This window comes from Lepidochelys kempii, chromosome 1, assembly GCF_965140265.1.
Source record: "Lepidochelys kempii isolate rLepKem1 chromosome 1, rLepKem1.hap2, whole genome shotgun sequence".
Taxonomy (NCBI): domain Eukaryota; kingdom Metazoa; phylum Chordata; order Testudines; family Cheloniidae; genus Lepidochelys; species Lepidochelys kempii.
The window spans coordinates 156,474,950-156,596,845 of NC_133256.1; the positions used below are offsets into that span (position 1 = coordinate 156,474,950).

At 43.7% G+C, this 121,896-nt stretch overlaps 2 protein-coding genes across 8 annotated transcripts; both read left to right on the plus strand.

The window, feature by feature from the left end:
* The first annotated feature begins 25,070 nt into the window (after positions 1-25,070).
* Positions 25,071-49,186, plus strand: U2AF1 (U2 small nuclear RNA auxiliary factor 1). 4 transcript variants are annotated; one of them, XM_073359378.1, is made up of 9 exons: positions 25,071-25,178; positions 29,839-29,926; positions 32,971-33,001; positions 33,617-33,683; positions 38,754-38,803; positions 39,679-39,777; positions 42,231-42,364; positions 42,835-42,927; positions 44,944-49,186. In XM_073359378.1, the coding sequence occupies exons 2-9, from the start codon at positions 29,880-29,882 to the stop codon at positions 45,098-45,100; spliced, it is 678 nt and encodes a 225-aa protein (XP_073215479.1). In that variant the 5' UTR covers positions 25,071-25,178; positions 29,839-29,879; the 3' UTR covers positions 45,101-49,186. The 4 variants fall into 4 exon arrangements, with proteins under 4 accessions (XP_073215479.1, XP_073215471.1, XP_073215462.1 ...); XM_073359387.1 differs by lacking the exon at positions 25,071-25,178 and adding an exon at positions 26,019-26,283; XM_073359370.1 differs by lacking the exon at positions 32,971-33,001.
* A 2,623-nt stretch (positions 49,187-51,809) lies between these two features.
* On the plus strand, positions 51,810-105,874 carry LOC140917174 (cystathionine beta-synthase-like). Of its 4 annotated transcripts, none has more exons than XM_073359410.1 (17): positions 51,811-51,963; positions 64,031-64,082; positions 73,473-73,682; positions 76,758-76,864; positions 78,047-78,181; positions 82,612-82,691; positions 85,328-85,462; positions 88,326-88,395; positions 90,147-90,238; positions 91,143-91,268; positions 91,908-91,992; positions 92,218-92,323; positions 93,115-93,192; positions 94,529-94,663; positions 96,375-96,483; positions 100,905-100,989; positions 102,383-105,874. In XM_073359410.1, the coding sequence occupies exons 3-17, from the start codon at positions 73,480-73,482 to the stop codon at positions 102,490-102,492; spliced, it is 1,656 nt and encodes a 551-aa protein (XP_073215511.1). In that variant the 5' UTR covers positions 51,811-51,963; positions 64,031-64,082; positions 73,473-73,479; the 3' UTR covers positions 102,493-105,874. The 4 variants fall into 4 exon arrangements, with proteins under 4 accessions (XP_073215527.1, XP_073215511.1, XP_073215503.1 ...); XM_073359417.1 differs by lacking the exon at positions 51,811-51,963 and adding an exon at positions 52,020-52,300; XM_073359426.1 differs by lacking the exon at positions 64,031-64,082 and having other exon boundaries at positions 51,810-51,963.
* Positions 105,875-121,896: the final 16,022 nt, after the last annotated feature.

The following is a 121,896-nucleotide window of genomic DNA, read 5'->3' on the forward strand; positions in this document are numbered from 1 at the left end:
TGAAGCCCTTTATTTCGACTTAAAGGGCTCTTAAAATCGATTTCCTTACTCCACCCCTGACAAGTGGATTAGCGCTTAAATCGACGTTGCCGGCTCGAATTTGGGGTACTGTGGACACAATTCGATGGTATTGGCCTCCGGGAGCTATCCCAGAGTGCTCCATTATGACCGCTCTGGACAGCACTCTCAACTCAGATGCACTGGCCAGGTAGACAGGAAAAGAACCGCGAACTTTTGAATCTCATTTCCTGTTTGGCCAGTGTGGAAAGCTGCAGGTGACCATGCAGAGCTCATCAGCACAGGTGACCATGATGGAGTCCCAGAATCGCAAAAGAGCTCCAGCATGGACCGAATGGGAGGTACGGGATCTGATCGCTGTATGGGGAGAGGAATCCGTGCTATCAGAACTCCGTTCCAGTTTTTGAAATGCCAAAACCTTTGTCAAAATCTCCCAGGGCATGAAGGACAGAGGCCATAACGGGGACCCGAAGCAGTGCCGCGTGAAACTTAAGGAGCTGAGGCAAGCCTACCAGAAAACCAGAGAGGCGAACAGCCGCTCTGGGTCAGAGCCCCAAACATGCCGCTTCTATGATGAGCTGCATGCCATTTTAGGGGGTTCAGCCACCACTACCCCAGCCGTGTTGTTTGACTCCTTCAATGGAGATGGAGGCAATACGGAAGCAGGTTTTGGGGACAAAGAAGATGATGAGGAGGAGGAGGTTGTAGATAGCTCACAGCAAGCAAGCGGAGAAACCGCTTTTCCTGACAGCCAGGAACTGTTTCTCACCCTAGACCTGGAGCCAGTACCCCCCGAACCCACCCAAGGCTGCCTCCTGGACCCAGCAGGCGGAGAAGGGACCTCTGGTGAGTGTACCTTTTAAAATACTATACATGGTTTAAAAGCAAGCATGTGAAAGGATTCCTTTGCCCTGGCATTTGCGGTTCTCCTAGATGTAGTCCTAAAGCCTTTGCAAAAGGTTTCTGGGGAGGGCAGCCTTATTGTGTCCTTCATGGTAGGACACTTTACCACTCCAGGCCAGTAACACGTACTCGGGAATCATTGTAGAACAAAGCATTGCAGTGTATGTTTGCTGGCATTCAAACAACATCCGTTCTTTATCTCTCTGTGTTATCCTCAGGAGAGTGAGATATAATTCATGGTCACCTGGTTGAAATAGAGTGCTTTTCTTCAGGGGACACTCAGAGGAGCCCATTCCTGCTGGGCTGTTTGCCTGTGGCTAAACAGAAATGTTCCCCGCTGTTAGCCACAGGGAGGGGGGAAGGTTGAGGGGGTAGTCACGCGGTGGGAGTAGGCAAAATGCGACCTTGTAACGAAAGCACATGTGCTACGTATGTAATGTTAACAGCAAGGTTTACCCTGAAAGAGTGTAGCCACTGTTTTATAAAATGTGTCTTTTTAAATACCGCTGTCCCTTTTTTTTTCTCCACCAGCTGCATGTGTTTCAATGATCACAGGATCTTCTCCTTCCCAGAGGCTAGTGAAGCTTAGAAAGAAAAAAAAATGCACTCGCGATGAAATGTTCTCCGAGCTCATGCTGTCCTCCCACACTGAAAGAGCACAGACGAATGCGTGGAGGCAAATAATGTCAGAGTGCAGGAAAGCACAAAATGACCGGGAGGAGAGGTGGCGGGCTGAAGAGAGTAAGTAGCGGGCTGAAGAGAGTAAGTGGCGGGCTGAAGACAGGGCTGAAGCTCAAATGTGGCGGCAGCGTGATGAGAGGAGGCAGGATTCAATGCTGAGGCTGCTGCAGGACCAAACCAGTATGCTCCAGTGTATGGTTGAGCTGCAGCAAAGGCAGCTGGAGCACAGACTGCCACTGCAGCCCCTCTGTAACCAACCGCCCTCCTTCCCAAGTTCCATAGCCTCCACACCCAGACGCCCAAGAACGCAGTGGGGGGGCCACCAGCTAACCAGCCACTCCACCACAGAGGATTGCCCCCAAAAAAGAAGTCTGTCATTCAATAAATTTCAAAGTTGTAAACTTTTAAAGTGCTGTGCTTAAAGTGCTGTGTGGCATTTTCCTTCCCTCCTCCACCACCCCTCCTGGGCTACCTTGGTAGTCATCCCCCTATTTGTGTGATGAATGAATAAAGAATGCATGAATGTGAAGCAACAATGACTTTATTGCCTCTGCAAGCAGTGATTGAAGGGAGGAGGGGCGGGTGGTTAGCTTACAGGGAAGTAGAGTGAACCAAGGGGCGGGGGGTTTTATCAAGAAGAAACAAACAGAACTTTCACACCGTAGCCTGGCCAGTCATGAAACTGGTTTTCAAAGCTTCTCTGATGCGTACCGCGCCCTCCTGTGCTCTTCTAACCGCCCTGGTGTCTGGCTGCGCGTAACCAGCAGCCAGGCGATTTGCCTCAACCTCCCACCCCGCCATAAACGTCTCCCCCTTACTCTCACAGATATTGTGGAGCACACAGCAAGCAGTAATAACAGTGGGAATATTGGTTTCGCTGAGGTCTAAGCGAGTCAGTAAACTGCGCCAGCGCGCCTTTAAACGTCCAAATGCACATTCTACCACTATTCTGCACTTGCTCAGCCTGTAGTTGAACAGCTCCTGACTACTGTCCAGGCTGCCTGTGTACAGCTTCATGAGCCATGGCATTAAGGGGTAGGCTGGGTCCCCAAGGATACATATAGGCATTTCAACATCCCCAACAGTTATTTTCTGGTCTGGGAATAAAGTCCCTTCCTGCAGCTTTTGAAACAGACCAGAGTTCCTGAAGATGCGAGCATCATGCACCTTTCCCGGCCATCCCACGTTGATGTTGGTGAAACGTCCCTTGTGATCCACCAGAGCTTGCAGCACTATCGAAAAGTACCCCTTGCGGTTTATGTACTCGGCGGCTTGGTGCTCCGGTGCCAAGATAGGGATATGGGTTCCGTCTATAGCCCCACCACAGTTAGGGAATCCCATTGCAGCAAAGCCATCCACTATGACCTGCACATTTCCCAGGGTCACTACCCTTGATATCAGCAGATCTTTGATTGCATTGGCTACTTGCATCACAGCAGCCCCCACAGTAGATTTGCCCACTCCAAATTGATTCCCAACTGACCGGTAGCTGTCTGGCGTTGCAAGCTTCCACAGGGCTATCGCCACTCGCTTCTCAACTGTGAGGGCTGCTCTCATCTTGGTATTCATGCGCCTCAGGGCAGGGGAAAGCAAGTCACAAAGTTCCATGAAAGTGCCCTTACGCATGCGAAAGTTTCGCAGCCACTGGGAATCGTCCCAGACCTGCAACACTATGCGGTCCCACCAGTCTGTGCTTGTTTCCCGAGCCCAGAATTGGCGTTCCACAGCATGAACCTGCCCCATTAGCACCATGATGCATGCTTTGGCAGGGCCCATGCTTTCAGAGAAATCTGTGTCCATGTCCTGATCACTCACGGGACCGTGCTGACGTCGCCTCCTCGCCCGGTATCGCTTTGCCAGGTTCTGGTGCTGCATATATTGCTGGATAATGCGTGTGGTGTTTAATGTGCTCCTAATTGCCAAAGTGAGCTGAGCGGCCTCCATGCTTGCCTTGGTTTGGCGTCCGCACAGAAAAAAGGCGCGGAACGATTGTCTGCTGTTGCTCTGACGGAGGGAGGGGCGACTGACGACACGACTTACAGGGTTGGCTTCAGGGAGCTAAAATCAACAAAGGGGGTGTCTTTACATCAAGGAGTATTTCAGGCAGGAGTTCACGGAGGGTTCCAATAAGTAATGGTGCACCTAAGTTTTCATTCTTATTGGAACAAGGAGGTTAGCCTGGCCTCTGATTAATACATGGCTAGATTTACCTCGCTGCACCTTCTCTGTGAGTGACTGCAGTGTGACCTAGAGGAATGAGTCCCCTAGACAGGGGAGGAGGCAAATGAGTACAAAACAAATCTGGTCTATTTCTTGTTTTGACCCACTCCCTCTATCTTTTACATCTTTGGCTGGCAGCAGACGGTGCAGAAGGACTGCATGCCATCCACATCTCATGGCTGCTCGGCAGAAGATGGTACAGTACGACTGCTAGCCATCCTCATCTCTTGCCTGCCTGGCAGAAGATGGTACAATACGACTACTAGCAATCCTGATCTCTTGCCTGCCTGGCAGAAGATGGTACAGTACGACTGCTAGCAGTCCGTATCGCCTGCCCGCTCACCATAAGACGGTTCAATAGGACTGACTGCAGGACTAAAGAGAATGACCTGGTCAAGTCACTCCAAATTTAGTCCCTGCGCCCATGTCTGCCCAGGCGCTCCCAGCCGACGTGGCCAGGAGCACCTAGGACACGACGAGGATGACTACCAGTCGTATTGCACCGTCTGCTGCCAGAAGGCAATGGGTTGCTGCTACTGTTCAGCAAAGCCGTACCGAGTCTGCCAGCACCCAGGAGACATAGGGTGACGGTTACCTGAGCGGGCTCCATGCTTGCCGTGGTATGGCGTCTGCACAGGTAACTCAGGAAAAAAGGCGCGAAAAGATTGTCTTCCCTTGCTTTCACGGAGGGAGGGAGGGAACGGGGGCCTGACGATATGTACCCAGAACCACCCGCGACAATGTTTTAGCCCCGTCAGGCATTGGGATCTCAACCCAGAATTCCAATGGGCAGCGGAGACTGCGGGAACTGTGGGATAGCTACCCACAGTGCAACGCTCCGGAAGTCGACTCTAGCCTCGGTACTGTGGAAGCGCTCCGCCGAGTTAATGCACTTAATGCACTTAGAGCATTTTCTGTGGGGACACACACACTCGAATATATAAAACCGATTTCTAAAAAACCGACTTCTATAAATTCGACCTTATTCCGTAGTGTAGACATACCCTTAGGGAGCAGAGCTGCTACTGCTCAGCCACTGACGGTATGTCTAGTGTGTGTGTGTACACCCATGACCTGGCTTGCATGCATTCAGGTATGTGGTAGCCAAGCCCGCCTCCCAGCAGCCACTCCGCAGAGCTGCACACAATCCATCCTGTGTACCTGGCTCGAAATAGGCACTGCAGTTACACAGGTTTGGCACTAGGATTTCTAGGGCCATATCCCATGGTCCTTAGTGCCTTGCCAACTAAAGCTGCTTGAGTAATTGGTTCATGGTGTACTGTGGGAGAATGTGTCTGCCATTCCCGTGTCCCTGTGCAGAAGTGGTTTTACCCTGCCGACATATTTAGCTGAGGCACTTTCAGCTCTGCATATTCCTCACTTATCTCCTTTCCATCCAGGGCCAAGTCATGGATCAAGCATGGGCCCTACTTACCCTCTACTGTATGGGTCAAGAAATAGTACCCTGACTTCAGGGCACTGGGCGGAAGGAGGTTTAATGACACTCTGAGCAGGTGCAGGATGGTGGTTGAGTGTGCATTTGGCAGACTGAAGACAAGATGATGCTACCTACAGAACCGTTTGGATGCTAATGTGGCCAGTCCCATTCACCTGATTATCTGTGTCTTGAACATCTGCAAGGATAAGGGCAAGAATTTTCACATAGAATTTCACATAGGGCTCAAGACTGCTGGTTTGGAGGCCTGAGACGGGCAACCAGAATGTGCACCTGTCATTACTGGGATTGGATCCGGACAGGCAAGGGAAATAAGGGATGTTTTCTGTGCCCACGTCCTTGCATTGCAGGGTGATGTGGATGAGGAAATAGGTTACTGTGTTGGGGGACTGTAATGCTGTGTGATGGCATAGTACACCTAGCAATTTATGTGGCAGTTGCTGATTTGCTATTGGTTTTATGTGAGATAAGAGCATTTGGTACTTTATTAAAAAGCTTTGGATACAACTTCCTGTCTCTTCCTTCTTTTCCAAGCACTCAGACTTCACCGTATCGTATAGCCAACCTGATTTATTAACACAACTAAAAGTATTATAATAACCAGAAGTATCCTTGAAACCTTTGCAGGCATGCCAGGTGCCTGTCCACAAATAACTACTTACAAATGTAAAAAATGAAATAAAATGTGCAAAACAGTGCCATTAACTGACGTCCCAGCGCCGCAGGTTCACCGGTAATGGAACTGAACGTCAGAAGCGTGCCTTCTGTTCTCCTTCTCCCTGGTTTAGCACATTGCCCAGGTTGTACGGGGCTGGAATACACAGAGCACATCGGCCTACGTCAGATCATAGACGCGTTGATAGCCCACCCAAGCGCAGAATTTTACAGTGACTGCATGATGTGATAGCATGGAGGAGAGTGCACGGGCATTGGTGCTGGAGCTGGTACAGGGGGGTGCAGCCTGGTGGCTATCAGGGTGATCAGCTGCTCTGACAGTGCCTGGTCCTGATTGCTATTCCTCTGGTCGTGTTCGAGGATATTGGCAAACAATTTCTTCTCCCACTTCCCATCTTGCTCCTTTGCTGTCTGGTATTTCAGGTGTTCACCTGATCTGCTCCGCATGTCATATAACTGGTCATCTCTAACACGCTTCCTTTTCTTTTGGTTGAAGGTCCTGTCCCCAAGAGTCCTGGGTGCCTCCCTTGGTGCAGCTGAGTTGGAAGTGCCTGCCAAGGAAATGAAAGAGCATTTTTTTATGGGGAAAAAAAGGAAAGAATCCCTTCCCTCTTTTACATCTGCATCAAAACAAGGCCACAGTTCAATACTTTTATCAACCTGGTATGCTTTTATTCCACCTTTATAAACTGACTTATTCAGAAGAGCCTTCTAGTAACATGCCCAGCCCCAAGACAAGCCATGGTAAGCATTTTAAATTTAATTCATTTTTTTAAAAGTGGGCCCTGGTTGGAGGGTAATGGTGAGCAGCTCAGGGCCCAGTTACCAGAATGGGTGTCAACATTATTTCAGGATGGAGAAGCCTGGGAGGATATTTCTGTTCTGGAAGTCACAGAGTGGAAGAAGAACCAAATTTTCCAGGCAAGTGGTGGAATCCAATCTATCCACGCAAAGGGTATTTTCATCGCCTTTGACTGAGCCGCATATCAAGGAATGGAGAAGGCTGGTAAACTACCAACATGACTGTTGGAAGTTTGCCCTATCCAGAAATCTCACAGACTGCCTTGAGTTTCTCCTGCATGAAAAATTCTCAAGCATCTCCCGCCAAGAGTGGGGGAAAAATTTGGGTTAACATTGACAGGATGCTGAACACTGATGCAGAGGCTTGTTAACAGCAGAGCTGATTTCCCTCCCCAGCCTGATCAGCATGCCATGAACAGACAGAACCAGAAGGCAAAGCACTGAGGTCCACAAGGGACTGTTCCACTTAATACAGCTACTGAGACCTATAATCCATACTATCTGTGACAATGCTTTAATTCTAATCATACCGTAACTCTATCATCCTAGCAGTGTGACAGAGTTACAAAGAGAATGCTATGTGGAGATATGCACTCACGCTGGCTAATCTTGTAATCCTGATTTTTTTAAAAATAAGTGCAAAAATTGCAAAAATGAATCATTATTGCATGTTTATATTCTTCCTTCTCTTAGAGGAAGGAGGGAGGGTGGGGGAAGGGTGTCCAGGGAAATGTTATGGTTTCTACACTCAACTGAAGCTAAACCCATCCTAATACATGTAACAATAATTTCACTGGAGAAATGAAATGGGTGAGGTAATATCTTTTAGTGGACCAACTTCTGTTGGTGACACACAAGCTCTTGATCTTACAAAGAGCTCTTCACCTTGTCTCTCTGGTATCTTGGGACCAACACAGCTACAACAACACTGCTTACAATAATTGTATTGGTCCTAATAACCCAGAAATCCCTCCCATGTATGCTTCAAGCTCCCTCATGATAATAGTAAAGATGGCCGGTGCCATTTACTGGGATGTGGATCCAGTTCCCACACTACTTTCTTTCCAGGTTGTTCCCTCAGCACATCCCTGAATAAGTCCTCAGAAAATGGACTTGGGACACCCACTAGCCCATCTGGTCTGATTTGGGGCTTCCAGTATCACGGCCTGTTCCTGGGACTTCACCTCCCTTCCACCATGGTTTCCTTTGGCGCTGTCCTTGTCCACTCTTCTTCCAGTCTAATCATTAAACCATCCCTGCTTAGAGCCCTGTCAGACAGGATGCTGGGCTCTGGGTGGTAGTGAGCATCCAGTTGAATTCCTCATAATAGGGGCAGGTAGCCAGGGAGTTGCTGGACCTGCTGTTGCCATCCTTAGCCTAGCAGTAGAGGGTCTTTAAGGGTTTGAGATGGTCTCAAACAATTGCAGATTTCAAGTGCTTACCCAAAGTTATGTTCCTTGCTGTTCTGACACCAGAGGTTAAGCATAACCCTGGAGTGTTCTTCCAGGCAGTTAGAAGCAGGCTGGGTGGTGGACATCTTGTAATGCCCTTTGGCAGAGCTAGGGTAAGCAGTGCAGAAAATGGAGCAGATAATGTGGAAATGAGGGGTTAAGTGCTGACCAGGTGTAGATAAAGCACGAGGTAGCTTCCAGTGCATGGGGGTGAGTGAGCGAGAGTAGGTAGGAGGGCTGCAACAAATAGGGACTGGGAATTGTGAGATGACATTGGAAGACTCTTGGAACACGGTGGTCAGCAGCATGCTGAGCTAGATGGACCCTTGATCTGACCCAGTATGGCCGTTCTCATGTGTTTTCTCTGCCCCCACACTGCAAAGTGGGCAGGTGAGAGCACAGCTGAGAGAACAATGTGTACTTTACCCCATACCCTCAGCCAAGCACGAGATCAATGCACTTGTGAGCATGTGCTTTAAGGGGTTTTGTATGGGGATGGTAAGCGTGTGTGGACAAAATCACAGGGTGGCTGGCCCCTATAAATGAAGCTGGTCCAACTTTTCTGTGCCAGAACAGGTGCCCCCAGTTAAGAGGTCAGGGCAGCACCTGGGACTATGAAGGATCAGGGAGAATCAGAGGAGTAAGGAGGTTGGTGAAAAAAGCTATAGCAGGTTACAGGGGGAGGCTGGAAGCAGGAGAGAGATTTATTAGCTGTCGTCCCCAAGCCAGAGGGCTGATGGCAAGAGAGTAGAAGAGAGTAGAAGAGGGAGTTGGCCTGCGGACATCTGAGCTGGAGCCAGCGGCCAGAGGGGGCTGAAGGTAGGGGGCAGTGGAAGAGGTTTCCTGCTGGTGTCCCCACTGTGTAAAAGACTTCCAGAACAGTCCCTGTGCTGGGACGTTAGATGGGGTCAGATCTGAGTTACTACAGAGAATTCTTTCCTGGGTGTCTGGCTGGTGAGTTTTGCCCACATGCTCAGGGTTTAGCTGATCGCCATATTTGGGGTCGGGAAGGAATTTTCTTCCAGAGCAGATTGGCAGAGGTCCTGGGTCCTGGCATTCGCCTTCCTCTGCAGCATGGGGCATGGGTCACTTGCTGGAGCATTCTCTGCACCTTGAAATCTTTAAACCACAATCTGAGGACTTCAATAGCTCAGACATAGGTCAGGGGTTTGTTACAGGAGTGGGTGGGTGAGATTCTGTGGCCTCGTTGTGCAGGAGGTCAGACTAGAAGATCATAATGGTCCCTTCTGACCTTAAAGTCTATGATTCTTTGATTCTATGTCTATGAACAGGAGTGGTGGCTGCTGCTCCCCTGGGGAGGATGCGCTCCCAGCCGAGGCTGTGGGGTGCCTGCTGGGAAAGTAATGTCACCTGAAAGTAAGAAAAGGCGTTCGCATGGCACTGTTGTAGCCGGCGTTGCAAGGTATTTACATGCCAGATGCATTAAAGATTCATATTTCTCTTCATGCTTCAACCACCATTCCAGAAGACATGTGTCCATGCTGATGATGAGTTCTGCTCAATAATGATCCAAAGCGGTGTGGACCAATGCACATTCATTTTCATTATCTAAGTCAGATACTACCAGCAGAAGGTTGATTTTCTTTTTTGGTGGTTCGGGTTGTATAGTTTCTGCATCGGAGTGTAGCTCTTTTACTCTTCTGAAAGAATGTTCCACACCCCCTTCCTCTCAGATTTTGGAAGGCACTTCAGATTCTTAAATCTTGGGTCGAGTGCTGTAGCTGTCTTTAGAAATCTCACATTGGTACCTTCTTTGTGTTTTGTAAAATCTGCAGTGAAAGTGTTCTTAAAATGAACAACATGTGCTGGGTCATCATCCAAGACTGATATAACATGAAATATATAGCAAAATGCAGGCAAAACACAGCAGAAGACTTGCAATTCTTCCCCCAAGAAGTTCAGCAACAAATTTAATTAACTTTTTTTTTTAAACGAGCATCATCAGCATGGAAGCATGTCCTCTGGAATGGTGGTTGAAGCATGAAGGGACATACAAATGTTTAGCATATCTGGCATGTAAATACCTTGCAACGCCGGCAGCATTATTTCCCGTAAATGTAAACAAAGTGTTTGTCTTAACAATTGGCTGAACAAGAAGTAGGACTGAGGGGACTTGTAGGCTCTAAAGTTTTACATTGTTTTGTTTGTGAGTGTCGTTATGTAACAAAAAAAATCTACATTTAATTTGTAAGGGGGTTGATTTATATAAGAACTAAGTATTATGGTTGTTATTTATTATGATGATGAAGTTGAACTTTCATGATAAACAGATTGCACTACAGGACTGGTATGAGGTGAATTGAAAAATACTATTTTTTCTGTTTATCATTTTTACAATACAAATATTTTTAATAAAAAATATAAAGTGAGCACTGTACACTTTGTATTCTGTGTTATAATTGAAATCAATATATTTGAAAATGTAGAAAAATTCCAAAAATATTTATAAATTTCAATTGGTATTCTATTAACAGTGCGATTAATCGCGATTAATTTTTTTGAGTTAATCGCATGAGTTAACTGCGATTAATTGACAGCCCTACTAGGAACATCTCAAGTTGGCAGCCCACCACCTGCAGCTGAGCCACTCTCAGTGCTGAATTCAGTGAGGTTTTTAGCCACAAGGAAGAGCAGCTCAATAGCATGAGAGGCTAGAGGCAGCATGATTTGGGGAACAAAAGTGAGTCAATTAAGTCTGAAAGTAGCAAATAAATCAATGAGAAACAGGAAGGATGTTCCAGGTGGCAGGAGCTGCAGTGGTGAAGACCCTTTCAGTGATGAGATGTTTGGAAGGGACAGAGAGAGAAAAACACTCTTCAATTTAAGAGCAGCTAAATGCCCTGATATTTTGTGGGTTTGTCTACACTACAAGCACTACAGTAGCACATAGCAGTGGCTATGCTGCTGCAGTGTAGAGACTTACTATAGCAATGGAAGGAAATTTTCTGTTGCTGTAGTAAATCCACCCACTTCAGATGCAGTTGCTAGGTTGACAGAAAAATTCTTCCATTGACCTAATGGTGTCTAACCAGGGCTTAGGTTGGCTTACCTATGTCTCACAGGCATGTGAATGTTTCCCCTTTCAATAATCTGCAACTTTTCAACTCTCTGTTTGTTGTTGACGAGGCTAACATTGGATAATGTTTTTTTGCTGATTTAGTCTTTGCCTTTGTGGTTTCCAGTTTATTCAGACTTAAACTCTCATCCATTTAACTCTTGTGTTACTTCCAAATACCTTAATAAATACATGTATGAAAGCACAGTTCTAAAAGCTAACACTCTGCTACTGGCAAATTCCCTTTGCCCTCTACTAATTTTCTAGTTCTCCTGGCAAGGAAGCACTTGTATAGCATGTTATTACTCTTAGCCTTGGTCCACACTAGGAGTTGAGGTCGAATTTAGCAGCGTTAGATCGATTTAACCCTGCACCTGTCCACACAACGAAGCCCTTTTTTTCTACTTAAAGGGCTCTTCCACCCCTGACAAGGGGATTAGCGCTTAAATAGACGTTGCCGGGTTGAATTTGGGGTACTGTGGACACAATTCGATGGTATTGGCCTCCGGGAGCTATCCCAGAGTGCTCCATTATGACCGCTCTGGACAGCACTCTCAACTCAGATGCACTGGCCAGGTAGACAGGAAAAGAACCGCGAACTTTTGAATCTCATTTCCTGTTTGGCCAGCGTGGAAAGCTGCAGGTGACCATGCAGAGCTCATCAGCACAGGTGACCATGATGGAGTCCCAGAATCGCAAAAGAGCTCCAGCATGGACCGAATGGGAGGTACGGGATCTGATCGCTGTTTGGGGAGAGGAATCCGTGCTATCAGAACTCCGTTCCAGTTTTCGAAATGCCAAAACCTTTGTCAAAATCTCCCAGGGCATGAAGGACAGAGGCCATAACGGGGACCCGAAGCAGTGCCGCGTGAAACTTAAGGAGCTGAGGCAAGCCTACCAGAAAACCAGAGAGGCGAACGGCCGCTCCGGGTCAGAGCCCAAAACATGCCACTTCTATGATGAGCTGCATGCCATTTTAGGGGGTTCAGCCACCACTACCCCAGCCATGTTGTTTGACTCCTTCAATGGAGATGGAGGCAACAAGGAAGCAGGTTTTGGGGACGAGGAAGATGATGATGAGGAGGAGGTTGTAGATAGCTCACAGCAAGCAAGCGGAGAAACCGCTTTTCCCGACAGCCAGGAACTGTTTCTCACCCTGGACCTGGAGCCAGTATCCCGCGAACCCATCCAAGTCTGCCTCCCAGACCCACCAGGCGGAGAAGGGACCTCTGGTGATGTACCTTTTAAAATACCATACATGATTTAAAAGCAAGCATGTTTAATGATTAATTTGCCCTGGCATTCGTGGCTCTCCTGGATGTACTCCCAAAGCCTTTGCAAAAGGTTTCTGGGGAGGGCAGCCTTATTCTGTCCACCATGGTAGGACACTTTACCACTCCAGCCAGTAGCACGTACTCGGGAATCATTGTAGAACAAAGCATTGCAGTGTATGTTTGCTGGCGTTCAAACAACATCCATTCTCTCTCTCTCTGTGTTATTCTCAGGGGAGTGATATCATTCATGGTCACCTGGTTGAAATAGGGTGCTTTTCCTAAGGGGACATTCAGAAGTGCCCGTTCCTGCTGGGCTGTTTGCCTGTAGTGAACAGAAATCTTCCCCACTGTTAGCCACGGGGAGGGGGAGGGATGAGGGGCTAGCCACGCAGTGTGGGGAGTCAAAATGCGACCTTGGAATGAAAGCACATGTGCTATGTATGTAATGTTAATAGCAAGGTTTACCGTGAAAGAGTGTACCCATTGTTCTATAAAATGTGTCTTTTTAAATACCACTGTCCCTTTTTTTTTCTCCAACAGCTGCATGTGTTTCAAGGATCACAGGATCTTCTCCTTCCCAGAGGCTAGCGAAGATTAGAAGGCGAAAAAAATGCACTCGCGATGAAATGTTCTCTGAACTCATGCTGTCCTCCCACCCTGACAGAGCACAGACGAATGTGTGGAGGCAGACAATGTCAGAGTGCAGGAAAGCACAAAATGATCGGGAGGAGAGGTGGTGGGCTGAAGCGAGTAAGTGGCGGGCTAAAGAGAGGGCTGAAGCTGGTAGGTGGCGGCAGCATGATGAGATGAGGCAGGATTCAATGCTGAGGCTGCTGGAGGATCAAACTAATATGCTCCAGCATACGGTCGAGCTGCAGGAAAGGCAGCTGGAGCACAGACCGCCACTACAGCCCCTGTGTAACCAACCGCGCTCCTCCCCAAGTTCCATAGCCTCCTCACCTAGACGCCCAAGAACGCAGTTGGGGGAGCCTCTGGCCACCCAGCCACTCCACCACAGAGGATTGCCCAAGCAACAGAAGGCTGGCATTCAATAAGTTTTAAAGTTTTAAAATTTTAAAGTGCTGTGTGGCCTTGTTCTTCCATCCTCCACCACCCCCTCCTGGTGCTTCTCTCCTCCACCACTCGTCCTGGGCTACTTTGGTAGTTATCCCCCTATTTGTGTGAATGAATAAAGAATGCATGAATGTGAAGCAACAATGACTTTATTGCCTCTGCAAGCAGTGATCAAAGGGAGGAGGGGAGGGTGGTTAGCTTACAGGGAAGGAGAGTGAACCAAGGGGCGGGGGCTTTCATCAAGGAGAAACAAAGAGAACTTTCACACCGTAGCCTGGCCAGTCATGAAACTGGTTTTCAAAGCTTCTCTGATGCGCACCGCACTCTCCTGTGCTCTTCTAACCGCCCTGGTGTCTGGCTGCGCGTAACCAGTGGCCAGGCGATTTGCCTCAACCTCCCACCCCACCATAAACGTCTCCCCCTTACTCTCACAGATATTGTGGAGCGCACAGCAAGCAGTAATAACAGTGGGAATATTGGTTTCGCTGAGGTCTAAGTGAGTCAGTAAACTGCGCCAACGCGCCTTTAAACGTCCAAATGCGCATTCTACCACCATTCTGCACTTGCTCAGCCTGTAGTTGAACAGCTCCTGACTACTGTCCAGGCTGCCTGTGTATGGCTTCATGAGCCATGGCATTAAGGGGTAGGCTGGGTCCCCAAGGATAACTATAGGCATTTCAACATCCCCAATGGTTATTTTCTGGTCTGGGAATAAAGTCCCTTCCTGCAGCTTTTGAAACAGACCAGAGTTCCTGAAGATGCGAGCGTCATGTACCTTTCCCGGCCATCCCACGTTGATGTTGGTGAAACGTCCCTTGTGATCCACCAGTGCTTGCAGCACTATTGAAAAGTATCCCTTGCGGTTTATGTACTCGCCGGCTTGGTGCTCCGGTGCCAAGATAGGGATATGGGTTCCATCTATCGCACCACCACAGTTAGGGAATCCCATTGCAGCAAAGCCATCCAATATGACCTGCACATTTCCCAGGGTCACTACCCTTGATATCAGCAGATCTTTGATTGCATTGGCTACTTGCATCACAGCAGCCCCCACAGTAGATTTGCCCACTCCAAATTGATTCCCGACTGACCGGTAGCTGTCTGGCGTTGCAAGCTTCCACAGGGCTATCGCCACTCGCTTCTCAACTGTGAGGGCTGCTCTCATCTTGGTATTCATGCGGTTCAGGGCAGGGGAAAGCATGTCACAAAGTTCCATGAAAGTGCCCTTACGCATGTGAAAGTTTCGCAGCCACTGGGAATCGTCCCAGACCTGCAACACTATGCGGTCCCACCAGTCTGTGCTTGTTTCCTGAGCCCAGAATCGGCGTTCCACAGCATGAACCTGCCCCATTAGCACCATGATGCCCACATTGCCAGGGCCCGTGCTTTGAGAGAAGTCTGTGTCCATGTCCTCATCACTCTCGTCACCACGCTGACGTCACCTACTCACCCGCTTTCGCTTTGCCAGTTTCTGGTGCTGCATATACTGCTGGATAATGCGCGTGGTGTTTAATGTGCTCCTAATTGCCAAAGTGATCTGAGCAGGCTCCATGCTTGCCGTGGTATGGCGTCTGCACAGAAAAAAGGCGCGGAACGATTGTCTGCTATTGCTCTGACGGGGGGAGGGGCGACTGACGACATGGCTTACAGGGTTGGCTTACAGGGAATTAAAATCAACAAAGGGTGTGGCTTTGCGAGAAATAGAATGGCCCCCTCAAGGACAGAACTCAAAACCTCAAGAATAGAACTCAAAACTGGGTTTAGCAGGCCATTGATTTCACGGAGGGAGGGAGGAGAAAATGAATACAAAACAAATCTGGTCTATTTCTGGTTTTGATCCACTTCATCTACCTTTATACATCTTGCTGGCAGCAGACTGTGCAGTACGACCGCTAGCCATCGTCTTCTCCTGGGTGCTTGGCAGAAGACGGTGCAGTATGACTGCTGGCCACCATCTTCTGCTTGCTGCAGATTAAAAGACAATGCACTGCCGGTAGGACTGAATCGCCATGAAACAAAACTTAAAAGGGAAATGAATTGGCTGAATCACTCCCATGTTTGCCCAGGTGCCCCTAACCTCATCAAAGTCAGTTAAAAGATCACCCTGGACTACGTCGATGACGGCTACCAGTCATACTGCACTGTCTGCTGCCAAAAGGCAATAAACTGTTGCTGTGTAGCAATACAGTACCACATTTGCCAGCACCCAGGAGACATACGGTGACAGTGAGCTGAGCAGGCTCCATGCTTGCTGTGGTATGGCGTCTGCACAGGTAACTCAAGAAAAAAGGCACAAAACGATTGTCTGCCCTTGTTTTCACAGAGGGAGGGAGGGAAGGGGTGGCCTGACGATATGTACCCAGAACCAGCTGTGACAATGTTTTAGCCCCATCAGGCACTGGGATTTCTACCCAGAATTCAAATGGGCAGCGGAGACTGCGGGAACTGTGGGATAGCTACCCATAGTGCAACGCTCTGGAAGTCGATAGTTGCCTTGGTACTGTGGACACACTCCGCCGACTACATGAACTTAGAGCATTTGTGTGGGGGAGGACACAATCGACTGTATAAAAACGCTTTCTACAAAACCGACTTCTATAAATTCGACCTAATTTCGTAGTGTAGACATACCTTTAGGGACGGATCCTGCTGTACACCCAAACACTCGCTGATGTCAGAGTTTTGCATGAGTTTCCTGTGGCAGGAATGGGCCCCCTGTTCTTTTTGAACACAGACTAATACCAAGTATTGTAAATAGAGAGAGAGATGACCTTGCCTCCTGTTTTCAAAAATGGTGCTGTTGGGGTTTTGGTTGTTGTTTTTTTAAAGCTGTCCTGAGCAGTAGTGCTATATGTTGGTCTGTAGGAAAGTGTTTTAAAATACTCAGCAAACAATTTAGCATTAGCAACATTCATTCTGCTTCCACATGTAACCACTTCTCTTTTCAGGTGCTAGTAAAGAAGTCCCTTATTTTCTTGGAGAGTTGTAATTAGCTGTTAAAATTACAATTAACAGAACTCATACAATGCAATTGCAGCTATTCAGCTGTATTAAAGTAAACAGCGTTGATGCTAGTGCTTTAGTAGTATTGACTGGACAAGTGGGTTAGAGCTATATCAGTTATTTTGCATGTCATAATTGGAAAAGAATATTGTCATGGGGATTAGTGTTTCCTGCTTTGAAAATAAATGTCTTTACACTGGATAAAACTTTCACAAGCACCTAAGTGATTGGGAGCCTAAGTCCTATTTTCAAAAGTACCCAACTGCCTAAATCCCACTGAAATGTACATTGAGACCAACAGTAAAATTCCCATTGATTTAGCCTGCTAAGTGACATAGGTGATTTTGAAAATGTTACTCTTTGTCTCAACATACAGTTCCCATTAAAGCCTCAGCAGCATAGCAGGAAACCATCTTCCTGTGACAGGGCTCCACACTATTCCATGGACACTGTAGATGCACCTGCTACAAGTGCAAAGGGCTGTGATTTACATCCCCTATGCTTGAGGGACCGGCATCTCCTGAGTGGGGATTCAATTCCACTAGGAGAGCACCACCCCATAGTCTGGCAGTGGTCCATAGAAACCCTATCTGCAAGATGTGCTGAATTCGCCCATCTCCCAGGTATCTTGGTCTTGCCTGCCCCTTACCAGCTAGGCTGCGCTGCCCAGCTCTAGGGTCCTTGGCAGAGAAGGGGCTGCAACGGCTTATACTGCTGTTCACCTGATCCAGGAAGACTTGCTTGTCCCTGTGGAAAACACAAACAGAAAAACTCAGACATACAGAAAAATTAAGATGCATAATCTCTGGAACATATTATTGTTACCCCCTTTGGATCCAAGCTGTCACCCAATATTTGGGGTCTTGCAGGTTATTTCTGTTAAGAGAAGAAACTGATGATGGAGCTAGGCATTTCTTTGGTATAATCCTGTTAAGTCACAAAGAATGTGCAAAGTCATGTTTCCCTGAACACAACTGTAATCAAACAGCAGTAGATAGTTTCTTTGGTCACAGATCCAAGCTGCTTTCCAGCCTGCAGTCTGACCAAAAGCACTCTCTTAGCTGTTTCTCAGGGTCACCCTACAAGTGCTTCTCTGGCTGTCTCTGGGCTTCCTTGCTGCTTTTTTGTCTGCTTCTGCTGTGCTTTTTGCTATTTCTCTCTCTCTTTCTCTCACACACACACTCACTCACTCTCCATCCAATGCCCACCCCCACCCCCTGCATTTCCATTCAGCTCTCAGTGAAACCCCTCTGCCCACATAGCTCAGATTCCTGACCAGCCTTGCACATGGCCTGCATTTTGGGTGGTGGCTTCCTTTTGTTTCAGCTATCTTACTCCAAAAAGGAGCTTAACTGCTCTTTCCATTTATCCTGGATGAAAGGCAGCCATTACACCATCAGCTGCAGTGGGGTTTTACCCAACCTCCAGCATAAAATTATAGAAGGAAAAGTATACTTAGGAAGACAAATACTGAGTGCTTATCTGATCTGAGGGAGCAATCCTGATTGTAGGAGAAGAGGGGGAAATATAGACCAAAAAAGCATAGGTTGAGAATAAGGCATTTCATGTCTTTCTCATTGCAAATCTATCAGACAAGGAGAGCAGACTGCCAGTACCTGAACTTGAGGTCTGTTTTATTGAACAGGGAATAGATTACAGAATTATATATTAGTAAAGGATATTTGGCTGAATCGTTAGCTGGGTCAAAATAGAGGAGTCAGGGAAGTTTATCTTATACCACATTAAGTTATTTCCTCTGTGCAGTCTGCATGTGGCCCTTGATCCTCCACCGAAAGTATTGCGTGAATGGTTTAATTTTTCGCCACTGGAGGGAGCTACAGTGATGCAAATGAAAGTTCAAATTAAGTTTTTCATCAATTAGTAGTGCATCTGTTACATTTATAATGTAAGAGCCCTATTCACCAGCACATCCTAGTAATTAGTTATTGGGGAACTCCCCCACTGGTTTCATTGGGAAATTTGAGAAAGAGAGCTGAATAGGGCTCTAAGTAGGGTATTGTCTTTCAGGTTGCAGCTTTTTATAGCTGGACTTTTTTTCTTAACAAAATCTCCCCTGTAAATGCATTTTCAGGATAAATTTGGCATGGTTTGGGCTTTTTTTGGAGGGGGGAGGGTTCAGGAGAGTGGGAAGCATACATCAATCAACCTGCATAAAGGCAATAGCTTATTTGCTGAAGGATCTCCCCCTAAACTACCACTGTTTGATCTGATGTTCCTTCTCTATTTCACTTACAGAAAAAACATTTATAGATTTAATATTAAATTATAGAAAAAATCTAGAGTTTTATGGAATCTACAGCAGCTACGGATAGCTCCTCCTTTCAATTAGTTTCTGGTTGCAAAGCTATATGTCCCTCCCCACAGTGAGAGAAAGGATGGCCTTGTGGTTAAGGCACTGGAGTAGGATTCATGGGTTCAATTCCCAGATCTGACACAAATGTCTTTCATGACCTTGGGCAAGTCACTCTATCTCTAGATCTCATCTGTACAATGGGGGTAGTAACACTTCTCCCGCCCTCTTTTGAAGTCAATAAAAACAGCAATTGCTGTTGCATTATTTTGCCTGCTTTTTAAAAAAAAATCTGAAGTTATCAGAAAATGAAACCCCCCAAATCCATCTAACTATGGAATTAGAGCACAAGAGACCAGTGAGAAACTAATAGCCTACGGTCTCAAGCTACCCCCTTCCCTCTAGTGCTCAAACCCAGTCTCAGAGAAGAATCAAACCTGCAGAGTCTCTTTAGTGTCAGTCTTGGAATTCCATGCTCTGCAAAGTATCATTATACAATGCACAGTTCAGGGCCCTTGGTCCAAGAAGCTTGACACTATTACTGCCCTATAATAACATAAAATAATGTTTTTTTTTTCCCCACTATACTTCTGGAGCGAATGAAAGCCCAGCATATCAACGAGTTGGATTTGAAACATTTGCTCAACTATAAACACCACAGCACAGATTCAGTCACTGTCCAAAGAGACTCTCTAATCACCTAATAGTCTCCCTTGGCATACAGAGAGCAGACCAAAAGAGCAACAGCAGCAGTGGGGGATCACTAGAGCCACTGAAACACTGGGCCTAATTCTTTTCTTGTTTAAACAAGGGCCAATCTGAAGTAACTACTGCCAAGTGTAGGGACACAACTAGGTGTGCAAGTGGGCCTCAGCGCACTGAAAATGTGGCCCTTCCTCTCTACAGAAGATCTGAGCTCAGTTTCGTGTAGCGACTGCCCACTTACTGAAAGGAACCAGAGTCCTTTGGCAATAACTTACAAAGACTGTCATTCAAAAGGTGTTGTCATAAATATAAAGGGAAGGGTAAACCCCTTTAAAATCCCTCCTAGCCAGAGAAAAAAATCCTCTCACCTGTAAAGGGTTAAGAAGCTAAAGGTAACCTCACTGGCACCTGACCAAAATGACCAATGAGGAGACAAGATACTTTCAAAAGCTGGGAGGAGGGAGAAAAACAAAGGGTCTGTGTCTGTCTATATGCTTCAGAGTGACAGCCGTGTTAGTCTGTATTCGCAAAAAGAAAAGGAGTACTTGTGGCACCTTAGAGACTAACCAATTTATTTGAGCATGAGCTTTCGTGAGCTACAGCTCACTTCATCGGATGCATACCGTGGAAACTGCAGAAGACATTATATACACACAGAAACCATGAAACAATACCTCCTCCCGCCCCACTGTCCTGCTGGTAATAGCTTATCTAAAGTGATCATCAAGTTGGGCCAGTGCTGGAAATGGCCCAACTTGATGATCACTTTAGATAAGCTATTACCAGCAGGACAGTGGGGCGGGAGGAGGTATTGTTTCATGGTCTCTGTGTGTATATAATGTCTTCTGCAGTTTCCACGGTATGCATCCGATGAAGTGAGCTGTAGCTCACGAAAGCTCATGCTCAAATAAATTGGTTAGTCTCTAAGGTGCCACAAGTACTCCTTTTCTTTTTGTCTATATGCTGGTTTTCTGCCGGGGATAGACCAGGAATGGAGTCTTAGAACTTTTAGTAAGTAATCTAGCTAGGTATGTGTTAGATTATGATTTCTTTAAATGGCTGAGAAAAGAATTGTGCTGAATAGAATAACTATTTCTGTCTGTGTATCTTTTTTGTAACTTAAGGTTTTGCCTAGAGCGGTTCTCTATGTTTTGAATCTAATTACCCTGTAAGGTATCTACCATCCTGATTTTACAGAGGTGATTTCTATTTACTTCTATTTCTATTAAAAGTCTTATTGTAAGAAAACTGAATGCTTTTTCATTGTTCTCAGATCCAAGGATTTGGGTCTGTGGTCACCTATGCAAATTAGTGAGGCTTTTTACCCAACATTTCCCAGGAAAGGGGGGGTGCAAGTGTTGGGAGGATTGTTCATTGTTCTTAAGATCCAAGGGTCTGGGTCTGTAGTCACCTAGGCAAATTGGTGAGGCTTTTTACCAAACCTTGTCCAGGAAGTGGGGTGCAAGGTTTTGGGAAGTATTTTGGGGGGAAAGACGTTTCCAAACAGCTCTTCCCCAGTAACCAGTATTTGTTTGGTGGTGGTAGCGGCCAATCCAAGGACAAAGGGTGGAATATTTTGTACCTTGGGGAAGTTTTGACCTAAGCTGGTAAAGATAAGCTTAGGAGGTTTTCCATGCAGGTCCCCACATCTGTACCCTAGCGTTCAGAGTGGGGAAGGAACCTTGACAGGTGTTTATTTTCCTCTCTCACTCCAGCTCTCAGAATGCTGCAGGATGATTGCAGTCTTGCCAGCTGGATCATGGCACTTCAAATAAGCAGCCCCATTGGCACAAAGCAGCAGGCAGCCACAGAACTCCAGTATCCAAAATGCAAATGAGTCTACATTTCATGGGGAAGCCCTTCTAGCAGGCCCCTGTGAGGACCAGCAGTAGAGCAGAATCAGGGAGTCTGTCCATCAGCTGATGTCATCAAGCGGTCTGCATGCTGGAAGTCATCAGAATAGAAATTAGGATGTTGACTGTTACATGTTACCCTTATTATAGCAATGAGACTGCCATGTGGTGATATTTTGATTCAGCACCATGGCATCACAAGGACATCTCAACCTGTCACCTTTCATCTCCAGGGGGAAGATTTGACTAATATTTGGCCTAAATTCTTAATCTCTTCCCATTTCTCCAAGTTATACTGCACTAGGTCACCCTAAATAGAACTGGGAAGGACCTGGAATTCTCATTCTGTGGGAAATTCCAGAAATGTAAATAAAAATCCAAAACAGAACCAAAAATGGACATTTTAAAATGTCCTGCAGAATGGCAATTCCGAATTATTGTTTTGAAAAAGTCAAAATACGCATTTTGATCTTTTTCAAAATGTTTCCCAAGCTCCCTTTGCCCAACATATGGGGAGACAAGCAGCTATCAAGGAAGTGGAAATCCCAGTGGCACTGGAACAATTTTTTTGAGTGCGGGTGCTGAGCTGCACCCCTCTCACCCCTGTCTGAGCCCATCACCACCTCCTTGAGCTGGGCTCAGGAGTAGGGCCGTGGCTCTGGGATGGGGGGATGCAGACAGGGGTAAGGTGGCAGAGGTTGGGGCCATAGCTAGGGGCGTGGGGCTGATGACTGGGACGTGGGGCGAGGGGCTGGCGCTCGGGACCCTGCATTTGGGGCCAGCGGCAAGGACCCGGGGCCAAGCGGCCAGGCAGGACTCCAGGCCGGCAGCTGGGACCCCACATGTGAACCGGCAGCAGGGACCCTGGGGCCAGCAGCAGAGCCCCCAGGCCTGCAGCTGGTGGCCAGGGCCCCACATGCAGGGCTGGCAACAGAGCCCCCGAGCACGTGGCTGAGCGGGACCCTGAGGCCGGCAGCAGAATCCATGAGGCCGGCGGCCAAACGGGACCCCAGGCCGGCAGCAGAACCTCTGGGTGCGGGGCCAGCAGCGGAGCGGGACCTCGGGCTGAGCAGGACCCCGGGGCCAGCAACGGAGCCCCCGGGCAGAAGCGGGGCTGGCAGCCGGGACCCTGGGCGGTAGGGGAACAGGGCCAGCAGCTGGGATGCCTGGCGCAAAACCTAGGGGTGTTGCAGTATGCCCCCTCACCCCTGCTTCCCGTACCTATGAGAAACCCTGGCAGGCTGCCCTGGAGCCTAGGAGCGTGAACTTCCAAGCAGCCTGCTCTGGGCTCCTGGGAATTACCTATTGAAATCCCAGAGAGGTAGGAACAGTGTTCTGATGGAAAAAATAAAAGTTTGAATTTTCCAGCAGAAAATGTTGATTTTGCAGAAAGTGAATTTTCCCTCAGAAAATGATTGATGGGAAATTCCTGACCAGCTCTAATGGTTCACAGTTCCTTTCCTTCCTTCGTGTTAACAGTGTTGCAGATCATTCCATGATTTCCCCTCCCCAGTCGTCTTTTGACCAAGCAACCCAAATTTACCTATCTTAAATTTTCGTCATAAATCAGGGCCTTCAAAGGCTCAGTTATTTTTGTTGTTATTCTCTGAACTCCATTCAGTTTATCAAAAGCTTTCTGGTAATAAGAACTGAAAGTAATATGCCAGGAGGGACTAACCCTTGCTCTGGGTCATGATGTCTTTTGAGGTGCCCAGAAATGAATACAGGATCCCAAGCAGGGTCTCACCAGAGCCATAAAGCAGGGACCCCTTTTTGCACTAGGACAAGGACATAACATCTTTAAGCGCAGAAACCCAGGTTGCTCCAGTTCAGTGGTGCTGTATGTCTATAGCTAGAGAAGAGTTTCTGGATTCTTTCAGGATGAAAAGCACTACATAAATATAACTTGTATGGTGCCTCCGCTGGGATTTTTAAATTGACTTTTAAAGGGAGAAAAGTTATATAGCATTTTGATAACTGACACTAGTACTTATAGGTTTCAGAGTAACAGCCGTGTTAGTCTGTATTCGCAAAAAGAAAAGGAGTACTTGTGGCACCTTAGAGACTAACCATGCTCAAATAAATTGGTTAGTCTCTAAGGTGCCACAAGCACTCCTTTTCTTAGTACTTATAGAAATACAGCAATCCATTCATCAAAGCCTGGCAGTTACCATTTTAAGGGAGATATTTGAGCAAAGGTTTGTGTCCAATGCATTTTCATAAACCAAAGTTATTTTAAAATGTTAGTGCATCCCTGTCAGCTCTTGCCAAGTTCATTTTATTTTGTTTTCCTGATGCATCCCTTACTGACAATCACTAGCTCAGCTGATGCACACCGTGGCATTTTCTGTTTGTGTGCAGCTGTCAAATGCCTAGAGATCAACTGAATGCCTTTCATTGGACAAAACCATTGTCAAAGTACAGTAATGTTACTAAAACTTTTGTTGCATATTAAAAACCAAACATTTGTAAAGGTCTATTTTGTAACCAACCAGAAGAATGTTCAGTGCATTTTTCAGTTGCCATTTTTATTCCTCTATCCCCAGAACTGAAGTGCTTGTTAAATTTCAATTAGGATTGTTTTTGGCCCCCATGATACAGATGCATATGTACAACTTTATGCATGTGAATTGTCCTAATCACTTCAGTAGCAGTATAAAAATTGTTCTTAGATATGGTCTGAGCCACATATTTCTGTTTTAGACAAAAGAAGCATCCCATAATCCTCGCCACTGATTTCCATACACACCGATAGTTACTGTACAACTTTACGCAGGACTAGAAGCACACTATATACGCTGTTTGGGGAATACCGATTTCCTACTTTTGATGTCCTTAAAGGATTTCTTGCGGTTTGTTTTTATTCCTTTTCGCTATTCCCTCTTCAAAACCCAGCACAGCCCGGCCCTGCTGTCAGCCCACTCCTGTTGGCTTATGGGGTACTCACTAGGCAGACTCTGGGCCAAATCCAGACCCCCAGGCACTTTTGAAGGAACCCTGAAATCTTTTTATTTAATGATCATCCTTTTTTCAAATTATTTTATTCTGGAGTCTGGACCTTGAACAAGAAATTTGGACCTTGACTACCCTTCCAGCCAAGGGCACAAGCCAGTGTTGCCAACCCTTGTGATTGTAGCAGGAATCTGGCCGTGCAGAGCTGCTGCCCTGAAAGCCCCAGCGCCGGGAGTCCCGTGATTAGGTGGGAGCCTCAGATGACAGCCCGCGGGGCGGAGGGAACAGCTCTGCACGAGCAGCTCCTACCCCAGCTGGGGTTTGACCCCGCTGATTTGAGCCAGTCCCGTGACGTATGGGGTGGGGGTCTGGCCCCTGCTCCCGACCCTGCGCTTCACACGCGGGCTCCCTGCTGAAGCTCGGGAACCTTGGGGGGCGGGGCCCGGCTGCGCGCGCGCGGGGCTGAGGGAGCTCGCAGGGACGGAGTCTGGGAAGAACGCGGGCCCCACGCCCCCGCAGCGAGAGAGAAGCGGGCGAGGAGCTGGGAGGCGCATGCGCGGATGGCAGCAGCCCCTCCCCCATGCGCTGGTCAGTGGCTGGAAGGCGGGGCGTTTCCGGCGCGAAGCTGTGACGCGGTCAATCGGCGCCGGGGGCTCTCCGGCGGTCGATCGGTGGTGGGAGATGGCGGAGTATCTGGCCTCCATCTTCGGCACAGAGAAGGACAAGTGAGTGCCCTGTGCCCGTAGCTGCGCCAGCAGCGGAGGCTCAGCGCTCCGGGTACCCTGCAGGGGAGAGATGGCGGGGGGTGGGCTCGTGCGGCCCGTTCATATAATGGGTTTCAACGCGGAGTCTCCCCCTCGCCCCCCCGGGTTCGCGCGCCATGGAGCGCGCGTGCGCGCGCCCTGCTTGCGCCGCCGCCGCAGTTTATTGCTTCCCGGCCTGGAGCAGGCGGAGCGGCCTTGGCGATTGGAACGTGGCGGCGCGCGCTGCCTTCTGTGGGTGTGAGAGGAAACTGGGCGGCGCGCGCCGCCTTCCAGAGACCAGGCCCCCGCGCGCAGTGGGTAACCGCCGTGTGGGGGAGGGGAGCTGACTGTTCCCAGGCCGAGCGGGCTGCGCGCGGCAGAGAGTCTTTCCACGCGCTTATTCGCCGATCCCCATGGGGAGCCGGCCCGGACCCCTCCGCATTCTGAGGCGGAGGCTCGGGTGGGGAGGGAGCGAGCACTCTGTGCGCGCGGAGCATCACCCCACGTGCTCTCCCGCGCTCTGCCTGGCTGTCGGAGTCTGCCGCCCTGCTGCGGGCACGCGCTCCGGGGCGCGCCTCCCTCCGGGCGGGCCCTCGCGTCCCGGTTTGGAGCCGTGAACAATTGGGGATGGGGCCCAGCGCCGCGCCGAGGGCTCCTTTCAAAGCGTGCTCAGGCTAGTAGCTCCCTTCCCCCCGCCGTCCTCTATAGAGCCGCCTCTTCTCTGCTGCCGCCTCGACACCCTGTGGCCGCATAAATCCAGGTCCTGCTGCTCTGGATTACAATAGCGAAAACGACCCTCCCGGCTCTGCTGTCGCTTTGCTGCTCGTGAAGCTCTGATCAGCAAAACCCCTGGAGCCGTTGCTGTGCTCATTCAGGAGCACTAATGTATCCTCTTTACCCTTGATTGATGTCTGGGAGATTCATTTTTGCAAACTCCAGGGCCAGCGGTCTTGTTTCCTTCGTTTGTTTTGTTTTGCTCTTAAAAAGATAAGTTTAGGTTCTCTAGAAATGGGTGATGCCGTTGATTCTGACATTGCCCCAGTGGATTTTTGATGGCTTATGGTCATCCTTCTGTCAGAAAATGAGGGTAGGTGGCTTTTGAATTTTGCTAATGTTGCTGCCTACTTGATGGAATGGATGATTGATAAATCGTGCAAACATTTTTGATCCCTTTAGGGACTAAGCATGATTTTCCTCCCACCCACCCCACCCCACCAGTCCCATTCATTCTAAGTGAGGAGAATTGAAAATGAAATTTTGAAATTGTCATTGAGTTGAAATTGTTGGGGGTATTATGAATTAGTAGAGGTTTTGTAGTTATGTTTTTAGCTTTAGATTTGGAGTGAACTCTACTCTTTTTTTTTTTTTTTTTTTTTTTTTTCCCTTCTCCTGGGTCATGCCCACCTTGCTCCTGGAAATGGCTGGCTGGCACATCTCTTTTGCTGTGGAGGAAGGGGCCGGTGTAGCCAGCCAGCCACCCCCAGGAGTGGGGTGGGGCCAGGGCAGGCAGGCCGCCTTCCTGACCCCCACTGCGCTGCTGACCGGGAGCCTACACCTCACATCCTCTCTTGCACCCTAACCCCCAGCCCAGAGCCCCCTCCTGCACCCAAACTCCCTCCCAGAGCTTGCACCCCTCACTCCTGCACCCCAACCCCATGCCCCAGGCTCAGCCAATGCACACCCCACGGTTGAGAATATTACACTGATTTGTGACAATCCCTGAAGAATTTTGGATCTATAAACCACAAATGACACTAATCAAAAGTAAAACTCGTGAAACTAGGTGCAATGTGACCATGTGATCCCTGCACCCAAACTCCCTCCCAGAGCTTGCACCCCTGCCCCAGGCTCAGCCTGAAGCTCCCTCCCACACTCGGAACCCCTTGGCCCCAGCCCAGAGCCTGCATCCCCTCCCACACCCCATCCCCCTGCCCCTGCTGGGTGAAAGTGAGTGAGGGTGGGGGAGAGCGAGTGACAGGCCGGGGAATGGAGTGAGCAGGGCCTCAGGGATGGGGCAGGGGAGAGCCTGGATTGATCTTAACTTCAAAAAGTGATCTTGTGTGTGAAAAGGTTGGAGACCACTGCTGTAATATATCCATCTCTGAGGGTTGTCTACACTTAAAATGCTATAGCATCACAACTGCACTGATGCAGCTGTACCACTGTCACATTTCAGTGAAGATGCTATCTACGCCGATGGGAGGGGTCTTTTCCTGTTGCTGTAGGTAATCCACCACAAGACGTGGTAACTGTGTCAACAGGAGATGCCCACCCCTCAACATAGTGCATAGGAAGTTATGTTGGTATAACTGTGTCACTCACCCCTGAGTCACGTAGTTGTACCGACATAAGTTGCTAGTGTAGACTGGTGGTTCTCAGCCGGGGCACACATACCCTGGGGGTATGCAGAGGTCTTCTGTGGGGTACATCAGCTCATCTACATATTTGCCAAGTTTTACAACAGGCTATATAAAAAGCACTGGCAAAGTCAGTACAAACTAAAATTTAATACAGACAAAATGAGAAAGTAAGCAATTTGTCAGTAATAGTGTGCTGTGACACTTTTGTATTTTTATGTCTAAATTTGTTAACAAGTAGTTTTTAAGTGAGGTGAAACTTCAGGGTACGCAAGAAAAATAGGAGTCCTGAAAGGGATACAGTAGTCTGGAAAGGTTGCGAGCCACTGTAGACCAAACCTGGGAGGCAGTGGCTGGGTCGATGGGAAAATTCTTCCATCAACCTACCTGTGATTACAGTGAGGGTTAGCTACATTGCTCAGGGCTGTGAAAAGTTTCATGCTAAGTCAACCTAAATTCTAGGTGTAGGCCAGGTATGAATTAGAATATAATCTTTAATGGGTGTTGAATGTTTCATGCTGTGGTCTGGTGATAGAAGTTGTTGCCTAGAAGCCCAAATAAACACTTGAGCACTCTTCAGCTTTCTTCCATGCCTGTAATTGTGACTGCAAAATGGAATTTATTAAAATCATTTTGTCAATATGCAACATGTGTTATGCACAACCCATTAGAATTAAGTGCTTTTCACTCTGTTCCTCTGTGCTGTGAAGCTGGAGCAACAACGTGAAATTTACCAATTATTTAAATTCTGCTTTTTAGCTACTGTAGTGAACATACCAGAGTTAAGGGAGGGGAGGGGAGGTGAGGTGAAATCGTGGGGACATAGCCAGTAAACAAGTTGCAGAGCGGTAGCTGTGTTAGTCTGTATCAGCAAAAAGGAGGAGGAGTACTTGTGGCACCTTAGAGACTAACAAATTTATTTGGGCATAAGCTTTCGTTGGCTAAAACCCACTTCATCGAATGCATGCAGTGGAAAATATAGTAGGAAGGTACATATAAACAGAAAACATGAAAAAATGGGTGTTGCCATACCAACTATAATGAAATTAATCAGTTAAGGTGGGCTATTATCAGTTGAAACAAGTTGGTTGCTTTTACAGCTGGTCAAAAGGAAATGTGAAGGAATTGTTGTAAATTGTGAGTGTACGGATAAAGAAAAGTAAATTCAGACAAAAGCAAGGTTATATACTTTGTGTATGTATATAGCCCATATTGGCAGTTTTCACTCTCCCTGCACTATCTAGTGCCTGTGTTTATTTTTCATAACAGGTAAATAAGTCCTTTAAATAAAAGAATGAAGTCCTGTTCTTATTGGTTCACGGGCAGTTTATGCTACTGCGGTACAAATTACCTCTTGATTAGAAAGAGAAATAGTCAAGGCTAGGTCTAGCAGTTGTTTGTATTTGTGAAATTAGAAATACTATGTGTTCAGTTTATATGTTTCATTGGGACCCAGTGGAGCATTGAACTGTGTATTGGGGGGTGCAGGGAGAGGGGGGAGCTAAGCTAGTGGAGTCTGTCTTCCTGTGCTGGGAATCACACCTCCCAGCTGTAGTGTAGATATCCCTTAAGTGTCAACTATTTGACTGTGTCAACAGGAGATGCCCACCCCTCAACATAGTGCATAGGAAGTTATGTTGGTATAACTGTGTCACTCACCCCTGAGTCACGTAGTTATACCGACATAAGTTGCTAGTGTAGACTGGTGGTTCTCAGCCGGGGCACACATACCCTGGGGGTATGCAGAGGTCTTCTGTGGGGTACATCAGCTCATCTACATATTTGCCAAGTTTTACAACAGTTTTAGCTAGTGGGATGGGAAGTAGTGTGGAGTGAAGTTGACTGAGAGGGAGGAAGGAATTGGGGTTTGCCTGAATGAAGAGAGAGACAGAAAGGAAAAAAGGGCAGAAATGAAAGGATGAGGAAGGAGGAGAAACAAATAGCAAGAATAGTGGTTACAAGTGAGAATATTTTCCTACTGACTGATCCTGAATTTAACAATCAGGTACTGAATAAGTACACTTAAGTACTTTAGATTGCAGCTGCTCTGCGCGCTTTTGATTGTCCTGGAGTTCAGCAGATCTCTCAGGTCATGGATGAGGGGGAATCAGTATAAGCTAACTAGTCCCATTACTGTCTTGGACTTTATTGATTTGATTGACCTATGTAATTGTGCGTTAAAGTTAAGTTGATAGTGTGCATTTTATGTTAAATGCTAATTGTGTATTAATATCCTCTTGCCTTGTATTTCCATAGACTAATTATCTGTTGTTTTTTACTTGCAGAGTGAACTGTTCGTTTTATTTCAAAATTGGAGCTTGCCGTCATGGGGACAGATGTTCTCGATTGCACAATAAACCAACATTTAGCCAGGTTTGTTCTCTCTTGTAGAATTTATGTACATATCTCTTTAAGTGTAGGTTCTAAGCACTTCAAATGAATAATTACCATATCCAAAATTAACTGAGGCCAGAAAATGTTTTTATGTATTTTTTTTTTCTGGGGAGGGAGTGTTTTTTCCTCCCCAGCATTTATCATGGTCTCCTATCACCCTAAAGGTTGTAGGGAGCAATGCTGTTGTAAGCTTGTCTATAGTAGAGACCAGACAGTTCTAACTGTGCCTTCTCAGAGATGTTTAGGCACTTAAACCATCCCAGATTGATTACACCACAAACAATGGCAGCATGTTCTACCCATCCCAAATGGGAGAACTTCCAAGATTATTTTTTTATAAGCAAATTTGCTTCCTTATCTGACATGGTCAGAAGAGATTCCCCTGCCCTCCTGTGATCTTTGGCCCAGGCTAAAAGCGTTAGCGGTCACTTGCTTAGCGCATTGGGTGTGGAAGGATTGCTTCTCTACCTGTCTAGCTGCTTAAGGATATACAACAATTGGCTCTACATATTATCCAGGTCTGTGGCTGGTTAAATGTTACCTGTGAAATGAGGAGTGGATATAGGCTATAAAGAGGGGGGCATTGGTTGACATGTATTTTTGATTTATTAGCACTACAGTTCTCTCAAAGAACATCTTCCACACTCCTGGAAAATTTCCACATTTAAACTCCAGTTTGCGTTTACTTGGTTTTCTATCATTGCTGATTGTCAAGATATGCAGGTAAAGAGATGATTTCTCATTTATTAAATTTTTAGCGGTTAGGAAAGCTCCTGTATTTCCAGCTATTTAGCCACAGAAATACAGTATATGCAACAGTGGAAGTGCCTTGCTAATATGCCTCAACCGTGACCTGGGGAGACCACTTCTAATGTCTCATCTACAATAGAGTTCTCCCATTTTAAGAATCTGCTTTAAAATTCCTCTTGCAAACATAGCTATGCTACTGAGTGGTCAGAAACCATGTATTTTTAAAAGCTGTTTTAATATTACAGTACGGATTCCATAGAAATGTAGGGCTGGAAGGAACCTGAGGAAGTCAAGTCCCGCTCCCTGTGCTGAGGGAGGACCACATAAAGTTTAGACCATCCCTGACAGGTGTTTGTCAAATCTGTTCTTAAAAACATCCAATGAGTGGGATTCCACAACCTCTTGGAAGCCTATTCCAAAATTTAACTACCCCTTATAATTAGAAAGTATTTCCTAATACCGAACCTAAATCTCCCTTGTTACAGAGTAAGCCCATTACTTGTCCTACCAGAGAGATGGAGAAAAGTTGATCATATTCCACTTTGTAACAGCTCTTCACATATTTGAAGATTCATTTCAGGTCCCCCGTCAGTCTTCTTTTCTCAAAAGTAAACATGCACAGTGTTTCTTGACCATTTTCCTCAGATGTCAACATTCTAAACTTTTTATCACTTCAGTTGTTCAAACTGGAGAGAGTCCATAGGTGTACACATTTCCTATATTGGGGCGCCCAGAGCTGAACACGATACTCCAGCTGAGGCTTCAACAATGCCAAGTATAGTGGGACAGTTGTGTCCTACGTCTTACCTATTTGACACTCCTGTTCATGCACCCCAGAATATTAGCCTTTTTTACAACCATTTTTCGCAACTGTTGAATCATATTCAATTTGTGATCTACTATAACCCCCATCCTTCTCAATAGCACTACCATCTACACAATTATTCCCCATTTTGTAGTTGTGCATTTGATTTTTCCTTCCCAAGTGAAGTACTTTGCACTTGTCTTTGTTAAATTTCCTCTTGTTGAATTCAGACTAGTTCTCCAATTTGTCCAGGTTTTTTGCATTTTAGTCCTGTCCTCCAAAGTGCTTGCAACTCCCCCAGCCTTGATATTATCTGTAAATGTTAAAGTATATTCTCCACTCCATTATCCAGGTCATTTAATGAATATGTTAAATAGTACTAGATCCAGGACTAACTCCTGAGGTACCCCACTGGATATGCCCTCCTAGTTTGACAGAAAACCACTTATAACTACTCTTTGAGTATGGTCTTTCAACCAGGTGTGCACTCATCTCATAGTAATTTCATCCAGGCCACATTTCCCTAGTTTGCTTATGACAGTGTCATGTGGGACTGTGTCAAAAATGTTAGTAAAATCAAGATACATCATAGCAACTACTTCCCTCCATCTACAAGTCCAGTAACCCTGTCAAAGAAGAAAATTAGGTTGATTTGGCATGATTTGTTCTTGACAAATCCATGCTGGCTATTCCTTATAACCCTATTATCCTCTAGGTGATTACAAATTGATTGTTTAGTATATGTGGGTTAGTGCAGGCCTAGTTGTAGGGAGACTTGGGTTCAATTCCTAACTCTTTCACTGATTTCCTGTAACAACACATCTAATGGATACTTGCCATCCATGCTGTCTGGCTTAAACATGTTTTCAGAAATCACTTTTTAAACCTGAGTTTAAAAGTAATTGTTTCCTAACCTGGACCACCAATTTTCTCTCTGGCAATTTAATCCTTATTTAGCTGATGTCAGTTGAAGTGAACTGCTGGGCTTGACAGGGTCATGTTGTGAATTCAGTCTACTGTGTGTGTGGCATTGGACTTGACACACAAGCTGGATTGTGATGTTGCTAGTGAATCTGACGTGTAATAGGTTGATTATGGAAGTCTTTATGCAAATATTGGTAATCAGCTGTGATAGAAAATTGAGGAACAGATCTTATTAATAGAGAGCAATTGCCATGGTTATATTTTATTGTGTTGTCACCACTGGTGTAGGTATTGGTTTGGTTGATGTGTTAGTAAAATCAGTATATGATTTAAATGTAATTTAACAGGTTCTAATCTCTTGGTGGCATCAAAAAACAAGTATTGCACCAGTTAAATTCAATTGGGGATGAAAGTTCATGCAAACTAACATTAAACTTGTATATTAAGTAATTAAATCTAAATCTCTTTGAGCTGATTAGTTATATGGACATTGGAATTTTATGTAATATTAGTTTACTAACTTAAACATGGTTTGTTTTTTCAGACAACTTGATTTTAAGAAGAACGGTACAAATGTAAGGTTTCAAGCCTGCCTGGTCTAATTCTTCAAGTAAAAAGCAGAAGGGCTAAAAGGATATTGATCTTTATTGAAGGATCGGAAAACGTGAACATTTAAAACTATTATATTATTTAAACAGAAATTCCACCAAGAAACTGCTTGATGAGACAATAGGGGGTATCTAGTTGATATTTGAAAAATTTGATATCTGAGGCAACAGTTTAAAGACTTTACAACATCGCATGCTATGTTCTGTGCACTGATACAAATGCTGCTTTTCTAGGCTCACAGTAATGAATTTGGTTTAAACTAAGATAAATTTGGGTATCTGCATAACTCTGAGCAGCTTGAAGAGCAAGGTGACATACTTCTAACACAAGATGTCATACACTTATCCCAAATAAACAGTTTCAGTAAATATACTTGGGACAGTTCACTAGGGAAACCAAACACCGCTCTTTCTTGGTGGTTAATTTAAAACTGTTTTCATAATATGATGGTTTGGATGCAGTTACAGAAGATACTCTGCAAATACAAAAGGAAAAATCTTATGAATAGTTGTCTCTTTGCAATTGTCTGTTATATGCACAGCAGCCAGTAGAATTCCCCTTTTTATTTTTTTTCCCCGCAGACCATCTTGATTCAAAACATCTATCGTAATCCCCAAAACAGTGCACAGACGGCTGACGGCTCACACTGTAAGTCCCACAGTTGGAGAAATTTTTTTAAAGAATGGTGTTAAAGAGCCCACTCCTAATTATGAGAAAATAATGTTGGCTTCTGAGCTGCTGACATAAAGCTGTTGCAAACAGGACAAGTGATGGAACTCTTCTTGCGCATATATCAAGAACTTGGTAAATGTACATGTTTATAAAGTGCAGAAAGTGACTTCTATAAAAAGATAAACTAATTGGACTTCCTTGATTCAAAATCATTTGCACAGTGCATGAGCATTACATCCTGTAACTGTTAAACCCTGTCACTTATTGTTGCATTCATTTTTTTAAAATGATTACATTGCAAGCATTTATCAAATTCTTGATATAATATGAAAACTTAGGTATATTTATGATATACGGTAAGTTGCCCAAAATTGTGCATTTTATTTCACCTTTCCTTTCTTTAGGAAATGGAGATTTCATGTTATACCATGATTACTGTGTTATACATTAGAGCCTATGCTGTTTTTAGAATGTTTTGCGGGGTGGTTTTATTCACTAATTGTTCAGTAAGGCCAAAATCAAACATTTGAGTGTGCTGATACCTTACATATTACAGCTATTACTATGACACTTGGACACCATTCGTTGTATTGGAAACTTTTTTTGACTGACCCCATGTAAACACTTCTATTGTAATGGAGGTGAGCAAACTAACCGTTAAAGTAAAAATACAGTAATCGAGTATCATGAGATCTCTATTGCTTTACAGTGTTAGGTTGGTTCAGAAAGGTCACGAGTTAAGTGAAAATCTCCTCTCTTGGGAGAAAATAACTACCTCTCTTTCAGCACTGAGACTCGGCTAAAGCGATCACCAAAAGGAAACCAGTTTCGTGTTAAATTTCTTTTCCATAATATAAAGTTGTTGCGTTTTGTATTTCAGACCATTGCCCTCTTGAACATTTACCGTAACCCTCAAAACTCTTCCCAGTCTGCTGACGGTTTGCGCTGTAAGTTCATACAAGTTCCTTCACTGGTTCCCTGGGCTTGATTGTCAGAGCTCAGTGTCGACTTAAGCTGGTCTACCATTTTAGCTTAACGGATCAAACTGACCACACTTCATAAAATGTGTCAACAATTTTTTGTCCTTCTCACCCCCCCCCCCCCCCCAACAAGAATTTGTTTCTTAGGAGAAATTGGATATTTGTCCATTAAATCAAAAAGTGGTTGAAATGATAACCACTGTAAAGCAGTCTTGATCCACTGCTGTCTCCTTTTGCCCTTTTTCCCCTCTACCACTTGCCTGCATCCTAGAAATATATTTTTGCTATTATGTTTTAAAGGTATGCATTAGACTTCACTGCTCAAAAAGCAGGACAGTCACACATTTACTTAATCCATAACGTGTTTCCCATCATTATGTTAGTGTTGAGAGCACTCAAATTTGGAACTTTCAGACTGCTTGCAAAAATATTTGTCCTAGGCTAATGATGTAGCTCCCATTTAATGACTACTTTGGAAGATAAATTGGACTGACAAATGCTGCTCTTGTGCAGCTGTCCTTTTGGATAAGTGCTTGTTTAAAATTCTCCCTTACTTTGAAAATTCAAATTCCAGAACTAAGTTACATATTTGCATAGTAGGAAATAATTTTAAAAGTACACTTGGGGAAAGGAAGCAGTTTGGATATTGTTATGAACTAATTTCTTAACTTTTCTGTAGTTAGGAAATGGGCAAAAAGTCTCGTATTGTGCATCATGACAGAAGTTAAATGACTGAGATTGTCAGTTTGTGACTACTGATCTGTCATTACAATTGAACCAATGACACTAGTAGAAAAAGACGTTAAAGGCTTTAGAACTAAAAAGATGGGTGTTATTTTTCTAATATTTTATAACAAATTGAGCATGTGGTGGTAAAGTTTTGTTCATTTATTACTTTTTTAACCACTGGATCATAGCTGGTAACTAATTCGAACTAGTCTAAGTTCCCTGCCCCAATTTAGCACTGCACAGGTGCTCAGGGAACCTGCCCGGGGGAGAGGCGCCCCAACCTTGCCCGGCCCCCAGCCTGCCGCGGCTGAGGCGGCGCCCTGGCCCCAACTATGCCATAGCCTGGACCTGCTGTGGCTGGGGCGCCCCAACCCCGGCCTGAATCCAGGTGGCGCAGCGCGACCCAGGCGCAGCAGGGGCAGCGCTGCACAAACCAGGGTGGCGCACCCAGACCCAGCTGTGGACAGGGCGGCACGGCCTGGACCTGTTGCAGGGCTCCACTCCCTGAATCTAGGCCCAGGCCTGTCACGGCCGGGACGCCCTTCCCTGAACCTAGCCCTTGCTGGACCTGCAGAGGCCAGGGGTGGGGCACCTATCCTGGAGCCCCAGCCCTGAAGTTGCCGTAGCAGGGAGAGATACCTCTCCCCTCCCAGTCCAGGTGCTGCTGTGGGGAGTCCTCTCTCCCCAATGTAGCCCCAGAGCGCCCTCCTGCACCCCATACCCTCAGCCGGAGCCCTCACACCCCTGCACTCCAATCCTCTGCCCCAACCCTGAGCCCCCTCCCACACTCCAAACCCCTCGGTCCCACCCCACCACATGATTGTTACGTGCACCGATATGAAGTTGGTGTCTCACATCACCTCCATATTTGTGCATGTAACAAAATTCATTCTACGCATGGGTGGGAACAATTAGAGGGAACACTGGTTACCAGCATTTAATTAGATATCATTCTATTTTATGAAATCAAATACTAATTTCAGAATGAAATGTGATTCATAAGATAAACAACTTATAGGATAGCATAAACAACATATCTTATAACAAAACTAATGCCCCTGATTAGATGACTGACACTTAATGTCAGTTGTCAAACTGGAGCTTTTCTTTAGAAGTAGAATGTTGCTTATGAAGTTTGTCTAGGTTTATAAAGTTCTGTTGGCCTGTAGGCTTTTTGTTTTAGATGGTTATGGTCTTATTACTATCTGTGTATTGCTAAAAATATGCAGTTGGATGTTGGGTACTTCCTACACATCAGCTAAGTTCTCAGTGAGCTGGTAACTAATTTGAACAGAATTATAGTTGCTTGGTTTGCTGTGCAGCTGTTTAGATTTTATTTGCCCAGACCCTCCTGGAGTTTGCAAGAGTCTTTAGGTAAACAGGTTCTCCAAACTAGAGTTTGATATTAATATTTAAACTTTAGTTTGTCTTGATAGATGAGTAATTGTATAACAGAGCCTAACTATACCTGGTATGGTAGAGTTATAGCTCTATTTTATCAATGGGTGTGCTGAAACCCTCCCCATATCTTTTCAGCTTTGTCCCTATTTAAATACTGCATATATTCTTAATGGATAGCTATTTAATGTTGTTGCTTTACTGTTTTCCTCTCCATTGTTGTCATAGAGGATTAACATTAATTTTGACTAGTAATAGTCTTGATTTTATCTAGTAGTTGGGCTTCTCAAGGTTCAGACACTGGTAGCCCTGGAACTTGAATATTTGTGAGATCTGTGTATGATGCCTATCCTTTCCATCTTAGAGGGACACTCTCAAGTACTTCCAATTCTTTTACTTTTCTTTTTATAATCTTAGTTTGGCAATGGAATGTCCATATCAGTTTTCAGCACTTTCCCATTTCGTAAACTTTGATCCTTTTTTCCAAACTGATGTTTTTTTAAAAATCACTCAGATGTTAGTGTGCTATCATCCTTATGTTGGCACAGCCCTGGGAATATGGTTAGTTATGAAACTGTCTCTATGTAGTGAATGTTGACTAAATGTTTGGGAGTTCTTTAAAATTGCTGCATAGGCAAGGGTCTCTTGAAAAGCAAACATGTTGAATCTGGAAGGTCAAATATCTTGAGCCAAAAATACTTGACCAGTGTCCCTTTAACCTTATAGAGGAAAATCGTCCACAGTTCCACGAAGATTAGGTAGTTTTATTGGTTAATATTAAGCATCTTTCAGTAAAGATGAAAAGCTGTTCTAAATGGCATCATTTGCACTATGATCCAGAAATGGCTGGGTTCAGAACACCTGTTTTTGCACAGTGACTGAGGCAAATAAACATAGCTTTATTGGACCCTCATCCTGTCGTGTTGCAGGTTTTGCTCAGAAAAGCAATGGTGTTGCATTTTAAAGGTTAAAATATTGTTCTTGCATGAAGTGCCACCTCTATTTTAAAACTACTTTACTTGATTGTAATAAAGCCATTTAACTGAAGACTTAAGCAATCTGGCTTTAATGTATATAACTTATTAAATAAAATGTATGGTAAAATGGTGTAGAATTGGAAATATCTATTGTAATTTATTTTGCTATACTTAATACTTTGAAAAATGAGCAAAATTTTAATTTACGTTAGTTTTTTAGCAGCAGGCAAGCAGCACTCACCTGCAAAGGCCAGCTAGGAGCACGAAAATGATCTAATGTGAATATATGGCCAGCCTCTCGCATTAAAAAACAAAAACAAGACCATTCTGCAGTATTACAGAAAGATAAATTGGCATTAAAAATAAAATGGAAAAATGCTTCCTACAACAAAGCCACATAGTTTCACTCTTTACTGAGAGAACAAGAAAAGTGTATCTTGTATTCTGAACAAATTCAGTGGATCATGATGAGCTGCAGTTTTAATCACATCAGTGATTTCTCAAACTAGTGTATTTATACTGGAGGAGTGAACATCTTTAAACAAAGCTCCGCCTTTAGGAAGAGAAATATTAATAATAAACATGCTTTAAAATAGTTAACGTGACAAAGCACTTGCCTTCTGTGTAGGTAAACCATTGGTAGATAGAGGGTGGGGTTCTACATTTAATCAGTCACATTTCAAAGTAAATCCTTTCCCCTTAAATTTGGCATGTACTATTTGGATGCTGATTAAAACTTGTCTTGATTTGACCATATTAGTATCACATACTGAGATATGCCTTTCTTTTGGGACTCAAAGCTGCTCACAGTTATTTTTAATACTCCTTAATGATTAACTACATGGCATCTCTTATGCTTCGGTAGATGACTTCTTCTGTTCTCTAAAATATATTTTGTAGTATGTTCAGAGTTTTGTCATTCAAATATTGATTCTAATCAGTATGACTCTTGGAATTTGTAGGTGCTGTGAGCGATGTTGAAATGCAGGAACATTATGATGAATTCTTTGAGGTATGTTGAAATTCACTGTTTAAAATGCATTATATTCTTCAAAGGCAAACATATAAAGTTTAGTCGGTGGAAGTGAAAAATTAGAAAAATAAACTTTCCAGCTAATCCTTGATGGGACCAAAAAAGGAAGACTATCATTCTCTAGATTTACCACTTCTAATTCTGATAAGCAGTGCCTTAAATGCACATTACAAGAAACACTCCCTGCCCCAGAGAGTGTACTGTTTAAATGATAATAAGATTGGATGCTGGGAGTGATCAGGGAAGGATGGTGGAGAGGGGAAAAAACACAAATTAGACATTTGGTTGCTTGACTGATATGTGTATCCTGTTAGTGTCTAGATGTTTTTCGTATAACTTCAGTTTTACATATAGTCCCTGCTGTAGTCTGTTTAAATTGCCTATAACTCTATTGTTTATATTAGACCTTGGATTAAGTTTCAAAACAAAATACTATATGGTCTATTTTTGGTGTCTCCCCCATTCTGCTTTTTCCTCACACAGCTGAGTTAAAAAGTATACTTCAGTGTTAGCAAACAATTAATAAATTTGGAAATGTAGTAGACTGAAGGATTGGCTTTTCTTTCCAAAAGGCTTTAGTGTCTTGTATATCTCATTTTCCAAATAAAGAAAAGTTACCTTTTTGTTGTGTCGTTAATTACCTTATCCTTGTAGTACTCACAGTGTATTAGATATTGTCCATGCACACAGGCTGATGCAGTGCCTGCCCAGAAATTTACAGTCTTAGAACAAAAATGTATGAAGGGTGTTGGGAGAGAGAATAGTCTTCCTGCTTAGTAATGATTGATTGTCTTGTAGGTATGTTTAATCCATCTAATTTGCACAATGTTTTTAATAAATTTCTCTATATTTAGGAGGTCTTCACGGAAATGGAAGAAAAATATGGTGAAGTTGAGGAGATGAACGTTTGTGATAACCTTGGAGATCATCTAGTTGGAAATGTATATGTAAAGGTAAGATACAAAAGCACCTCTGCAATACATCATGAATACAAATTTTTCTTTAATATGCATAATTAACATTTTCAAAACATGGTGACACCTTTATGAAAGTAAATACCTGTATGTTGGAGTGGTTATGTATACATGTGTGTGGATTAGAATCCAAACCAGGCAGAAATACGTTCCCTTACAGTTGATTCTGTCTTGTTTTCATAAGGTTTAATCTCACCTTTTTAGTTCTGAAGATATTTCCCATAGATGAACTGTTGTCTGATTTACATTTGGGCATTGAAATTCAGAGCGGTGAAGTATAAAATTGTTAACTTACAAGTATGATTGTGACATGCTCAATTAAATGTTAATTACTTCATTGTCGGAGAAAGGCCCGGTTGTGTTCAGCAAATGCACTTGAGAGGAGTTTCTGTTTACACTGAATGTCTTGCAATTCCTCTGAAGCCTCTCAGAACAGAAGCACCAGATGGTTTTAAGGAGAAGACTAGAATAGTTGGGTTCAGTTTTGACTTCAATTGTGACCAGGATCAACTCAGTCCACTCGATTAAAAATAATGAACTGTCTTGCTCTGTGTTAATTTGTGTGTCAACTGGTTAAACTACAATACAAGTAGATTTTTTTAAAAATAAAATTCCAATCAGTTTTTTTCAAATGTTTCAAGACTGTTAACTTGTTTTATATTCTCCCTAGTGAAATGTAATAAATAGCATATTTACACTGTTGCACATTATAGTATTAAACTTTAAAATTAGAAGTACAGTATGCTTAAAAGGGTCAATCAGATGAAAATCATACTTTAAAATTCTTGCTCATCTTGCTAGCAGTTGAATTTATTAGAACTGTCATAACTTGCCTACTCTTTGCAACTTGCTCAACTTGAACATTGAGGCTAGGCTTTTTTTTATAATGTTGATGAGATCATTACTCAAACTGAAATAGAATCATAGAATATCAGGGTTGGAAGGGACCTCAGGAGGTCATCTAGTCCAACCCCCTGCTCAAAGCAGGACCAATCCCCAATTAAATCATCCCAGCCAGGGCTTTGTCAAGCCTGACCTTAAAAACTTCTAAGGAAGGAGATTCTACCACCTCCCTAGGTAACGCATTCCAGTGTTTCACCACCCTCCTAGTGAAAACGTTTTTCCTAATATCCAACCTAAACCTCCCTCACTGCAACTTGAGACCATTACTCCTTGTCCTGTCCTCTTCTACCACTGAGAATAGTCTAGAACCATCCTCTCTGGAACCACCTCTCAGGTAGTTGAAAGCAGCTATCAAATCCCCCCTCATTCTTCTCTTCTGCAGACTAAACAATCCCAGTTCCCTCAGCCTTTCCTCATAAGTCATGTGTTCCAGACCCCTAATAATTTTTGTTGCCCTTTGCTGGACTCTCTCCAGTTTATCCACATCCTCCTTGTAGTGTGGGGCCCAAAACTGGACACAGTACTCCAGATGAGGCCTCACCAATGTCGAATAGAGGGGGAAGATCACGTCCCTCGATCTGCTCGCTATGCCCCTACTTATACATCCCAAAATGCCATTGGCCTTCTTGGCAACAAGGGCACACTGCTGACTCAGTAAATAGGTGTAAAAACAAATGAAATGAAATGGCATTTGTACAAGCCTGACCGTGAAGGGGGGCAGGGGGTAACTGGGTATTTACAATAATTGCTGAGATGCATACAGCCATTTTAAGTGTTCCTAGTTTTATCCTGACACCCTTCTTAACCCCAATCCTTGTCCCAGTTGCATGTCCCCTTTCATTGCCCACTCAGACTTCTGACTGTCCTCACAGAATTTTGATGGAATTCGAAAAGTATTGATCACATACTTACTTTCCAGTTAGTTTTGCTTTCTGGTTCTTATGTAATTAGTACTATGTATTGTTTTGGAGTGTAAACACTGAACGATGGGATATTGGTTTAAATCTCACAGAATCTTGTTATTGCACACTTACTTTTTTGAACTAAGTGTTTATGAAACCTTCTTGGAGAACATAAATTCATGGTCTAAAATGCTTGACAGCCTCTTTAAACTCTAATTGTCCAGTAAATAATAAGTTAGATAACGATTTTGTATTCATCAGGCTGATATACTTGCAAGTTATGTTATCTAAGTCATATTCCTCACAAATGCCTGCAAGACCAATTAGTCTTTTAAACATGGAATGTTAATATTCAAAAAAATTCTTTAATCTGGAGAGAAACCACTAAGTCCTCTCCAGATTGCCTGTTCATGTTTAAAATGTTACTGCTTAAATAATAAACTGAATGGACCCACATATGTTTTATTAAGACACCACTTTAGAGTAGGGTCAAATAAAACTAGAAGTCCATTTTATATTCTATTACTGGCCTTGAGCACGTGTTAAATATCCAGCCAGGAATTAAATGGTAATGTTTGACCTATTTTATGTAACATTTTGAGAATGTTAATTTTACTTTCTTCTCAGTTTCGTCGTGAAGAAGATGCAGAAAAGGCTGTGATTGATCTGAACAATCGCTGGTTTAATGGTCAGCCGATTCATGCTGAGCTTTCACCTGTGACTGACTTCAGAGAAGCTTGTTGCCGTCAATATGAAATGGGGTAACGAAATGATATTTGCTACTGCTTATTTATTATAGTAGCTTAGAGAGACCTCCAAGTTAAGCTTTTCATGAGTAAGGTTTCTCAAATGCATTTCCAAACGATGCATTCAGTAAAAATACAAGAAAATACACTTAAAGCTACCCTAACATATAGATTCTAGAGCAAGCTCAGTTCACATACCTTAGCACCCATGTGCACTCAGTCTCTTCATCCCTACAAAAAATTTCCCTTCACTTTCAGGCATTCATGCACCAGGCACACAAGTAATTCCAGTAAATTATGCTCAAGTGTAACTCTGACTTCAGGGCAATTAAGATATTTTACCAAGAGTCATACTTCCCAATGTTTAATGTTACATTAAAAAAATCACAGATCAGTTAACGTAACCCCTCAGGTTTATATAGAAGAAAAGCTAAGAGTATAAATTTGAAATGTTTTCTTTGTGGTAATTTTCTTCTACTCCACAGAGAGTGTACGCGAGGAGGATTCTGTAACTTTATGCATTTGAAGCCCATCTCCCGAGAATTGCGACGTGAATTATATGGACGTCGTCGTAAGAAGTAAGCATTCATATTTTAATTTAAAGCAAACTGATGCAAATAATTTAGAGATTTTTTTTTTCCCCTAAGCTTTTTGAAGACACAAAGAATAGGATCTGACTTTGAGGAAAGTTGTTTAAATCATTTTTTCTTCTCCCAATCCAGTTCTGTTACGGAATCGCAATCTGACTCTTCTGTAAATCTTCAAGACTTAATCTGGCTTTATGGCAAATTTAAAAAATAATCAAAAATGGAGAGTGGCAGAGAGAGTCAGTAATGTGAAGTACAGAGTTTCCCCTCTAGGTTATCAGTTCATATCCATTCCATGTTGGGAAAGTGAAGTCTACATTGTTGCATGTGTCAGATGAGTTGGTGATCTTGGTTCCATTCCTAGTGGACAGTTGCCAACATCACAAAATTCCATAACAGTTGGTGCTACTGTTCCCCATTGGTAGGCATGCTGTGTATCGAGTGGGCCATAGTCAGAGTTCCATGCAGTGGCAAAAAGGTTTCTTTTAGTCTTAATTCAGGTACGTTGGCGAATGTTGCATTGCTGCTATCAGTATGAAACCTCTTTTGCTGTTAGGACTTCACTTTCCAGTATTATCAATGAAACACTTTCACAAACACAAAAATGCATATTTTTCTAAAAATGCTGTTAAATTGTCTTGCAATATTTCGGGAATTGGAGGAGTAAACTTAATTGTGAAAAGTTCATATTGCATTGTTTCCTGCTTTCCTGAGAAATTAAGTATTAATTAATTTTAAATGGAAAGTGTCAGGGATTCATTTGTTTGCCTTATTTATGCTGAGAAGGTTATAATATTGTAAAAAATATGCTGCTGACTTAAGAGCCACGTGATTACTTTTCTGGTTCCCAACCACTTTTCCCCTAGTCAGAAACACTTGAGCTCGGCCTCTTTTCCTGAAAAGCCTTCCTCGTCCTTTCTTGTGAGATTGTGAGAATGGATTTTCAAGAATGAATTATATATATTTAAAGATGACCTGCAATATTGTGACCAAAATGAGACTTGTGCCAAATGACCCAAATTACAAGGGGCAAAGTAGACGCTCAGCACAAATGATCTTGCTTTTTCATCTTTTGCCTTACACATACACGCTTCTACCCATCTCCAAAAAAGCACCACACATTTTTGCTGTGACACACCAGAATGCATCATTCTTTCGTGTCCTAGATCACCAAACTCCCCTGAAATACAAAGTTGGTGTATTCACAAGTTGGGGCAAACACAGTTACTCAGTTCAACTTTGAGCTCCATAGCAATGCCTATAAATAAAAAATCCTGTAGTTCATATTTAGTAACATAACTTTAAAAAAATTTAAATGTATAATTTTCCGTTTGGTAATACAACGGACTTACTAAAGCCTTTCAAAATCCTTCTCAAAGATTTTTGGTGACCTTCCTCCTAAAGAGGCTGGCTCTGGAGCTCTGAGTAGCTGTGACATAAGAGATGCATTTTTGGGCTCCTGCAGCTCACTGACCTTACTGTGTTGGTGATGGAGAAGGTGGAGGGAGACTGAAGAGGAGGAAAATGCTTTGGTTACATGCTACTTGGGAAATTCAGTACAGAAAATCCTGATTTGTTAGGTTTTTTTTATATATAGCAGTCCCTATGGCCTGTACGCTTGCAGTGTACCATTAAATCTGTAAATGGCTACAAAAGACTTTTCACAGTGCTGCAACTGGTTCTGCATAACAGTGCAATTAACTTAGAGGGGTACTTACAGGGAACTGACCCTTTTCTGGCCATTCAGACAAGTGACTGCAGTTAACATTTTTCACTATACATACTGACCCTTCACTGCCTAAAACTGAAGAATTCTGTAATGATGGCCTTGTGGGCTTGAAAGTGCTGGGCTCTTAGGTGGTGGTAGTACCTAATCACAACCTTATTTCAAACTCTACTTCTTTTTTCTGGTGTTTTCATTTGAACGATTGATCCTTGGTACTCTGTAGAATATTGATGCATTGTTTCGCTATATTCAAGAACTACAATCTTAATGCTTTTTTGCAGGCATAGATCCAGGTCAAGGTCCCGTGAACGTCGTTCTAGATCCAGAGATCGTGGTCGTGGAGGCGGTGGCGGAGGAGGAGGCGGTGGCGGAGGAGGAGGAGGGCGGGAACGTGATCGGAGGCGGTCAAGAGATCGTGAAAGATCTGGTCGATTCTGAGCCATGCCATTTTTACTATATGTCCAGTAGAAAGTGTTGTAGTCGATTGACCAAACAAGTTCCTAATGAGATTTTTTTTTTAAAAAAAAAGATGGGCTTCTGAATAAAAATTTGTAGTGATACAGTATTCTTTGTGTAACTTGTTTCTTGTGGGGGAAGTCTTTTTTTACTGTCATTCCTCTTTCTTGACAAATAGCTGGATTAACTGTGCTTGCGGTAAAGGTGGCAGATGTATTGGAGGTGTGCAAGTTTTTACATTCAGGTATGAATTAACTGTTAAGGAAAATGTGCATGCCTGTGTATATAATATAAAATAGTATATTATATACATGGATAAAGTGCTATATTGCTTAAGAGACAGTTACAATTTAAGTTTCCCTTTCTGCTATGCTGTCTGCTTTTTTAGGTTAGTTTAGGCACATTTAAAGGAAGGCTGTGCAAAGTGCATTTATTTACTCAGTAGAAATGCTAAGTTACAAAAATATGTATGTTAATAGAAGTCTGCACTGTCTATCACTGTGACTGTGGCATTTACAATAAATCCAATTCATTGGTGTAAAATCTAAAGCCTATTCTCTAAGCCCTCTGGAGTAGTTGAGTTGCTACTCCTGGCTGTGCCAGAATTCATAGTTAAGCGGGTTTTTTTTATTTCACACACACACACATCCCCACACCCCACCTACCTGCCTCAGGTGATTCCTTAGGAGGACAGTGTATCTAGTGCAGTATTTAAGGCTAAAGTTATGAATGCAGTATCTTATAACAGACCATCAAGTTATCATGCAAAAGCTCATGCTCCATACAGCAGGATGAGTTCTGTGTAAAAAAATATCTAAGTATCAGATCCACCTTCATGGAAGGTTTCTTTTACTTGAAGTTCCATTGGCTGTCCTTTTAACTGAAAGCATATCAGTATTCAGGATAAGCAGTAAGTCGGACGCTAGTGAAAAGTACACTGTACCTTCTCCATCTGTTGCTCACTTCTAAGAGAAGATCTGAACTGTAGTTAAAAGCATCTTTTCCTACATAAGGCACTTACATAGCAAAGCTAATGGACAAGAGCATTTTATTATATTTTGAAGTTGATACTTTTAGGCTTGCTCTATCTACAGTCTTCATTGCAACTGCAAATCATAGCTGTACTTCATAAAAGCAAAATACATTTTATGGGATTCAATGCCTCTTCTAGCGCTAAAGCCTCTCACTTACAAGTTGCTGGAGCATCTTAAGTGCTATACAGTTTGTACAGTAGCTGACTTTACAAGATGTATAATCAGACTTGGATCCCGGTCTGCTTATCAATCCATGAAATAGCATATAGGGTTGTAGAAAGTATCCACCAGTTACAACTTCCTGTACGTCAGGAATTATTTAGCTTTCAGAAAGGGAGGAAATTTATTAATGCTACTAGTGTTTTCAAAAGCTTGTATTAATGAGAACTTGCCTAAAAGTGGTTGAAGAATAGCTCTATGTAAATACAGTGGATATAGACATTTTGTGGCCAGGGTAATAATTAACTTTTAGTTTTTATTTTATTCCCAAATGATAAACATAAGAAAAGACCGCACTCACTGGCAGTTAGAATTGGTAAATAGTGATTAATATTGAAGGAGGGAAGCAGAAAATCTTACACATCTTACCTCTTTAAGGTGAACTTTTGGGCCAAAATAAAAATTGAGTTATTCCCAGATTTGTGCAGAATGCCTTCACTAACCAGATTGGGGGGGGAAATCAAGGACTTCAACAGTGTTTCAATGACCTTGAGTGGCAGTATCACAATGAGCTGAAACCTGTCACCAATTGAGAGGTTGAAATTGTTAACTCTTAACCCTCTAATTCATCTCAATGTACATGTTAAGATTTACCCATTTTCTCTTCGGTGACATTGTGTTACTTAATACGCTTTTATAGTTAGATTGCAAGATCCAGCAAGATACGGATGGTATTCATGTGCATTTAGGCAATGCCTACAAACAAATCTGTGATTATTTTCTTGTGTTTCACGTGGCAAACAGCATGTGTAAGACCTTGTCTGCACCACAAAGTCATGTTGCTAACTAGCTCAACTGATGTAAGCCAGTGTCTACACAGTGATTTGTACCAGTTTATTTAAATCATTTTAGCCTGGTACAGCTTTCGTTTGTAAACAAGACCTAAACTTGTACACATCACAAATGAATTACAAAGACCCCAATTTCTCATGCTTTGCTTTATTTTACTTCAAAATTTTTCTCTGTCATTGAAATCCACTGAATGTATCATTTTGTGGCCTTGTGAATTAATAACATAACTCAAACATGCATTCAGGGACACTGATAGCAAACCAGGGGATGTCACTGAATTTCACAAGGAAGAAAAGCGTTTACAGTTTTACATTTCCACAACCTGACTAGTGAGAGCACAAGAGCACAAATCTAGCACAAACTCAGTTTTCATTGTAGCCTTGCCCTTCACCTGTAATACTGCATACTACATTTGTGAAATTGTTCAGTGTGAACTTTTAAAAGGACTTGGCACAAATGTTGTCACTTCCTCGAAGCCACTTAAAATAGCTAATTAGGCTTTTTAATGGAAATGGAGAAATTTCACTTTATTATCCTTATCCCCTTCTCCCCATATACAAAGTGTAGAACAGGTAATATTTTTTTAAAGGTACCTACTCATGACTATCCAAATGTTAAGATTTCTTCTATTGAAAAACATCACTTTTAGTTCATGGAATTTCTTAATCTCAAGTAAATGACAGCATATGGTACCTCTGATGTCTGGATATGCTTAATTTTAAATAAACTCATAATTCCAAGTGACTTCCTCTTACTTGTATTAGTCTCAAATCTGATTCTTCTGTAAAATGCTGCTTGTCCATAAATATGATGTATGTTAAGACTGTAAAACCAAATGGAGAACTTGTTCAAAATAAAGCTTTTTTGGTACATAATCTGCAAGTAATAGAAACATAACCCTTCTTTTAAACCAGACACTTTTCTTTAAAACTGTGCCAGCAAGGTTGTCAGGTGCTAAAAATTTTAAACACCCCACCTGTCAACTAAACTCTTATGGGTTTCAGAGTAGCAGCCGTGTTAGTCTGTATACGCAAAAAGAAAATGAGTACTTGTGACACCTTAGAGACTAATAAATCTGTTAGTCTCTAAGGTGCCACAAGTACTCCTTTTCTTTAAACTCTTACGTTCATTTGTTAAGAGACAGATCTCTCTTTTTTTTTTTTTTTTTTTTTAAATATTCTAGGGAATGGTATTTGTTTCCTCAATCTAAAAACAATTATAAATCCATGTATAGCACTTGGGCACTGGTGTTACCAAGTGGAGACCACTGTCTTTCCTTACGCAAATCAATAAGGGTTGTACTTGAGTAAAGGCTGCAGGATCTGTTTTGTATGATTGTAGAAATCAGTCTTGGCTAATACCACATCACTTTTATTTAAAAACATGATAGAAGGAGCTTGCACGACTTGGAAATAAGTAATTAGTGTCTTAAAAGCCCAACACACTCCCTTTCTCCCTGTCATTGTACAACACAACTTGGTAAATTGGTTTCAGTCAAGGGTTAGTGATTGTAGCTGGTTCCTCTGCTGACATTGTCACTGTGTTTCAAGCTATCTGCACAGACAGGTTAAATCTAAATTTCCTGTGCTTTTATCCTACAAACATGTATAATCTCACTCTGCAGAGTAGAAACTACTTTAAAAGCCTTCAGTGCCTGAGAGCTGCATCTCTGAATTTTTTTAAGAAGTAATAATTCTGCTACTTGGGAGCTAAATGTTTATTGTACAATATCACAACCCTGCCTCTGTTCTAGATAGTGATTTTTGAAAGTAGAATTCCTAAATTCTAATTAAATATACTCATTGTAACTGTAGAAATATTAAATGTCTTTCTCTTTTCTGACTAAATTGATATATCACAAACTTAGAACTGTTTACTTTGTATATACATAAACATCTTTGACCTGGTTGGTGGACTAGTCAACAAGGCTTTTTTGTTTAGTGGGGTCTCTGTTTTTCCATAGTCACTGTTTATTTTAACAATTGCCTACAATAATAAATCATGTATATGGAAATCGGCAAAACCCATCTCTCATGATTCCATGTGTATCACAGGTCCAGTCTTTGGCCTTGTTGATGTCAGGAGTGAACCCCCTATAATACATGATCTACCATGCTGATTTTCCTTAACAGTACAGTAGTGGTGTTTATCTGTAATGGTGGTCAATCTGCATACTTTATAAACTCTTTTGTTCCTGGATTATTTTAAAATCTGTTTTAAAATATTTTGATATGTCAAATACAGTCACTGCAGTGTGCACTAATTAGCACCCAGATTGAAAGACAGCAAAGAGGCTTAGGCTTTTTCTGCACATATGCATTGCACTGGTGTAACTGAAATCAGGGTATAGCCGCTCTCTTAGGGTACGTCTTCACTACCTGCCGGATCTGAATAGCATAGCTGAAGTTGTGTATCTTAGTTTGAAACCCCCCCCCCCCCCCAAGTGTAGCCCAGGCCTTAGTGTCTTATTTCAGTTTAATTTAGGTGGATTAGAAATAGATTTTTAGTTAAACTACTGTAAGTCAGGTTTATATGGGAGTACTCAAATAGCCTTTTTGTACCACTATGGCTATTCGGAATTACACGTTTAATTAAACTAGTACAACTGTGTGTGAAGATAATCCCTAATACCATTCATACAAATAAAGTGAGCAGGATGTGGCCATTTACCGAACAGTCAAAACTTGGGAACTCTAAAGTCTCCTGTGCTGCACCTCCTGTGTCTCATTCCTGTTCTTGCAGACTATTCTGTACAGGACACACTATTCCTTTTTTTTTTTTTTTTGGGGGGGGGGGGGGGGAGGGAGGGGAGGGAAGGGTCCTTTTAGTTCTTGGTGGTTCTGCCCACTGGTAAGTTTCTAGCCCTCATGTTGCAGAGAAGGACTTGAATGTTTGTCTGTGATATTTCCTAACAATCATTAGTTTATGCTTCTCATCCACCTCCCTCCTCCCAAGCCATCCAGAACTAGTTTTGAGGGCCCTTAAATATTCTACATATTGAGCAAATTTGTGGCTGTGAGGTGCTAGAGCTGCTCATCATCTGACTGAAACTGAGTTGGCTCTTTTGCTGAGCAGCCAATAGTAAACTTTGGCAACAAGGAGGAGCTACTCAATAATGAAAAGGCCTCACCTGAACTAAACACAAGCTGGTTTTCCACTTGTGGATCAAATTGACTCTTTGTGGCCTTAACCATTTTTAGCTTCAATATTTGTAAAATGGGGATAATAATGAGGATTAATCACAGCACACTACAAGGTAATTAGGCACTGATTATAAAACCCTATATAAATGCTAAATATTGTTGCCCATTTTGCCTGAGCAGTTAACCACTATTTGGGGCTTTGCAGTGTTATTTGTTCAGAGGAAAAATTGTTGAGTGAGGTATATACTTTGGTGCAATCCTGTTTGCTGTAGTCTGTGCTATTCTGTGTAAATTTTAAATTGCCATTTTTCCTCCAACACCATTGGTGCATCATGTGGGTTGACATCTTATTAAACCCCTAGACAAGAACGTGTAATGTTATGAAGAGCTATATGTGCCTTGAAATTCCTTGTTTATCACTGGCTTATTGGGTAGGAGTGGTGCTACTCCTTTTCAGATTGAAGTAGCTGCTGCTGCAGGAGTTGGATGTATTCCCCACAACAAGGGGGAGAGGTGAGATCAAATTTAGATTGGATGAAAATGCTACTCCTGCAGGAACAGGGAGCTGCTGGCCTACTATCTCTAAATTACATGTAAAACCTCAGTTACAAGTTCACTGCTTATTTGAATGATTGACATCACAAGGCTACTGTGGCAGCATGCTTGTGTCTTCCTTAGCTTGGGGACTCAGGCCCAGATCCTCAGAGGTATTTAGGTGCCTAACTCACTGAAATCATCAGAAGCTAGGTGTCCAAATATTGTTGAGGGTCTGGCCTGAGTCCTTAAAGGGCTTCAACTGGAAGACTCCCTTCAGCAAAGCATTGAACACTCTGGTCCCTGCTGCAGCATATGGTTAAATCCAGTGGGACTACTCACACACTTAAAGTTAAGCATGAGTTTAAGTTCTTCCCTGAGACAGGGCCTGAGTGCTCTGTCCCTTTCAGGATCCAACCCTCCTTTGCCCATTAAAACACAAAACCCCACTTTCTTATTTATTGCTGTGTGAAATGCTGTAAAATAACTTATTTCTACAGCTGTTCACTAATATCCCTCTAGGTTCTTCTGATGGCACCCATCACCAGAGTAACAGCAGCTTTCACCAGTGCAGAGCTGGTGTGTGTACGACCCTACTCCTGTAATGGCACCTGTGTGGACAAAGGGGCCTGCCTGAACAAGTCCGGTTGCAGGACCGTGGCATATATCTGTAGCTAGCTCCCTGGAGCGGTAGAAGAAAAAATACTGTAGCCCCATTCCTTCTAGAGTGGATGCTGGTGCTTATCTGATGGGCTAGAGGGACGGACCTAGGATGCGTCCTCGCCCTAGGCAGTCTGGCTGCTGCTGCTGCTGCTGCTGCGTGGGCCCCGCAGACAAACCGGCCAGCTACACCCTCCCGCAGCAGACTCTAGCCCCGGCCGCACACAGGCGCGAGAGCGACTCTGCTTTTCTATTGGTGGGGCGTGTCCCCCTCCGCCCCCGGCCCGGCCAATCAGCGCGCGTTCCCTCTCCAAAAGCCGGAGAGGGGGAACGCCCGGGAGACTTCCCTTCGCACGCGCGCGGGGCACCAGCTGCGGGGCCGCGGCTGCTGCGGCGGCGTCTCATCCACGCGCAGCGGGACTCGGGCAGCTGCCGCGCCTCTCTTCCCGCCCGGCCGGGCCAGGCACGTGCGAGCGGCGTGCGGATGGGAGAGGTCGGACGTGGGGTAGCGGGCGGAGGGAGAAGCGGCCTGGGCAGCCCGCGGGCTTCCCGTTGGCCGGGGAGATGCGCCGCACTGCCGGGGTTTCGTCGTTGTTGCCCGATCTGCGTGTTCTTTGTGCGGGGCGTGTCTCTTCCCTGCCGCTTTCCGGTTGCATCAGCTTGTGCTGCAGCCGGTGGATGGGGTTGCCAGAGGTCAGGTTACCCAGGTGGCAGTCGTGGCGCTGGCGAATGGGTTTAGCTTTCTCCTCTCCCCCCTCCCTTCTTCGTCTGATTTGGAGATTTCCCGAAAGGGAGCGAAGGTATTCTCTGTGCCCCAGCCCCGCGCCATCGTTACATCGCTATATCCTCCCCCCCAAAATAAATACAGGCAATGGTGGAGATTGGAGTCAGCCGCCTCTCCTGCTGGATGCTGTAGGGTGAACGTTGATGCGATGGTCGGAGTTGGGGAACAAAGCTGTCTAGTTCTTGTTGCTTTGTCCTTCGGCCTTTAGGAAATTAACGGCGTGAAATAAACTGCTTGTGCTGGTTGAAATCTGGAGACTGTTATCCTGGTGGATGAGATTTTGACCAATTGCTATGATGATGAATATGTGTATGAATGTGTGATAGTGTTAGGCTGGCACATAGAGATATCAAGGTGCCAAGTTCCAGTCATTTTCTTTTATTCCAAGTCTTGCTGAAATCCTTGGTGCTCATAATATGCTGCCCTAGAAACAGGATCTCCTTTAGACACCTAGTGTGAACTAGAATTACAGATAGCTTTTGCAGATGGGATAGCAGTGGATAGCTTTCTACAGTTACTGTTCAGAGGGTAAATGGTGTTTGATTGGGTTTTGTTCTGGCAAAATTCCAGTGTATTAAATTCTAGTGTTTTTAAGATGGGTAAAGCTAATTAGAACATCATGCAATCTGCTGGACAGTAGAGAAAACATTTTTGGATGGAAAATCCTCTTATCAAGAAGATCTCTTGTGAATTAATTTATCAAAAATCTTATTTACTGTATTCATCTCAGTAGTGCTTATCCTGATAAAAGAAGGATAGTAAATATTGTCTTTCCACAGGCCTGTGGAATGTGTATTTTTAAAATGTATTTGGAGGTTATTTTGTTTCCTGGGGTGAGCAGAAAAACAGAAAGTGGTGGGAACTACTCTAGAAATGGATGATTTGCAAGTAATATTGATTGATGGAAGGTTTGTGATGCCCAGGGGTTAACATTTCTGTGGGAGGGCCACCAGAAATGTAAAGAAAAGTACAAATTTGGAGGGAAAGGCTGGGAGTTAACTGCTGGGAAGCCTACATCTGTTATTGAGTGAGTCTCGAAAGCTCATGCTCAAATAAATTGGTTAGTCTCTAAGGTGCCACAAGTCCTCCTTTTCTCCTTTGCCTGTTTGTTAGTGTATCGGTCATGTTTGGCTGCTTTGTTGTGTTAGTGTTCCAGTTTCTCTCCCTGTCCCTTACAGGCTTGGCACTAGTTCTTTGTCTCACCATCCTGGGCTTCCCTCTGCCAAAAACCCAAGGGCTCTTACATGTTGTTCTTACAACACTTATGTAGCTTGTTAAGGCTGGGGAATGTTTTGTGTGTTTTATACAACCCCCAGTACAGTGGGGACCTGAATATGATTGGGGCCTCTGAGAGCTACCACAGTAAAAATGATTATTCTAATACCAATAAAACATTATTGAATTGACCAGTAATAGATCTGATTCTCTCCCCCCCCCCCTTTTTAAAATAAATACAGTCCGTCATTTTTTCTGTATATCCCATATCTTTCTAAGTGCTTGGTCCTGCAAGGTGCTGAGCATGCTGGCCATAATCCAATGAAGTAACTAGCCTTGTGGTCCACTTTTAAATAAGTAATTGTTCTATTTATGTCAATGGGACTCTGGTGAATTGGAGTCAGAGTACTTCGCACCATGCAGGACTGAACACTCAATAAGGGGAAGGAAATTCCAGTGTAGTGAGGGGAGTGAAACAAGAGCCTGGAGACCTCATATATAATGAGAATAAAATGGATGAGGGGTAAAATGGAGGGAGATAAATTGGGATGGAGAAACAAGCACATGCTGCTGGGTGAAGGCGTTCTTTATAAAACTCGTAGTTGCTTAGTCTAGTAATTCTGGGAATAAGAGACCCCACCATGCACAAAGTTTAATGAGATCATTGCATACTGTTGCCTGAACAAGTATTATATGCTTTGATCCAAATGCGTGGGGATTCAGTTACCACAGTTCTACCTTATTGAGTGTGACTCAGCAACTCTTAAGTCTGTAATTTACCACATGCCATTGTGTGTGGGGTTGGAAAAGGAGGCATGTAACTCATTGCTTCTGTTTCAGTCACCTTGGTGATGCAGCAGCACTGCTGTAAAAATAAAAAGCCAAAATCCTGCTTTTTTTGTTTTAATATGGGTTTGAAGTTGTTACAGTGGATTTGTCATGATGTAGCTCTGCTTTTTGGCAAGCTTGCTTCAGTGTTGTCTCTCTGCCAAGGTATAAGCTCTGTTATGCTTAGCACATTAAGGAAATATATGTTAAAATTCTAACTTGAGGGTGTTACTCAGTGTTTAGTAACGCCTGACCATTTTAATTCCTTGAGGTGTTAGATTACAAGAAATGTCTCTACACCACATAACTTGTACGGGAAGCCTCTAAAAATGTTTTGCTTTGATTTTTAAAGAACAGTGCTGCTGAGTTAGCTTAATTTTTTGGCTAGTCCACTCATTACTGCTAATCTAAACTGTTTTCATGAGAAGCATTATGGCATTTCTCTGTATTTGCATCAAGTTCGTATTGTGTCTGAGGCTTTGACGTTATGCAAACTTAAACTTGTTTACCTAAAATCTGGTGGTTCTGGGTTTTGGTTGGTTGGTTTTTTTTTTTTTTTTTGCGGGGGGTGGGGTTTTTTAAAATTGATTTAGTTAAACTGATGCAACTTTATGTGGATACACTTAATTTCATTTTTAAACCTGGAGAACCAGGTACAAACAGATATACATATCCAGCGAGGGGTTTTCACTGGTTTAACTAAAGGTGTGATTTAGTTACAACTAGCTCAAGTTTGTGTACAGACTAGGTCTGAGAGTGCCTTACTCTTAGTCTCTCTACAAGAAACAGGTAATCCAGAACTGCTAACTGCACTTCTGTTCAGTAGGGACAGGTGCCCCTTTCCACCAGCATTCATTACAGATATTGCCCAAGTAAGAGATGTACCACAGGACTGTGGAACAGCAGCTGTTTAGTGAATTGCATGTGGAACTAGGAATTGAGATCAGAATTCCATTTCCTGCTCTCTGTAATCTTGGGCGAGTCACTTGATTTTTTTCTGTGCCTCCATTTCCCTACTTGTATAATGGAAGGAATAATACTTCCCGCCCTATGCTCTGTAAAGTACTCTGAGAGCTATACATTAGGAGCGTTATAGAAGTGCAGAGTATCTCTACATATTTATGCTCTGGGGAGGAAAGGTCAGATCTGCTGTTAGTATAAACAAAAGTAGTCCACTTAAATACAGAATTGGATAATGAAAGTTACCATCTCCAGATTAGGTACAGAAACTTTCCAGTCTCTTTTCTCTAATGCTCTCATGCTTTGATATTTGTACAGGAGTAGGGTTGCCAATTTTGGTTGAACGTATTCCTGGAGGTTTCATCAAATGACAGTCTTCAGTTAAAAAGATTAATCTTTAATTCCCGAAGACTCCCATAAAATCCAGGAGGTTTGGCAACCCTATACAGGAGTCTTGTTATGCAGAAAATCTGTTGGACTGTGTGTGTGTGTGTGTGTGTTTAAAAAACAAAACACTGGTCAGCAAGGTGATTTGACACACCCTCATGAGAAGTCCTGGTACTCAGTACACCAGTGTCTCTAGCTCCAGATCTGTATGCAGGAAGTCCTTTTTTCTGTGTGAAGTGTTAACCTGGGACATTTTGCTGAACTTGCTCTGAGTAGTTTGATACCCAATGTTGACCATTACTTTGCCATCAACCCTAGTTTTAACATCCTGGTAATGTTAAAGGGGCAGGGGAAAAAGGTTTTTATTTCAAGCCACAGGGGAGGTCTTGGATATATCAGTTCAGCACTGAGGAAGAATGATATTGATGCAGAGAAACAGCTGTGCATTCATCTTCATCTATAGGATAAGACTATTGCGAGAGAATTGGACTGAACAGCTTTGAACCCCAAAAGCCCCTCTGTACCTCTCTTGAGATGTACGTCTTCCACAGAGCCATAGTATAATTCAGGTAGGCCCCACTCCAGCAAAGCACCTTTGGCTTCAATTGGACTACTTGTTTAAGATTAAGCATATGCTGAGTCATGGCCCTAGAGTCCTTCCTGAGTTTGCCTCTTGTGGGTGTTTATAAGTCACCAAATGCTGCAATATCTGAGTATCAGAAAGTTTAGAAGATTCTTGGAAAACCACAGTTATACACTAGTTTAATGAGACTTCAGATTTCTCTGCTTTCCCACTTCGGTACCTGCAGTACAGTCAGGTCATCTTTTCTGTGTCAAGAGGCACAGATTGGCTGTTGCCTGGGATGTAACAAGACAGTTTCTTCTAGCCCTGGTCTACACTAGGACTTTAGGTCGAATTTAGCAGCGTTAAATCGATTTAAACCTGCACCCGTCCACACAGTGAAGCCCTTTATTTCGACTTAAAGGGCTCTTAAAATAAATTTCCTTACTCCACCCCTGACAAGTGGATTAGCGCTTAAATCGACGTTCCCGGCTCGAATTTGGGGTACTGTGGACACAATTCGATGGTATTGGCCTCCGGGAGCTATCCCAGAGTGCTCCATTCTGGACAGCACTCTCAACTCAGATGCACTGGCCAGGTAGACAGGAAAAGAACTGCAAACTTTTGAATCTCATTTCCTGTTTGGCCAGCGTGGCAAGCTGCAGGTGACCATGCAGAGCTCATCAGCACAGGTGACCATGATGGAGTCCCAGAATCGCAAAAGAGCTCCAGCATGGACCGAACGGGAGGTACAGGATCTGATCACTGTTTGGGGAGAGGAATCCGTGCTATCAGAACTCCGTTCCAGTTTTCGAAATGCCAAAACCTTTGTGAAAATCTCCCAGGGCATGAAGGACAGAGGCCATAACAGGGACCCGAAGCAGTGCCGCTTGAAACTGAAGGAGCTGAGGCAAGCCTACCAGAAAACCAGAGAGGCGAACAGCCGCTCTGGGTCAGAGCCCCAAACATGCCGCTTCTATGATGAGCTGCATGCCATTTTAGGGGGTTCAGCCACCACTACCCCAGCCGTGTTGTTTGACTCCTTCAATGGAGATGGAGGCAATATGGAAGCAGGTTTTGGGGACGAAGAAGATGATAGCTCACAGCAAGCAAGCGGAGAAACTGGTTTTCCCGACAGCCAGGAACTGTTTCTCACCCTAGACCTGGAGCCAGTACCCCCCGAACCCACCCAAGGCTGCCTCCTGGACCCAGCAGGCGGAGAAGGGACCTCTGGTGAGTGTACCTTTTAAAATGCTATATATGGTTTAAAAGCAAGCATGTGAAAGGATTACTTTGCCCTGGCATTTGCGGTTCTCCTAGATGTAGTCCTAAAGCCTTTGCAAAAGGTTTCTGGGGAGGGCAGCCTTATTGTGTCCTTCATGGTAGGACACTTTACCACTCCAGGCCAGTAACACGTACTCGGGAATCACTGTAGACAAAGCATTGCAGTGTATGTTTGCTGGCATTCAACCAAAATCCGTTCTTTATCTCTCTGTGTTATCCTCAGGAGAGTGAGATATAATTCATGGTCACCTGGTTGAAATAGAGTGCTTTTCTTCAGGGAACACTCAGAGGAGCCCATTCCTGCTGGGCTGTTTGCCTGTGGCTAAACAGAAATGTTCCCCGCTGTTAGCCACAGGGAGGGGGGAAGGTTGAGGAGGTAGTCACGCGGTGGAAGGAGGCAAAATGCGACCTTGTAACGAAAGCACATGTGCTATGTATGTAATGTTAACAGCAAGGTTTACCCTGAAAGAGTGTAGCGACTGTTTTATAAAATGTGTCTTTTTAAATACCGCTGTCCCTTTTTTTTTCTCCACCAGCTGCATGTGTTTCAATGATCACAGGATCTTCTCCTTCCCAGAGGCTAGTGAAGCTTAGAAAGAAAAAAAAAACGCACTCGCGATGAAATGTTCTCCGAGCTCATGCTGTCCTCCCACACTGACAGAGCACAGACGAATGCGTGGAGGCAAATAATGTCAGAGTGCAGGAAAGCACAAAATGACTGGGAGGACAGGTGGCGGACTGAAGAGAGTAAGTGGCAGGCTGAAGACAGGGCTGAAGCTCAAATGTGGCGGCAGCGTGATGAGAGGAGGCAGGATTCAATGCTGAGGCTGCTGCAGGACCAAACCAGTATGCTCCAGTGTATGGTTGAGCTGCAGCAAAGGCAGCTGGAGCACAGACTGCCACTGCAGCCCCTCTGTAACCAACCGCCCTCCTCCCCAAGTTCCATAGCCTCCACACCCAGACGCCCAAGAACGCGGTGGGGGGGCCTCCGGCCAACCAGCCACTCCACCACAGAGGATTGCCCAAAAAAAAGAAGGCTGTCATTCAATAAATTTTAAAGTTGTAAACTTTTAAAGTGCTGTGCTTAAAGTGCTGTGTGGCATTTTCCTTCCCTCCTCCACCACCCCTCCTGGGATACCTTGGTAGTCATCTCCCTATTTGTGTGATGAATGAATAACGAATGCATGACTGTGAAGCAGCAATGACTTTATTGCCTCTGCAAGCGGTGATTAAAGGGAGGAGGGGAGGGTGGTTAGCTTACAGGGAAGTAGAGTGAACCAAGGGGCGGGGGGTTTCATCAAGGAGAAACAAACAGAACTTTCACACCATAGCCTGGCCAGTCATGAAACTGGTTTTCAAAGCTTCTCTGATGCGTACCGCGCCCTCCTGTGCTCTTCTAACTGCCCTGGTGTCTGGCTGCGCGTAACCAGCAGCCAGGCGATTTGCCTCAACCTCCCACCCCGCCATAAACGTCTCCCCCTTACTCTCACAGATATTGTGGAGCACACAGCAAGCAGTAATAACAGTGGGAATATTGGTTTTGCTGAGGTCTAAGCGAGTCAGTAAACTGCGCCAGCGCGCCTTTAAACGTCCAAATGCACATTCTACCACCATTCTGCACTTGCTCAGCTTGTAGTTGAACAGCTCCTGACTACTGTCCAGGCTGCCTGTGTACGGCTTCATGAGCCATGGCATTAAGGGGTAGGCTGGGTCCCCAAGGATACATATAGGCATTTCAACATCCCCAACAGTTATTTTCTGGTCTGGGAATAAAGTCCCTTCCTGCAGCTTTTGAAACAGACCAGAGTTCCTGAAGATGCGAGCATCATGCACCTTTCCCGGCCATCCCACGTTGATGTTGGTGAAACGTCCCTTGTGATCCACCAGAGCTTGCAGCACTATCGAAAAGTACCCCTTGCGGTTTATGTACTCGGCGGCTTGGTGCTCCGGTGCCAAGATAGGGATATGGGTTCCGTCTATAGCCCCACCACAGTTAGGGAATCCCATTGCAGCAAAGCCATCCACTATGACCTGCACATTTCCCAGGGTCACTACCCTTGATATCAGCAGATCTTTGATTGCGTGAGCTACTTGCATCACAGCAGCCCCCACAGTAGATTTGCCCACTCCAAATTGATTCCCAACTGACCGGTAGCTGTCTGGCGTTGCAAGCTTCCACAGGGCTATCGCCACTCGCTTCTCAACTGTGAGGGCTGCTCTCATCCTGGTATTCATGCGCTTCAGGGCAGGGGAAAGCAAGTCACAAAGTTCCATGAAAGTGCCCTTACGCATGAGAAAGTTTCGCAGCCACTGGGAATCGTCCCAGACCCGCAACACTATGCGGTTCCACCAGTCTGTGCTTGTTTCCCGAGCCCAGAATCGGCGTTCCACAGCATGAACCTGCCCCATTAGCACCATGATGCATGCATTGGCAGGACCCATGCTTTCAGAGAAATCTGTGTCCATGTCCTGATCACTCACGGGACCGCGCTGACGTCGCCTCCTTGCCCGGTATCGCGTTGCCATGTTCTGGTGCTGCATATACTGGTGGATAATGCGTGTGGTGGTTAATGTGCTCCTAATTGCCAAAATGAGCTCAGCGGCCTCCATGCTTGCCTTGGTATGGCGTCCGCACAGAAAAAAGGCGCGGAACGATTGTCTGCCGTTGCTCTGACGGAGGGAGGGGTGACTGACGACACGGCTTACAGGTTTGGCTTCAGGGAGCTAAAATCAACAAAGGGTGTGCCTGTACATCAAGGAGTATTTCAGGCAGGAATGCACGGAGGGTTCCAATAAGAAATGGTGCACCTAAGTTATCGTTGTTATTGGAACAAGGAGGTTAGCCTGGCCTCTGATTGATACATGGCTAGATTTACCTCGCTGCACCTTCTCTGTGAGTAACTGCAGTGTGATCTAGACAGGGGAGGAGGAAAATGAGTACAAAACAAATCTGGTCTATTTCTTGTTCTGACCCACTCCCTCTATCTTTTACATCTTTGGCTGGCAGCAGACGGTGCAGAAGGACTGCATGCCATCCACATCTCATGGCTGCTTGGCAGAAGATGGTACAGTACGACTGCTAGCCATCTTCATCTCTTGCCTGCCTGGCATAAGATGGTACAATACGACTGCTAGCAATCCTCATCTCTTGCCTGTCCGGCAGAAGATGGTACAGTACGACTGCTAGCAATCCGTATCGCCTGCCTGCTCACCATAAGACGGTTCAATAGGACTGACTGCAGGACTAAAGAGAATGACCTGGTCAAGTCGCTCCAAATTTAGTCCCTGCGCCCATGTCTGCCCAGGCGCTCCCAGCTGACGTGGCCAGGAGCACCTTGGACACGATGATGACGGCTACCAGTCATATTGCACCGTCTGCTGCCAGAAGGCAATGGGTTGCTGCTACTGTGTAGCAATGCTGTACCACGTCTGTCAGCACCCAGGAGACATACGGTGACGGTTACCTGAGCGGGCTCCATGCTTGCCGTGGTATGGCGTCTGCACAGGTAACTCAGGAAAAAAGGCGCGAAACGATTGTCTGCCCTTGCTTTCACGGAGGGAGGGAGGGAACGGGGGCCTGACGACACGTACCCAGAACCACCCGCGACAATGTTTTAGCCCCATCAGAGTGCTCCATTGTGAGTGCTCTGGACAGCACTCTCAGATGCCCGATTGTTTGCCATTGCTCTGACGCTGGGAGGGGCGCTTACAGGGTTGGCTTCAGGGAGCTAAAATCAACAAAGGGGGTGGCTTTACATCAAGGAGTATTTCAGGCAGGACTTCACGGAGGGTTCCAATAAGAAATGGTGCACCTAAGTTATTGTCGTTATTGGAACAAGAAGGTTAGCCTGGCCTCTGATTGATACATGGCTAGATTTACCTCGCTGCACCTTCTCTGTAAGTGACTGCAGTGTGATCTAGAAGAATGAGTCCCCTAGACAGGGGAGGGGGGGAAGCAAATGAGTACAAAACAAATCTGGTCTATTTCTTGTTTTGATCCACTCCCTCTATCTTTTACATCTTTGGCTGGCAGCAGACGGTGCAGAAGGACTGCATGCCATCCACATCTCATGGCTGCTCGGCAGAAGATGGTACAGTACGACTGCTAGCAGTCCGTATCGCCTGCCCGCTCACCATAAGACGGTTCAATAGGACTGACTGCAGGACTAAAGAGAATGACCTGCTCAAGTCACTCCAAATTTAGTCCCTGCGCCCATGTCTGCCCAGGCGCTCCTGATCGACCTCACAGAGGCGACCAGGAGCACCTCAGACATGACGATGACGGCTACCAGTCGTACTGTACCGTCTGCTGCCACAAGGCAAGGGGTTGCTGCTACTGTGTAGCAATGCCGTACCACGTCTGCCAGCACCCAGGAGACATAGGGTGACGGTTACCTGAGCGGGCTCCATGCTTGCCGTGGTATGACGTCTGCACAGGTAACTCAGGAAAAAAGGCGCGAAACGATTGTCTGCCCTTGCTTTCATGGGGAGAGGGAGGGAGGGAACGGGGGCCTGACGATATGTACCCAGAACCACCCGCGACAATGTTTTAGCCCCATCAGGCATTGGGATATCAACCCAGAATTCCAATGGGCAGCGGAGACTGCGGGAACTGTGGGATAGCTACCCACAGTGCAACGCTCCGGAAGTCGACGCTTGCCTCAGTACTGTGGAAGCGCTCCGCCAAGTTAATGCACTTAATGCACTTAGAGCATTTTCTGTGGGGACACACACACTCGAATATATAAAACCGATTTCTAAAAAACCGACTTCTATAAATTCGACCTAATTTCGTAGTGTAGACATACCCCTAGTCTCTGGGAGAAGGGTGCATTCTTAACCAGAGCACTCTTCTCTGTGCTTTGTTTCTAGAATGTGACTTTCAGAAGCACTCTGTGTTGGCCTAACTCTGCTCCCATTGAAGTCAATTGAAGTTTTCTCATTGACTTCAGTGAGAGCAGAGTAAGGCCAGCTCTGAGGTGCTTTTGAGAATCCCACCCCAACGAGTAAAGGGATTAAGAAATGCAGTGTGTATCAGCAGTACGTGTACCTGCCTCTGAAGGCCTTGCTAACTGATCTGACTCAGATGTTTGGGGCCACTAGATACTGACATCAAACTGCTCTTTCCATCTTCCACCTCTTTCTGTAGCAAACTCAAGTCAAGAACTAGGATAAATGGCAGAGAAATATAGTCCCATTCTCCAGACAAGGCATGATGGAGTCCTGCACCCTACTTTCTACTTAGCATTCAGCCCTCAGATAGCCATCAGATCTCACTCATAAACCTGTTTGGTTGTGTTTTGTTTTGTTTTTGGACAACTTAACTTCAGCTTCAGGTGCGATGTTAGATCTTATGTGGGAACTTTATTTTATTTTATTTTTTTTATTTTGTGGATGTTTAACGCGCACACACTGCGTCAGATAAATAGCCTTGGAAATGGACTTCTTGTACAATGAGGGGGAAAGTACAATGCAGACAGTGTCAGGAACAGTTTCCTAGTCTGGTCTTCAACCCTGTTCTGTAGGGACCTACCCTAGGGACAGAAAGGCATTTGAGTTTTCACTCAGTCTGAACTCCCCATGGAGGTGCCAGTTGGGATGTGGATGGTTGTCACACTGGTGATCTCAGTCCAGATCCCAGTGATCAGAGTGACAACTTTTAGCCCCTGCTGGCGTAGTTGGGACTCAAACTGGTGCCCTTGAGATCTCTCCAGCAATCTATTGAGCCACTCCAGTGGCCTGGCTGGCACTGATATGGAAAGCAAAGTTCAGAGCAGGCTGCTAGCTGAAGAAAATTCCAAGTAAAGGAGTGAGCAGAAGATCTGTTTTTAAGTAGGTATTGTGAGGGGGGAATATAAGAGGAAGGAGATAATGGATATCTCCATGAATAGGGGGTGTCTCTGAGAGAATGGGCTTCCTTACAACCAGGGGTGCTGGACCGATTTTTACAGTGGGGGTGCCGAGAGCCATTGAACCAAACTGTAAATCCTGTAAATGAAGGAAACCACTTCAACCCAAGAGGTGTGACAACACCCCCAGCACCTCTAGTTCCAGCACCTGGGCTCACAACCCTGTTTCAATGGGGGCAGCAGGCTGCAAATATACTTTTTCTCCAGCACATAGATACAAGCTCTTCTGTAGCAAATATTCAAGCATATCACTCTTTTATACATCTGGAAGCGATGTAGCAACCAGGCTTAAAAGCTTTATGCACAGACTGAATAATCTGAATTGGTCCAGAGTTTCTGCTACAGACCAGTCTACTGCCTTCCCTTTGCATAGCCATTGCTCAAGGTGACTTGGCGAAATCAGAGCCCAGTGATGGAAGCTGTCTCTTTGCTGTTTGTTGCTACAATATACAACCTTTCTGTTCTTTACCCACTGCAGCCAGCCAAATGGCACTTTTCAAAGATGGCATTACTTGTTTCTATATTGTACACACAGAGAAGGTTGTTCTTTCTCTTTAAGAAGAGTCTTTCAAAACATTTTTTTTCTCATTTTTTGTTTTAGGAGAACAAACTGTATTGGAGACCCCTGAAGCAAAAAGTTTAAGGCATTGGTGGTAAGTTTCAGGTTCATAATTGACCCTCTTACAGAAGCACTTAGTATCACTAATAAAATAAGCAAATCCCTTCCTGTTGGGCAAACTCTCACTGCCTTCCTCCTTGTTTGAATATAACAAAGGTATTGGCTGTTCCAGAACTCAGTGTTCTCACTGTGTGTGCTTTGCAAACACACACATCAACTATAAATCCTGTAGACACATAATCTTGTGTATGTACATAGAGGCCAACTGTTTCATCAATCATATGTATATCTACATGTGCCTCAGAGGAAGTCCTAAAATCTCTAGAATAAGTTTATTATACTAAAACTATCATGATATTGTGGATTGGTATATCAGGACTTCGTATGAATATAACAACATGCGGAGTCCCACTGGGTAGCTGGAAATGTCCAGTTTCCCAGTGATATAAAATTCCAGTTTTTAACCCCTTATGGCTGTCAAATATCAGGCTTCATACTGGTACTTACTACTTGTCTAGGACTAAACATGCCCTGTCTTAGGTTTAGGTATGTGCTGTCTTTTTAATTTTTTGTTTTGTGGAGGGCGGGAAAGGGAAATTAAAAACATTTGGGAGAAATTAAAAACACTTCTCGAAGTGTGGCTTTGTTTTGGGGGAGTGGAGGGGAGAGAAGAGGGGGGTTAATGGTGACTGTTTAAAACTGCTTAAATGCTTGGAGTGTAAGAATCCGCTCCAGGGAGATGGATTAGTGGGCCGAAGCCATGTTTTCATCAGTGGTGCATGATCAGTAAAATTCAGAATAACATTTTAGAATCATCACACGGTTCCAGTGTCTCGTGGTTCTCCAGTTTATTAAATGAATATCCCCTCCAGATACATGACATGTGTCTGTTTATATTATAGTGGCACTGAGGGACCCTGATCAGGATTGCGGCCCCATTGTGCTTAGGTGCTGTACAGCCGTAGAAGTAGTTGTAAAAATATTAAGAAAAAGCAGAGACACTTTCAAAGACTTAAGCCAGATACTTTTTCTAGCTGCCAAACATACAACTATGAAGGCATGGGGACAAGTCCCAATCATGCCATAATAAACAGTTGGCTGGACTTTGAGAAATTAACTTTATATAGGCTTAGACTAGCTTATAAAGCATGGAGTTCCTTTTTGGATTTTGCCTTCTAACACTGGAGATGTTTATTTTGATACATGTAGGCAGTACTAGCTTACAACTGAGAAGAACTCTCAACAGATCTTTTCCATACCATACTTGGGCTTGTTTGCTCCTTCCCCTGGGAGGGGCCAAAGGGGGAGCATTTCTCCTAGCTTTTGCTTTTCCTTGGGGAGTTTTCTCCAGATTGCTTCATTGGAGGAGAAGTTTGTAGGGCTGCTCAGTGCTGTGCTTCTCCGAACACCTACGTTTGGTAGCCCCATCAGTACTTCCAGCAGGACTGCAGCTTCTCCTTAAGGCCACTGAGCTAAGGAACTACAAACAGAAAATATCTGTCTTCCCCTGCTCTCATTGCTTGGGCCTGCTCTGCCCTGCAGTTTGGTGGGCGTAAGCGACTTGCATCATCCTAGTTGTGCATATACACCTCTACCCTGATATAACACATGCTCTGGGGGGTGGGGCTGCTTTAATAACAGAAGTGCTTGAGACCAATACAAGTTCGATATAACGCGGTTTCACCTATAACGTGGTACGATTTTTTGGGCTCCCGAAGACCACGTTATATCGGGGTAGAGGTGCATTTACATTAAAATTTGTCTCGTGCCAACGTAAGCACCTTGTTACAGCAACACAATAACTGTATGTCCACCTTTGTTGGATATAAATAAGGGGGAAACACATGAAAAATAAGGGATAACACTTCATTTTAAACAACATTTTAAAGAAATTTTTCCCTTAGTATGTTGTGTATTTGTTTTCCTTGGGTGTTCATTTCTGTTGCCCTCAGGTATACAATGCAATTATCACAAGCTGCAATTTTAAGGTTTAAAATGGTAATTATCAGTTTTAATACATTTCAGTACATCAGTTTTAAAATCAATTAATAAAACTGTGTACATGTGCAATTGAAATTAAAGTTAATTTGAAGCTTAATATTGCAGAAACCAGCTAAATATTGATTCTGTTAATCTGTCCAGATCTGTTTACACGAGGAAAATAATCTTTTCACTGCTACATTTGAGATAGGAATGGACATAATAAATTCCACAAGTTTTAAGAAATTGGGATAAGGAGGAGCTGGCTACTATGTTTTAAAGCTTAACTTTTCCCCTGCACACAGTACTCTCTGAACCTTCTTTGCAATAAAACATCTTCGTGCTCGTATGTGGCCAGCATTTGCTGTTTACTTAGAATTCTGGAAAGGGAAAGGTTCATTAATGGCTTTCTCAATTCTTCCTGGCATCTCCTTACCTGTGTTGCAAGTGCAAAAACAAAGCCCTGCCAAGGGAGCGGGGTGGGAGTGGGGGGAACACTGCTGAATATTTATCCTGTTTTAACAGGCAAAGTCTCAAAGAAGAAGTCGTATCCATGATTTTTATTTCAGATGTGCAATTCATTGCAGTCTTAGGACAACACAAAAGGAAAACCTATATTTAGCTTGTGGTTACTTGTTAAAAAGCTACATTTCTTCAGGCTGAATTCTACACTGAAAACGAGGTTTAACCAACGGTTACATTGCTTAGTGCTGCTCCAAAAATTTGATTTGGCCTTCCCTTACCCATGTGACAAATCAATGACATAAGGGAGTCAAGGGATGGGATGGTAACCCTAACAATAACACCACCTCCCTGTGTGGTGTAGAGCTGTGCAGAGCAAGTGTAGCGGCTGTGTTTTTGTGTTGACTGACTCCTCCAGCAGCTGTACCACAATACCGCTGTTCCTGCAAGAGTGGTGGTTCTAGTCACAGTTTTGAATTTCATTGCCCAAGGGTCATAGAAACCCAAAACCTGCCCCTTTAGGTTTTTGAAATGCTGTTTCCTGATGGCCTGTGCCAATTGTGCAGGGGGATGCTGAAACAGGGACGAGCAGCAGGGTCCCATGAAAGCAAATTGTCATGGTTTCCAGAAGGCCAGGGAGGGCAGCAACAAATCTGGTGCGGTCATGCAGCCCAGCTGCTTCTGCAGTGACCTGCATGCCATACCTGGCAGCGACCCCACCAGCACCTTGCAGACCACGATGGTCACTTTGCAGGAGCCCAAGGTGGAGACTCCTGCCAGCAGGAGGAGGAGGTGGATGCATGGGGACATAAAGACGTGACGGTGGACTCAAAGCATGCTGCAAGCCAGGAATTATCTGAAACTTGGCTGGAGTTGAGCCAGCCCCTCCACACAAGCGTGGATGAACCTGCTGGTGAAGGGGAAGGGAGTTTGGTAAGTGTCTACATGCGTTTTTCCTTTTTTGTTTTCACTTCTTTGCTTTTCACTTCCCAAAAGTCACCTCCCTCCCTCTCTGTTCTTCTTCCCCATTTAGAAATGGCATCCATTCCATCCGCAACCTCAAAACAGAGGCACTCCCTTTTGAAGGCTGTCTTCCCTAATGTAATGGGAATAGGGAATAAATTCAAAAACACCATTATGGCTGTCGGATAACACCGTCCCCTTCAGATCAGTGTCCTGCGCTCGGGTAGCGGTGGAACAAACAGGTAGTTGGCATCTGCTTTTCAGTCCTTTGGCTTGTTGAGCTAGGCAGGGAGCCAGGGCAGACTACTTTATCTGTGTAGGGTTGTCCGTTTTAGTTTCTTGAGAGATCTCCATGAAACGCACATGGAGATACTTTACAGTCCGTTCCCAGTGATTTCTAGGGATGGCAGCCTGGTTTCTTCTACTGTGATAGGAGACTTTCCATGCCACTCCTGTGGTGAGTACTGCAATGGCGCCAGGTGACAACAGGCTTGGAGCCCACGGGCGGCTTTGGGATGCTGCCAGCAGCTGGGTTCTCTGCCTTTGTGCCTCATGAGTCAGTATCAGCCCGGATCGCTGTGGCCTGTGGAAAATATTGCCAGCACTCTCAGCACTTTCCTTATACCCATACCCAGGTAGGGGAGCCCAACATTTATAGCTTCCACGGTCCTCTTTTCTCCCTCCCTTGCCACTAGGCCATACTGACTATGGTTTGAGCTGCAGAATGGTGCTGTAGTGATCAGCTCCAAAGCTGAAGTGACAGTTCGCATTTCTAAAGGTATTTATGGGAGTAAGGGAAAGGAATTCTGACGCATCTTTTCCTTTCCATAGCAGTTGCAAATCTAATGGTGCATTTGTCTGTTTTAATCAGGAGCGTGTCTGTTTTAATCAGGGGCCTCGAGGGGTGCCCCTCTGCACCTGCTGAACATCTGACCCTCAACAGGAGCAAGAAGAGGACTGGGAGGATCTGTTCTGCAAGATTCTCCAATCCTCTATGGCCTCAGACTGTGAATGCAGGACTTGGAGAGGCCCCATGACCATGGAAAAGGTCTGGGAACGGAGAGAGTGGCTACTGCAGGAGAAGCAAAAGGACCAAGAGGCACACTGGAAAATGCACCAGGATATAATGGGATTACTCAAGCAACAAACAATGTTGCAAAGCATTACTCACCTTCGTGCCCAAAGATCCTGAACTCAGCAGCCTTTCCAGTCCTTGGAGAACTCCATGGTCACTGCTCCCTACAACCCCAACACACAGGTGGCAGCATGGTGTACCCCCTTACCCCTACCACTCCACAGCACAGGGGACAGCAAAGAGAGCAATAGCTACACGTACACCAAGCTGTGAAAACTTGTGAAAATAGTCCGTTATTAGGTTTTACATACATGGACATGAATGTTTGCTTTTTAATTCTATTTTTACTGGAGGTTTAAAATACAGTTCACCCAGTTAGTGTTGATAAAAGGTTTTTAATCTTGTGTTTGTTTGTTCTTTGATTTTGTTGCCTGTTTCTTTGCTGAATTTTTGGAAATTCAGTATCTTGCTTAGCCTACCCCCCACATTACAGAATACATAGCAGTAAAAGCTCTACTAAGTAAAAGCAAATAAGTACACATGAGAGACACATTATAAGCAACATAACACTACTGTGGCTGACTGTTAAAATGGTCTTCAAAGCCAGCATTTCTCAAGTGCAGCTACTGTGGCTGCATGTGGCCCTAGGGGGTTTTCCTGCAGCCATGACAGCCTCCTGGGCAGAGATGGGGGAGGGGCAAAGCAGCAGCTCCTCCCTGCAGTGTCCAGGGGTGGGCTTCAGCTCTTCCCCTCCTCCCAGCTTCAGTCACTGGGTTAGTCTTATCTGGTGCTGTGGTCAAGAGGCCAGGAACAGGGTGAGCCTGGGGTATGAGGCTACGGAAGGGAGCTCAGGGCAATGGGAGGGGGAAGCAGCGGGGGCTAGGAGATGCAGTGAGCACCAGGGGGATCTGTGGGGGCCAGAGGCACCAACATACAACTGTACCTTTTTATTATTGTCTGCAAAAACAAGACCCTACATAAATAAATTACAATAATTTGGACATTTCTAACACAGGTGAATTGTACCTCCTGTATTAGCAACACTTGTGAGAACTATGCTGAGCTGTGCAGGGTCCATGCTTCTGCCAGAGATCTGGTAGAACCTGAAAAGCGGTGTGAGGGGCTGTGGAGTTTTTAAAAAGGCACAACATCTATGGGATAGAGAAAGTGGGAACTGGATCCCTAGGTGAAATGCTTTGTGAGATACCAGCAATGAGCTGGAAAGTAGCATGGGGTCTACTAAGATACCGACACATGGTGCAACACATTCTACTTTGACACAAGCACTTGTGGTGTAGCTCTGAGGCAAGCAACTGCTTAGCCATGTGCCTGAGTGGCAGACAAGTCAGCAGCTGTATGCTGACATAACTTGAGTCAACCAACCTTCGGTGCATAGGCTTGGTCTGGATCCAAGTGAGCATTGAGCAGCTGGGCTGGGGAAGGAAGAGACAGGTGTAGCCAGCTGCCCCAATACCAAATCAGTAAGGGCAGTGTGGCAGTATCCTGGCAAGCAGTAATATAAGAGGGCTTCATTTGTTCTCCCATATTTGGGAATCTTTCAACCGCTGTTTAACAGAATTTACAGATTTATCTGATATCCCTACCACACAACTGTTACTAATCCTGTTTACCAGTCCTGTCCACTTTGTTTTGCAGTATCTTATGCCCAGTATAGAAGGCTTAATGGTGGGAGATTTTAACCCCTGTGCTCTGAAGCACAGGAGAAAGATTTTACTTTGACGAATAGTAATAAGATTCCTGGAGGGGGATCAAATTTCTCTTGGATTAAATCTATGCTTAGGAACATGGCAAACTGGGAGGCTTCTATTTTAAGCTAAAGTCCCAAAGAGTTACAAGGAGTTTCTGAGAAATGAAGTGGAAGAGCTTTTAATCTTGGGCATAATATCAGCAGAAAACTGGGCAACCTTGTTAAAGTCTAAAATCCATTTAAATTGTAAACAAAATAAAATAAATGCAGCAGAGCATATCTGAACAGCTGTGTGTGTTGCGCCTCATAGCAGCTACTATTTGTCTAGCATAATTGGTTTACATTTTTTGAAAGGGCCAAATTCTGCCCTGCCTTGAAATCAGTGGGGCTTTATGGTTTGTCAGGACATAATTTGGCCTAAATGTAGGATTAGAATATCTTTTTCGTGACTGGAAAAAATGTGTTCATGTACACAGATATTTTAGTTTCAGGATGCGTATCCTGTCGGCCTACACTTCACACATGCTGAGGAGTGTTCGTGAAAGTGAGGGGATAAAGCCAGGCATAGCTGTTGTCAACCTTTCCTGCACTGCTCTGCCAGTGAGGTCCTGGTCGAGGCGCATCACCCTCTCTCCCAAGGCCAGGGCCTCTGCAGAGCAGAGCCTGCAATGGTTTTGACACCAATAATCACACTGGCCAAAATTTTCCAAGTGAATAATAGGCTTTGGGTGGCCAATTTGAGACCCCCTTAAAGGAACTGTTTTCGAAGGTGGGCACTCAGCACTTCGGAAAATCTCAAGCCCTTTCAACGTGTCTCAAGATGGGCACCAAAAAATAACTAACTAGTCACTTTTTAAAATCTTGGCCAGTCACTGATGTGCGAGTGACTTTATCTGGGGTTTGAGCCTGTCTTTGTAGATGTGAAAAATGAATCTGCGTCAGAGAATGCCCCACGAAGCTTTTGTTTTGCTTGCTGCCACTATTCTGCCATTGCAGATGGCTAATGCCTTATGGCCTAATGCACAAATGAAGTAAAGACAAATAAACCTGAAGAGCATATTGACTAATTGATTCTTCTGAATCATTTACCTTCTATCCTCAATACCCTAATACAGCTGCATACCCTAGAATCCACTGACCAATGTTATCTTTATAGGTTTATTCTGGACAGAGAGATTTGGGCATGGGTCTAGAGGGAAATAATGGAGATAAAATGAAGAAGAGTGCTTTGATCCAATTTAGGTTTAGGATGGTGTTCAAATTCGAAGCTGAATCAGGGCCAGGGTTTAGATTTGCTGGGTCCAAAGTTTCATAGGATTAGCTGCTGTTGTGAGATTCCTGCCATTGTGAGATGCAGTGTCACAGGAATGGCTTTCTCAAGCCATTCTGAGCTGGAACCAAAATCATAACACAGAGAAATCTGGATCTGGCACTTGGGATCTCAGATTCTCTTCACCCTCTGGAAATTTTAAAGGGTCTGGTTTCAGCATATCTCTAGAAAATAACTTCCAGAGCAAAAGGCAAATCTGTTATGCCCATCAAATGTACTGGGTTTATAATCCTTTTAAAATTGATATGTTCAAGCAATGGGGTTTCTTATGTCCCCTCCCATGTCTTTTCCAAATGCATTTTCATGGGTTCAGCTATGCTACCCTACCCAAAAAAGTTATGTCACTGTGGGGGGTTTTGTAGACACATGACCTAAAATAAGACCTGTTAACCATCTGCATAGAATTGACTCCATATTCCCTATTGGTGAGAGTGACTAAATAAACCTTCATAAAACTGGCCCTGCGAGCCTGCCGCTCTTTCCTGTGGAGCTTGGTCTTGGAAGCAATTCAGCTCCAGGCTTTATTTTTCTTTGTGGCTTTTGTTAAAGTTTCTCCCCACATCCAGGTTAGTTTCCCTCATAGCATTGCTCCAGAGAGGGTGGATGCCTACTCCCCTATCCTCCCCAGAGGCAGAGTTTTCAGGGGTGTTTCTGGGTTTTTGCCAGACTAGTAGTTCTATGGCAGCTCTCTCTCACTTTCACCCACCCATTGAGGATCTCTCCTGCCTAGAGGTGAAACAAACTGCCTCTCTAACACGACTATTCCCTACCCACTTCTCCTCTGCCTACAACATAGCCACATTGTCTGGTTAGGAGGATAAATGCAGGTCTGTCTAGAGTCAGTCAGCACTGCTGTCTGATCATCCAGGGGGTATATACATGCCAGCCATCTGCTTAGGATGGGGAGATGGTAGCTCTTTGGGGTAGAAAGTGGTGGTTTGTTTTTTGTTGGGGGGAAACTCCACTGCTTGATCAGTCTTGTCTCTTGATCTTTGAGACCGCCTGCTGTAAACTGTGGGCAGCTTCTAATTAATACCAGTCTGTCTTCACGGCATTCTCATTGCACAGGATGTGGTCACAAATTTTGCACTCAGTGCTGCACCAAAGCCAAGCCCAACTTCCCATTTCAGTTATCAGCCCTTCATAGCTTGAACCATGATCATAACACTTACTGTTGTCACGGTGCTGCACAACCCCTTACCCGTCCTTACAAGACCCTTGTATGTTATTGTTTTCATATATAGGGAAACTAAGGCTGGAAGATCGCTCATATAGTTGCTCTGTGCTGATGGGAGTGAGCTCTCCCATTGACATAAAACCACCTCCACGAGGGGCAGTGGCTATGTCGGAGGGAGACGGTCTCCCACTGACATAGTGCTGTGCACACTGCCGCTTAACCCAGCAAAACTTACGTCGCTCAGAGGGGTTCGCTATTCACACCCTCGAGCGACATAAGTTTTGCCAACATAAGTCCTAGGGTAGATATAGCCTAAGACTCTGATGCTAAGTGATTTGCCCAAGCTCACCATAGAGAGTTAGCAGCAGAGCCATTATTAGGTCTCAGAAGTTCCTGGCTCCACCTGCATGTTTAGACGGCTAGGCTATGCCGTCTCCCTGGAACTTGATACTAGAACAGTATGAGTCTGAGCCCCTCCTCTAATGGGGAAAGCAGAAGATTCCAGAAGACTTCAGCTTTGTGTGTTATAATGAAGGCAAGACAGTAGCAGTATGTTGTGTAAGCCTACATTGCTCTTATGTTCGGTTGCTTCCATAATAATCTGTAACATCATGACACAGCAGGGTTTAAAGTAGTCTGCTGCATATGTTAAGTGGCTTTGAGGTAATCCTTTTGCTTCTGAGGAAGCTCAAAGTGAGTCTTAATGGCAGGTTCTTCTTTCCTTTTCAGAGACACAATGCCTTCAGTTCCTCCAGAAGCAGAAATGGACACCAGTTCCTGCTCTCACTTCTCTGCTAAATGCCTGCTGAACGGAGGGCTGGAGAAGGAGCCCTGTAACATCAGTGAGGAGAGAGAGTGGATCCGACCTGACACCCCTAGCAAATGTACCTGGGAGCTGGGGAAACCCCCCTCTGAATCCCCTCATTATCACCCCACTTTGTAAGTGATACCTTTCTTTACTTGTTGCCTTTCAGTGTTAACCAAGACTTTGTCCCTTCAAAGCACTGCATGGGTTTAACTAAAGGTGTGAATTTTTTTAGTTGTGTTAGTTAAATTGGCATGATTTTGCATATGGACACTTTTGTATCCGATACCTATAATTTACAGTTGCAAGCTCAGTATGTTTACACCTAGCTTATGTTATAAAAGAGGCAAACTCCCATTGACTTTAATGGGGTCAAGAGGTCATCTTTTGTGTTTGACAGTTTTTTGCTTTCTCATATTTACACATTCACTTTCATCTTCCCTAAATGGTGCTATTTAACCCTCCCTCCCCAAAAATGCAGGCAAAAAATGAATAAATTCACCAAGAATTTCGTCACACCTACCTGTAATTGCAGCATTAATCTGTGCTTAGCATTTCATAGATTCTTACAGCCAGAAAGGAACATTAGATCATCTAGTTCAGTGGTTTTCAAACTTTTTTCATTTATGGACCCCTAAAAAATTTCGGATGCAGGTGTACAGCCCTTTGGAAATCTTAGACATAGTCTGCGGTCCCTAGGTTGAAAAACCACCGTTTTATGGTAATGACAATCTTTTGCAGATCCCTTAAACATAGTCTGCAAACTCCTAGGGGGTCCACGGATGATTGGTTGAAAATCACTGATCTAGTCTGACTATTTCCAGTCTGCTTTTGTTGACAAACCATGGTTTGGAGCAGTCATGGCATTGATGGAGATTATATGTGCATGCTCAGCAGAGATGACTGAAGCATTCATTTTCCCTGGAAGGCCTGAAATTTATGCTAACCTACTTCAGATGGTGAGAGCATGGCAGACTGTGGATCGCAGCTTTGTAGCTCTTGCTTTTGACCTGGGAATCATTCTTTACCTCCCTCCCCCAGTATATCTCGCCAGTGAATATGCTTTTTATTGTAGCCGCTATCTGCTAGAAGGAGAAAATGTCTGAAATCTTATAAATTCCCTCCCTGCTCCCCCTCATTACTAATTTGAGATGCAGAGAACTCTTTTCATCTCTTTCCTTAAAATTAACAATACCCCTTCCAAGCTAGAACAGCCTGTTCTTGATGTTTAATAAGTTTTCCAACTCTACTAAACAAAGAACATTGCTAACAATGTACAAACATTCCCTTCCCATTAGCCTTTTGCTTAAAGAAGCTGATGTGAAGCTGCATTAGCCAGAGGGCTTGTCTACACGGGCAAGTTTCTTTGCAGTAAAGCAGCTTTTTGCACTCAAACGGCAGATGTATACACACTGCAACTCTGTGCATAGAACCTCCTCAGTTGCAGCGCTGCAAAAAAACCCACCTCAACAAGCCTCGTAAGGCTGTTTGTGCAGAGGCTCCAGCGCTCTATTGCCAGTGTAGGCACTTAATTGCTTTCTGCCCTGTCATTGGCCTCCGGAGGTGTCCCATAATGCCTCAAGTGTCCGCGCTCTGCTCATTGTTTTGAACTCGGCTGCCCTGGAGATGTGTGCCCCTCCCACTTCAAAGCTCCGTTTCTGACAGCTGTTGTGTGCTGTGCTCATCTGCTCTGGGACACACCGCAAACCGTTAATGTGGAATGCTCGTGCAGTTGAACACAGAGGCAGAGGTGTGCTTATGAGAGAGAGAGAGAGAGTGCCCAGGGAGGAAGGCGGGGGCTGATGTCAGGGTTTCCCCTTCCCCCGCCTCAGGACTGGTTGCTTCCTGTTGCTGTCTGAACTTACAAGACAGCATGTTGAGAGACTCTCTGTCCCGCAAAACACACTGTCTCTCTTCCCTCCCTCTATACACACACACATTCTGCCCCCCACCCCCAACGCTTCAGTTGAAAAGCAGCTGTCAGTGTATTAGGATGCCCATGGAACAATGGGATTGGGAAACCTGCGTCATGTGATGCTGTACCTGCCCCATGAGGCATTGCAAACCCTTCCCAAAGCACCCTGCGGCCATTGCACAGTGGGAGAGCAACCACAATTCACTGCTGTCTTTGCGGTTGCAAGAGCTGCTAATGTGGATGCGCTCCAGCATCACAAAGAGCACAGTGTGGACACGCAACAGCAGTTTAATTCCAGCGTTTTAATAAAAGGGGTATAACTTGTGGCGCAGAAACTTGCCAGTGTAGACATACCCAGAGTTAGCTCAGTTTAAGTAACCTATTAAGCAGTTGCCCTGATCAAGTGAATAATTAAGTGGTTGGTAATGATGACAATAAACTACGTCAGTCACTTTTCAAACTTCGGGTTGCAACCCAGTACTGGGTCACGGCATGGCAGGCACAGGGTCGCTCTGGTCAGCACCACCGACTGGGATATTAAAAGTTCCATCGGCAGTGCTGCCCAGCTAAGGCAGGCAAGTGCCTACCTGTTTTGACACCGTGCTGCACCCCAGAAGCAGCCAGCAGCTGGTCCGGCTTCTAAGCAGGGGGGCCATGAAGCTCCGCGTGCTGTCCCCGCTCCGAGCACCAGCTCTGCACTCCAAACTGGTGGGGGCGTGCCTCCGCCTAAGAGCCAGACCTGCTGCTGGCTGCTTCTGGGGCACAGTGCAGTCCACGGTGCCAGGACTGGCAGGAAGCCTGCCTCTGTACCCCAGCTGCACCACTGACTGGGAGCCGCCAGAGGTAAGCCCGCACCCCAATACCCTGCCCCAGCCCTGACCCCCCCCAAAACCTGGAACCCTTTCCTGCACCCCCAGCCCAGAGCCCTGACTTCCTCCTGCACCCCCAGCCCCTCCTGCACCCAAAACTCCTCATCCCTGGTCCCAGCCCAGAGCCCCTTCCCACACCCCAAACCCCTCATCCCCAGCTCCATTGGGTCGCGGACATCAATAATTTTCTTCAACTGGGTCCCCAGAAAAAAAGTTTGGAAACCACGTGAGGTAAATGCATGTACCTTGTGCTATCCACACCATTTCACTGATGTCTGATTACTCCAAAAGTTTTGGATCAGGGTTTTGCTGTCTTAGAGAGTCCTTTCTGTTGTGAACTTCTGTATGTTTAAAAAGAACATCCAAAATAAGCATGTGCCTCCCAGTGTTACTGCCAAGAACTAATCGATGTGTCTGTGCATTAGGCCAAAGTCGCCAAACATCCTACCAAACATTCTGAGGAAAATTGGTGATACTCCTATGGTACAAATCAACAGGATCGGAAAGTTCTTTGGACTCAAGTGTGAACTCTGTGAGTACTTGCTGCAGACAGAAGTTAATGATGTATCTTCAGATGTCGAGTTAGAGGTGTATCTTCAGAAATCTGGATCACCCTATTTAACAGTGTTCACGAGAGCTGGTTGGGAAATGCTTTTTATTCCTGTGGAAAAAGTTGACAAAAATGAACGTGTTGCCCAAAAAAAGAGAGAGAGAGAGAGAGAGAGAATTCTTCAGTTTTTGGGTTTGTGTTTTGATTGCCTCTACATCCCCTTCCCCCCGCGCTCGTGCGCATAAACAAAAAGCAAACCACACACGCTACACATCAAAAATGGACATTTTCTGATGACATTTCCCTTCTGATTAAAAAGCCATTTTTGGTCAAAAATGTTTCAAGTGAAACTTTCAACCAGCTCTCGGTGTTGCCACTGGGCCCCTCGGAATGAGGCTGCAGAATAGGCACCAAAGAGCATGCAAATGATGAAATGGTTGAAGCAACTGACTACTTAGGGAAGATTTAAAAGAACAAACTACGGTCTGCATAGCTTGGCTAAACAATGACTGCTGCATGGGAATAGGGTAAAAGTATATGGAGGGGATCATCACAGAAGACAATTAATAGATTCTGTTTACTGTTGTCCAAAGGGCTGAAACTTGGAGAAATGAGATAAAATTCAAGGGTGGACTTCTTAACAGTTAGCGGTAGCTCCCAAGAGGTGGAAAATGCAGTATGGAACAATCCTTCATTGGCAAGGGAATGGCCTATTTAAAAAATTCCATGCAGTACTGGTAGAGCACCGTAACCTGTCCTCACTCCCCCTCTCCTGATTTGAGCTACACATGGTTTTTTAATTCTCTCTGATCTTCTGCCTCAATGTAACAAGGCAGAGAAAAGAGGACAAAAGGAGAGACCCACTAGTTAAGATGAAACTGACACAATGTGGGGCTTCTTGTTCCTGTGGCCAGCTATGAAATGTGCCAAGAACTTTATCAAATTGGCCAATGACACTGGAAGTGCTGACTTCTCCACTGTACTGTGGGCTGCCTCTCCCTTTGTCTTGTTGGGAGGTAGGGGGTGTTTAAGTAGGCAGAAATTACCTTAGCTGGAGTGTTTTCGGATCTAAGTAAGGAGTCAGAATTCCTCTGGTGAACGCAGTAGTGCCTCTTTTTAAAAAAACCACACACACATACATTTGTTTGACTGTTCTGTTTCCAGTGGCAAAGTGCGAGTACTTTAATGCTGGGGGGAGCGTGAAGGATCGAATCAGCCTGAGGATGGTGGAGGATGCGGAAAGAGCTGGGATTTTGCAACCTGGGGACACGATCATTGAGCCAACATCAGGAAACACAGGTAGGAATTTCTAGGTCACAGTGAGATTGTTAAGCAACTGTGGGAACGTGGTCTGAAGGCTTCCATGGAACTATAGGAGAGGAGTTGGAGCAGAGAGGGCTGCTCATTCAAAAGAGAAAATGCCTGACAGGAGGAGAGAACCTCACAGAAGTTCGGCTCCCAGCTCAGGGTCCAGCTGAGGAAGGAAAATACGATGCTTGGTGCTGGTCAGAGTGGGTGGGAACTAGTGTTAAGGTTACAGAAGCTACTGCTTACTTTTTTGTATTTAGAAGTTAGTACCTGAGTGCCCCACAATTATTAGAGGACTTGGTTGTCCTCACTATATCCACGGCAGGCTGGGAAGTATTCTCCCCATTGTCCAGAGCAAATTATAAGTGACTCTCCAAAAGTCACATGAGACTGAGCTGGGAATCAAACTCAGGACTACTAAATGTCAGTCCAGCACCGTATCCACCAGACCATCTTTTGTACCCTTTACTCTGTAGGAATAGATCAGTAGTCCAGCATCCTGTCTCAGATAGTGGCTGATGCTGGATGCTTCAGAGGAAGGTGTAATCTCCAAGTTATTCAGTGACTGAGAGGGGAGCCAAATAGTTGATGAGAGCAGTCTGGAATTCATTTTCGGCTTCTTCTCTGAAGCACAAGGGTTGCTAGCTCTTGTACCTTTATTCTACAATCTTGTATCCAACTGAAACTGCAGAGAGGATGCAGGGGGCAGGATGAATGGGCTCTGGGCCCATGAGTAGGGCTTGTAGACACTACTGGAACACATAATAGAGTACCCAAAGCTGGAATTTGCCCAGGACATCCTGGGTTGTGCTTGTGGAAAGAGCCATGTGCGTCCAAGTGGTGAGGTGTTTAGCTGTGCAGTTTTCCCGAATGACTTCAGGTAGTGCAGAGTGTTATACTGAGGCACCAGTTCTGCAGTGAACCTATTGACTAGCCAACACCACATCCTGTGGCACTTAGCTGTTCTTCAGAGGTGTCCCATCTGAAGGCTGACACAGGTGGACCGTGCTTAGCTTGCAAGAGCTGCTGATAGTTCAGCACAAGTCAATTTCATACAGCTCTGCAGCGCAAGCTGGATTGAGGTCTGGAAAGGAGGAACAAAAATAGCTTCAAGGTTAGAGCCTTTGGTAGGCACACGACATCCTCGCAGAAACACTGGGTGACTATCTAGATACAGCTCTGTTTTCAGCACTCACCCTTTGAAGGCTGGAACTGCCGTCTGAATCCTACTTTTGAGACCTGTGAGTTTGGATCTGTATTTTGCATGCCTCTGACTCCTTACCTGTGGTGACACTGCTGACTGTAGCTGACACCGTGCTCTTTCATATTAAGAGGACTATGTCTCTTAAATCAGAATAAAGAACAGGAGTACTTGTGGCACCTTAAAGACTAACAAATTTATTTGAGCATAAGCTTTCGTGGGCTACAGACCACTTAATTGGATGCATAGAATGGAACATATAGTAGGGAGAGAGAGAGAGACACACACATACATAGAAAATGAAAAGGTAGAGTAAGAGGCTAATTAATTAAAGATGAGCTATTATCAGCAGGAGAAAAAAAAATTTGTAGTGATAATCAAGATGGCCCATTTAGACAGTTGACAAGAAGGTGTGAGGATACGTAACATGGGGAAATAGATTCAATATGTGTAATGACCCAGCCACTCCCAGTCTCTATTCAAACCCAAGTTAATGGTATCTAGTTTGCATATTAATTCAAGCTCAGCAGTTTGTCATTGGAGTCTGTTTTAGAAGCTTTTTCTGTTGCAACTCAGTGACGGATTTAAAGGTGGCAATTTTGCAAGGCCTAGAGTAGGCAGCTGTGATGCTCTCCAGGGGCACCCGGCATTTTGAGGCACATCACCACCACCACCTGCTCTAGAGTGAGGGAGTCTTGTCAGTGTCTACCGTGGATCAGCTTCTGAAACCAACAACCTGTGACAGCACAAGTACTGCCTTCCAGGCCTCTTCAGGCCTTCCTTTGTCTGTTCCAGCAGCAGTGGACACACACAAGCCCCCAAACCCTCTCTGAGCATTCCCTGTAGTATCCAGCCCCTTATCCACTCACAGAAATAGCAGGTCAAGAGGATTCAAGTGATAGTGAGTAAGGATACTGGAAACGAATGGCTATGTAGAAACGAGAATCATAGCACACTTTCTAGAGACTGAACAGGCTAACCTCCTGTCTACAGAAGTTTATCTCACCCAGAGTCCTCTACAGCGTTTTCAGTCAAGCTTGGCTGAAACCCCTTTTTCAGAAAGCAAAAGTGCTGTCCTTTTACTTCCTTAGTGAAGAGTGTCTGTGTGTTCCAGTTCCCCCCCCCCCCAGATATACCCAAGAAAACCCTTGTTATGCACCTCCAGATACGTTTCTCTGCCTCTGCTCTGTTTCTCTTCCTGTTAGTTCTTTTTTACAATCCTTCCTTTGCATTCAGTTCTGACTGGTGGTAGGGGAACTGTTGTGAATGAGACCATACTCAATTTATGTGCGAATAGACAGACGGAGAGACATCTCCTGTCTGACAGAAAACCAGCTTTTCGCCAGCCTTGAAACAGACTTTAAGAATGTATTTTTAGTATATATACATAACTCCTTACATAGTATCTGTCCATGCTTTTCGCAGTGATATTTGTGACATGTGACAGCAACTTTCATTTGAGACCTCACATGACATTCTTTGGTGAACCAGAATGTACATCCCAGAATCAGGGTAAACCCCCTGCACCTCATTGCCAGTTGGCATCAAAAGGGTTCTTGGGTCACACCAGCACAGGGAATTGCCAGTCACTCCTGGCCTCTGCCCATAGCTACTAAGCTAATTTCTCTAAGAAGGGCATAGGATTTCTCCTCCCCTGCAGCTGACTCCTTAGTTTGACATTTGCAGCACTTTCATGTTAATCTCCTAAAAGTATAGGGTAATAGAGTGGGGTTTAGAATGTCTTTCTGATTGTCAGTGTTGGTCAGGTTTTACCTCTGTATCGGGAAGTAGTGAGACCATGGTTGGAATACAGTGTCCTGTTCTGGTATCATCACTTCAGAATGGATGTGGATGAGCTGATTGGGAATTTTTCAGTGAAATTTCTTTTCATTAGAAAACTGATTTCTCAAAACCAAACTTTTTTGAAGTGTATGTCTCAACAAAACTTCCGCAGAGAAACCCACCCCAGAATACCTAATGGCTACTGGTTCAGAGTAGGGACTCGAACCTGGATCTCCCACGTCCTAGGCAAGGGTTCTAACCAACAGGCTCTTTCTGACACAATACATATTTAATTATTTATATGAGGTGGAACAGTTCTGACATAAGAGAGCAAGAAGACTTCCCAGGCGAGTGCTCTCACCACTGGGCAATTGGTTATTGTGAGGTGGCTCTTTTAAATGGAGCGGGAGGGGGTGGGGAATTCAAAAGGTCTCCGTTTTGCTCTGCTACAGAATGAAAACAAATTTCAAAACCTTGATGTTCATGAAATGGATTTCTAATTTTCTGGCAAGACCTAGCTGATACATTGGAAAGGGTTCAGAAGAGAGCTAAAGGAAATGATTCAAGGACTGGAAAACATGCCTTAAGGTGAGAGAGAGAGAAACTAACAGGTTGAGCTTCTTTTATCCAAGAGAAGATTGACAGTTGACTTCATCCCAGTCTACAAGTACCCACCTGGGGAAGAGATCTGTGAACAGATCTTTAATCGAGCAGGTGGAGGCATAACCAGGTCCAATAATTGAAAGCTGAAGCTAGACAAATTCAGCCTAGAAAAAAAGATGCAAATTGTTAAGTGAGGATAATTCTAACAGAAGTTATGGGCTTGATGTAGAAATTGAGTGAGGTTCTACAGCTTGTGTTATGCAGGAGATTGGACTAGATTATTTCAATGGTCCCTTCTGGCTTTAATCTATGAAATTCTGTTCACTCCCAAACTACATCTGTAACACGCGGGCAGAGGTGGGGAGAGGGAAAAACTAGGCTGGGAAACCCAGCAACATGAACTTGCAAATTTCCCAGTCTTTGCTCACCTTGTTGATGGCTCTGGTCTGGGGTTGAGCCAAATGGTGTTTTTAAAGCACAGTCCTGCTCTCCAACTCTCTTGGAGAGTAGCAACCTTTTCCTTTTTAGTCTCTGTAGGGATACCCCATTCAAGCCTGGGGAGAAAAGCTCTTAAAACTGGGACGTGCAGAAGTTACCATTGTGGTTTTAGAGTAACAGCCGTGTTAGTCTGTATTCGCAAAAAGAAAAGGAGTACTTGTGGCACCTTAGAGACTAACCAATTTATTTGAGCATGAGCTTTCGTGAGCTACAGCTCACTTTTGCATCCGATGCAGCATCCGATGAAGTGAGCTGTAGCTCACGAAAGCTCATGCTCAAATAAATTCATTGTGGTTTTGTTTCTCTTACAACATACTGTGTATTTCCCCACTTTCAGGAATTGGGCTGGCCCTGGCTGCTGCAGTGAAAGGCTACCGCTGCATCATTGTGATGCCAGAGAAAATGAGCATGGAGAAGGTCAGAACTACTTGTATTGCCAATAATTAAAAATAAATTTGTCTGAATATGTTCAGATCCTGATGGGAGGAGGATGCCATCTTTTTGGCTGTGAAATTGGATACTGAGGCACTGCAAACCAATTTACCATGTGTCAGATATTTTTAAATAATTGGTCAGAGTATATGTATAAACTTCTTGAGGTGGGGGAAGGGCAGAGGGGGTTGCTGTCAATGTTGAAGGGGAATATTGGTAGGCCAGTTGCAAAGCAAAAAGGCAGAGATTATAGAGGTGAAACTGCCAGTAGCTGTAGCACCCCTGAGCGTAGGAATTTTTAAAGTATTCGTGTCAGTGGCAAGAAAGACTTGAGATGCGAGCAGAAAATTGAAGTGATACTTAATCTAAGGAAAGACTGTCATTGAATGGAGGGTCTGAGGGAAGCCAGTGGAGACAGCTGAAGAACTGGATGCTTTAACATCATGTTCTATGTACAGTGGTGAGACCCGAGAGAGGGTGCTACATTGCAGTATATTGTTTCAGGTTACACCGTGGGAAGTGATGGCAAGTGGCTAAAAAGCAAAAATGTTCTTTCCTCAGCTTAAGGAAATTTGGATCCATATGTGCTGAGGAAGCTTTAATGACAAAGAGGAATAGATCAATATGGAATCCTTCATTGTAACAGTAGTGGAAAGAAATAAGTTTCTAGCCTTCATGACTTCAGCCTTGCTGCGCTTGATCCCAATCCTGCATCGCTCGCTTGGGTAGAACTCCCACTGAAGTCAGAGGGAGGTTGGCCAGAGTAAGGATGGTGGGATTGAGCCTCTGCTGTTCTGATTTCAATTTTTGGGTATCCAGTTAAGTTGGAAGAGACAATTCAGAGCAGCACATAACTTTGCCATGGGAATAAGATGATATTGGTCCAGATAGTTCCCTTACACCAGTGCTAGGCTGGATGGCAGAGAAAACAATGCTGAGTGTTCATGATTAAGCTATAGGCACTATGCACAGGCTTCTTGGTGGATTTTTTTATTTTTGTTTTTACAGCCTGCCTTTCACTCTTTGAACCAAGGAGCATTAGGGCCCTCCTGTGCAGAGGCAGCGAGTTATGCATTGGCACAGCTGTTTTAAGAATCTTCCGTTCCCAAGTCTTGGGGGTGTGAAATCTTTGCAGCTGTTGAGCCCAGGCAGGCCTAGGGGTACAAACCCACCACGTAGCCAGAAGAGGTACCTGAACATTACAACTGATATATTTAAATACTGCCTTTCACACAGAGATCCCAAAGTGCTCAACCAACTTCACAGATAAGAACTGTTTTCCCCATTGTTCTAATTCAGCCCTCTCGAGGGTTGGGGGTGGTGTAAGTAGCTTAAAATCTGCCTATATTTTACAATAGTCAAGAACAAGTGAAGAAAAAAATTTGGCCCAGCTAAAACTACAGTAACTGTAGGAAGGCAAAACTGGAGTGGAACTAAGTGAGGCCATTGGAACTGACATCACTAATCTTGACGAAAACGACATGAGATTTTTAATGATCACAAATGATTAGGACCTCTGTTTTCAATGTCCTTTGAAAAGATAGCAACTCCAGCAGGAGAGGTGCCCTCTGGTACTCTGCTGGCACATGGGCAAAGTTCTGACATGAAAGGCAGAGTGCTACGTGCTGAATTGCCCACACCACATCCTGCAGCACCTGGATTTGCCCTGGAGGCCTGTTGCTTAAACAGTGACTACACCCAACCCTCCTTAGCTAATGACTTTTTCAAAAGATCACACTTCTCGTGGTATGACTGCAAACATAAGGAGATGTCTGTTAAGGGATCTACCACCTTGCTATCTAAGTGGAGGTCTACTGCATAATATGTTGAAATCACTGAACTTAATACTTATTTTTAACATTTTTATTATGTTGCTATCTGTGAGCCAACCAAGAGTGGGTCCTAGTGTGCAAGGCACCGTCCAAATCATTGGAAATAAAATGGTGGTTCTAGGCTATGGCACTGGGAATCTTGGCTGTGTCTTTATTAGATTGTAAAGTAGCTGGTATGTACGTGTTTTTAATACTTTGCACTGAGTAACCCCTCACTACATACTCAAAAAAGGTATGTAGAAATGTGAGTGTCCTCAATTCATACTCCAGACAAGCGGACTGTAGCCAAATGCTGCTTTCTTATTTGCCATTGAATGTTACATTTTCAGGTCAAATCCATCATGTAGCTTTCAAAACACGAGTTGTGGGAAGGGGACAGTGTTGCTTGGCCATGTTGATAAGAATTATTTTAGCTCTGTAATTCCACCAGCAGAATTGATTAGATTTTACGGGGGTGGGGGGAAATCTTCAACTAGGTTGAGGTGAAAATGCAGGTTACATACTAGTGACAAATGTGCATCCTTGTAGGCAAATAATCATAAATTTCAGGCCACAAGACATTTAAAAAACCAAGGCAGAGAGGACAGCGTTTAACCTGTGTGGGGCATCTGTTCTGAAACACTTTGCCTCTGGGAATTGAATTGATACAGACTTTAAGCAGTGGGTATGGAAGAGTTGCACACTCTTGTTTATGTAAGTTTATAGTCAGCTTTTTTTCCCCCCATTCTCTGGTATACCAGTAGGGTCTCTGTACCTATGGAGATTTTTGACTGACTCTGTTTGATTCAGGTGGATGTTCTGAGAGCTCTTGGTGCTGAGATTGTGAGGACCCCAACTACTGCCAGGTTTGACTCACCTGAATCTCATGTGGGAGTAGCATGGCGACTGAAAAATGAAATCCCCAATTCCCATATCCTAGACCAGGTAAGGTCCTGAACAACTGAGGTGCATGTGTGGGATAGAGAGAAATATTGGTAATCTCCTTTTCTTGCACTCCACAGATAAAAGGGTAACAGCCCTGGATGGGAGTATATGTAGTTTGAACCTGGGATCTCTGGATCTAAAAGTGTGAATTGCCTGACCAGGTTCTTTAGCTCAGCAAAAGTAGCAGATCGCAAATGTCTATATGTGCCTTAGCCACTAGAGGGACACAAAAAGCCCAGGGTGAACTGGCTTTTCAAATTGAAGCAATTTAAATCAACAGTTTTAATCATGATTTAAATCAGCAAACCAGAAATACTGATTTAAATCATTTGTTTGAATGTTGTTTTGTAGTTGTACTTTTGAGTTCATTTCCTGAAGAAAAATTGGTAGCCATTAAAATATGTTGGTTTACAATTAAATATAGCTTTTGCACTGAACTTGGGACTTCTTTTTGCTAGCCAGGAAAATATACTATAATTGCTTAATAATTATGCATAGCTTAACGTATGGTACTTTCAGATGCTTAATTTTTACATTTTGTTTATTATGTTACAGAATGATGCATTTCTTATTTACTAGATTAACTTTTGTACCTGTGATTTGTGTCAAGCTCTATTTGGATGGAAACTGGAATTGAATTTAAAATGTGCAAAATGGCACTTAATTGTTTCTATTAGTTAAATAAAACTGCCTTAAATGTGCTGGATACATAAGAAAAATTGTAAAATATGGTTTGCATTTACAACTAACTGATTTATTAAACAAGGGAAGTATCTGTAGTTAGTGAATTGAACTGATTGTTTCTGTTCACCATATCCCTGAAGATTTTAGAAGTAGTAAATCTCATCTTCTCACACCTAGTTTTTATTCATTGATCAGAAGAGAAAAACACACTTTTCTGCCTTTTCAGCTCTGAGTCAACTTTAAAGGAATTAGTCAGTGAACTGAAGTAGTTGAATAAACTGAAATGAAGAAAATACTCTCTTTGTACCTGCAGAAGAGGCTATTGCTATCAAAAGCTGATTTAGCACTTCAAACTCTGGTTTCTGGTGCTTGCCAAGTGACTTCCACTAGTTCAGTGGTTTGACTTTCTTTAAAACTTTGGCAGCAACCATATGCGGCTCAATATTATATTTCTAATTTAATTTAAGTGATACCGATAATTATAGTCAGTTTAGGCCTTAACATAGGTTGCCATAATTTCAAATGTTTATTTTTTTTAAAAAAAGATTTAATTTAAATCTGATTTTAAATTAAAATATACACATAATTTAAATTATCTATTTTTATCCACCCTGAAAGAACCACCGTATGTTAACTTAGGTTACAGAAAGACCAAGGTAATGTTATCTGCTAGGTTGGCAATTCTGTGCATCGGAGTTATACAAAGTATACAGTTATTCTTGTCAGCAAGTATACAGTTATTCTTGTCAGTTATACAGTATTCTTGTCAGCAAGTTAAGGAAGTATGGGCTGGATGAATGCACTATAAGGTGGGTAGAATGCTGGCTAGATTGTCGGGCTCAATGGGTAGTGATCAATGGCTCCATGTCTAGTTGGCAGCCGGTATCAAGTGGAGTGCCCCAAGGGTCGGTCCTAGGGCTGGTTTTGTTCAATATCTTCATAAATGATCTGGAGGATGGTGTGGATTGCACTCTCAGCAAATTTGCGGATGATACTAAACTGGGAGGAGTGGTAGATACGCTGGAGGGGAGGGATAGGATACAGAAGGACCTAGACAAATTGGAGGATTGGGCCAAAAGAAATCTGATGAGGTTCAATAAGGATAAGTGCAGGGTCCTGCACTTAGGACGGAAGAACCCAATGCACAGCTACAGACTAGGGACCGAATGGCTAGGCAGCAGTTCTGCGGAAAAGGACCTAGGGGTGACAGTGGACGAGAAGCTGGATATGAGTCAGCAGTGTGCCCTTGTTGCCAAGAAGGCCAATGGCATTTTGGGATGTATAAGTAGGGGCATAGCGAGCAGATCGAGGGACGTGATCGTTCCCCTCTATTCGACATTGGTGAGGCCTCATCTGGAGTACTGTGTCCAGTTTTGGGCCCCACACTTCAAGAAGGATGTGGATAAATTGGAGAGAGTCCAGCGAAGGGCAACAAAAATGATTAGGGGACTGGAACACATGACTTATGAGGAGAGGCTGAGGGAGCTGGGATTGTTTAGCCTGCAGAAGAGAAGAATGAGGGGGGATTTGATTGCTGCTTTCAACTATCTGAAAGGGGGTTCCAAAGAGCATGGCTCTAGACTGTTCTCAATGGTAGCAGATGACAGAACGAGGAGTAATGGTCTCAAGTTGCAGTGGGGGAGGTTTAGATTGGATATTAGGAAAAACTTTTTCACTAAGAGGGTGGTGAAACACTGGAATGCGTTACCTAGGGAGGTGATAGAATCTCCTTCCTAAGAGGTTTTTAAGGTCAGGCTTGACAAAGCCCTGGCTGGGATGATTTAACTGGGAATTGGTCCTGCTTTGAGCAGGGGGTTGGACTAGATGACCTTCTGGGGTCCCTTCCAACCCTGATATTCTATGATTCTATGAAAGTTCAAACTTCTACAGAACATAATCCCAGAAGGAGATTGCCCTTGGCCTTCAGGGATGTTGGGACCTTAGAAGTACCTTGGCACAAAAATACCACTTACTTTAAATGGGGCAGTTGCAGGAATCTCTTCCAGGCCAAGGTAGAAAGTATTGGTAAATGGCTGAACAATTTAGAAAACTGGTGGGAGCCTATAGTGTCATTGTGAGGCTTGAACAACACTGGTCATTTTTTGACCTGCTCCTCAGACTGTGATTTTTATGAGCTGTTTCCATGGTTTCATATGTTTTCTATTGTATTTCAATGTAGTACCGCAATGCCAGTAACCCCTTGGCACACTATGACACTACAGCTGAGGAGATCCTGCAGCAGTGTGAAGGTATGCTAATTCTTCTGCTAGCACTCTTCTGAATTAACCTCTGGAGTGCTCTTCTTTTAATCACATACCCCTGTGGAAAGCAGATCAATGCTTTCAGGGGTATAGAATTGCATAGGCTCTGAGATAGTTTATGTAAAGTTTACAAAATTCAAATGAGACACACTTCTAGTTAGAAGTGTGGGTTTTTAAAAAAAACAAACTTTTGCTTTTACCTTTCTATGACTGTGACCGGCCAGGCAAAGTGATGACCCCTAGATAAAGAAGTCTGCATAGCTCAGAGGAGTTGAAGACCTAGGGCGTTTGAGTGTTCATGAATGGGAATTGGTTTTTAAAAAGGCTTGGCTCTTAGTCTAAATTGTGCATGTGGGTTTTGGTTTATCTTTTTTAATTTATTTTTAATTTAAATTTAATTAATTTAATACTAGAACTCTGTGTAAGGTCCACTTACCCTATCACAAGACTTTCCTCAGTTGATGGTGCCCTCAGGAATACGCATGGGTTAGGAACCAAGCTTTTTCGTAAGGTTATGATTATGTCACAACAATCACCACTGTCACGGAACCAGGAATTTTGCCATTTATGTGGACCCTGTTTCCGTGCGTTAACAGTACGTTAGTTCACTTGGATCTAGTCCCATTTCCAAGAGGACTAAATCAAAATGAACTAACAAACTGTCAGTGCGCACCCACAGGGTCCACAAGTTACCATGACCTGAGCATGAAATTATTTATTTTCCACTGTGACAGTGCCAGGAATTATGCATGATTTTATCATGGCACAGTTGTATTCAGACTTACCAGTAAGTTGTGTTTGGAGCCAGCAGAGGGAGCTTGCACATCAGGTTTCTTGGTCTGTGCCATAAAACCTCACGTTTAGCCTCTCAATGGGATTTCTGTATTTAAAGTAACAAAGCCCTATATTAGATTTTGATAGTGACAATGACCTGCATGTAAAGTGCAGTTATAGTCTGAGTTATATAATGAGTTTTTGTTTGTCTATACATGCTTTCCATGTCAGACTTCCTCCATTTACAAGTGCAAAGGTGGTTTTACTATCACTGAAGACGCATTCTGATTTCAGAACTCATCTTGACTCTCAATCCATCTTGTAAAATCAATGGGCCTTATTCTAATCTCACTGTCAAAGTTATAAGTCCGATGTCATTGCTTCAGTCAATGAAATCTCACCCATGTGAGATCAGAATCAGGCCCTATTTCTTGGGATGTTTTTGATTTGTAAGCATCACTTTTTATATAAATGCCCGGAAGTTAGTGAAGTGCTCTTTAAATGATATATTACCAGAAATAAAAAACAATCAGATAAAATAATTGTTGGCCAAGTCCTGATTGTTCTATTAATGCACAAAAAGAGCTAGAATAATGACAGATCAACATCTACCACCAAACATAATAAAACAAATCCACAGATGGCAAATATGACACATACACCCCTCACCCCTTCTCCAAGCCTTGAAAACATGGGTGTTGCAGCATGCCCAAAAGGCTGTCACAAAGCTGGGCCCCGTTGCACTAAACGAGGGGGAGAAGGGGGAACAAGGTCTGAAGTTAGGACTCTGAATACACCTACTGTGAGGTAAAAGGCTACTGTAAATTACCACCTTTCTGAGGGTAACTGCGCTTTCCTTGGAGGGAGTAATGCATCTTGTGCATTCCTGGTCTGCAATAGGATTTTTATCTATAATGCCAATGGATGTTTTCAAGGTGGTATTTGATTCCTTGCACTTAAAATAGGAAAAATAGACATGCTGGTGGTTGGAGCTGGCACAGGAGGCACCATCACTGGCGTTGCAAGAAAGCTGAAAGAGAAATGCCCAGATTGCCAAGTAAGTGGCAAACTAAAGCATCTTGGTAACTATTTCTAGCTGTAAGTGTCTTGCCAAGTTCCTTGTGGGACTAAGTTCCATTTTTTTGATCTTTGCTGGTGCACTGTAATCCTTACCTGCGACACATCTGCTTGGGTGGCAGTTTTGAGCTGTTCACAAAAAGCATAGGAAGCCATCTCCTTCTCTTTTCACTTGTGACCCAAGTCAGGGTTTGATTCTGAAAATTAAACCACAAATTCCATATGGCCTGTTTTGAAAAATGTTGTTCTCCCTACTATGTATATTTTGGACACCTGTTTGTATCCAAAAGATGTTTGCACTTTCTCTTCACTGACTTTACAAGGGGTAATTCTTTAGGATCACTGAATTTCTGGCCAAATGAAACTTGTCCCATGACATGCAAATCTGTGTGTCCCTCAGTAGGCCCGTATCGTTCCTGTCTCTGTTACCTTATGACTCTTTGTGCTTGCTTTTCATTTTCTGATGGAAACAAGACACTCGGTTTTAACACTAGTGCCTTGTTACACTGAGAAGACTTTCTGCTTGTTCCTGGTACAAAATGGTAAAGAGATCTGACTTCTGAGTGGGATCAGGGCAAACACTTTCCATTGAGCTAAACAAAATCTGCACAGAATGAGCTGTGCCTTTCCCCTACAATGTCCCACATCCTGACCAAGTAGGATGGGTTGCTGAAGGGTAGGAGCAACAAGACCGTTTGCAGAAGGGGACTTGCCAAAGGACAGACTGGGGGGGAAAAAGTCTTATTTCAATGACCACGGCCTGTATCTGTATGGATGGCATGACAGTTTTGTGAGGTAACAGTCCTAGCATAGCACTTTGATTTAATGGCTGTGTGTTGAAAAAACAGTGTAACGGTAGCCAAATCTGAAATCCCCTTCTCCAGATTATTGGCGTCGATCCCCTGGGCTCCATTCTTGCTGAGCCTGAAGAACTGAATAAGACTGACAAGACGACATACGAGGTGGAGGGGATTGGATATGATTTTGTCCCTACCGTGCTGGACAGATCGGTAAGTCAAGCTCCTCAATTAACCACTCCTTGCCTTCTGCTCTGAGGGGAGGGGGAGGAAATTTGAAATAGCATGGCAGCTACTGTGAGGCACACAGAGAGTGTTTCTTTGAGATTAGAGGGGTTAGGAGGCACAACGAAATCCTCTTCCCACTGTATCCCAGTAGGTAAAGCAGCCTCAGGTGAACTTCTGAGCTGGACACATTTCTCTTGCTCTTTCATAATACTGTGTGAAAACACACTGCACAGATAGCTTTTTCCCGGAACAATCCCTTTAAATAAAACCAAAAAAACCCCAACCCTCAACTTGATCTCTAGTCCAATGACATCAGGTGCCAGGTAGGACTCACTTTCCTGGCAAGTCAGCTGGGAATGGAGGAGAGTGGCCAGTTCTCCTTGTAACTTTTCCCACAGTCATTTTATTTAAAAGGTAAAGTACTTTCTACTAGTATGGGGAACACCACTAATACCACTGTAGTCTTAATTAGCGCCCCTTCCCCCCCCCCCCCCCAAAAAAAAAAGCAGTTGCGAGATGTGAAGGCAGTTGTAAGTCTATAATTTGAAGCAGCTGAACAGCATCTCCTGAAAGGGGGATAAGATCAGCTATGTCTTTTGTCTCCTGTCCCCTGCACTCTTTTAGGTGGTGGACAAGTGGTACAAGAGCAACGATGAGGAGTCTTTTGCTTTGGCACGCATGTTAATCAGAGAGGAAGGATTATTGTGTGGTAAGAGCTGGTACTAATCCTCCAAAATTTCCTGTGAATTAGATTGCGGCATTGTGTAAATCACTTAACCTGTCAAAGGGAAACCTTTGTCAGTGTTGGGATTAGGGCTCCAGAGTTCTTTTCTCTAGCCCTGAGCTCGACCCACCTCGCTCTGATCTTATCCTCCTGTTTCACAAGTGGCTTCCACGTGTCGTGGTCTTGACTGTGTGATCTGGGTGTTGACAGGTGGCAGCTCCGGCAGCGCAATGTCCATTGCTGTGAAGGCTGCCAAGGATTTAACGGAGGGTCAGCGCTGTGTTGTCATCTTGCCCGACTCCGTCAGGAACTACATGTAAGAAACTGCCCTGTTCTCTTTCTGCTTTGAGCCTGCTGCCTTCACAGAGGGTGGGGCATTCATACAGAGTTTAGCCAAGCTTTTCCACAGCGTCTGTTGGTTTTTGGTTCCCAACTTGAGGCCTCCAGCAGGAGCCTGGTTTACAGAAGGTGGGAACTCAGCGAAAATCTGGTGCCTTTAATGTAGCTCAGATTGGGCATCCAAAAATCATTGGTCACTTTGGAAAAGTTTGAGTCCTGCGTTTCTTTAACCATTTTAAATTGGATCTCTTCTGGAACTTTTCAAGGAATGGTTGTCCTCTACTATCTCTGCCTTGTGCTATGAATTGAAGAGAATACTACTGTAGTAACAACACATGCCAGGATGGTGCAGGGTGAGGTGGGGTGGGGAGGAGGGGACACAGTTTTACACTTGCTCTAAGTCCTGTGGTTAAATTCACTTGACCCCACACTTAAAATACAGCTTTACTCTGTGACACTGTTCAGTTCCCCATTTTGTAGCATGGGAGCACAAAACTGTAAATGTATTTAATTTAATACCTTCCAGCACTTCTACTCCATTACAAGTGGTCTCATTATTTGGTTGTGCCATTTCCTTTTTTCTTTTTACAAATATTCTACCCACATATCCCTTTGCCATAAAGAACGACTGACTCAGTGCTATTATATGTTTGTAACTATACCGCTATCTGTGCTGGGGATGTAACTATGTGCCATTGTATGTACTATCAACACCAGTGTAACCTGCGGGGGAGCTCATGACTTCTTTGCTTTCTTGATGGTTTCCAGGTCCAAGTTTTTGAATGACAAATGGATGACCCAGAAAGGGTTCATGAAAGAAGAAGATGACATTATTAACAAACCTTGGTAAGGCAGTCCTGTTCATTTGAGTTTTGTGAGCCTATTGCAATGGGATGGGCAACGCTAAATTGCACTGTAGCTTGCCGTGTTTCCTTGTCTGTTTGAATTGATCCTCTGTACATTTGGGGATATGGTGATGGCTACTTAAATCAGTAGAAATATTTTTAGTTATTCACTTCGAGAAAGCTTAGATTCTTTTGACTTGGTGACAACTTCAATTCTTAAATGAATGAAAACTTTTTAAACTCTTCCCTCAGCCCAGTTATTCTTGATGTTTTAATGCCTCATTGATGTTTATGGTGTCATCTACTATTCATTAGGCAGGTTGAGATGCATATATGCTTTTGGGGGGCAGGGAACTGTCTTTTTCTTTTGTTTGTGCAGCACCTTATACAATGGGGCCCTGGTCCATGACTAGCACTCCTAGGCACTGCAGGAACAAAAATAATAATCCTTTGTCAAGTACAGTGAAATGGACATTGTCAGCTTGACATCTAATCAGTATCAAAACAGTTAAAAGAAGTTTGGGGGTACTTAACTGCCCTAAGGCCCATGCTAGACTTCATGGTTTTCCATCTTTAAACAAATCCCTGCCTGTCTCTCCTGTTGCTGCTGGAAGACCCACACACAAACACGAGGGGGAAAGTTTGCAAACAGTCTGTACAGAGAACACTGACTGGACCCAGAGTGAGCAAATTGGAAAAATACCTTCTAAGGTCTTCATTTGTGTTGTAATGCCCAGAAGCCCCAGGTAGGATTCGAACTCTGCTGTGGTACATGCTGTACTAACAGAATAAGAGACACATTCTGTTTTTACAGTTATTTAGATGGTTAGCAGTTTGTGGCAGGGACTGTCTACTGTGTGTGTGTGCCGTGCCATGTACAGTAAGCCTCTGACCTTGGCTGGGGCCTCTTGACATTACTGTATGATAAATGATGGATGTTTAGTTTTGAGCCAAGATGCAACCCGTGGTTGTACCAGACAGTTGGATGAAATGGAGGTTGAGGGTAATGCTGATAAGAGCACATGGCTCCACAAACTATCTAGGTGTCTCACTAAATGGCTTCGAGTCCATTAAAATGTTCTTTTCCTTTTTTGTAAATCAAGATCCAAATAACCAACTGGAGGTATCTGTAATCTCTGCTGGCCATTTGCCATGCAAGGATAGGAATCAAATAAGATGGAAAAGGGACACGGTTGTAATTGTTTCCCTTCCTGAGTCCTGAAGACCCAAGTGAGCCTTTCTGCTGGTAGTGAGGGGAAATCCTGTAAGGTATTTTAGGACCTGGCGGTTTCAGAATGATCAGACGAGTTGCTGTAAAAACTATGTTTTGTCCACAGGTGGTGGCACCTCAAAGTTCAGGAATTAAGTCTCTCTGCCCCCCTGACAGTGCTTCCGGGCGTCACCTGTGAAAAGACCATTGAAATCCTCCGAGAGAAGGGATTTGACCAGGCACCAGTTGTTGATGAATGTGGGTATGTTCAGATATCAATATCTTCCTCCCTTCCCTCCCCCTCCAAAACAAACCTGTAAGTCAAGTTTCTATTTCTTATTTACTGTTTACACACAGTAAATGAGAAGTGTGTCTTCTGTCATTTAATTCTCCAGCATCTCCTGCAGGGTCAGCAAGAGTTCAGAAATGTCATATTACATACCACACAGCTTTCAGATTTAAAATGCTGTCCTGTCAGGACTACCCTGCTCTTGGCCTAATAGGTCTCTAGATACCATGACCTTATATTTGAAATGTCTCTGTCTATAATGAAGAAGTCCCTCCATTTTTGTCTGGGGGATCGCTGTGGACTCCTGGTGAGGAATAGATCAAAGCAAAACCTCTCATTTAATAAAACGGAGGGTGAACCACCACCTTTGCAGGGTTGGGTGTTCTCCGTAGATTCTTCATGGCATTTTGCTGCAGTGAAAACTGGAAAGTGGTCGCTAACCTGGGCCTAAAGAAATTTTAAAAATCTCAGTCCTTGAGGCCACATCCAACATCTTCATTCCCTCAGCCTCCATTGGTGAGCCTGCTGAATGGCAGAAAGCTGAATGCTGATCTTTAGTGGGCTGGGGGGGAGGCCGGCAGAGACTATTTAAATCTGCAGGTTCACTTAAACTACATGCAATCATGGTCAGACAACTGAGTGATTAGATAGACAGTAGAGGAAACCACAAGTTCACCCAAACCTTCTGTTACTAGCTAGGAGCTCTGAGTCATTGCTACGGTGTCCATCAGCCTTGTCATTTGGAATCCCCCTGAATTTAGTGTGTGCCAGCACACGCCACAGTTCAGTGGGAAGGACCCAAAACTATTAGCCCCACTTTCATTTTGGCTCTGGGAGCTGAGCACAGCCAGGTAGGAGGGAGGTCAGTAAAATGGCTAATTACAGCAAAAGTAGGGAAGACTCCCATTTTAAGTGTAATCCAGCCAGGACATTCACACCCAAACCCAGGACTTTCCCAGAAAACCGGCATGTCTGATCACCCAAGTTTTGAGCCTCCTTGCAGAGCAGGAAATAAATTGGTTAGTCTCTAAGGTGCCACAAGTACTCCTTTTCTTCTTGCAGAGCAGAGTTCACTTGGGGGATATCGACACAGCAGCAAGCCTCCCAGCTCAGGTCGACAGACTAGGGCTTGTGCTACCAAGCTGAAAATAGCTGTGTAGACCCTGGAGCTTAGGCTCTGAAGCCCACCCTCTTCCCTGAGCCTCCGAGCCCAAGCTGCGCTGTCTGCACAGCTATTTATTACTGCAGACGCACGAGCCTGCGTCTGTCGAGGTGGGCTTGGAGCAGGCTGCCACTCACTGTGGAGGCACGCCCTTGGTGGCTCTGTCTGCAGTGAGGGTGCGGAGATGAGGGAGAGCTGCATGGTCTGCCTCCCCGCGGCGTGGGGGACAGGGTTTTGGAACCTGGGCTGTAGCCCCAGCAGGAACATCTGCATGGCCATTCCTAGCCCCACAAGCCTGAGTCAACTGATCCAGGCTCTGAGCCTCAGAGCTGTTGGTTTTTCTTTGCTCTGTAGACACCCTCAGAATCTGAGAACACCTCTGGAAATGGTTATCTACACCATTAAGCCAGTTGAACTGACTTTTGGCCATCCCTCTGAGGAAAGCCTGCTGAGCGTGCGGTTCACTTGTTTCTAGAAAACCCTGGGTGTCTGCCATTGTTTGACCATGCCTCCTCTTTTCAGTGTGATTTTGGGAATGGTTACCCTTGGGAACATGCTTTCTTCGTTACTTGCTGGGAAAGTTCAGCCATCAGATCATGTCGGCAAAGTAATCTACAAGCAATTCAGACAGGTAAACCTGCTCTGTCATCTACTTTATTGTTAAAGTATTGTTGTAGGTATCTGAGCATTACAGTGGCATCAGCTAGCGTAAGATTTGAAGCGGGGCCATACAGAATCTTCTGTTTGAGAATGTGCCACTATGCATGCAGACCTGGGTTTGGATCTCATTTTAGACTCTAAACTCAGCCTGGGGTCATTGAAAGGCTCCCAGACTTGAGTTGGTTTATGGTGCTACATCAGACCATTGAACCCTAGTGAGTTTGATGGGGACTTTTTTCTTGTCATTGGGATTTCTTTTCCTCCCCCCCTCCCCCCCCCGCACGCGCACACACACAAATCTGAATGTAAAACTGAGTGGTGTGAGCCTCCATGGGAAGAAATCATTGAACTTCAAACAGCTCTTTTGTGTAAATTCCAATGGCAGTTGAAACCAGCAAGTGCTCGCTTTGCAACAAAGACTGGAATTGTCACAAGCTGATGGCTGATTAGTTCTGACTGCCATCAAAGTGCATAAAGCATTATGCCAGGCAAGTCTACCTGGCAGTCGATGTGCCATATTTATCGTACAGTAAATGGGGATAATGGTACTGAGCTCCCGTGTAAAGCACTTGGAGATCTACTGATGATAAGCACTACAAGAGCTAGGTGATATCATTAATTGGGGAGCTTATGACACTCAAAATAAATAGTAGGATATTATGTTTTGTGACATAGCTTTCTTCAGGCTTTAGATTCAATATTATATTTAGTAGTAAATAATTAGATCCATAATGGATCTTAATTATTAATATTTAAAATTCTGGAGAAGGAATTGTATTCCGCTATATCTCATTATATTCTTATGTATAATCTACTGGCTGCTTGTTTTATAGCTTGGGAGAAGGAGGAGCGCTAGTGCTTTACAGACAAAATGAAAGAAAAATATTTTTTTTCTCCCTAGACATCAAATCAAACATCAGGTGAAACTCTGGTGTGTAACATAACTATTTTAGTTCCTGTCATCCCTCGCTTTGCTGGTCCCTATGTTGCTCGTGCCTGTATGGTGTATTCATTGTTGTATCTGTAATAGTCAGTTCTTTGTGCCTCTCCTCCCATTTTCTCCTGAAATACGCTGATTGAACACCCTTCTTTCCCCAGCTCCCTCCCCTGGTATCTGCCACTGCTAATATGCTGGCACAAATACAGTTCTCTGTTTAAAAAAAAAAATCTGAATTGTTATTATTAATTGTGTTACTGTAGTACCCAAGAGCCCTAGTTGTGAACCAGGACCCCATTGTGCTAGGTGCTCTACAGACCCAGAATAAAAATAGTCCCTGCCCCAGGGAGCTTACAGTCTAAGTATATAAAAAAAAAAAGAATTCTAGATGTTTGCTTTTTTTTTAATTTGGAATTAAAAAGTTTTATTTAATTTTACAACTAATTTGGAATCTGTGTCAGTGAAATGGGGAAAAACTTAAGAGTCCTCATTGTCCCAAAGATGGTGTAAAGTATTGTTTGAAGGAAGAGAGCTTTAAGGCACACTTCAAATAAAATGGATATGTTTGGTGTGACTGGAAGGCAAAGTGAAAATAAGGAAACTTCTCTCATGTATGAGAGTCACAATAATTTTCTTACCAACTGGTCACCTTAGATTTGAAGAAGAATTACTGTTTTGATTTAAAATGACCAGCTATGCATTTAGTCTCCTGAAGCCATGAAACATTAGAGTCACAAAATAACCTATTCAAAAACAGGTACTTCAGATTACCGAATAGAGAGGATGGGCCATCCTTGTGAAAAAGGCACAAGACTTTGAATCAGGGAATCTGAGTGTTGTTGGGATTAACAGCAGATCCTAAAGTACGCTGGGCATTATGCAGGTGTATAGGAAAAAACAGCTGCCTTGAAGAGCTACCAAACTAAAAAGGCCAAAACAGACACAGTGGGGAAAGTGAGACTTGACAATCAAAGCAATCATTGGGATTGGCTGCGTGTTGCTAGTTTTTCTGTAGTTTTTTAAAACTCTTTGGAGTAGAAAAGTAGGCTGAGGAGGAATATCAGGAGCATATGTTAGCAGGAGCAATAACATTTTATAGGGGGTGGATATACCACAGAGGGTAGCTTGAGTGAAGGTGGTAGCGGAGGGAGTGTGATGGAGAGAAGAGACCAGAGCAATAACCAGCTTCCTGAATGACCTTGGGCAAGTTGCTTAGCCTCTCCTGAGCATTCGTTTTCCCCATTTGTAAAATAGGGAAACAATAATCCTTCCTCACGGGAATGGTGTCCATCTTAAATTCCTGAGTGTCTGTAAAGTGTTTGGAGAACGTCAAGTTGCTAGTAGCCCAAAGTATATAAATGAATATGAACAGGAAATAGAAAAGAGATGTTAAACCTCAACAATTTCCTTTTATATATTTTGAAAATGAGCCTCTATTCTTGCACCCAAGCTTTTTGCATGAGTAAGTCTGGATGCTCGAGGGTTTGTATGTTCTCAGGCTCGTTTTTGCTTGCACAAATCTGGCAGCAACACCACTTATCTGATTTGTGTGTACACAGTTTTTTTAACCTGAGGCTCTTTACTGGAACAAGCTTTTATTTTGCTGTAAGCTAATCTTTTCTGTAAATAAAACTTTCCTAACTGATGGGAAGTCACAAGGCATCTGTAATTATCATGGCCCAGGAGCTGTATCCTGCGAAATAATGACTGGTCTGAGGCATTAGTTGGCATCCTTATGCATTGCCTTGTGTCACTAATACCAACAGGTCATTCCTCCCTGAGAAATTTCCCACATTAAGGTAGTTGTTACTGTGCCAACTGAGAAGGGGAGAAATAAAATTTTTAGTGGGAGATGCATTTTCTGTTTCAGTCTGTTTCAGTCCCACACTGAGCTCCTTGCAGGATAAAGGCTGTACTCCAGGGGTAGGCAACTTACGGCACCCGAGCTGATTTTCAGTGGCACTCACACTGCCCAGGTCCTGGCCACTGGTCCGGGGGGCTCTGCATTTTAATTTCATTTTAAATGAAGCTTCTTAAACATTTTAAAAACCTTATTTACTTTATATACAACAGTAGTTTACTTATATAATATGGACTTGTAGAGAGAGACCTTCTAAAAACGTTAAAATGTATTACTGGCACGCAAAACCTTAAATGAGAGTGAATAAATGAAGACTCGGCACACCACTTCCGAAAGGCTGCCGACCCCTGCTGTATTCTATAGAAGGCAAGTTCATCTGTGGTGTAACTTCACAGAAGTGTCCTTATAGGGTGACCAGATGTCCCGATATTTTGGGCTTTTCTTTATTACACACACACTCACACCCCAATTTTTCATACTTGCTGTCTGGTCACCCTCCGTCCTTATAAAAGGTACAGCTGATAGCCCGTATTACTTTTTGGATGGAAAATCACCCAGCTAATATACCAGATTTGTTTTCAGATTGATGGGAGCACATAGATAATACCAAAACATGATTGTTCATGGAATGCTATTTTTTGCTTTCTTTTGGGGGGAGGGATAGCTCAGTGGTTTGAGCATTGGCCTGCTAAACCCAGGGTTGTGAGTTCAATCCTTGAGGGGGCCATTTAGGGATCTGGGGCAAAAATTGGGGATTGGTCCTGCTTTGAGCACGGGGTTGGACTAGATGATCTCCTGAGGTCCCTTCCAACCCTGATATTCTATGATTCTATGAAATACCCAACAAATGAGATTAGCCTGTAGGGCCAAATTTTCAAATGTATTAGGCACTTAATTCCCTTGGCAATTAGGGTGGCTGAATACCTTTAAAAAAATCTGGTCTTTAGTGCTTTATTGTTCTGTGTTGCTAAAGAAAAGCCTAACAATAGTTTAAGCAGGTTCATTGAATTCTTGATTCTGAGTTCTTTGTTTGTTTGCTCCCGAGTAATATGTTAGCTCGGGTTTGGGTTTTTTTGTTTTTGGTTTTTTTTAATGGCTTTTCTCGCTGCTACCCTCCCCAAAACCTCCTTTTTCCAAATCAACTGACCGTCTGATTTCCCACCCTCTCACTTCCATTCCCTCCAGAGTCGTACAGGTGAGTATAGTCTTATGTTTACATAACATCATTGTTTCATTACACACATGGAGCACTGATTTTTACCTCTTAGTTTTTTTAAAAAAAATCTTTCTTGTCTTTAGAGTGTGTGGGTGTGTGTGAAAATGAAAATTTCAGGTGCTACATCCCCTGGATTTTTTTTTTCTTTTTGTCCAGCTTTTTTCCAAGACCCACAGCATTTAACAAACCCCAAGAACTCAGTGGGATGTGGATTCATTAAGTAGTAGTTGTACTGTACTGCACTTTAAACATGAACGATGCTTTACAAGTGCTAATTCTTATAATTTTAACGGTCTCTAGGATGGACGGGGGCGCTGTTGAACTTTTATGTTATTACAGGACACTTTGCTTTTAAGTTTGGTAACTTTCTCTCTTTAGATTCATCTGAAAGACAGCTTGGGGAAACTTTCTCATATCCTGGAAATAGACCACTTTGCTCTAGTTGTACATGAACAGATTCAGTGTGAGTATAACATAACACTCCTTGTGAAAGGTAGTGTAGTGTGTGTGTGTGTGTATATGTGTGTGTGTGTGTATAATAAAAACCAGTACCAAATGACACGGTGAGCTGTTATGTATGAGGCATTATATATTGTGTGGCAAAAGTTGGGTAAACCAAAGGCCCCAATCATCTTACCCTTGTAGATATTCCTGTATAACATCATTACTAACATTGGATCACGAGAATGATGAAATGATTAGAAACATTCTTTACGGTGAGACTCAAGAAGCTCAGTCTGCTTAGCTTAACAAAGAGTAAGTTAAGGGGTGACTTAATCACAATCTGTAAGTATCCACATGCGGAACAGAAATTAGATAAGAGGGCTCTACCAGCTAGTAGACAAAGGTATAACAAGTTCCAGTAGTTGAAAGTTGAAGCTAGACAAATTCAGTCTAGGGAAAAAGTGCACATTATAACAGGGAGGGTAATTAACTGTTGGACAAACTTACCAAGAGTTGTGGTAGAACTCGCATCACTGGAAATTCTTAAATCAAGAGTGGATGTTTTCCTAGAACATTGCTCTAGTTCAAACAGGAATTAATTCAAGGAAGTCCTGTGGCCTGTGTTATTCAGAAGGTTAGACTACATGATCACAATGGTCCCTTCTGGCTTTATAGTTTAAGAATCTATGAGCATTGTGACAATGCACTGCTTTGCATTGAGAAAATGTTTTTCTGATTGACCTCTAGCTTTTTTTGTGGGTTCTTAAAGTTACTGTAGAACACATCGTAGCATCAGAGTCATTCAAATTGTTCTTTCCATTGTGCATTACCTTGCATTTTTCTATACAGAATTTCACCTGTTAGTGTGTTACCCATTTGTTTCCTTTGTTAGATCCCTCTGAAGTGACTCTCAAGCCCCTGTAGACTTCACTAAGCTAAACAGTTGTCTTTTGCAAATGTTGCCTCTTCACTGTTCAACCCATTTCCAGATCATTCAAATAATGCGAAGTATTAAGTCTCCTAGTACAGCAACGTGAGGCACTACATTGCTAACATCTTCCATGTTGAAAACACAATTTATTCCAAACTCTTATCTCTCAGCTAGTTCTTAATCCATGACATAAATTTACCTCTCTTCCCATGACTATTTAGTTTCCTTTGCAACCTTATGAGGAAATTTAGCAAAGGCTTTCATTTCAGTAATTCCTAGAGTGCTGTCAATAAGAATGGCAGCTCACCTCCATCTGAATGTACAATCGGTTGGGTAGGTTGGCTTAACCAGACCTGCAGGCCTCTAGTATTTTGGAGTCATAGTTGGCTTCTAGTTTTAGGCAGCAGTAGATAAAAATTGAGTATGTGTGTTTGGTTTGAGCCTTGCAAAGTAGGAAAAATCTTCTTGTGTTTTTCTGTAGATCTCAGTGACGGCTCCTCCAGTAAGAGACAGATGGTGTTTGGCGTTGTTACAGCCATTGACTTGCTTAACTTTGTGACTGCACGGGAGCGGGAAAGAAGGGCCACCTAAGTTCAAGGACCACTCTGTTTGCAACATCTTCCATGGCATTTTACAATCTCTAGAAAGAATCACGTCTCTCTTTCTCTCTTTTCCTTTGCTAGAATGTTCTGTCTCATGTTTTTATTTTTAGAATGTTAAAAACAACACAGCTGGAATCATCCCGACTACTGTGATGTAACAGCACATCTAAGTGTTGCAGAGCTTTTCAGGATTGTTAGCTCTCAGCCTCCTGAAATTGGTTGACCTGGATAGCATTTATATAAAAAACAAATGTTAGACCTCACTGATTTTAAGTCTAAAACACTGTTAACACTTAATTGAAGGTAATAAAGTGAACAGCCAAGCCATTTTGTTGGAAGCTGAGGCTAGAGCAATCTAGGAAGACTGCCTATGAGACTGTGTGTTGTTCATTAACATAGAATAAGTCAAAGACTGTGGATTTGGTGACAATATGGGTATGCCTTACCTAGTAAAACATTTCTGTATCTTTTCACAATGCGATGGTTAACTTGAAACAGGGTTGAGGTAAATCCTGGACTCCAACTCTAGGGTTTACCTCCAGCAGCTGTTTTGAGTCAGAGCTATCACTTGCCTTGTCTTGACTGAAATATGGCAATGAGATAGCTAACACAAGCAAGTGGTCTTACTATAAAAGCCACACCTTTTTATTAGTGAAGACACAGCTCCTATCATTTATTTTTGCCTGGCTGAATAAGCACATGTGTAAACGACAATAAATCAAAATCAGATCAAGCTCTTTAAAGAGCGAATTCTTAGCGGTTATGGCATGTTTGATGCATGACAAGAAGGCAGACCTTTCCCCTGAAAACTTTTATCTAAGACTGACCTACCTTGAACTGAAGTTCTTACGCCTACACCTGGGTTATACAACGTCATTCTTTCCCGGCAGGAGCAAGGCGAGGCCCTGTAAGATCCTTTCATAGCAGCCCCCTGGCTCCTCAAGTGCTTCTGAACTCTAGATGTTACTGCAGGGAAGAAACACTAGCTTCTGTGATGTATAACAAAACATAAACACAACTACGACAAAATCCTACCCTTACTTAGACATATATAATGGACTACAGGCAGTAGGGCTGCATATGTCTGAGAGAGGACAGAATTTGGCCCATAACATTTAACTAGTGTACTGAATACACTGTGACCAAACTTACCAGTGCCCCACTGCAGTGGCATTGTCTGAGCCAGTCACAGTGGAGGGGATGCTGTGCAGTTAGCTAGGTGTAACTGTATGGATTTCTTTTAGCTACAGAGGCTTCTGGTCTCTCATTTGTATCTGACTTGCATTAGTTTAGTGTTGCCCTTTCTCAAACTGTTCAGTCCCCCTAACCCTGTACTCTGGCTAATAGCAGCTCTCGGCCACTCTGCAGTGGTTTACATGATAACTCTACAGTTATGGGGGGCAGGGGGAGAATCTACTTCCTATCTCTATTATGACTGCTGTGATCCTCCTCTGATAAGTTATTTGCCACAATAAAGCTCTCTGCAGCACAGAGTTGCTGTTTCGGCTTCTCACTCCCTTTAGCTGTAGCAGAAAAATTCTACAGTTTACACAAAAAGCCAGACAAAAACTCCCAAAGAAACTGCAGCTGTCAATCAACTAAAAGAGGGATTTTTATATATATATATATATGTATGTATGTATATAATGAAAATACAGCTGGGTGGGGTTCACCCATCTGTATTTTCATTTCCCTCCTTCTTTTGATCTCTGCAGGTCAGCAGGTCTCTTAGCCCCACAAATGCTGTCACATTTGCTTTGCAGTTTGAAAATCTGCAGCCCCTGCCTCCCAATTTAGTTTTGAACACAAACTGTAAACAAAAGTATTAGTTATTCTGGGGACAGTAGCCTTGCTGGCCTGGAGAGGAGAGAAATTAATGTGTAATGGGAGATGAGAGTTAAGACTGGCTTTGGAGGTTTCTTTACCTTCTGTAGCATGACAGTCTCTATTTTGTTTTGTAACTGCTTCTCTTTACTCTTAAAAGTTGAATATTAAAAAATTTCATCATAATAACAACTTCAGGCTGCTTCATGTTAACTCTTTAATGTCATGTCCATGGCTACTAAAGGCTTCTGCCTTTGGCCTCTAAGTTTGTTCAACCCAGGGTATGATTACCTCAACACCAGAAGTCCCCTGAAGTTACTGTTATAACAAAGTTGCTTGGCGCCAGTGAGCAGCTTAGATAGCATTAAAGAAATGCTCCCTTCCACTTGATCCTGGACTGATTTAAGTAATTATCTATCGATGGAACAGTACCATTCGGAGGGAATCTAATAGACCGTTGCATCTGGCAGAATCGTCCCAGTCCTGAAATGACTTGGAGAAAAAGTAATCAAATGCAGCGGTCTGTTCAAAACTCCCTGTGTATTCTTTGGCAGCGGTTCTCAAACTGTGGGTCGGGATTGCCTAAAAATCTCTGTATTTACTGTGCTGTGAAGACCAAATAAGGCTGGCAGAGAAGTGTGTGTGTGAGAGAGAAACTCAAGTCTTATGTCCAAAGCTTGAGTAGAACTGTTTTTACTGGTGGGTGTGTGTGGGTGTGTATGCACCCTCCATATTATCTAGATTTTTGTGAACTGATGCTGGCTACCTTACTTAAAACTACTTTACATAGGGATATTTGTTGAAATGTTGCATTGCATTTGTATGTCTTCTCTTTAAATTTCAACCCTTTTGGTTTACTAGTGACTCTGTAAAAACATTAGAGTTTTCTTATATGAAGGCAATTTTTCAACTAAATCTGTGGAATTCATCTTTGCAAGGTTTGCTAGTAACTTCATGTGTCAGATAAGGATTTAGAGAGAGCTTTAAAGTTCTTTTTCCAATCATGCCATTTCTGTGGCTGACTCCAGAATTCCATGTATGTAGTGTAATTGCAGCCGTGTCGGTCCCAGGATATTAGACAGACAAGGTGGTGAGGTAATATCTTGTATTGGACCAACTTCTGTCGATAGAGACAAGCTTTTGAGCTACACAGATCTTCCTGTAGCTTCAAAGCTTCTGGTCCAATAAAAGACACTGTCTCTCTCACCTTGTCTCTCCAGAATTCCATGTAATTCAATTAATTGCTCCTGTTGGACAGACGTAATCTTCACAGAGTTCACCACTGGGTGCTGTCTTAACCTATAGATTGCAATACTGAGCTTCATGCAGCAAGTAATACACTGTTTTAAATAACGTTAGCCATTGCAGACTTCATTCAGCGCTCTTTCTTAGTGTTTAATGTCAACATTTAAGCTACTCTACGGTGATTAAGGGAAGTCTTTTATGTTTTAAAGGGAAAATATTCAATACAATGTGCTGAATTTATTGCACAAAAGTTCAATGTACATTATAAAGAGTTCAATAAAAGCTACTTGAGTGACTTAAAATGGATGGGTATATTTTTAATTTTGCTGTTGGCAGTCCAAGTTGAAAGTACCTTTGACTATAGACCTGTTGAGTGAAATTTTCAACAGTCAGAAGGCACCACCCAGTTCCAATTGGTTGACTGTAACTTTATCTGCCCTTTTTATCTCTCTGGAAGGAGCTGGGGATATGTGAGGATCCTGGCAGAGAGCCATGTTTTTGTCTGACCTATGTTTCATAACAAAACACATGCAACGGTAAAGATGCAAAACTTAAACACACAAAAGGCAAATGCTAACGTGTTTACAGCAGCATTTACTTACCCACATTGCAAGCCTGTATTGATTACTAATTAGACTGATATTTGCATACATGAATAAATAGGAACAATACGGATCAGTTAGCATTGCTATGAGAACTTGGTGTCTTTTTTGGTTGTACAGTAAACTCATAATGTTAATGATTCATTAACAAAACTTTTAGTTTTTAATTTTCTTTCTTTTTTTAATAAAAAATAAGCTGCCGGGGAGAGGGGAAACGCTATCTGCATTGTTATGAAACTACTTGTTTGTGTGTGTTGCATAGTTACAGTGCCTCAGTTAATTGCTCATCTTAAACCAGAGTAGAAATGATTTATTTGCCATGCACTAAAGTAAACATTTAATCTCCTTGCAAAAAATTAAGTTATAATTTGCACAGCAACAGCTCTTCATTGCAGACTAGCTACATGTGACGTTTGCAAGCTCGAGTCTTTTAGACCTATGTGTATGAAGATTTTCCTTTTTTTTAAAGCAGAGAAATTATATTTAGAATGCCCCCCCAGCCCCCATCAATAATAGCTGGACAGATTTTTTTTCTTCCAAACCTCCATTTTTGGTATCAATCAGAAGATTAGATTGTGTCCTATTTTTTCCCCTTTCTTTTTCTTTTTGGAATGTTTCAGCCCAATGGGAGAATTTTGCAAGAAAGGAGTGACTGTAGCACACTGATAATTGAAGTCACAGTGCAACATCTGCTCTAACGTTTTGTGACTTAATGTTTTTTTAAGTTTGTCTTTTGAGGTGTTGATCAGTGACCCAGTCTAAAAGTCATTCTTGGACAGGAGGTCCTGGATTGCTCAGTGGATGGGTAATACAACACGAAGACACCCTGAATAGCGCCTAGATTACTGGTTGAAATATAGCCCACCTATGCAACGATTGCAAATAACTTCTATCAAATATGTTTGGTAGCATATAGAAAATGAATTCTGATCATTTCAGTCCAATATCTAGTAGACAGGTGTTGCTTGCAAACCCGCTATTGCAATGATGGAGGGCTAGTGGTGGCCACAGCAGAGAACAATGGCTAACGGGGCATGGAGGAACAAGGCAGTCTTAGCCATAGGCTAAAGCTGTCTGCCTACAGTGCCACTTTCAGTGCAGCAGCAAAAGAGTGTCTCTGATCACTCCCTTCAGTTCATTCCCAAACTCCTGTTCAGCCTGCAGTTTCTATCCACTTGCCTACTCACCCCACTCCAAAAAGGGTTTCCTATTTCTGCTCACTTGTGTGCAGCAGTTCCAAACATGCCCCCAAATCCTTTTGTACATTTGCTTCTTGAAGCACTATGCAGCTAAAGCGAAGGACGCTGGGGGTACCCTTTGGTTCTAAAGGCAGCTGCTGTGGGTGACTGATCAGAAACAGGGACCCCTTTTGGTAAGAGGAAGTGACACTGATGGGAGACATGGTGGAAGGGAGGAAGCCTAGATTTGCAAAACAGTAAGGTATGCCTGGGGTTGATAAATGATTGAACCCTCCTCATCCCTAGAGGTGCTCCCCCTGAATAAGGGTGGGACAGTGCTCGGAAGCTTGCAAGGTACAATCTCTGCTGAGCCTGTTCTGTAGATAGAGGATTTCAGTCCACAAAATGACCTTTCATAAGCAATAAATTCCCTTTTAGAAAGAAGTCCTGTTACTGGTGGAGGTGCCTGTATCTATCCCCTCTGGATGGTAAAAGCTGAAAGTCTCACAGACATGCTGGAGATGGGCAGAGGGAGCTCAAAAATAAAGGCAGACCCCAAAAAAATCCTCAATATTGTCTTTTTAGAACAACTCAGGATTTTGGGGGTCTAACTCAGGAGTTTTGAACCTGTGGGTTTGGTAATGCTGGGATTAGCGAGGAAAAGGAGGTAGTCGGTGCTGCTCTGCCCTACCTGCCCTCAATTTGGGGGACACAAGGACATGCAGGACACAGGCGCAGCCCAATGGTCAAAGATTCTGATCTTGTAGGCATAGGGCACAGGTGCACACAAGCATGCTCCACCTGGACAAAATATCTCAGAGTCAGCAGGTAAGGTAAGTGATGGTTCTTTCTGCCCCCAGTTAAACCTGTGCAAGTGTGCTGGAAATACAGTTGCACGAGCGCAAGTGAGGGCTAGTTTTAAAGGCAATAATTAAATAAGGCAGTCAGTCCTGTTAGTGAATTAACAGCATGTAACCCTTCTGCCAGTCAGAATTGGCAGCAACGAGGGCCGGATTCAGTATCTAGGGGTTCCTTTTCAACAATACAACACAAAACTGGCTCAAAACCCTCACCCAGTGACCTGGGACAATTAGACACCACTTCCTGTAAGAGGTAATACTTCCCCTCTTGCAAGCACAGAGTCTGGGTGTAGCAAAAACTTTTAATAAAAGGAGGGAAGTAACTCAGCATTAATTTGGGAAAACACCACAAGTATGTTCATAAACATAAACCCAGAGCAAAAGACCCACCCCCAAGTAAGTTGAGCAATGTCCTTTTCCCCTCAGGTTCGAAAGTCCAGCAACCCAAAAGTCCTTTTAACGTGCCCGTCCCTTCTCAGCAACTGTGAGTGGGGTGCAGTCCTTGGTCAGTGCAGCCCCAGAGTCCAGAAGTTCATCTGCAGAATTCACTTCCCACCCTGGCTGGAAAGTGGCGGGTTGGGGGGTAAAGAGGCACCTTACATGCTCTGCTGCTCGGACACTCGCTCGCCACACCTCTCCACTAGCTACCTTACTGGGCACTTGCCATGCCGTTCTGCCAGCCGCCTTGCTAGCCACGCTGCTCTGCCAGCTTCCCACTCACCAAGATGTCTTCAGGGCCCACCACTTAACACAGATCTTAATGATCTCAGCTGTTAGTGGTGGGTCGGGGGGAGGAGAGGGGAATGCCTCATTGCTGGTGCACCCTGGGCAGTCTCTTGCACCAGAAACACTGTCCCAAAATAGGTCTAATACTTAGGCCTAGGTATCAGTGATTTCAGCTTTGCAGCGTGTAACAAGACTCTCAATTAAGTCTAAATTACTTCTTTTATTATACTGTGGAGAGAGCGAGGGTTAAATGGTGTCCAGGACCTTAAACAGGGCCCTCACCGCCAAGTACCTGTCCCCACCCTCTCTCAACTCATTGGGCTTTGGAACCCATGTCCCCTGCCTAGCGAGTGCCATTCGGTTGAGGGTAAGGCCCTCCATTGGGGTATGCCAGGCACAGTTCTGCTGCCCTCAGTTCACACAGCAAGGATAGCAGCCCCTTTATTACTCCTGCCGCAGGAACAGGGAGACTGGGGATCCAGCCCCAGCCACACATAATTATTTGGGCAAGCAATTCCATCATGCTGAGTGTCTAAGCAGGGTGGGCGTGCTCATGCAAACGAGATCAACTCCTGAAGTCCTTTTGCACAGCTCACCACTAGATGTCAGAGGAGAGCTCATTCAGACTGTTTACATCCATAACACAAAAATCCTCTGAGGACACTAGGCGAGAATTGTTTAGATTTAGTAATGCAGAGACAGCCAAACTAATTGCTTAAATATAGGCAGCAAGAAGAGCTAGATTCATAAAGGGACTTGGTTGCCAAAGTTCAGCATTTAGGCACCACTGAGATCTTCACAGCTCCTCCTCAGTAACCCTCTAAACTTGTGGGTGCCTAAATTCCCTAGTTGCCTAGATCTCTGCCAGTAAAGTCCCCATAGCCCCTTAGCTCACACAGGTGAGCATGTGCAAAACTGCCTAAGTCCAGACTCTGCCAAGCTGCTAGGTGCCCTCGCTCACACCTACACCCCTAGATGTCCACCCACCTGTCTCGCTGACAGGGCTTGATCTGGTCGCTGTGCTCAGAGCATGCCAACTGGCTAGGTCTTGCACAACAGACAGCTGAGGGCAACTTGTGTATATGCATGCGCTTAATCGCCTGCTGGTCAGGGCATTCTTGGGATGTGGGAGATCTGGTTTCAGACCTTTGCTCTGCCTTATTTAGAGCAGGTACTTGAACTTGGAGTTTTCGTATCCCAGAGGAGTGTCCTAATTCATTGGGCCAGAGTAAGAGCAATTGACTTTGTAGCTCAGTGATTCAGGCACTCACCTGGGAGGTTGGGGACGTGAGTTCTGGTCCCTGGGCCAATGAATATTTAATTCTACAAAAATGGAACCACTCCAAGAGGAGGGCTTGAGAAAAATCCCAGTATAGCCTAATGGTTAGGGCACTCAGGTGGGCAATGGGAGCACTATGTTCACATCCTGTTCCAAATCAAGGAGCGCAGGGGATCTGAAACAAAAAGGACTGGGTTTCTCTTCCACACCTCCTTTTGGAAAACCCCCTTAGGAATGTCTGTTGAAAGTAAGGAGTGTGCAACGCCACGTGCCATGACCAAGGCAAAGTATTTACCAGTTGCAGTGGGGGGCTTGGTGAAGAAGAATGTGTTTTACCTTTGGGTGATGGCTCAAGGAAATCAGAGACATCCTCCGTGTTTTAGAACTGTGCTGCACTGGATCGTTCTCATAGGAGACATGAACAATTTACTGGGAAAAATATAAAGAAGCACAGGTTATCCCAGGGCTTGTATTATAATTTTGCCAGATAACAAGACCCTCCCCCCAGCTCCTTGACAACACTGAGACGTATTCTTCTTTCCTCTACCAAACTCTGAGGTAACAGATGTGGACATCTCTGAGGGCACCGCAATGAAGGAACAGCTGGGAAGAGGTGTTGTACTTTAAAATTAATGTGCAGGTGATACAAACAAATACTAAAATCTTTTGAAAAATATGGGCCCTATTGAGCCCCACATTGTGGTAACTAAGAGAAATTTTGAATTTCCTAAAACGTGATTGTTGTATTCAGTTGTATTCATTCAATTTCTGCCTATAATACCATAAAGATTAGGACTCGACTTTGATACCCTCACTCATGTTGAGCAGGAGCTTACTTTGTAAGTGCTACCATGGACTTCAGATGGATTACACATAAAATCAGATTTCCTCAGCATGAGCAGAGGTATTGGAATCTGACCCTTAGTGAGAAGAACGTTTTATTGTTTTTAAAAAAAGACTTTAAAAGATTTCTTTTCTTAATGAGAAAAAAGAATTGTTGATAGATGTTGTTTTTCAGGTTTCAGCCATGGAGTGAAGCTTTATGTTCATATAAGGATTGTATAATAAGCATACAGACTTCTGATATAGCCAACCGCCGATGTATTTTTTTCAACCTTAAACACTCATAATTCATACAATGTGCAAGTGAAAGGATCAAGTCCTCCATTGGCTAGCATAATTCCATTGACTTCAATGGAGTCATACTAACCAGTAAAGAATTTGTCTCTGGGCTCTTACATCAAAACAACTTTACCTTAAGGCACCCTTTAAAACCCAGTGAAAAATGTTCTGTTTTGAATGTTCAGACCTGCCATTTTCAACTTTGCTAGACTGTTTTTCTTCACGTGTGGGTGGATTTCCCTCCTCCTTGAGGAAGGCTGCACTCACACCAAGCTTCACACTATAGCTTCAGTTGCTTTTTAAAAAGCCACAGGAAACTTTTGTCACGGGGAAATGTGTGTGGTTTTCTCCTTCCACAATGGAATAAGCTTAAAAAAAAAAAAGCACTGAACCAACGTGCCTCCCAGTTTCCCCCAGAATTCACCTTTGAGCTGCACCCATCCTTCCTAATGAGAAGTCTAGATTCCCGTGCAAGAGAGAATCAGCCGAGAGGTTGGCTTTGTGGTCATGAAATTCCTAAGCAGCTGGGCACCCACCAGTTCAAACTAGTGGAGCCAGATCAGCGCTTCATCCTTTCAAAGGCAGAGTAAATTGCATAGTACTCAATTAATCAATGTGAAATCTTTCAGATGATCTTTAAAAACAGAAGCCCTATCTGCTCCTCATGACTTATTCTACGTGAGAGCAAGGAATTTTCCCAGATGTCTTTGCCCAAAATGTGCCATCTTCTCTCTGCTACTGTCCTATGATGTGTTGTAGTCTGGTTGTCTACCTTGCTGCAACTTTCCTGCCCGAGGTATGTAAACAAATGTAAAATGTAAAATGTAAAAGCTGGTATGTAAATACAAAATCTGAATGCACCCCACCTCTGAAGGGAACAGTCATGCAAAATTTAAATGTAATAAACAACAGTTTATTACATTTAAATAAGTAACCAGATTACTTATATGATCTGGTTTTTTTCTACTGTTCATAACGTTTGCAGATGGAACTTGAACGTTGCACCATAGGAAGGTAAGAATTATGTAACGATGTACCACTTTGTTTTTTCATTGTTATATACCCATGATGAAATGAATGGGAGTTGTTTGCATGGAATGAAGATATGATGGGGTGTCAGAGCTAAACTCTGTTCCCCACAAAATGTGTGGGCTGAACTGCCCCATCGTCTGAGCACACAGTTGGCAAGGCAGCATCAAACCAATACAAAATTCCTGTGTCTTCAGTAAAGAGTGTGCAAGGCAGATCTGGCTGTGTGAGGAGGTTACAGACCCACACTGCTCAAACACACTGTTGATGTTCATCTCACAGTCAGTCCCATATCTAGACTAGATTTAACCATGTATTGATTCAAGGTATATTTGTGAAGGGAGATATCGAGGCCAGAATGGACCCCTTGGATTATTCTTTAACTGGAATGTACACAGAACATCATTCTTACTGGGACTAACATTATTTGGAGCACCTTTATGTGTGACCTGGAAGACTGGGTCACATCAGATAACACACAGGATTGTTCCACTATGGATTATCCCTGGCAATGTTTTCCAGAGATTCAACATATCACAAAAGGCCAAAGATAATGTCATTCCTCTGCTGGGGCCTCTGTCTGTTATGTTTATTGCCTTGGAAAGGTTTGGGTTCAAAACAAATAGTCATTGCTGCTTTTTATAACCTGTGTTCATGTACGACAGCAAAGTTTCCCACACACCTCCTTTTTAATAGTTGTTCATCTCAGCCAGCATGCAATCACTTGAGAATCCTTATAGAGTCCTTTACACAGGCGTGCAAAGGATCCTTAGGTGCTACATCCTGATTTAGTAATAAAGCTGCTAACAACAGGAATCTGGAAAAAAATCCATAACGAACCTCTTTCACCGCCAGCCCATCAATCTTAAAGTGCATCAGACATGCTAGGCAGTTAGTTGCGTAATCCTGGAACTGTTCTCCCATAATACTGTGCCTTTGCATTGTACCTGAGGGTGACAGAATCACAACCTTATGGGAGTTGGTGCTACTCAATGTGAGTAACTGCTATGGAATCAGGCCCTGAAAATGTGTTTGATTGTAGGGTGCCCCAAAGACATGAAGGATATTTGTACAGTGGGGTGCACCAAAGCGTTTCTTATCCTTCTGTTATGGTTTTAGTTTCTGACTCAGCAAGGCCCCTAAGCACATGCTGATCTTTAAAGTTAAGCACATGCTTAAGTACTTTGTTGAACTGGGATGAGTTTAAGCATGTGCTTAAGAGCTTGCCGAACAGAGGCCTGAATGTACATGTGCCTGGTGAATTTTTAAAACTAAAGCTAAGTAAATAAAAACTGAATCAATAAATAAATTGCATATTCTGTTTACATCCTGACCATTAAGATTTTGAGATGAATCACATACTAAACCTGAGCAGGTATACATGCCACGAGATCGCCCAATCAGTATCTTTCATGAAGTGTTCTAACGCAGCTGATTGGCTTTCTCTCACACTACTGCAGATATAAACAGGTGAGCTAAAGCATTAGGGGGAAGTCACTCAGCAATTATCTTGAGGCCAGGTAAGTATATCTTATCTAATACTCTCAGTACTTCTCTTCTAATAGTATATGATATATATGCAGTTTTTATTAATCAGATAGCATTGCTTTGATTTTACTGTAGCATGTGACTTGGGGGCCACATTCCAAGGTTTGATTAGGGTTCATTGAGAATCTGTGTTAACAAGTTCTGGATAGTCCTATTTTATTGGAAAACTAACCTTCTATTTGTCTAGCTTGGTGAGATTTTTAAGAAAAACATTTTCTATTCACTCACTTCTAAATTACACAAAAGATTTGAATTTTCTTTGAGTGCTGCAAAAGATTGGATGGGCAAATTAGTATGAAAATCTTTCTGTTGTGCCAAACCCTTCTTTATCTCTTCATTCAGCCTAACGTATGAAGGTTTCTTCACAGAGCAGGGATGTTTTCTTTCATCTGAAGAGTTATCAGTGCAATGTGATTAAATAGCCATAAACTAAAATCTGCAAAACACTTCATACTCATCAGCTAAGGTGACGAGTCCTGTGCAGCATGCTAGACACGAATTGCATAGCTGCAGCTCCACAATCACACGCGCTCCGAGCCCTTTTTCCCCCTTGCTGCCTCTCTGTCCAGTATGTCCTGTGTTATTAATTTTGACCAGGGGTAGGCAACCTATGGCACGCATGCCAAAGGTGGCACGCGAGCTGATTTTCAGTGGCACTCACACTGCCCTGGCCACCGGTCGGAGATCTGGTTTTTAACTTAATTTTAAATGAAGCTTCTTAAACAGTTTAAAAACCATATTGACTTTACATACAACAATAGTTTAGTTATATATTGTAGACCTATGGAAAGAGACCGTTTAAAAACGTTAAAATGTATTACTGGCACGCGAGACTTTAAATTAGAACGAATAAATGAAGACTCAGCACACCACTTCTGAAAGGCTGATGACCCCTGACTTAGACATTAAATTCTGTGCTTGCACAAAGGCTTCAATTTTCAATGTGCTGCAGACTTTTTGTGTTGAAAATGAGTAACTGCATCACAGAGGCTGTCATGGAGGGGGCAGACCTGGACTTTTTTTTACTAATTGAGCAGAGACCAAGTGGAGCTTTTGCCACATGCGGGAGGGGGGTTGGGCTTTTGGCAGCAGGAAAAGTAAGATTTCTCAGCCACCTCTTTAAATGGTTGATTAGTTAATGTCGAAGGCCAGTATAGAATGTGATTTTCAGCCAGGTAAGTAATGTCCTGATTTCAGATTATGTTCAAAGTACTGCATAATTATGTCCCAGAATTTAAGTTTATATTTAAAACAAAATAAGTTTCTAACCTTTATGGCTGGGAAGATAGACTTCAAAAACAGGACTCCAGTGTAACCAATACCATAATGTCTGCAGACTCAGGCAGACAGGCTGAGACAATGCCTCTAATAGAAATGTGAACTCCCCTGCTTGTTATGAAGCCTAATCATAACAAGAACATATTATTCTAGTGCTGACTGCTTTAGCAATAATATCCAGCAAATGTGCCCCTTTGCTGGATGTAGGGACAGGTTCTGGGGTGGGAGTGGAGGTGGAGGAGCAATGGAGCAACTAACTGCGGCCAAGAATGGTTAGGGTTAGGAATGAGGAAATGAAACACTCTCTCCCAAAATTTTAAGTGACAAAGAAAAGATATACCCCTTTCCTAGTGCCAAGCTTGTGTCCAGTGACCCTTGTTATGAGAGCTGCTTGTTGGGCAGTGTGTTAATCTCCTTTCAGACTTCTTCAGTTAATCTCTTCTTTATAGACAAGTGACTTGTGCTCCTTGTCCCTTAATTCACAAGGCAAATAAGGATTTGTTTAGCGAGACACTCCCAAGGCTGGCAAACCCAAACTGTAAGAACCCTAACATTTTTAAAACTTTTGTTTTTAAATCTCCAAACTAGCTGCCGGTTCAGTGCAAGTGTTGGGAAGGAGTTCAGAACATCCACTTTTTAGCCAGATTGATTCATATGTCCTTAGTCATAACCGGTACTTAGTCACCCATTTCCTGCCAGTGCTCCAGGTCCGTAAAACGCGGGCTGGAGTGAGTGCTGCAGGCACCAACCAGTCTAAAGGATCAATGCACGTTCTTCCATGGAATCTTTTATTAGAACAAAAGCACAAGTAACATTGTCGACGTATGTGAGTCTTGTTATTAGTTTCACAATATCTTGTATTTTCCTTAAAGTCCCAGGACCTGGAATCAGTTGGTGATCTGAGACTCTCCGTTTTTTGTTGTTGTTGTTGTTTTTTAACATCTGTTTTTAGCCCTCAAAGTTGTGGAGAAAAACTTGAAAATGTGAATCTCAAAGACCAGAAGACAAACTAAAAGAACCCCAAGATCATTGGCTTGAAAATAATGAGACTTTAAACTTAATCTCCATTCATAATTTTGAATGCTTCAATATGACTAATTTGGGAGTAGGAGGATTGTGTCAGATGAATAGATTCGAAAGCAGAAGGGGCCATTGTGATCATCTAGTCTGATCTTCTGTATAATACAGGCCATAGAACTTCCCCAAGGTAATTCCTAGAGCAGATCTTTCAGAAAAACATCCCGTCTTGATTTTAAAATTGCCAGTGATGGAGAATCCCCCACAAACCTTGGTAAATTATTCCAATGATTAATACTCTCACTATGAAAAATCTATACCTTATTTCCAGTCTGAATTTGTCTAGTTTCAACTTCCAGCCAATGGATCATGTTATACCTTTCTCTGCTAGACTGAAGAGCCCATCTAGGTACCTACAGGCTGTAATCAAGTCATCCCTGAATGTTTTCTTTGTTAAGCTAAATAGAGAGATTCAAGGAGCTCAATCACTATGTGGCATGTTTCTGATCCTTCAGTCATTCTCATGGCTCTTCTATGACCCCTCTCCAGTTTATCAACGTCCTTCTTGAATTGTGGGCACCAGAACTGGACACAGTATTCCAGAAGCAGTCACACCAGTGACAAATGGAGAGATAAAATAACCTCTGTACTCCTACTCGAAATTTCTCTGTTTCTGCATCACAGGATTGCAGGAGCTCTTTTGGACACATCATCACATTGGGAGCTCATTTTCAGCTGACTATTAATCTCCATCCCCAGGGTTTTTTTTCAGAGCACTGCTTCCCAGGATAGAGCCCCCGCCTCATGCCAGCATGGCCTACGTTTTTGTTCCCAGTTGTATACCTTTATATGTATAATGTATAATGCTTGCGTGTGCCCAGTTTACCAAGCAACCTAGATCATTCTGAATTAGTGATCTGTCCTTTTCATTATTTACCACTCCCCCAATTTGTGTCATCTGCAATTATCATTTATTTTATGTTTTCTTTTAGGTCATTGATAAAGATGTTAAACAACACAGGGCCAAGAACCAATCCCTGAAGTGTCCCACAGAAAACACACCCACCCTATGTTCTTTCTTTTTACAATACTATGATAAATTTTGTACAAAGTATGCCTTGTGAGGTATCATTTCATAACTCATAATCTGCTGAACATTATTGTCCTGGTAAAATATGTACAGCAGCATTATATATGAAGTTATAAAAGATTCCACAATCCAGATTGTACCCTGGGAAATGTCACAGTGATGTTTCCCCATTTACAGTTACATTTTGAGACCTAGGAGTTAGTCATTTTTAATCCATGTAATTTGAGTCATGATAAGTTTATATCATTCTAGCTTTTTAATCAAAATCTCATGCAGCACCAAGTCAAATGCCTTACAGAAGCCTAAGTATTTTACATCAACACTATTACCTTTATCATCCAAACTAGTAATCTCATCAAAATATATCTAAGTTTGGCAGGCTCTATTTTCCATAAATCCTGTTCATTTGCATTAATTACACTACCTTCTTTTATTTCTTTATTAACCGAGACACATATCAGTCACTCCATTGTCTTGCCCAGGACTGATGTCAGGCTGACTGGCTGATAATTATCTGGGTCATCCCTTTTGCCCTTTTAAAAATTGGCAAAACATTAGCTTTCTACCAGTCTTTCAGAACTTCCCCAAGTGTTCCTAGACTTACTGAAAGTCAACATTAATGGTCCAGTGAACCCCTCAGACAGCCATTTTAATACTCCTGGATGCAAGTTATCTGGACCTACTGATTTTAAAAAGTCTGACTTTAGGAGCCACAGAGATACTAGTAAAAAGAAAAGGAGGACTTGTGGCACCTTAGAGACTAACAAATTTATTTGAGCATAAGCTTTCGTGAGCTACAGCTCACTTCATCGGATGCATTCAGTGGACTGAAGTGGGCTGGAGACCATGAAAGCTTATGCTCAAATAAATTTGTTAGTCTCTAAGGTGCCACAAGTCCTGTTCTTTTTGCGGATACAGACTAACATGGCTGCTACCCTGAAACCAGAGATACTAGTGGCATGCAAAGAGTATTACCATCACCATATGATGACATTTCATCATCTGTTTCCCCCCCCCCATACAGAACACAAATATTTATTGAACACTTCTGTGTTTTCTGCATTATTATTGATAATTCTGCCATTTCAACTATTGTACGGATGCTTTTTGTTCCTAGTATGTTTTAAAAGTTAATTATTGTTCTTAACACTGCTGACCATAGATTTCTTCTTGTGTCCCTTGGCTCCTCTTGTCAATTTTCTACAATTCCTAACTTCTTCTGATTTTATATTAATTACTGTCAACTTCTCCTTTCTGCCATTTGTATATATATATTTACAGGTTCCTTTACTTCCCCTCAACCAGTTTTGTTTTTAACCAGGACAGTCTGCTTCTTCACTAGGTTGTGGGATTGTCGCTTTTTTGGCAACTAGTAAAGTGTTCTTAAATGATTCCCAATTATCATTCACATTTTTCTGATTATATTTTTCCTCTCAGCTGATTTGAATCATAATGGATTTTAGCTTTGTGCAATTAGCCCTATTAAAGCACCAAGTGTGTATATTACTAGCCTGGACTAGCTTATACATTATAGAAGTCAAGGAGTACTTGTGGCACCTTAGAGACTAACCAATTTATTTGAGCATGAGCTTTCGTGAGCTACAAGTGAGCTGTAGCTCACGAAAGCTCATGCTCAAATAAATTGGTTAGTCTCTAAGGTGCCACAAGTACTCCTTTTCTTTTTGCGAATACAGACTAACACGGCTGTTCCTCTGAAACCTGTCATTATAGAAGTCATGATCATTTGTACCTAAGCTCCCATTAACTTTTAGTTCTGTGGTCAGTTCCTCTCTATCTGTTAGGAGAAGAATTCCCCCCACACTGGCTGCAACACTTTCTGAGTTAGGAAATTGTCATCTATAAAGTTCAAGGATGTTTTAGTACTGGCACCGTGAGACCTCCAGCATATGCCACTCAAACTGAAGTCCCCTATGATCCCATACTGTAGATAGCGGTGTAAGGAAGTGGTCATCCTGTTCCCTAATGTGAGTTGGTGGGGTTCCCAACCAGTACCCTACCTTGTGCTTTAACTGTTAGGACATTGATCCATAAGCATTCAAGATCACTTTCTTCTGAGTTATCAGTGATTTGGAAACACTAATGTCATTTTTGACGTAGCGTTCCATTCCCCCTTCCCATGGGCGGCACGTGAACCGCCAGCTGGGGGAGGCAACCCCCGCAGCCCTGCCCCTTCCAGCCGAGGCCTGCCTGATTCCCCCTCCCCGCTAGAGCCCAGAGCCCCCATGACCATGGCCACCGGCCCAGTCTCACCCCAGGCTAGCCCCCCAACCCCAAAGGAGCACGGGAGGGTGGGCAGTGCGCAGCCGCAACCCCCAAGATAGCCATCACACTCTGTTTCCTCACCAAGCCGAAGCGTTGGGGGCGGGAGGACTAGAGCGCACACAGGGAGTGGTGCTAAGCAGGGGGCGGGGCCATGCCTCCCCCAGCCTATGCAACCTGCCGCCCATGCCGCTCCCATTTTTTCCCATTCAATCCATCCTAAATACATTATAACCATTTAGAAACAGTGGCACCAAAAGGCCCCAAACTGACTGGAGGCCCATTGTATCGTGTGTGTGTGCACACAGAGCAAATGACAGTCCCCAAAGAGCCCACAGTCTTAAATTTAAGACCAGATGTAACCAGTGGGTATAACAAGAGGATGGGGGTAACAGTAAAATACAGCTATCAGCATGCTATAGGTATGATGTCACGTTTTATTTTTACATCAGAAAAGCATGTGAGTAGAGTTGTCCCATCTGGCCACTTGCCCAGTCACTATCAGTTTGCAGTGTTTTGTAGACATTACAGTAAAAGTGGGTCTCTCAGCGGAATTAGAAGAGGGAGTGGTTTCGTAGATTAGTGCAAAGATGATGATCGACGTGTGTGTCAGTGACCCTCTGTAACTCATGTGACAAATGCTGGTTTCAGCATGAACTCCCCCTCTGCAACTTGCACTGCCCTGGATGGAAGGGAGGCAACAGGGCAGCAGGCCACGGTCCATCCGTGCTGCTGGGAGAAGGGAGAATGAAAAATCGTGCTGAGGGACCGGCAATATAACTGAGATTGGGATTTCCCACAGAACTTTCGGCTCCACATGGTTAGCAGGCCACACCTCTATCCCTTCCATCCCACAGCTTTAAATATAACGTTCCCTCTTCTGTGTGCTTTGGGTGGAAGGAGCTGATTTAGCTCTTGGAGTCTGCACTCTGTTCACATCTCTCCCTGTTAACTTCCATTGATGTCAGTGGGAGTTAGAAGCCTAAATACCTTTGCGGATCTGGACCTTAGTGTGTCTGTGCTTCACTCCCCCATTCGTAGGCACTTCTCTACCTCACAGGGCTGTTGCGAGGATGAATATGTTAGATTGTGAGGTGCTCAGATACTGTGGTAATGGAGGCCATACAAGTACCCAAGATAGATAGCCATCACACTCTGTTTCCTCACCAAGATGAGTATTTATCTGCACACTGCTTTGTTGGTGTTCCTCCAGCTGGGTTAAACTTGGATTTTGTTGCAAACACCCAACTCAGCCCAAGTTGGTTGAGGTTCAGAGGCCTTTCAAGGAAAACAAGCAGTTTTGAGCAGCCCTTGGCTGACAGTTTAATGACAAAACCACATAAAGCTTGGTGATTTTTTTGAATGAGTTTTATTGTGAATATTTGTGGTGGTTTTTGCAGCTGAATTTCAAAGCAGAACTCATGGGCTGCAAACCTGTGTGAATCCCAATGGAATCATGGCTGCTGTGTTTGGCACAGCTCTGTTTGTAAATCTAAACTGGTGACAGTTACCCTGAAGAGCATAAGAACACTTGAAAATAAAAGCACACAGAGAATTAGTGTCCAAAAGCGGGTCAAGTTTTGGGCCGTTCACAACTTATAACAGTGCCCCTTTAAACAAGATGGGATCAAGCTGTAAAATTTGGTTATGGATCTGTATTTTGAACGTCCCCATTTCAGTGGGTGTTTAAATCTGGGGTTTTGGTTAAGCCTATAATAAAGCTAGAGACCACTTGCAAAGGTCTCATCTGGATCCAGGTTTGGAGTGTGAACACCTCTGATGTTCAGGGATGCTTGGATCAAATGCTTTGATCTGGCTTATTATTAGCGGATGGGCCATTTCCAAAATTTGGGTCTGGATCATACCTTGGTCTCATCTCTACTTTTTGACCAAACCTGGGTCCCATTGAAGTCAATGACAAAACTTTTTTTGACTTTACAGGGACTTTGATTTGGCCCTTTCAGAGATTTCAGAATTGAAGCTTTGGACTCAAACAGAAAGTGCAGGATTTGCAAACCCTCAAGACAAGTGATGACATTTCTACTTGCAGTAATTACAAAATAAAGCACTACAATAATTCAAAAAGATATGGCTAGAATAATCTGTGCTGTGAGAGTAACATCAAACCTCATAAATGATCTAAGATGCATGTCTGTGACCGAGACTGGGTTGCAAAATCTGTTCATTTAACACAGACTGAAACAGGATTTGGCTGGATTACAGTGCCTCCCGGGGAGCACCACTGCAGAAAAGAGGCTTTTAGTTACCAAATGCACTTTTTCTTTTGTTTCTTACAATTAGTTTTATTTTTTATC

Excerpts from the sequence above, each read along its gene's own strand:
- U2AF1 (XM_073359370.1), top strand. The coding sequence starts at position 25,135 with ATGGCGGAGTATCTGGCCTCCATCTTCGGCACAGAGAAGGACAA. Across the intron at positions 33,684-38,753 it reads GACGGCTGACGGCTCACACT|GTGCTGTGAGCGATGTTGAA; the intron begins GTAAGTCCCACA and ends TGGAATTTGTAG. Across the intron at positions 38,804-39,678 it reads ATTATGATGAATTCTTTGAG|GAGGTCTTCACGGAAATGGA; the intron begins GTATGTTGAAAT and ends CTCTATATTTAG.
- LOC140917174 (XM_073359402.1), top strand. The coding sequence starts at position 52,065 with ATGCGCCGCACTGCCGGGGTTTCGTCGTTGTTGCCCGATCTGCGTGTT. Across the intron at positions 85,463-88,325 it reads ATTCCCATATCCTAGACCAG|TACCGCAATGCCAGTAACCC; the intron begins GTAAGGTCCTGA and ends ATTTCAATGTAG. Across the intron at positions 93,193-94,528 it reads GACATTATTAACAAACCTTG|GTGGTGGCACCTCAAAGTTC; the intron begins GTAAGGCAGTCC and ends TTTTGTCCACAG.